Raw genomic sequence first — 144,179 nt, forward strand, 5'->3', positions numbered from 1 at the left:
TCTACCTTCTTCCAGTTTAAAGCCATTCCCCCTTGACCTATCACTACATGCCCTTCTAAAAAGTCCCTCCCCAGCTCTCCTGTAGCCCCTTTAGGTACTGGAAGAGGCTATAAGGTCTCCCCAGAGCCTTCTCTTCTCCAGGCTGAACACCCCCAACTCTCTCAGCCTGTCCTCACAGCAGAGGTGCTCCAGCCCTCTGAGCATCTTTGTGGTCCTCCTCTGGACTCGCTCCAACAGGTCCATGTCCTTCTTATGCTGGGGGCTCCAGAGCTGGACACAGTACTCTCCCCGGCCTCCTCTCCTTTGTCCTCAAATGGGAACTCACAGGACGTTTAATGATTGAGATCAGGCTGAATATGGAGACACTACTCGTCACTAACTCTGGGTATAAACAGTTTCCTTTGTAGAATAATTTCTTCTTTAAGAACTTCCCCCCTCCCCCTTTCTCCAAATTAATTTCCATCCCAGCCACGAGCCTCAGTAGAAAATCTTGCCATAATCATTTTGAGCTAAATATTCTGAGTAATCAATCAAAGCAGTGGAACCAATTTTGAAACTGTCACTTTTAATTTTTCCAATAAAAAAAAATTGAGCATTTCACTCACAGTGCTGTTGTGATTCAAGCTCTTAAAACCTTCGCTCCACCGCATCAGCGCGTCAGAGATGTACTTGAAAATTTGAAGAGCCACCGCAATTGCAGAGAAACTAAAACAGATTGATTTTTAGCAGTGAGACGAAACCTGTTTCTTCATGTGCCTTTAGACCCGTCTCACAAAACCTTTTCTTTCTTTCTTCCCTACTTTCCTCCTCTACAAAAATAACTAGAGAGTATTAGCAATTTCACACATGTAAAACGCTGGCACTAATTAAAAAGTTGACACATTGTTGAGAGCTCGGTGCATAAATGCATGGCTAATCCCGGAGTGGTCGGGGTCGGAAGGGCCCTCTGGAGCTCCCCCAGTGCCACCCCCCGCCAGAGCAGGGGCACCTCCAGCAGTGGCACAGGACACCTCCAGGAGGGTTTGGAATGGCTCCAGAGGGGGAGACTCCCTCACCATTCGGGGCAGCTGTGCCAGTGCTCTGCCGCCCGCACAGCAAAGAAGTCCCTCCTCATGGAACTTCCCGTGTTCAAGTTTGTGCCCATTCCCTCTTGTCCTGTCACTGGGCACCACTGAAAAAAGCCCGTTCCCATCCCCCCGGCACCCTCCCTGTAAGTATTGGGGCATCTTTCTTACGAGGAAAGGCTGAGGGACTCGCGTCTTTTTAGTCTGGAAAAAAGAAAACTGAAGGGGGAATCTTATTGATACTTATAAATACATACGATATTATATATCATATATATTTATGATGTATAAATACAACATATGGATATGATGGGAACTGGATTCTGGATCTGGATTCAGGAATGCACAAATCGGGATCAAAGGCAGACGCACAGACTGAGTCCTCCTACAGACATGGGCCATTGAAGGAAGAGCGCTGCCCCTTTGGTCCCTCAGCTTTTATACCGAGCATGAGGCAGATGGGATGGAATACCCCGTCGGTCAGTTTTGGGTCACCTGTCCTGTCCGCTCCTCCCCGCAGGTGGGACCCCACTGTGCTTTTCAGCTTCCGACCCTCCAACGGGGCCAGTACCAAAGCTGGCTGCCCTCGGGTGTTATAGCAGCGAGTACAAGCAAGAGCCTCTCCGCGTACCATCCCTTGGCATCAGCTACAAACATCAGGTCTGATCACTCTGGAAGCGGACACTGTATGAAAAACACACCATTAATTTCGGAGAGCTCAGTTAGTTAGAAGAGGCTTAGCTGAAAAGTAAAATTACCGAGCAGAAAATTGGTTCTGTTTTACCTCCAACCAGGACAGGATCCTTCCTACAAACCGAACCCTCTAGATTCAGGATCGCTTCTGGTTTCACGCTCCTTTCCCACCGAGCTAACCTGGCTCTCCCGCACCGCCAGCAGCGCCGCCGAGCCACGCCGGCGCCCAACCTCCACTCTGCCTTACCCCCCCGCGCCTGCACCGCTGCCAGCGGGGACGGCCGGGGGCTCCCCAGCCTCCTGCTCCCCGTTATCTCTGCTCGCAAGACCTCGTCAGCGGGGTGCAGCGAGCATGTAATTAGCTGCGAGACGTCGGAGCGGCGGCAGAAGCTGACGGTGTCCATCAGCAGCCCCACGCCTTTTACCGACACCCCCCCTTTGCCCTGGCGCTCCGGCTCCCTTATCTCGGTTTATTGCGTTTATCGAGGGCACAGATTGGATCTGGAGGTTTTGAAGATGCGGAGAGCCCTTCGGCATTTGAGGAAGGAGATGAAATCTATGAAACGGAGAAGTTAATATGTTTCCAGTTTGCAAGAGGGCTTGGAAATGCCACTGCTGCTTTATTCATCTCTTCTCCCCCTGGAGGACAACAGTAATCTGCTTTTTCCTCTCTCTACTCCGAGTTGCCTTTATTGAAAGTTAAAAGGGACAGTGGCAAGTTAATTCTATTTTGGAGACAGACTGGTTTTGTCTGTGCCTTTCATAATGCCTCTGGATTATCAAAACTCCTTTAAAACAGGATTTTAAAATTTCTTTATTTTAAGAAGTCCAATTTTCTCTTCCTACGCTGTTTCACTCCGGCAATTTCTCTCTCCCAGGAAAACCCAAATGACTCGAGTTTAGCCATTTTTATTGCGATTCCGGACCTTTTCCCACCATGTCTGGGGGCAGCGCTGCCAACCCAAGGCAAGGGCAGAACTCAGCCCCCAAGCAGGATGCGGCCACAAGCATCCAAACCAAGCAGAAACGAGACCAAAGCCGAGTGTTTCGACACGATGATCAGTTGTATTTTCAGTCCGTTAATAGACATTCATTTACCAGATACAAACAGTGGAAAGTAAAGCGATCGTTAGCAGAAACAAGGATACAAAACTCAATTCCAGCAGCCTTCACAGAAGGGATATTCAGTGTTCAAAACTGCACCGTTGGAAGGCAGAGACGGACGGAGACCCGCACTCACACCCCAAGTGGAAGATCTCCTTTTGTTGATTCATTTAGCTAGAGACACAAATTAAAAAAACCTAAAACAAACATTCCCAGAAATGTGACTTTCGACACTTTTTCCTCATTTCCCAAGTGTCAGCAAAGAGGGAAGTTGGAATTCTTTACATTAGGGAGATTTTGTGAAAACACACCGGGAGCTTAAAAATAGAATAATCACAAATACTGGAAAATACAACAAGAAAGCAGGCAGGGAAATAAAAAAAAAATAAAAAAAAAAAAAAAGAAAGAAAAAAGAGAAACCCCAAGAGGATCATTGCATTCAACAGCTGACGTACAGCTTGTGGGTCTGGTCCACTTTGATACACCAGAGTTTCGCACGCTTAACTTGATTCACTGCCGTGGCGTTATGCTCCTGGTTTAAACCTCGATTCTGCAAAGCTCCTGGTTCCCGCAGGCTCTCAGCTGTGCAGAAGGGATTGCGTGTTTGCAACAATTTGCAGAACGAGTGCCACAAAATGTGAGAGTGTATTGACACCTTGTGGGCCACCCAAGAGATGTCAACCTCTACCCACACGCCTGGTCTGGAGACCACTTGCTTTCTTCAGCACGGTCACCACCGCATCCTACAGACCAAGTCCTTTCTGCCAGAAAACCAGTGCAGCAGCTCTGCAAGCTGATGGAGATGTGTCACTTTAGACCGGTGTGGATTTGGGTCTTTACATTCGACAGGAGGAGAAGGAAATGGCATTAACTTAAAGGACCATTCAGACTTTCATTTCAATGTCCCCCCAAACGCAGCTTCTGCGCACAGATCACAACCATCCGACTGTCCTAACCACAAAAGACTTGTTACACTGAAATAACAACAGCAAACCACATCTGAGCTTGATTGTACACCGATGCTTCCTTGGAAGGAATAAAGATCTTGTAAATTATGAATGTCAGTGTCCCAGCTAGGCAAAACCCGCACTGAGGTCTCCCCAGGGACAGCACCAGGATTGCGAAATCGTGTAAAACCTGATCAAAAGAAAGGGAAATGGAGTGTTTGGGGTTTAGTCCAGCAAAGGTCACACCAAGTCAGGTGACAAACTGAGACCAAGAGACCAGAAACTGAGCTGAGCACTTTGCATCTGCCACGGAGCACTGCAGTAGTTCTCCTGCAAATTATTTTTAAGTGAAGTTCTTACACATGATGACAGTTTATCCCTCATTATTTTAAACCATGCATTAATTTTACAGTGAAATATTTATCCAGTCCAACATCTACACAATAAAACACATTTTAAAATATAAGAATATTAAAAAGATACGGTAAGGAGTGCGAGTTCTCAAAGTGGCACGTTAAGGAATAAATTAAAAGGGGGGAAAAAAAAGTGTTCTACTCAGGTTGAACTACAAAATAAAGTCTGAGCCTGGGAGAAGTTCTCTCATTTCCTATAGTTCTAACAAATAAATGCCACAAGAAACAGTTCGTGTTTCCAGGTTTGCTAGTGCTTGAATCCACATCGCTTGTTACAGTACTGTATATTTGCGAGCGATCCTCTCCAGTCTGAAGGTATTAAAAATAAACCCCCGCTGGTGTTACGGACTAAGAAGTAGTGATTGTTTAGGTGCAGAAATTAACTCCCTCAAGGTGTTCAACCTCACAGGCTTCTTAATATAAGAAATAAACCCCAAGGAGCCAGCTCCGATCAGCACAGCCCACGAGTGCCAAAGGGAGTCGTGCCTTCACTGGAAGGGGCTCCAGCCCCATCACCTGCTTGGGGTGAGCGGTGCTGTACCCATGGGGGGAGTTCGGTGGCCCCACCGGCTGCTGGGGACACGGGGCTCTCCCTGCACTGTGCCCAGGCTGCCTTGCTCGCCTTGCTGGCATTTGAACCCTACCAAATTCCTGGTAATAGGAATTTCGCAGCAACACAGGGAAGTGATGTTCAGCGCGGCTCCTCCGTTCCCACCAAAAGAAACCTCCTCCCGGAGAGAGTGCCAATGTGAGGCCCCTCTGCTGCTTTAATAATGAAAGACCTTCTTAATGAGCACCTTTTCAGTCAATGAAACCTTCCCCCTGTGGCTCTGCTGTGTCACTTGGGACCAGCGGCCACCGCAGGGTGGGCTGAGTGGTGCAGAACCTGGGTGGTTTCTCCCCAAAGCAGCCTGGCAGAGGGCGACTTGACGCCACTGCAGTTGTGAAGCCCCAGTAATTAGCTACCTACCACCTTAAAAGACAATATAAGGATAATTCAACAATTATAAGAATTCTTTGCTCATATGGGGACGGGGACAATAAGAGCACTTAGAAGATGACAGGAGTCTTGCACTTCTTTAAGGTTCACGTGTACGGGCGGCAGGGATGAACGCTTCCTTTTCAACTATGAATACAGATCTGTGTGACTTACAATGATTCTCTGACAGGCTGTAATTGTTTAAAGTTAGCAGCTTTGTTCAAACTAAAACAGCTAAAATCATACCAAAGAGATAAAAGCTCCGAACTAGCACTGACATGAAATAACAAGACCCCTTTGATCTTTCTTGATTGCAAATCGTTGGGGCGCATATTGCTCCGGCTCCGTAGGGGGCAACCCCAGGTCAATTTTTTTAAAGGAAAAAAAAAAAAAAAATCAAGGGAACATACTTATCTGCTTAGAGCATGCCAGCTAAAAGCATCAACACCTTGGAGCAAAGATCGTCACATAAAATGCTGCACGCCCGCTTCCAACAGGCCAACCAGACCACAGATGCACCAACCAGAAAGGAGTCTCATTGGCAACTGCATCCACAAAACACGAGCCTAAACCAGTGGAAACTGTAGGAAGGGGCTGAGACTCGGGCTGCCCCCAGGAATGTCTGGGGTTGTTACTTACTTGGGTGGTGCAGCAGGTACAGAATAGCCTGGTGCCTACGTACAGGTCTGAAGACACAGAAGGCAACCAGCTAAAACGTGGTGCCAGCTATGTTCTGGGGATAGCTGGGCAACCACTGTGATCCCGCCCCAGCTCTTTATCAGGGAGTGGAGCGATAGGATGAGGTGTAACGGTTTTAAACTGAAAGAGGGCAGATTTAGATTCCATATTAGGAAGAAATCCTTTACTCTGAGGATGGTGAGGCACTCACCCACGTTGCCCTGGGGAGCTGTGGCTGCCCCATCCCTGGAGGTGTTCAAGGCCAGGTTGGACGGGGCTTGGAGCAACCTGGGCTGGGGGGAGGTGTCCCTGCCCAGGGCAGAGGGGGTGGAACTAGGTGATCCTTAAGGTCCCTTCCAACCCAAACCATTCTACGATTCTATGAAAAACAGGTGAGACTATTGGAAGAGCCACAAGAAGGAAAAAAGAAACTTGCTTGTGAACTAAAGTAAACACCAGTTCACCTGGTCTTTTGACTAAGGAGAGTTTGGCACAGGGTTAAACCCAGCCAGCGAAGTGGCAGCGGCACTGTATGCAGTGGCAGCAGAGGAGATCAGCCTCCCACTTCTCCAGATCCAACTTTCATTAGACATTTCTAATGGTCTGATCTCTCAGGTTTTGAGATGGCACTGCTGCCTGCCAGGAAGCATCTCTCCCAGGACTAGAGCTGGACATGGAATTGGGAGACATGGCTTATTGCAGGATGGAGGATGGTGTAAAGACCCAGGATGGCAGCCACCACACGAGGTCCTGACCCAGGCGCGGTAGTGTTTTGCCCAGGGATGCTGTATCGAATTGCTGCTTCGCAGCACAGCGAGATGCACGACAGCTTTGGAAACTGTCTTACAGAAAACAGGACCGGGCATGCTGAGTTTTACCTGTGCTCGGGAAGACACGTCCTGCATGACTGAGCTCAAGGTTGCGGCTGGTCTAATAAGAAAGCAGACCAGAGAGAAAGCTTTCCTAACTGCTCCTCTTCCCCCTTGCATTCACCCCACGCACAAAGTGACATGTCAGCTCAGTTTGAGCACAGCTTCCACTCTAGCTTAATGGCCTCTCCCTTCTTTTAAACAGGGAGAAAAAGAGATGGAGAGAAAGGTCTACCTATGTACTGCAATAGAAATGCATGAATGGAGGACCCAGAGCGCAGGGCTTAGCTTGCTTTTGAGTTTCTGTCCCGTCACATGCAGATCTTTGCTTTCCTTCAGCTCTGGAGAGCGAAGCCTTGACTTCGAACCTTGATCCTCTCCTGGAGAAAGCCTTCGTGCGCAGTTCGAACCAATCGACCTGCTGTGTGTCTGCAAAGGCCGACAAACTCCAGTGACGCCCAGCACCTCCAGCTCCATCCAGGCTGCCCTTTGCCAAGATCCAGGCAGCGCCACGCTGCGTGTGAGGATGGCTGATTGCTCCAGCTGGGGTAGAAACAGGGGTTTTATTCCCCCAGAGGGGAGAAGAGTCCAAAATGTTGATTCTGATACGAGATTGTTAGTCCTTTTCCATTTAAGAAGTGAAACACCTACGCTTGGCAAGCTGTGATGGTAGGACAGCCCAAGGCAGCACCAAGCAGCACTTCCCGACAGTGCCAGAGGTACAGGACGTGCTCTGATGGCGTACAAAGGGGTGATGGGGGGACTCCAGCGAGCCACGGCATGGGTACCCGAAAGCCTTAGAAGCACACGCAGCCCACAACTCCCGCGCAGCCATAGCACGATCACGGTACGTACGCAACCACAGTATACAGCTTGCAGCAGTAATGTCAATTGGGATCTGTTTCCTATCCTAGGAAGTGGCCTGCATCCTTGAGGTGCTCAGAACATGTCTTAAGAAGTGACTCCTCAGAGGATAAACTTCTCATTTGCCATAATTTCCAAGTCTTTTTGCTCCTCTCCTTTGCTAGCATCGATTTGCTTCAAGTTCTTCCACCAAAATCCTTAAGAAAGGCACATTAGCTTGGTGGAGATCTTTTTCACCTCCCTTAGCAATAAAAAGCCTTCCAAAATCCCATATCGCTCACCATTTTGTCTCTAGAGAACCAGACTTTAAAACATAAAGCAGTCTGCATCTTCTTAAGTCCAAACCTCCATGGGTACCATGGACTCCTTTGTTCCGACGGAGGGAAGCAAGTACTCTTCCTCCAGAAAACGAAAGGGGAATTGTACTAAAAACCCACGAATCTTTTTTAGTTCTTCCGCTGCTTTTGCAGGATCATCGTTCGCTAATTTGGGCTTGTTGATGAAATCACGCAGTTGGGTTAAATTATTCACCTGGTCACTGGGAAGGCATCGAAAAACCTGATCAAAACAGAAAGAAGAAGTGGCATGTCAGTGCGGGAGAAAATACTGCAATGCAGAGTTCCCGAGAAAGACCAAAACATCTAATAAAAACTCCCCGGGATGGGAGTGACTTAATTAACAGCCTGGAGAACGAGGAGGGAAGAGGTATGTGCCTATCTGTGATATGGCTAGGGCGGGCAGAGGGGAAGCTCCGGGGCTTTTTCTGATCACTGCAAAAGCTCATTAGAAACCAGAAATAAAATTTGCTTCTACTCCAGTTACGCTATGGCCAACTAGAAGCAGTAAGTACACCACGGCCATTCACTGGAGCTACAGCTGATACAAATAAAAGGCGAAATCAGAACTGCTGCCTTCTTGGGCTGCCCTCACACTTTGAGGATGCACAAATTCCAGTTTCTTGTTCACAGCTCTTGCAACCAACACTACTCATTCCTTCAGAGCATCTCTGAAGTCCAACCCCAGGATTCAGATCTGCTGCCCTTGCCTTCCCCGTGTTGCTTCTCCCATTGGCATCTGCTGATGCTGTGTGGGAAGGAGGGAAGGGAAGGGAAAGGCGCCACGTTCCTCACCTTGTCGAAGATGGTGGCATTGCGAGCCGCTGTAGAAATCCACACTTCCTTGAAGAATTTGTCACAGACAGGATCCTGATGTTCCGGATTGAGATCGGAGCCACCAAGGACAACCCTGAGAAGACAAAAGGATCGATGCTCATGGAGGCCAAAGCACTGGGTGCTCCTCCCTCTTGAGAAATGCTAGGAGAGGACAAGTCTCCTTGGGACTTGCCAAACCACGCATGCTCCCAGAACCCTCCTACTCCCATCCCCTGCAATAGTCTGTCAGCTGTAATGCTGCCCAATTTTCTCCTTTTTTTCTGTGCAATAACTGTCCAGATGGGAAATAGGGATGGGGGGGGGGGGGGGGGGGGGGGAGGAAAAAGAAAAAGGTCTTAATGAAAAAACAGCCGTGTTGCAGGCCAGATGGCTGCTCCGAGTGAGGAAACTTCCATTAGAAAGAGACACCATCACCCAAAATTGAGAGTGTGAGAAAACAGGATCTGGAGGCATAATATCACTGTCTTGTTTATGAGCTTTCCTAGCAAAATCCCGGAGCAAAACAATCCATAAGTCAAGCTGCCGAGCTGAGGACAGGAGCGGCATGAGAAAGGTTAACGCCAGCGAAACAGCAGCAAAACTCCGGGCTGAATCCAGGCGAGGCGATGCTAAAGCCGAGCAGGCAGCAGCCGCCCCCGTGGCTTGGAAGGCTGCGGGGCGGCGTAAGCCTGAGCGAGCCCTGCCTGCATCCCCGCGCTCGGCCAGCCCCGTGTGCCCTACCTGAAGCACCGCAGCCGGAGGGACTGGGAAAACTTCCCAGCGCTGTAATCCTCCCCATCCATCACGGAGGGGACGGTCTCGGTGTCCTGCACGATGATGGCCATCTCGCTGTCCCGCTTCCCCAGCATGCTGCGGTCGTTGATGTTGGCAGAGCCTGGCAAGGGGGGAAAGGAAGCACCGGCAATGCACCATCGCTGCGTGAGATGCTCCTGCGCACCCTCCATCACCACCCACAGCCCCCCCCCAGGCCCTCTCCATCCCTCATCTCCACGGGACACCATCTATGGCCTCACGAGGTAAAACCCTGAGCAGAGGGCTTTCTTATGGAAACACAGACCCCGAGAGTCAGGATTTGAGGAAGGAAGAAAAAAACCACCCTGATTTTTGCAGGCTTCCACAGCTCCAGGCTTGGAAGAAGGTTAAATCACAGCCAAGCCCACACCAATGTTTTCAAAGTTTACTCTCTCTGTAACTTCCCGGATGCGTTTGCTGAAGGATGCCACAGCTTTCAAAGGTCTCGGGTTCGGGTACCAAGTCACCTGATGCAGGACGGGCTCCACGGGTAAATCCACTCTTATCTTTAGTAGTGTAAAGAGGGGAAGTTTTCCATTTGCATTTGGAAGGTAGGGGTTTTTCAGGAGGGGGATTCTAGGAAGAAGGACGTCATCTCCTCACTGTGGGTAACCAACACCCAGACCCTCCTGCCCTGCCGTGACCACACTTTAATGTCCGCAGACGCAAGAGCTCAGACGCTGTCCCTGCTAAGGCAGCAGCAGGCCCCAGGGCTCTGGGGGACCTTCCGACCATGGGAGATGTTTCTTCTCTACTCCTTGCCCTATGCCTGCTTCAGCACTACCTCTCGCTGTGTCAAACCCAAACCCCAGAAAGGAGAGGGGTGTTTTCCGGAGGGGCGCTGGGGGGACACCTTCCCCAGCGGTGGCACCCACGGGTGTCCTGCACACAGCTCCCCGCTCACACCCTGGGAAATAACCACTTCATCCTCCCAGCAAAGCTGCTGGAGGGCAGCAAAAGTTTCCCCTCGTTGCATCTCCACTGCACGGCTCTGGCTGTGCCTTTCGGGGAGGGGTTCGCTCTCCAAAATGCACCATTCCCACCCACGGAAGGGTTTGGGTGCCAGGCTCGCGCAGTGGCTCCAGCCCTGACCCCACATGGCGGCGGGCGCTCCTCAGCCCATGTGTGCCATGCAGGCTCTGACACCCACAGCATTGCTGGAGACCAGCTGAGGCTTTATCCCCCAGTTTTCTCTGTCCCACGCAGAAGGCAAGGGGTAGGGGACACCGCAGGGGACAGCAAGATGCAGCCAGCCATAGAAGTCACAAGGTCGCTAACCCACAGAAATGACCAAACAACAACAAAAACTCTCCAGACAGCCCCAGCTCCATAAGAGCCCCCCAGGCACCAGTTAGCCATTTAGCCTTCCCAGTGACTGAATTAACTCAAGGGGAGCTAACACCCCCAGAAGAAAAATGAGCTAAGGCTCCCTCTGTCCTTTCACCTCCCTCTCCTGCTCAGTGGCCCCATGAGCCTTTTATTTCCATGCACCGCCTCATTCTTGGGTGGAAGAGGGATGACACTGGCTCCCCATCATCTCACCAGCCAGCACAGGTGCACACGCTGTATAAAACTCCATCCTCAGGCTTATAGGTACAGAAAATAGAAATTAAAAGCTGTCTCAGGCCCTCAAACCATCACAGTTGCAACAACGCTGTTCCTGCTGTAATATTAAAACCACCTCTGGGCTGTTCTACGTACTGGGGACGGGCTCTGACCCCTGAGAGGGCAACAGAGGAGCAAACCTAACCACAGGTCGTCCCAGGCTACAGGCTCAACTGCTGCTTCGAAGGAGGGGCGCGTTTTTGAGTCTTGCAAAATCTGGCATTAAGTTATTCTTTGGCAAAGTTTCCGTTGCTGATATAACAGATCGAAAAGGGCTTATTTAAAGAAACAGGCTAAAATTCTGCTTTTCTGCTGCAATGTAGAACTTTGAGCCTGATGTCTTGCCTTTGCTTCGTGGTCTCATAATAAATATGGTAAAAGAAACGGATGAAATGATATCTATTACTTGTTATAACATATTTCCCCATTCCTAGGAAATGGAGCTGATAGATGACACATGTTGTCCAAACCTTCCAAATTTTACGGCACATTCTGTTCTTTAAGGAACAGATGACAAGTCTCACAAGTCTTCCTGCTAGAGCAGAGTTTGATACAAGACAGATGGACAATATTCCCTGCACTGGGATTCTCTTCACCGTTACACAGAGATTTAAAACCATTTTAGAAAAACAAATTAAACGACAGCCCTCCAAGTACTTTCCTCCCTCCTACCTACCCTCCTGCTGAATTTATGAGTTTGTTGGTTTTGTTGGTGTTTTTTTCTTTTTTTAAACAGCAAAATATTTCACGAGGAAGAAATCACAACACAGAAAAGCAAACAGCACCGCAGCCTGCACTGAGAACAGGGCAGAGAAGCAACAGGATTAATCCAGGTACAATCGAGTGGTCCAGAGCCCTCCCGCCAGCCCCCTGCTCACCGATTATAACTGTGTTGTCATCAGCAATAAGCAGTTTGCTGTGAACATAGATGAGCTCTGTGACCAGTTTCCCTTCCAACTCTGCATATGTTCGAAGTCCACAGAATGATATGTAGTTTATCCACTTATCTCCAACTGAAAATTAAAAGAGAACAAATACGAGGGGATGAGGGAGGTGGAAGAGAGAAGAGAAAAGACCCTCTTTATATAAAGACACAGCTCAATTTTGACTTTTAAAAAAATACACAAACAGATAACGGAATTAAGTTTCCTTAAAAATAGACTTTAAAAGCTGCCTGTGGGCTCTCTGTGCTGCTCTGCTCTGCTGCCTGCTCAGGTACTTCCATTTTGGTGATGAGAAATAGCCCCAATCTCCCTCGCGCAGCACGCAAGTGCTCACAGTTGATCCGAACATCTTAAAATATCCGGACTATGCGACTGTTCCGCAGATCCTGCAGAAAGGAGGCTGGACGCAGGTGTTCTGTCCACGCACAGTACAGAAAATATGTCCTTAATGTACTTGTCTGCAGTTCAGATTTACACACAGACCTAGAACGAATCAGGCATTATGTACGCCCCTAGTATTTGGGATCTGTGGGTTTTCATGGTGCTCCGATTCCCAGCAGAGCAAATTCAAGCAGGCATCCTCCTGGCGAGGCAGCGGCTCAGAAACAGCGTCCTGCTTAGGCAGGGTTTTCTTCTCCATGTTTGACAACCGCCAGGAACAACCCCAGGGTGGGATTCACAGGGGAGGCAGAGGGCTCATCGCTCCCAGAAGCGTGACCCCCGCTCAGGACATTTTTCCAAATAACACGATCCTCAGCAGCTGCGGCCGCGCCGTGCTCCTCCCTGGGGTCCTCCCCTCCTCCGCGTCGGGGCTGCATCCAAGCGCCAAGTCTGACAACCGGCCACGGCTCGCGTGACCCGACAGACCTCGCCATGGGATGATGGTGGTGGAGAAGGATGCTCACCAGCCCCACGAGCCCGTAGCACACGTGAGATGCCCCCGTCCATGCCTGCACCCCTCAGCCACAGCAAACCAACATTAATAAGAAGCTGAAGAATCCAATTTGTGTGTTATGTATCCATCCAAGAGCAGCGTCCCAAGACTAAACAACAGAGAGGAGAGGAATAAAGCTCTTACCCTCTGTCTTCAGCTGGGCCAGGATCGAGTTTTCTCCTCGGCACATGGTCCTGGAAAGAAGGTAGACAGCCGTCAGCACCACCGCAACTCGAGGCAATGGCATATGCTGAAGCAGAACCCGGCGAGGTAAATCGCAAACACAGATGCCTCTTAAATACCCTCTGCAAGCAGAAAAAAACCACGGTGCTTCCAGAGCACACATTTTTCCCAAATGACTGTTGATAGAGCAAGGACTGCTCATTTCCTAAAGGAGCTTGTAGGAGCTGGGGAGCGTTTTTGCCTTCTAGAGCACACTGCAATGCTGATAAATGCGTGGCAAACGGGGCTGCTACCGTCTGTGCCACAGGTCTGGATGTGAAGTGACACCAAGAAAGAAAGTCAACGCAGGCAGAACACCAGGTCAGGGAGTCTGCATGATTACGGCTGGGCTGGAAACGCCACAGCTGGCATCTCATTTACAAAAAATAAACCCAAACAACCCACGGGCAATTTCTGAAGACCTATGGTTGCCCTTGCAGAAGGAAGGAAGCTCAGGCAGAAGGGCTGGGGTTGGGAGACACGCTGCTTCCTCCTGCCCCACTCGTCCTTCTGTAGGTGCAGTAGGACCCTTGCAGACAAAGGAGATGTCACCCTGGAGGTAGTAGTAGTCTCCACAGACCGACTGCGCCCTGACCATACTACCACAACACAGCAGTTTTCCAGTAAAGCCACAAAGCCACTTCGGCTTGAGCCATTTTGCCTTCCTCTTATTTTTTTTTTTCCGCGAATAAATGAGCTAAAGTACTAAGTGATGACTACGCAAACAGTTTTCTTCTTTTCCAAACACCATGTGCTCGTGTAGACAACATCCAACGTGATCCCACGCTGATGGCAGCTGGAGCCCTGGTGCCCTGGTTTGAGCGACACAGGACTAATTTGTCTTCCAATACTTGGGAAAACTGCACTTTTAGAAGACTCTAGTGTCTGAATTTGTGAAAATATTTACTTTGTAGCCAGCTCTGGTGTGCGGGTTTCAAGGTCTCAGTGTTTTCGAGCTCGCCAGGTGTGGGGATGAGGAGGAGTGAGACCTGAGCACTTGACCCAAGCTGCCAACAGGGTGATTCCATACCATCAGTGTCACATTCACTATAAATTAGAAAGTTTGCTGCAAAGTTCTCTCTCTCCCTTGATGGCTGCCATCCTGAGAACTTCTTGCCCCAGTGCCGGACTCCCGAGCCCTTCCCTTCCTCCCGAAGCCGCAGCGCTCGCAGTGTCCCACATTTGCTGTCCCCTGCTGGGATTGCACAGCTTCCCACTGATAGAATGGGCTGAGTATAATCTTTGCACATTCTGCATTGCTATCGGGATCAATATTGGTTCTTCAGTGCTATTAACATTAATTATCTAATCTTACCCTATTAAATCTGTTTATACGTCAACTCCCGGGTTTCATTGTTTTTCCGATTCTCTTTCCCGGGTGGGGAGGGGTCATCGGGTGATAGAATGATTGTCTAAACAACAATAAATTGTTATGGATTTCTCAAACCATAACACTTGGGCACCATCCGCAGCAGGCGGAGGGGACCGGGGAGGTCTCCGGCAGCGGGGCTGCCCGCCGTACCTGTAGTTGAAGTGCATTATGGCCTGCAGCGCGTTCCCCCCGCCGGTCGAAATGTCTCCTTCAAACCCAGGCAGCAGCGGGATCACCACGTACACTCGGAAGCGCTTGTTTTCCCTGAAACGATAGTTTGGGGCAGTATTAGCCTGCAAGTATTACAGCTTCGTACACGGTGACTCCCCTTGGTTTTACTTCTTTTGCATAGGTTTCCATCCAAGGCTACTACACAAATTTTAAGGGAGCAAAGCGTGAAACCTATTTCCGGTTTCAGGTCTTCATCACCTCTGATCAGTACTTCAGCAGTGCTCAGACCTTCAGGGAGAGAAGGAATTATTTGCTCTCACAGACAATAAAAGAAACTAAAGGAAAGGAAATGCCGTTTCACTGAATTGCAAGGACAGGTTAATTATTTTGCATATTGTGTCTGCCACTCTAAAAGTTCTTTTGCGCATCCCGATAGCCCAGTCACGTTGGTACTGGTGCGGACTGGTGCATACCACAGCAAAGATTACAGAGCTATCACAGGCAGAAGACCAAAATCTAACCTGACATTTCCACTACATCCTGGTTTTTAGAAGTCAGAAATACCACAGAAGGTGGAAAAAGCCCAGGACACAAGCACGTATTTCACTGATACATCACAATGCCCCAAAACTCAGTTCCAGAGTTCCTCCAAACTAAACTGTACCCAAACCATGATCTGATTTAGAACAAAAGCTGCAATCATGGCACTAACCAGGGCTTTTCTTGAAGCCCACCTTTGGGTTTTCCTTGCTGACAAGGGCCAGACACATCTGCTCCACCAGTGCCTTCCAGGTACCCCCGGTGTTGGCAATCCTGCACCCCAGAGGAGGAGGAGGAGGAGGCTCCATTGAACGGTGCTGCCACTAGATGGCAAACACAGTTTGAGCAGGACAAATCCATTTCTGGAGCAGTCTGAAGATAAGCTAGTCTGCAGTTTTTCTTAAAAGTATTCCAATCCTCAAGCAAGTCGTGCCTGGAGATTTAAGGGCATGGGAATCATGAAGAATTGGGGTCTCATCTGAGCTGGGAGGGGGACAGTGAGGACCTGTTTAATTTCAACCAGTGCCTCCATATAGCTGCACAGCGCACTGTAAACTAGCGTTAGCCTGACAGCAGACCTGGGAAACAGCTAATGAGGTCTTACCCGTACACAAAAAGACTTTGAAACGAAGCCTGTTTGTATCATGAGAAAGAACTACCAACAAAAGCATTCCTTCAAAAAGCAGCTTGTTTGTCTAAGCCCAGTGTTTATTAAACTAGCTAAAGAGCCACCCATTAAAAAAAAGAGGAAACCAAGAAAAGAATGTTATTAATTACATCAGTAGAAAATATTTAGTCTAGAAGAGTGAGAAGTGTACAAGCTTAACTAAAGGACTTAATTGACAGTTAAACATCTGTGTGTCACCTATGCTGTTTTCCAGGTTGGTTTGGAACATGAGCACTTGATAAAAATCATTTAGGTCTGCATTTACTTTTAATCTTCGGCAACGACAAGCACTCTGGAGCGTGCAGAATTTGAATCTTACATTCAGTTGGGAATCACCAACATTAGGCTGGCATAATATTGGCCTAAAATTGGAATAATACAGAAAGTGAATTGAGTATCACATCTGAAAACAGGTCACTGAAGAATTTGTGTGACTCCCTTTTGTACTAGACTTCTTGACATCTGGGCAGAATGACACCCTTTACATAAACTTTATATAAGTGGAAAATCTTAGCAGATTACCTGCGGAATTTGCTGCTACCACAGTAGCCTCGCTAAAAGCATCGGGCCAATGGCGATCGGTTCCCAAAGGTGGGAAATCCAAAACGGCTTTTCAAGGGGACCCCGACCTCCACCGAGATGCTGGTCTGACTGCCCACCAGCCTCCAGTTTGTGACGCAAACACCGGCAGCGCCATTTCCAGCTGCTTGCCTGCGCCTTCGCCCCAGCGCGGGTCGTTCTGTCCAGGCAGCAGAGTGTCCCCTGCCATGTGGTTCCATCACAGGACTCAAGTGGTGTTACGCTGCTTTTTCTGTGCTTCGCACCTTGCACAGCACTGGCGCCACTCCTCATTTACCCAAGGTGAGTAAATCCATCCCAGCCTTCCATCCTTAGCTAATTTCAATTATTTGGGCTATGCATTGCAGCTCACTGATTACAAGCGACTCCACCCTGCTGTGAAGGGCACGGCAGATAACACCCATGCTCTCCCAGTTTGAACAGCGCTCCTCTTTCCACAGTGCCTCTGAACAAAGCCTGTCTCACGGCAGCTCCTGTGGCCTCGCAAATACTGCCTGTACCCCGGTGTCTATCTGTCTCGGCTTGGTCGCCTTCACCCAAGTGGGAATTTCCAAGCTTAAGTGCCAAAGAGAGAGAAATTTCTGTGATTCTGGAGAGACCCCCTCTGGGAAAGCAGCCCCTGCTTAGCCCTGGAGAACTACAACATAGAAAAAATGATCAGTGCAAGAAAAAAAGAAATGTTTCCGTGCATGGTGAAGAAACACACGAGAGACAGAAGGAAGTAGTTTAGAAAGTTTTCTGCGTATCTGCCCAGCAGGACCAGGATACAGTTTTAGACTATGAAATATATGTATCTTAAAGACAGACTCCAGGAAAGCAACCTTAAGCAAGGCTGTCCGGGATCAAAGCGAAGACAAGCCTCTACCTGTGGTATTAACGTTAACGAAGGGTTAGGCATGCTCAAGTGAAAGGAGTGTCTAAAACACAGCTGGGTTTGATCCATCCAGGAGCAGACGATGGTCCCCTTGCAATGGCTGGAGGTTGTAAATACCCTCCAGCACTTACCACAAAAAAGTTGTTCAAACAAACAGCTGAACCCTGCAGTCAAATCCTTGAAATGCGTTTGCTTCCCCTATTTGAAGCCAATCTTCTCTATAGATAATTTAAATAAGCCACAAATCCCGGTTCAACCTTCTTGCCCATTAACTTGCCTCACCACACAGTCAAAAGACTGGTTGGCTATGGCGCAAAGGTGTCATTGAGCCGGAGTAAAAAGGACTCACTTTTAAACAAGTTCAATAGTTAAAAATACATTTGCATCAGGGTAAGTCCAGAAAATCCCTTTCTGGCTGCAAAGAAACCACTGAAGAGTCTCACTACTGCAAACGCAAGCAGATGTTTGACCGCATCAGTTCTGCATTGGAAAACTCTTGTAAAGTTGTGTCCATTAAGATATTATTTCACACCACACCACATAAATGCCCCTGGAAGACTTTCATTGCCTCGTTAAGAACAGGTTACCTGTGAGCTTTAAGAATCCTCTGAGCAATCGCATCGCCAATCTTGTTCCAGACAACTTTGTCATCAGCACAGCTAATAAAAAACTGGTTCTGCAGGAAAAGCGAGCAAAGCTACTGTTAGACACTGCCAGCAAGGAACCAAAAATATTTGCATGCTTTCTTTCAGACCAAGAGCAACTAAAGATAGCTGGGGTTGTGCGCCATTTGAGTTGATGCTTTCTTTTTAATTGTTATTAAGTGTGTGTGTCTGTGCTTGCTTAGGGAATGAATGACCCCTTATTAATCACACTCCTTAGAAAGTCCACATAAAGAACATCCTAACAAGAAGCTAAAAAAAGGAAGAAAAAAAAAAAAAAAAAAGAGGAGAACAAGCGTATCTGTTCAGCCAGTGCTGAGAGTCACCCTGAGACAGGAGAGCCCTGCAGCACGAGGCCGTACAGGTGCCAGACCAGCCCTGTGACTGGGAGGTTCAGACACGCACAGGGGACGCTGCAAAGCCATGGAGAGGACAGGACGGCTATTACACAGGCCGTGAAAGCTGCTGGCAATTTTGCAAAGAGGCTTACAAAGGAGAGGCGGACTTTTTCCCACCTTGTGGTCAGAAGGCTGTCAGGGTACATACCCATCAGCCCGGACCACTGAAGTCAATGGAAACAGCCCCAAAAACTCAGAGCAGATGCTGTATTAATATCCATGGGTCTCTACATTCAGAAAAAGCTAAGACCAAACCTCAAGAAGCGGAATGACCCTCCTGATGGCTGCGAGCCATGCCCAGAGCGTCACGACCCTCCTGCTCTCCCTCATCGCCACTCACTTCTATATAGATGTAGTGCTTGCTGTTTTGGATCACGCTGACGTAGGCGTTGTGGATGGACTCCTCGTGGTATTTAATGCCGGCCGACCAGTCAGCAGCAGAACGGATCACCTGGAAAGCGAGAGATTAACACCTTCAGCTCCCTCCCATCCGGGACGGCACAGCATCGCAACTGAATGACTCGAGAGGCGACGCTCTTCCCTGGCACCGTTCGCCTGTCAAGATTTCACTAAATAAAGTAACACGTGCAACATTTGCCTTTTGTGTTGCATTTGTAATAAGGAGAAAGGACGCTCAAAAATAGTATTAATGCTTAATAACGTTTTGATTAAAAACATAAGTGCCCTGACCCGCTGCTGTGTTGCTGCCCCCTCCCACCTGAGCAGCTCTGGGTGCAATAGAAGCAGCACAGAAATTTCGTTCTTGCTTAAGGTCTTATGATGAATTGCTTTGAAAACAACCTAAATTTCCAAGCTTTAGGGGTGCATATCTAACCAGTGATCTCCTCTCCAGTACTTTTTTAAAGCTGGTCTCCAGCTGGGGCAATATGTTTTTCCCACAAACAGGCGGTACATAATTACACAGTCAGTCTGATAACGCAGGCCATGTCTTTGTCCTGAGCACTTGAGGTCATTTATTTCTTCTGCCAAATTCTTGCACAAGCCATCCGATTTTTGATGCTACGACTTTTAAAATTCATAGCAGTTCAGCCACCCACACTTATTTATTAATTTTTACTGGAAATCCACATTCAAAGTAGATACTGCGAAATCCCCAGGGCACGTTCTCCCTTTACCTCCCACAGTTCTTGTTCTAGAGAGCCAAACCGATATGAGAAACAACCTATGGTCATGCTCTCGGCCAGGCTGAGCAAGCCCCACAGCAGAGAGCTTCCCGTCCCCGACGGCCAGAGATGCTGCGGCATCTCCCACTCCTGCGCTTTGAGTCAATAAGCAACCACGCTATGTCCTGAGTGACGGTTTCCTAGATGGAAATGTAGTTTTTAATTAAGTGTGGGCAGGGTATGTGCTCACGGGAAATAATTACTCATGATTAGCCTGCCTTTAAACATTGTCAAGACAGAAACATTGAAACAATAGCCTTAAAATATCTCAATACATCACTCGGGACCAGTCACACACAGGACAAGATCCAAATGCTGAGGATCTGCGAAACGTGTGTGTCGGTATGTGCAAAATCCTGATCTGTTCCAGGGCTCAACCACATTTTTTCCCTGGAAATTCCTCCCATGGATTTCTTTTAATCCTCTGTGTTCAGCTTCTGCTTTGCTCCACGTTACTCTCCCCGTCCCCTCAACATCCCTGATACCCTGAGCTCTGCTGTCCCACTGTCATCACCACCCACCAACAAAGCAGGCTGCTGGCCATGGCATAGCTGAGGACTTTCAAGGGCTAATTAATTACCAGTAGTGCACCAGTAGGTAAGGATTTGGCCCTTTGGTCCAGGTGCTGCATGCCTGAACCAAACCAATCCTCTCGTCTCCAGAGGATCTCTGGAGGTGGCACCGAGGGCCATTGCCGCTCAGTAGCACACGACTCCTGAGCTAATTCCTCCCCCTGGACAGAAGGAGCTTTCTCCCACAGGTCACTGAAAAACAGATCCTGCAACTTTCTTATTTGGCCACTTGCTTGGCCAACAGGAGGGAGCACTCAGCAGCTGCCCAAAAGGAACATTGGGGTGATAGATGCTTGAGGGAGGGAGCCAGCCTGGACGCAAGGACCATCACAGCCTCCACTGATCCCAAAGAGCCGCCCTCCGCTTGCATAAACCTCCACAAGGCGATGCTGCTCATGCCTGTGAGGTTTCAGTTGCCCATTTGGTTTGCAAAGCCAATGCTGCGTGCTCCCACATGCCCCAGGCTGGGAACTGCTGAAACCTCACTGAGCACCACAGCAGACAGGGTCCCTGAGCAAAATTCCACCATTTGCACTAATAAGGACAGAAAAACAGCTTTTCTGGGTAGAAAGCAGGCTAATTCTTCCATACACGTGGCTCAGCCTGCAACCTGGAGAGGAGCTCGCAGCCTTTCACCAGCATAGCCAGTGATGAGCAGCTACACTGTCCCTTCCCCGCCTTTCACCCTGCTGTGGTGGGAACCTGCAGCCACAAATAACCTCCCTGTGGGCTGGTGACCTCCAGCAAACGCCATCTGGAATCATAGAATGGTTTAGGTTGGAAAGGACCTTGAAGATCATCGAGTTCCAACCCCCCTGCCATAGGCAGGGACACCTCCCACCAGCCCAGGTTGCCCAAGGCCACGTCCAGCCTGGCCTTGAACACCTCCAGGGATGGGGCCTCAACAACCTCTCTGGGCAACCTGTCCCAGTGCCTCACCACCCTCACAGTGAAAAACCTCTTCCTAATGTTCAATCTGAACCTGCCCTCTTCCAGTTTAAAGCCATTCCCCCTCGTCCTATCGCTACATGCCCCAGTAAAAAGCCCTTCCCCAGCTCTCCTGTAGGCCCCTTTAGGGACTGGAAAGCCGCAGTAAGATCTCCCTGGAGCCTTCTCTTCTCCAGGCTGAACAGCCCCAACTCTTGCAGCCTCTCCTCATAGGAGAGGTGCTCCAGCCCTCAGATCATCCTCGTGGCTCTCCTCTGGACACGCTCCAGCAGGTCCATGTCCTTCTTATGTTGGGGACTCCAGAGCTGGATGCAGTACTCCAGGTGGGGTCTCACGAGAGCAGAGCAGAGGGGCAGAATCACCTCCTTTGACCTGCTGGCCACACTTCTGCTGATGCAGCCCAGGATACGGTTGGCCTTCTGGGCTGTGATCGCACACTGCTGGCTCATGTTGAGCTTCTCATCAATCAGCACCCCCAGGTCCTCCTCAGGGCTGCTCTCCAGCCATTCCCCACCCAGCCTGGATTTGTGCTTGGGATTTCCCTGACCTAGATGTAGGACCTTGCACTTGGCTTTGTCGAACTTCATGAGGTTGGCTTGGGCCCACCTCTCCAGCATGTCCAGGTCCCTCTGGATGGCATCCCTCCCCTCCAGCGTGTCTACCTCGCCAAAGAGCTTGATATCATTGGCAAACTTGCTGAGGGTGCACTCGATCCCACTGTCCATGTCGCCAAATTGCACTTCAGAAAGCCGCAGGTTGTAGCTTCCTAGTGCACAAAGTACTGGTATTTAGATATTTAATCCTTTCTTTTTTTATTTATTTTTTTTTTGCTAGTTAAATTCATCCACACTCCAAAGAGCTGCTTCTCTTTTCAAGATAAGCTGCACAGCCCTGCACTGAACAAAGTAACTTCCACACCCTCGTTTAGAGCAGCAATAGCTGAAACTGCTGGGAACAAGGAACAAATGTCCTTTTCTGAATTGGGAGCTTGATAGCACCAAAGCCCCTCACTTTGAAAGAAAACTTTACTGCCGGGAGACAAGTTCATTCCAAACCAGGGATGCCACCTGACGCAACAGAACCATCTCTCAGGACCATCGCTTTTCAGCCCCACGGCTTCCCGGGGCATCACCCACCTGCCCTTCCCTGCCTTCCTCCTCACCACTCCCCACACCGGCACCACAGCTCCCTCCGCACACCGGTCTGCCCGCTCTTACAGCGCTACCATCCTTCTGCCCTCACCCAAGAGCAATGTGTCACAGTTCACCCTAAAAAGTTGGCTCAGCATCACCCAAAAATCTTATGTCGGGTACAACCTTGAATCCACGTGCAGAGGGATGAAGAGGTGTCAGAAGATGCTGGCTGGGGCAGCAGAACAGGCATAAAGTGTTCCAGCTTGGACCTCCTCAAAATAAAGGTATTTTTAACCCGGATCACTTCAGTGCCCAGCACCGATCATGGTGCAGCTCTGCAGCCACAGCGACAGGTGAGGAGGTGGCAGGACAAGGCCACCAACGTTGGTGGCTCTGCAGCCACCGCCGGCAGCATCACACGGATGCAGCACGCACCCCGAGGAAATGACACTGCAGCTGTGGCACTCAAAGACAAATACACACCTACGAGTTTCCTACACAGCCCTTCCCTCATCCCTGATGCTTCCTCTCGCACTCTCTGGACATCTCGCCTTTCCTGCTGGAGTATTTCAATTGAGCTGGTTTAAACCCAACGTATTTTCCTGGGAAGGAAAGGCCACGTGCTGCCCAGCACAGCCCCTACCAAGCAGAGCTGGTGTCTCCATCCTTCCTCTCCTCTCCTTCAAGCCTCTCACTGACAGCGCTGAGTGCTGTGCCGGGCTTGTCGTCTCTTTAACTTCTTTAACCAACACAACAGCAATAATTTTGATGTTTGCTGTGGGCTAGTGCATAAATCCTGAACAATGCAAGCTCTCACGCAGACTTCAAAGAGATAAGGGCATTAGCCATTGCCAGAGCATTAAATTTTCATTGTATTTACATCAGGAATTGGATATTGCCTCACCGCGTCACATCTTTCGCAGCGCTGGCTTTGGCTGATAACTGCAAACTCTGGAATGGAAATAGAGATGGAAAAAAAAAACTGGCACTACCTTTGGCAGACGGCTATTCCACTCTTGCAAAATCAATGTGCAATCGCATCGCTATTGCAAGCAAAGCCCAGAAGTTGAAACGAAAGAGGATGAGAGACTATGTCCGATCAACCCATGGCGCCGACAGGGTCCTTTCCTCCTTTCCCAGCCGGTACCTCCACGTTGGTTCCCATGCAAACCACTTTCGCCCGCCCTGCCCAGGGGAAAGCCCCTGTCAGTGCCATTCCTGCTATCCCCACCCTCCCAAAAACGCTTTCCTGCTCCTCTCCTCTGAGGAAGAAGAGCAAAACCAGATGGTACAACGAGGTCCAAATCTGCTGCTGACAGGTCAGGGGCTCAGGCTTGCAGCAACGTCGCAATCCCCACAGATCCTTTGTGTTTTCCCTTCCTCTGATCTGCCCACAATTGAAGACAGATTTGCAAACTAGCTCAGAAACAAGAAAACCGGCAGCCAGACTTTCTTCAGTCACCCCACAGCCAGCGACAGCCACTGCACGCTGGATTTTTACCTCGGGGCAGTAACTTCTGCCTAAAAAGTCCCTACAAAGCACCCAAACGAGGATAACGTGGGTTTGGCTGGTGGGCAGCCAAAGGATTCAATATCAAGAGGAAAAACAATATTGCTCTAGTTTCTCTGGACAAAAAAGTTGGTGAAAGATTTTGGGATATCTGCTTATTTCTGCAGTGGACGGTAGCACTGAAAGGAGACGTGAGCACCTGCAGCCCTCTGGTCTGAAACTAAGGTATTAGAGAGGCAAGAGGTTGATATTCCCGTGGCTGCAGGAAAGGAGGAGCCACGCGGGGACTCCTGCTCCTGCAGCAGCCAAATGAAGGAGCCAAAATCTCCTTCACCAGGAGGAGAGCCCAAGCTGCTCCCTGACCCGCAGCGGGGACTTCAGGGATGCTCAGGGTACTTGTGTCTACCCGGGGATCGATGGAAACCAGGCCAGTGCGAGCATTATGGGGGAGACAGCCAAAATCCCAGGCGTGACTTTGCACGCACGCACTCGGAGCTTGAGGAGATCATGTAGAGATCATCACCCAGCCGCCAGCAGCCTGGGGACAAGGGACCTACACCCAGGCAGGGTGCACCAGCCTGGGCAGAGGAGACACCCTCACGGCTTCCACTGAGCTTGGTGCTGCAAACCCTCTTCCCCCGCAGTCTTCCTCACGCCGGGAAGGCCGGCACATTGCAGCGAATGCTTTTTCAGCCTAATACCACAGAGTTTTATTTATCTCGCTTTATGCAGGGCTGGACTCCCCTGACAGGTCTCTAAAAGCTGCAATCTGACATAAATTAGAAATGAGCGAGGTAGTTCCAAATGAATAATTTACAAGACAAACCCGCTCTCTTTCCAACCGTTTCTGCCATCGCTGAGAACAACCCCTCGTCTCCTGGAACGCATCGGTTATTTGCCATGCCCCAACGACGTTGTGACAGGGCCAGTTTTGAACAGCTCACCCATCACTCAGCACTGGTGTACGTGGCATTCAGCAGTCACCGTTTGAGCTGCACCCTCCTCGCCCACGGGGCGATGCCCTGAGCCAGCAGCTCTGCGGTACGGACTGAAGGAAAGTCGGACCAAGACCGTGTTCAGTTCAGTTTCTCCTTTGGGAACTGCTTCCAGTTCTGTAATCAGTAGAACTTCACTTTTTTGCTACAGCAAGCCCCACGATTTAGAAGTTGAGGCTCATCCTGTGGTTAGAGCGCGCTCAGGGGACACAAACCCCCTCGCTTCCCTGAGAACAAAACTTCCCAAAAAGCTGGTGTCCCGGACAGAGCCGGGGAGGCATTTGCAGCCACAGGGAAGCACGATGATGCCCGAAGCGAGGCTATTTCTCAACAAGCTGCGAGTATTGTTTTGGAGGCTGATGTAAAACGCCCGAGATCCATGACACAAGATCCCCGTGCTGGCCATCCCTCACACCACGCGGGGAGGAGCAGACAATGCCCTGGCAACCCACAAACCCAGAAAAACGCATCTTGTTACACTAAGCTTCCCCAAGCGTTGCTGTCATCTGGGTGGACCACTCCTTACGAAGAGCAAAGGCATGCATTTTTCCTGGTTTTGGTCTAATTGCTCTTATTTCATACATCTTTCATCCACAGAGACACACAATAGTTTTGCTGCTTCAGCATAACTATTTTGACTTTTTAATTCTTCAATGAGTCTGCGTTTCTGCTGGGTAACAGTAGTATTCAATATATGCACTCAATATAGCTAACTGGGTTCTTAAATATAGGCATCTTGGCAATGATGACTGTGAGGATGATGATTGTCACAAACGAGACTGTGGGCTGACTGTGCAGAACTGCAGAGGACCCACAGGGCTGAGTGACTGCATAATAAAACGCAGATGAAGTTCAACGCAGAACGCAACAGCCCCGAGACTCCACTTAACGCTGGGCTCCAGCTGACCACCACCCGTCTGAGCGAGGCGTCAGGAGCCTGGTAGACTGCTCTAAAGATCTGAGATAAATACTCAGTGGGCAACCTCAACCCATCAGGCCCTTCCCAAAACTCAAACGTTAGAAGAAGTGCCGCAGAAAACAAAACAGAAAAATTACACAGCTCTACAAAGTCACGGTGTTCCCACAACTTGAGTACCGCACACAGCTTAGTCCCCTTACCTCAAAGATGGAGGTATAAATTAATGCATCTCTACTGAAAGAATTGCATTATTTTATGGTAATTGAGGACCTTACCACCTATGCTGTGAGTAAAATCAAATAAGAGTTCTTCATTTTATATTTTCAAATTCTGCAGAAGGTCTGTCAGGCATCAACACTTCCTGCTGGGAAGATGCAAAACAAGTTCTCCTGCCACTGTGTGAGCAGGAGACCATCAACACCCACCTGGACTGTGGCATGAACAGCCTCGGGCACCTGATACTTCAACTCATTAGCAGTTTGCTGAGACTTTGGCAACAGGAATGGGTAGGACAGGGATCGGTATTTGGGCTTCATAATCTGCCAAGGGGGAAAAAAAGAAACAAAAAAACCTTGAAGAGATTGCAAGATAGCAAAATAACATAAAAATAAAATGCGTGCCTACGGAGCGCACGTGGATAAGGCAGGGGCTGTATTTATTTCCATGCCCCCAGCATAGATTCCCATGCCCCACCTTGGTGAAGTTCCAGCGCTGGATGAAGTGTCGGGCAACATCACGCGCCGCTTTGCCATGCACCACAGAGGAGATGTCATGCCAGGGCATCCTCGGGGTGGTGTATCTGTCAATGAAGTCTACGGGACAGGAAAGCACATTTGGACCTCCTCAGACAAAGGACATGAATGTGGAGAAGCACAGTGTCCCCCTCTTCAAACTGAAGTTTCTGGGACATGGCACCAAGGGCTGTGCACATGAACTACCCTGCCTTCACCCGCGGTCAAAGTCCATGGACCATAACTGCATAATTGGCCCTAGAACCTCTCAAAGGGAGTTTTCCCGCTTCTTCCTAGCAGCCAAACCAAAATAGCCTCATTAGCTCTGGCTCAAAAGCAGGAAAAAATACAGTTTGAGACTGAAAAGATGTGGAAGAGGCTTTGGAGGAATGTAGCGACTCCCAGGGTGCAAGGGCACCTACCAGCAAAAGGTTTGTCAAGTTGAACCCAGTCTTTAAAGACGAAGTTGCAATAGTCTTTTCCGTGCCAGAACCTGGTTTCCCCAAGCAGCTCGCCAACGCCCGTCTTCAAGCTGCGGATGGATCCTTTATCTGTCACAGGCAAACAAGATAACAAAAACACACGCTCCATAGTCACAGCTGTCCATCGCACACCGCTGGCGAGAGACTCGCTGCCACAGAAAAGCATTGGTGGGACCCACCCATCCTGGTTGGCTGAAGCTGTTTTCTCCCTAGTCTTCCCGTTGCTTTCCAAGGATGCATATTAGTATTTTTTCTTCCCTATTTTAATATTTGTTATACAGTCAGGACAGGTTATATATAGGAGTCTGTTATGGAAACAAAAAGCAGATGCTGAATGCTCTCTACATTGGACTAAAAAAACACCCTATAATCCTTTGTCTTTCCACAGTCCTGTGACACCTAAATATTACCGTGTGGCAGTCTGCTCCCAGCTGGGACTGCCCTTAGTGGATATATGTACAGGAACATCACATATATTATCTACTTAATATATTTTACAATACTGATGAACTAATTCCAACTTCTCTGCTAGAGGGTTTATTATTTTGCCTCTATAGCCAGGTGTATCCCCTCTAGTCTTTATTAATTAGAACGAGATTATTCAAAAGCTTTTGTTCCCTCAGTAAGTATTGTGGGGTTTGTTTGTTTGATTTTGTTTTTCCAAAAAAAATAACATCATCTTTTGATACAATTTTACATGTTGAACATATGGATCCCGAATTCCAAACTGATGGTGATTAAAAATGGCCTAAAATACTGTAGACAGGGATTTTCCCTCCTAACAGGATCACTGTTCCAGAACACATATTTTTAGGTGCAGCGTGAACTCTTTTTCCTGTCTCCCAAGAAAACCAATAATGTTGGCCTAGACCATAAACATTTAATTAGCATTTTTCCTGGCCCTGAGAGCAGCCTTCATCTACCGTACCAAATATTAGTGCGATAATTACACAGTAACATGCCAACAGCAGAAGCCTTCTCCTAACCCAACTCCATCACCAGGTACCCATGGAAACCCCTTAGAGAAAAAAAAAAACCACCCCCTTTCAACGGTCAACAAAATACACATCAGCAGCAGTGCAACAAGACCCGTTGACATGAAGCAAGCCCTGCCAGCGCTGCTGCAACCCCACCGAGCCGAGCAGAGCCAAGCCATGCCAAAAATGCCATGCAGCAGGTATGCACCACGGCTGCTGTGGGAAGCCGAAGCTTCTAGTGAGAGTCCAGGTGGAGCTCGGGAATTGCTGACTCTGCATGCTGGAATGGGAACGTGTGGGACACGCCGTCCGGGCAAAACACGCTCCACGTACCGAGCGTCGATGGCTGTACACTGACTCATGAATGAGCATGAGGTGACCACAGGGGAGACCGCGCTTCATTTCCATGAAGCATATGCGTCTCTTCCTTGTTACCCGCCACTACCTTCTAACTAATATTTTGTAATTGGCAATTAACGCCTTAGAGGAAGACGTTAGCAAGAGGAAGATGTTGAAGAACTGCTCCTCACCCCATACCAGGCAGGACTCAAAGGTATCTCGATGAGGTACCACACTTAAACGGGTCCTTTCACCATTGGTCCAGAGCTCAGAAGAGCTCAGTGCTCACAACCACCCAACTCCTTTCTCAATCAAGTATGCTTTCATTGATTTCAATAAGGGGCAAAAGGGGAGGCCCCCCAAGCCTTCATCCAAACACAGGTCTGGCAGCAGCCACTTTGCTGTTTCCTCTCTCCGTTTGCATTTGTCTTCTGGCATTAGGCTTATTTTAAAATACCCAGTGCAGAAGTTCCCCATTCCAGTAACAAGTCCCTTCCTTTACAGGAAGAGAACAGCTGAAATGATCTTATATGAAAAAAACAGTGCTTTTCCCTCAACTGTTCCCTGATGTCATTATTAAAAATTTCTTTAGGTTTTTTGTTTCAGTTTTTGTTGTTGAGTGGTTTGGGTTTTTTAAAAGTTTTTATTTATTTATGCTTTTTGAAGCTTCTGGAGAAGGCCCTTCTGCCAGGATGCCCTCAGAGGGGTGCTAAGGATGCTGGGAGAACAACAAGCAGTGAAGGCTGATCCTGGCACCCAACCTAACTCTCACCATTGTTACAATGCAAAAAACATCGGCAGCTAAAGCCTGAAGGGGTCTGCACCTCTGCCTTCCTCCACTTACCCTCCTGAGGCTCAGCGAGCCCCTGTTTGGATTCAGTGTGGTGATGGAACATTTTCAGATGGGGCTTTAAACTTTGGATTATATTCGGTTGACTTCTAGTGGGGTTACAGTAACCTGCAGAGAGTCAAGATGCTCTATTTATGGCAAAAACGCACATCCACTTCTGCTACGCTGGTGCCCGATCCTGTCTGAAGATACCTGGCATGACAGGAGCTCCAAAGAAACATCAGTTTGCTGAAACTGTAAGTGACCACCGGGCAAAGGACCAAATTCCAGACCCGGCCGGTTTTCAAACCAGATTTATTGAAGTAGCAAAGTTATGGCTATGTCCTGAGCTGACTGCAGCCATGGCAAACGATGCTCCAGCACGGCTACATCAAGGATGCCGCCAGCCAGAGGCAGGAGTAAGATCTGCAGGGAGCGACGGAAACTCAAGTAAGTTCCCATCGTGAGCGATATACAGCTTCAGGAGCTGAGGACTTCAGGAATGGATTTCAGGAAGGACTCCGTGCTAGAACAAACATCAAGCAGATCCTTGTAATTTTAGCTTTAAAGCTGTTTTTAATGTGGGGAATTAAAAGCTGCCCTCACATATTCAGCTGTTGAATAGCCTCTCCTCTCTAGTAAGTGGGTAAATTGGGAGTATTTTCATTTAAGTGAACCGATTTAAATCTAGGTAACGCTAGCCTATGAGAGGGGATAATGGCTTTCAGGAACCATTTCGCTTGTTATAATAAATACAAGTTGAAAAACGAAAGATTCAATTCTCCCTTGCAGAACAAAAAATTTCCAGCAGTATAAACATTAAGTATCACGTACACTGTATCACGTCATCTGATGGCTCATGACAATTGCTAATTAACTAAATGCAAATCCATTTAAAACTTTTCTTGTCTATTTTGCAGTGACGCAAATTTACATATTGACTACACACATTATTACTCTGATAGTTAAGAAATTCATCAGCTTTCCTTCCTTACAAAGGACACATTACCCTCGAATTTATGTGACTCTGCATGTACACCCACCCACCCACCTCCACACACACTTTATGTACGTTGTTTAGCTGAAAAACATTACTTACTTGATTCACTGTCTATGCTGCTGACGCTGTCAGCGTGGTGCATGCTGTGTTTATGGAGATGCTTGTAAATACTGAACCTTGAAAACTTTTTGGTCTTTCCTACTCCTTTCATTTTTGATATGTCTGGGGCATCATCAGCATTTCTCTGGAACGAGTGGCTTTCTGGGGACAGAGTTTGCGACTGCAGAGGGATACGTTCAGACGACTCCGCTGCAGACTTAAGAGACACAAGACATTGCTGCAGGTGATGTACGGACAGGTTCCCCTTCAGTTACAGGTGATCATGCATATCAATGCCCAGAAACGACCATGAGCCAAACTGCTCTGTGACAAAGAGACACTTTGGTGGGAACCACTTTTGAGGGAGAGTCTGCACCGAGGAGGCAGTCAACAGAAAAATCCATTAATGCTAGCAGTACGTTCAATCCTGTAAATTTACCCTGGATTATTACGCCCCTTGAAACTCTTATAAATTTAGACCTCTCTACATTTTTTAGAGATCTATGGATGCATCCAGAACAAGGCTAGCAAAAAGCTCAACAAGCAAGGCACCTGCTGAGGGTCCGAGTAGCCGAAGTTCGGAGCACTCTGTGAGTGTCTACTGTGCATTTCGAGCTAAGTTTTATTAAGAATGCAGCCTCCAAGTTGTGACTGCTGCTCCAGGGGAAACCCAGCTGTCTATCTCCATGCCCTAGCAAGGGCTGGTCAGGATCTAGCCCCAAAGAGTCATTCAATGCTCGGATACTGCCTCCTTCTCATTACTATTCATCTTTAAACCTCCTAAACGCAACCCTGTGCTTAGAAGTGGACACAGCCTGCTCATCCCCACCGCAAACCTCACGGTCAGATGTTGAAGGTGGCCACCAGCTGGAGCAAGCTCACTTACTGTCAGGTTGGTCGTTGACACTGACTTCACTGCCACCATTCGTTTCACGCTGCCCACGTCAGTCAGGCGATGCTCGTCATCATCCCACCTGCCGTACGCCAAGTCGATGCCGCCCACAAATGCCACCGACTGGTCAACGATGACGAGCTTCTCATGGTGGGCCCAGAGGTACACAGAGGAGGACACATGGTCTGGGTGTCTCATCACCTGGGGAGAGAAGCAGCACTCATGCTCTGTGTCTTTGCTCAAGTTACACCTCCAGCCAGAGAGCTGCCCAGCTTTTTTTTTTTGGCTGCTTGGGATGAGGGGGAAACACTGGAGTTTTCAGAAGATGCCTCCACACAGACTGCTGTAATTACTGAACCTCGCCGAGTTGGGCTCAGCCTTACTGGCAGGCAGGTGTTTCCCCACGACGCAGGTATTCCCGAGCAGCAACCATTACTGATGCTGGGATAGGTCACACTTACAACAGCGTAAGAGGACTCTAGTCAAGGAAACTGTTTCAACAAATAAAACCATGCTTTCAGTAGAGCTATAATAGCCGAGCTTTCAAACACAGAGCCCGCTCTAAAAGAAAACAACATATTGGTGATCTGACTCACTTCTTTGGTTGTTGCCACTACATAAGTGAAATGAGAAGTTGGCATGTTTTTTTCCGCATTTAAAATCAGCAAGTTGTTTGACGTTTGTTTATGAGATTCTTTTGGAAATGTGTTCATGGCAAAGTGATTTCTATATCTAAGCATACAGTATATAGTTTTAGTTTATAATTTTAGAGAAGAGCCATTAAACCAGTTTCCTGGGGAAAAAGCTACGGAGTTCCAACTGGCTGCTCCCAAAACCTGTTACACAGCTAGCACATATCTTCCAGTTACACCTCCCAGTCTTGCTGCAAAGATGATGGTGCATGGATGCTTCCCTTCACCGTGATAACTGATAGAGTGACAATAAATCTATTATTCTAGCAGTTTGTTAGTCACCATCACAAATAGCATATATCTTCTTGCTCGTTAAAATATATATGTCTCTAATTTCAAGAGACTGGATCTAGTTTTATCTACTGGTTCATATGCCATAACTCATTTTCTGCTCGGTGGCAGAGCAGCAGCATAACAGCACAGGACAGCGCGATGCTGTTCATTTACATTCATTTATGTTCATTTCATGGAAACGTTAAACATCCAGTGTTGACTCTTGTCATCTATATGTGAACAGAAATGCTCAAATGAGATAACATTCTCAAATTGTAATTTTCCATGTGATGTAACCCCATTAACTTGTCACATGAAATATGTTTCTTGCAAATTAGATGAATATTTGCTTTGGCAAGTTTAAACTAAGCAATTTTATGTTCAGTTATAACCTAAAGAAATGAAGTTGCCAGATGTGGTAATCACTGTATGGATGATTCTCATATTCTCAGACTTCCCACTGCAATTGTGGGAATCGCAGTTCTTCCAGTTCATGCCTAAATACGCTGAGGGTCGGCACTAGCTATCAAGAACAAATGAATGCAAATGTCCTTCATCACTACCCAACGCGCAATTACCTTAACGTTCGGATGGAGGTGCATGAGCGTCCGCTTGCTGTATTCACTGTTGATCCCCAGGGCAAGCTCCACCTCTTTGTACAGCATAACAAAAATTCTCACTCCTTGTTGCTGTCAGAAATAAAAGGAAAGAGAAGGTATGCAGGTGTGTCAATGGGTACGGTCCGTTTCCGACGGCAGGTAAAGCTAAGAGGCAGTAAGCACGCTGTGCCTGCAGACTAAAATCCAGGCTGAGGTTACATGTTCTTGATGACGCTCTTCCAGATCCACCACTGTGATCCCACAATATGCAAGGGCCCGCACCGCTCAGGAAAACTGTTCAGCCTGCGGAGAAGGGCCCAGTACCTGGATTCGTGTGCGAAGAGCTGAGCTACGCCAAGGCCTACCAACAGGGCATTCCTACAGTAGTGCCTTTCAAACGCCCTTTCAGGTAAAATTTTGCAAACGCAATTCACTCCACTTATAACAACATCGCACGCATCTACTGCAGTTCAGTTTTCTGCTCTTTCATGCTGCCCTGAGGTTTGCCTACAATTAAAAGCTTCTGCAGGACAACACCAGCGTGGTCATACGGACATCCCTCTCTTAAAGGGGATGCAACCAACTCAACACCAGCAAACAAGTTCTTACTGCTGGTAGAGCTAAACAAGCTCCAGGAATACAATGAGCAGTGCTAAAAAGATGGTGCTTTTCATGACAAGAATGGTATCTCCAGGAGGGTTTCTAAAGACACTGGCACATTCAAAGCACATTCAAAACTGCCAAGTACCTCCCAAACCTCAGCAGATGACACACACTGTAACTGCTGCCGTAAATCAGCACAGCTTCAGATCTCGCAGCAGAGCTTAAACTTGGGACCTAAACTTTCCACAGCCTTTTAAGCTTCTACTCCCATAAAGCTGCTACTGATAGCTTGAGCAGTCTCCGAATTGTGGATGATATTCTGCTGCCCACCGCACCTGGAGAAGCCCAAGGCGGCACTGTACGTACATAACGGACAGCCTTACCCCAATACCTAGCCACCAGCTTGCCAAACCAAAGAAACGCCACAGGTGAGACAGCAGACAAGTATTTCCAGGAACTAACCTTAAAACACTCCTTACTTTTACAAGGTATTTATGGCCCTAGGAAAATCCATGTCAACATGACAAACGAAGCCAAATCCTTCCATGCAGTCAGTGAGCATGACCCATGGCCACGTTTTATTTGCCAGAAAATAAGACTACTTCCAAATCAACTACAGTCAGACACAAAAAACTCCTTCTTTTTTTTTTTTTTTTTTTTTTTTTACTTTTCCAGGCACACAGAATGGGTGAGGACTGTGACGATGACTAGTTTGGAAGGGAAGGGAGTCAAAGACTACTTCAGGACATCCACCTGGACTCCTGCCCTTCTACCACATCAAGAGTTCAAGAGAATTCCCTGGCCGTGCTTCCCTTCCTGACTCACCCCTCACATGGGGCAAACTATCGTTTCCACACCGGTGTTATCACGGGTTGGGTGAACAACTGAAGTACAGCCCACATCCATAAACACCTCACGCTCAGCTCCTCCATCTGGCTCGCTTGGCTCCAAGAAACATGTTCTCTGTAGTCTGGATTCAGACGTGTTATTGGAAAGCAGAGTACAACCAGCAACAAAATAAAGTGTTTTCTGAGATGAAAACGCTTAAAGAAAAGAGAAACAGAGGTAGCAGTTGCAGCTTGTATCTCAAAGTGCTGCACAAGAAAAGAGAGCATGCAACAGGGCAGCATCCTGACCAGGAGTGCCAGGAAAGGCACCAGGTCAACAGCAGGTCTGAGCTTTCTCTGTTCAGGAGGAAGAGCAGAGAAGGAGAAATTAAAACAGAGGGGGGGAAAAAAGCCTTATCAAGTTTATACAAGCATTTGCTTACTGACCATGAGCATTTATTAACTCAGATAACATGGCAATGCAAATAGGAGTCCAAGTCCCTGAGTCATGTTTGTCACCTCCTTGTAAACCCGTTGAGCACCACAGCCCAGCTCTGGGGAATGTGATGCCGCTTGTGTTTCTACGCTTTTTTTCATGCTTTGCTGAAGCCCTTTCCCCACATCCCTTCTCCGCAGAAATGCACCAGGACCCTCATGACCAAAGTTGCCACCTGAGAAGGGACAGGCAGGGAGGGCACAGCTGATCTTCCTCCACTTCGTGGTCACAAGAGCCATGAGAATATAGAAAGGGGTGGGGAGGAACAAAGAAAACCAGGAGACACACCGGTAGTAAGAGCTAGCTACCAAAAAAATAAGGTCTTTTCTAATCATGTAAGTTACCCTTGGAAATAAACATAATAATAAACCACAAAAATCTTTCAGGCTTTGGCCTTCCTTATGCTCCAGTAAAATTTGTTATTACCAATGGTAGCAGCTGTGAAAGAGCTATGGCAAGAAGAGCTTTGGGCATCTTGGTCTGGGCAGGACAAAGGCGAGAGGGGCTCCAGCAGGGCTGACGTGGCCGGAGGGGACACTCGGATGATATTTAATATCAACAGGCACTTCCTTACTACAGCAAGGAACGATGGGTGAACAGCAAGAACATCAGTTCTTTGGCGTTTAGTTGCAGCAAGGACCCATGCAATGTATCAAGTACGGAAAGCCAGATGAGAAGGCTATGGTGAGTTAGCATGAACCTCTGGATGATACTGAGGGACTTTTTGCTAATGACATCCTGCTTTTCTTGGCAGCCTGAGGGGACCTTTCACAGGTCCCCTCACAGCTCAGAAAGCTGCAGCACAGGGACACAATACGTGGTAATGACAGACAGGATCTGCAGAACACAATAACGTACGAACCACCTACCAAGGGCCACCACAAAGTGCTTAGTCTTCCCCGTACCTCTAAGTTACATACACCACAAGGAGAGCACCGGACAGCAACAGCTCTTTGACCCCACTGGAAGCTGGGGCAGTCATAATGTGAGGCTGAAGTGACCCAAACCTGAGGACTCCAAGGTGTTCCTGCTCCGACAGGGGGATTGGACTAGATGATCTTTTGAGGTCCCTTCCAATCCCTAGCATACTGTGATACTGTGATACTGTGAAGGGGAAACCCTTCTGCCTCCAAGCTCTTCCAAACACAAAGGGGGGGAGCAAATCAAAACACGTAGTTTTCCAAGGCCATCCGAAATGAGGCTTGGCCAGCTTTAACTCTCATCCCTACCAAAACAAATGGTGCAAACGCTCCAGTCCCAGTGTGACCCTGGAACCGGTTGGGCGCACTGGGTTCTCCGTAGGGTGAAGGTTGCAGCTGGAGCTCACTCACCGCTTTCCGCTTGAGGATGCAGTCCAGCCGCCAGCGATTCCCTTCCACAACGGGTCGTTTCATGAAGATTTCAGGGCTCAGCCTAAGAAAATAAAGGGGTGGAAAAAACACAGTGTATGTAGTCTGCAAACAAAGCATTGGCCTAAATAATCAACTCGGGAAGCAACGAAATCAAAGTTTATATAAAGTGGATGTGAAGGCTCACGTCCCAGAGTGAAGCATTCTCCAACATCATGCTCTTTTGTTTTTTAATAATGGAGCATTACAGAGGGCAAGGGATGCGTCCAGCACATTCATCTCAGTATTCAACAACCCACGAGCTCAAGTTGAACAGTGATGTATAAATGGGGAAACTTGGACTCTATCTATGAAAGAAAGATGCAACAAAAGAAAAACCCAAAGTAGATTTGAAAGAAATGTGGAGACATAAAAAAATAAATAAGAGTGGGATTTCAGTTCTCCTGGTACTTAGGCTACCTGAGTAGCATAGATTTGTGCCGAATTTTCCTTGCTGCCTAAAGACAAAGCAATATGATCTCTCAACAGGACATTTTATTGATTCATAGCTTTAAGCATTCCAAGGAATAATTAAGCAGTCTCGTCTAACTCCTGCAAAGGAAGGTGACAGAATTTTATTCCTTTATTTTTGTACTGGGCATGGGAACTTGTGCTTGATTAAAGCATATTGCTACATCCTAAAAACATGCTGCTGACAACAGCATTGGCATCTGAAACTTGGAGTTTAAGGTAAGTTTTGCAATTCCAAGATACATTAACAATTGTCTGAATATAATATTAAGAGACAAAAGGGCTGAAATGCGATGCTTTTGCATTGCTACCCGATGGGTAGCACGTGGGGATCCAGGAGGACTGGGTTTACCTGTGGTCATGTTAGGAAACAGGTTTACCCCAGTAAAAGCTAACATTGTGTTTAGTTTTCTCATAATTGCCACCTAACAACTAATCCTCCCGTTCCTATGGGCAGTGAATTAGTAGCAAGAGGTTCCTTTTACAGACGGAGAAAGAGGAGCACAGAGATATGCCCAAGGTTAAAGAGGACGCCTGAGCCGTGTCTTGGGAGCCTGCCCTACCATCCCATCCCCAAAGTCCACACTGGCTCAGCCAGATTAACCTCCACAAAGGCAAGACGTGGGGAACCGCAACCGGCATCCAGCCAAGAAACTCCGCCCCGAGTCTGTGCGAACACCCTTTTTCTGCCTCAAACAGGAACCAGAGCACTGCATAAACATACTGTATTACTATTTGAGAAGTGGGCAGAGCCAGGTCCTTCGGCAGCCACGCAGCTCAGGGAAGGGACGACAAAACTCCCCTTCCATTGTCTGGCCCATTTAAGAGCAGAGCAAAACCACCACCACCCCTCCCAAGATGCTCTCATCTTGTCATGAAGCTTCCCAGAACAGTGAGGAGGAGCTGAAAGGAGGGTCCCATGGAGGATCACATGGGAAGAGCACTGTCGGAGGTGTTTGAGTGTCCCCGTTCCCTTACACACTGAGAAACACTCTTGTCCCTTGGCTTTGCAGTGATTTACACTCCTGATGAGCACCTCAAGCCATAACATTTGCAATTCAGGTGGTGCCCTCACGCAATTTCAGGCCTTTCCTTGGAAGGAGACAACCAGGCTGTTGATTTCAAGCATGCGCTTTTGCTGCCAACCCTCCTGAAAAGGCCTTTGAATACAACACAAGGAGATGTTTGGGTGTGCTGCCAAACCATCTGGCCGCACGGCTAGTTGCCATACTGTAGGGCCTCCGAACAGTGCCGCATTGTCGGGAACGTCCCAAGAGAGACAGCTGGTCAACATCCAAACATGGAAGTACGAACCACCAATCTGTGATGAAAATTTCTTCCTTAGCAGCTTCCATGGCATTTGCGACATCTTCAAAGTACGACTTAGCATTTACATACCTGTAAAAGCAAACACAGCACAAAGATCTTGGTTTCCTCCCCCTTCATTAAACAAAGTCCACAGCTGAAGACTGACAGGGTTCTGTGTTAATGCCATTTACATTCTTTTCTCAAAAGCAAATACAAACCTAATTTCAGGAATTAGGACAACACGCAGGGAGAATGTCACGCTGCTATTAGTAGCTTAATGAAACAGCACAATAAGAGATTATTAAGTGCCACTTAGTACTTCTGCCAACTGCACGCAATATTCCCGGGCTTTGCTTGATGTGCGAGCTAGTTTTGGCCCTCGGGAAAGGATGGCGGAGTGGCGTTTGCTTTGATTTATGGAAACTGTTTGGGCAGCGGCTGCTGCAAGGCAGAAGCTGCAGTGAGAGCAGTGCAAGGGTTTGCTTCCAGCTAGAGTCAATTTTTTGAGGTGCTTCTGAGAATGGCTTAGTGCAATCAGGTTATAGTTACGGACGGGAGGATTTCTTGTGGGACTGCTGTGTGCATAAAGCCCAGTCACCCTTAGACTATACCCAAATTTGCATTTGCCGATTCTCTTTCACTGCAAAGCCGATCTGCAAGGCCTGAATCTGGCGCTGTGCTTCAACCAGATGAGTGACATTTGCATCTCAACACATCCATAGTGCCTGGAAGGGCAATGCTGCCTTACAGAATAAGAATCGGCCTTGCAAATGTGGTGAGCAGGACACATCTCGCATTTCAGAGCACGAAGGACGTGACCAAACCATCAGTGGGTCGCAGAGGAGCACGGGCAGGACAGGCTGCAGCAGAGCTGCTTTGGGAGGGAGCTATGGAGAAGGGAGTAGCCAAAGAGGCAGATGTTTTCGACAGCACCTGCATTACCATAGGCTTACAACCCAGAGCCCGAAGACCTAAATCCTTAGGAAACAGCGTTTCCAGAATCAGAAACTGGGATAAAATTGAAGACAGGAATATCTTAACAAAAGAGCAGTTCTGGTTTTAACTCATAAGCATCCTGCCAATTAGACGTGCATCAAAACACCATTTTTATCATTATAATAATAAATACCCGACATGTTCAAATTCAAATGAAACTTGATGTTTCAAAACACCGTTAGCTGCAATGCAAAGCCCTAACAGCATCAAAGCACCCCTGTCACCAGTACTGTTATTCTCTTCCCGATGAAGAGAGCCTTATTTTTTCCAGCGTCTCTAGTTATCATCAGTCCCTACAGCTACCGAACGCCACCAGCTCTATCCCCCAGACCCGGGGCTATTGCAGGCAGGCATGTGCTGCTCCTGCTGCGGGTAACCCAAGGCGTTGTGATATGGTCGCAGCCTCGCCACAGTCCTCACCACTTGGCCAGCGTGTTCTCCTGCACGGCTGCGTACGAGCCGAAGCGATGCTCTGTGAGGAAGTCCTTGCCGTGTTTCCGAATGAACTCGTCTATGCCCTGCCTCCACCACTGGGCATGTCTGTAGCTGTTACACTTCAAAATCAGCGACCTGTAAAACAGACGGGATGCTGAAGCCACGTACACTTAATTGGGCTGCTCCTCACTGTCTATACATGTTGATAAATGCACCTATTTTATTTAAGGAAGAAGTAAGGAACAGCAAGGGTCTTTGCTGTTTTGTTTGCATAAGAATAAATCAGCACTGAACTGATCCAAGTGACTATCACAGTATTGCTCTGCCAAGTATGAAAAAACAGCCCAGATTTAAATGAATAGCACCAGCTTAACTTGGAGGAGAGTTGTACCCAGCTAATTCTGTATTTTTTTAAAAAATGAATTTATACTGTACACTACTACAACAATATTAAATACCTCTTTATCCCAACTAGCACGTCTTTTGGGTAATACTCCGGTTGGGATGCAGAGGAACGTGTCCCTGCTTGCAGCACAGAGGATGAGAGCGCCTACAAAATGACTGTAAGCAACTGCTGCAAAAACAGACTGCGCAACCCGACCGTGCCCCCTGCCCCCAGGCCCGAGCAACAACCGCAAGGATGGACAAACAGCGGCTGAGGCTCCAAATGCCTCATTAAGACATCGGAAATAATCAGCGTTACAGGCCAAATCCCCAGCAGGTACAAACGCCCCAGGAGCAGCTCAGAGCTGAGCCCTGCGGGATGCTGAGCTGCAGCCCCCCCCCGCGCCTTGTTAACCCCTCCCGGGGCACAGCATCCATGCATCTGTTCTTCCTTAGAAAACTAAAAGCAAAGGGGGGAAAAAAAAAAAAAAAAAAAAAAGGTCTAAATAAAGAGCGTATTTCTTACCTAGAGAGATTGTCGATCTGCAACCCATATTTTGTTTCTGTTTCTTTCCGGCCTATCTTAATGTTGAATGCCTTATCTACCAGCAGGACAAAGGCGATGGCCCCCGAGTCTGGCTTCATGTACAGCAGGAAAGAGTCCTTCACCACCAGCCACCTGTGTGGGCACAGAAACCGGGTAACTTTTATTCCACCCATGCAGGTCTTCAAAACATGAGCCATAAAAAAAGCTAATAAAATAGAAAAGCGCTTCCTTCAAAGTAAATGCAAATCATTTATCAGAGAAAGGAAAGCGTTCAACTGAGAGGCAAAATTTCTCGTTAGGAGTGTGGTCCAGGGTATGGTTTTCTCGAGGAGAAAAGTGCCTATTCTATGAACTTGGGCAATGAGTTTGAATTCAATACAAGATACTTAGAGTTATTTGCATGACTTCTTTTTACACAAGCCTTTGAATACAGGTTTTCACGTCTAACCCCACCAATGAGAACCTCCCAGCCAGGTGCCCCAGTACCAGGCAAGGTACAACAAGGATTCCTCTACCCCAGGTTTTTCTTCAGCCTGTATGCTATACCTAGAGGCAATAAGGGAGTTACTTGACATTTCTAACATTAATTATGACGCTAGGATCATTTTCACTCCTAGCAAAATATATGAACAAGGCATCTTGGAAAGCTTTTATTGCCAAGCAACAGGCACCCTGTTAGAAACACATGATGAGAGATGACCGGCAGGTTTTACATAAATACCGTAGCCTGAAGGCAACTCTGAGGGAAAAAAAAAGCCCACGTTTTTTACTGTGAATGGCATTTCTAATTTTTTCTCCCCCTGCGGCGTAGCTGGGGTAACCGGCCCCCTCTGTCCCACACAGGTCTCCGCCACCAGACCTTCGCCTCATTCTTCTGCACACTCAGAAACACACAAAGCAACAGAAAATACTGCAAAAATCTGTTCGTTTCTGTATCTTTAGTAACAGCCTCAGCTCCTCATCTACTTCCAGATCCCATTGTTGTTTTATTTTCTTTTCTTTCAGGGCCCTGAAAGAGTTCTATACCAGCATCACCCCTCATTTGGTGTCAAAATACCTCCCCCCATCATTTGGCCCATAATTTCACCCCCAAACATCCCCAAAAAGGCCATTTCCAAGCATTCCCCTTTCTTGTTTTCCCAGGCAGTTCTCCATGCCTGAGAAGTCCTGCCGGTGCCTGTCCGCAGCATCACACCACTGTCCTCCTCCGTGTCCTCTCCACAGCCCCCGTGGCCATAACACACCCAACCTCCTATGACAAGTGAAATTAATTTGCGGTATGAAATCCCAACACCTATGGCAAAGCTGTTGTGAGCAAAGGACGGCCGCAGTCTCCCTACGCTTGGGTGGAGCCTTGCCCCCAGGCTGACGTGTCCTAAAGTTCTTCATGGAAATAACCCTCTCTCTGAAATATTACTGTCAATTGCTTAATTATTGCTGTCAGTCCCAGCAGGCCGTGGCAGGGATTCGGTGCCCTCTGGTGTTATTCCGCACACAATCCCACTCAAACACTTCTCCCATCTCCTTTTTAGGCTCTAAAGGAAAAATCAAGATCCATCAGAGCTGAATGTTCTACTGTTCCCATTAAAGCTTGAGCTCTGCATAATATAGGGAAGAGTTAACTGAGGGGCATTGAGAGGAAAAGACTTTTTTTTTTTTCCATAAAAGACAAAAAAAACCTGAAGACAATTTAATGATTTGACCTGGAAGAAGGTCACATCTTCATCGCCTTGTGCACTCATTATAGAGATCTTCTGTACAACTACATTAAGAAATGTTAGAAAGACTATGAAGAAATAGGACCTTTTCTTCACAAGAACGCAAAAACACTTTGTGGGAAAACAGATTTTTTTTAAGATAAACTAACAACTGCTAAACTCCAAAGGTGGATAATACTTGGGGAAGCTCTTACAGACCAAGAAATTGTTGCTAGAAGGCAGATATGTACTATTTGGATTTTCAAAAAGAAAGATTTGTCTGGGAAGGGCAAGATCCAGGGAATACCCCTTGCATTTTTTGGATGCCAGCTGATCACACATGTACTCTTCCCATAGCACCCCCTCCCTGCGCTGCCCTGGGATACATCAGGATCGACCGCTGAAAGTAAAGGGATGAGGACAGTAAGTCACACCAGTTTGCAGCGGGAAGGGACATGGGAACAGGGTGGCTTGTGAAAACTCCCATGAAAACACCAGCATTTAAACACGTGCAGTAATAAGGAAGAAGCACCATGCTTAATTCCAAGGTTAATGGCACCAAACAGAGCTCCTTACTGCTGCAGGTCACGTCTGATTTCATCCAGCTCCAAAGCAGCCCAGATAGTGTATCAATTAATCAATTTTCTTTTCGCAAATTGAGGAATGGAAGCTCAGAAAACCAGGCTGAAATCTGGGTGTGGCAGTGTCACCAGCCACGTCCCCTCCCAAAGGCACGGAGCCCCTGGGCGCCCCGGCAGCAGGAAAAGCTGGGCACAGACCGGGGGATTACTGCCATTTCTGCCAGCTCGGGGCTGTGTGAAATACCGATTTTCCTCTGGAGCAACATGTCCCTTCTACGGGCTGCAAAGCAGAAGAAAAAAACCCACCATCCTCCACCCAGGTGGGTGAGGGGGAATAGCTTATGGACCCTTTATGACCTGAAAATCTGTGGCTTTTGTAAAAAAAAGCAAGAATCTCCCTCTAGGACTTTTGGGAAGAAAACAAACAACCAACCAAACAAGGATTTTCTCATGTGTGCCCGAGGAGCCCACAGCATCGCCACCTTCACCTGTCCCAGCAGTACCTTTTGGACCATCGGTAGCACATCCTTCCTTGGCCGCAGCAGTTCAGGCCAGGTATGCGGTGGCCCCCGGAGCGCTTCATGATCAACCCTTCTCTGCAAGGACAGAAAGAGGGTCAGGACGGGCGGCACGGCTCACCTGGAGGTGCAGAGGGGCTCTCGGGTGGAGGATGCTCGCTGAGCAGCCCCTGTACCCAGGGATGGCTCCGGCCACCTCCAGCCATGCCCCAGCAGCCTCTGCGCCACTGCCCCAGAAGCTGGAAGAAGGGCAAAAATAACCCCGCAGAAGGAAATCGAGCAGATTTAGGAAATGCAGGGCCTTGTTTTATAGCACAAACAGCAGAAGAAGTGGGTCGAGAGCTTGTGGGGAGGGAAGGGGAGAAACCCGATGGGCTGCGGACCGTGTCTCGCAGAGCAGACCGCTCCCAAGGCCATTTCCCAAAGCTGTAGCATTTCTGTCTGAACATTAATACATTCTTACAGCCAGATGGCAATATCCTCTCCAGTCAGTTATTGGCGAGAAAGGAAAGCTATCAATTTGAACAATATTTATAAAGCCATGCTCTTGGGGAACCACAACTCACAAAGGCACAGCTCACAACTCACATGCCCTTTGGTCCCAGGTCATGGATGAATGACAGCTGGCTTACTCCAATGAACTCCATCTGGGGAAAGAAAAAAAGATTGCCCCATTTTTCGTACTCTGAAATCCACAAAATGCTTTGCTTCATTGAAGTGACTTGTCATTAGGACAACCCACAGAAGATCCTGAGCAGAAGTTACCCACCATCACTTCAGCATCTTCAAGAAGACCCAAAACAAGTAGTTTGGTTGGGCTTTTTGTTTGTTTCCTTATTTGTTTATTTTAAATGTGCTTTGGCGAACACATTTCAGGCAACCAGGACAATCAAGATCAAATGTATTATAGGGACCAACCGGTATCCTCCCTCCTGGATGACTGGCTGAAACGAGGACTTCAGTTTGACAGTCTGGGGGTCTGTGTGAACTTGGCTGGGTGCCCGAATCCTCTCTCTCCTCCAGTGACCCTCACAGAAAGGGAATGAGCTCATGTTTCCAGGGCTGGGAGCACCCTATTCCCTTTGAGACCCCTACCCCATGGACACACACCACATGGGGGTTCAGCCCCATAACCCACAAGCATCCTCCAAGACCATTGCAGCAGGTCACTCCCACCCGGCGCTGCACACACCCCTGCCCCACATCTACTGCCCCGTCTTGACCCTGGGAGCCAAAAATCTGCAGAAAAGCCACAGTGGGGCAGGAGGAGAGTGAGACCAAGCAGAGTCTCCATGACTTCTGCAGGTCAGCATGCAGCAGGCTCAGCCCTGATGGAGCCCCGTGGCAGGCGCAGGCTGGGAAACCCACGTGCCATACTATCAAGTTTACCAGAAAATCTCAAATTCAAGCAACGTGCCTCCTCGCAGATCCTCCTGCTTCAGCAGAGATTGCAGAGGAACGTAACAACAAGCAAAGCCGGTGAGAAAGCACAGCGTGATTACATTCACCTCTAAAAATAGGACACCAGGCGATTTCAACCGAGCAGGCTTTTCTTGGCACAGCGGGACATTCCTGACAGTCTGCTGGTTACAAGCCCTGGGCCCCATCAGCAGGGAGAAACGCTTGCCCCGGGCATCTCGTGCAGGACAGGTCTCGGGCAGGAGCAGCTCTGTGAAGGGGCTGCCTTGCACGGTGGAGATTTGTGGGCCCCCAGGCACTTTTAACTCATTATTGCCTAAAATTGTCCAAGCGCAGAAAGGTTCTCAGGGCAGGGTGAGGGCAAGAGCTACCGCCGGAGCAGCTGGAGGGAACCCTCTAACCACATGGTTTGGCAATGAAGCCTGCTGGGATGGAAGCCCAGGACTCAACCCATGTTCTCCACCATGGTCGGGACATGGGACAGCCTCGGGGTTGGCTTCAGGCCATGCTCACCCATGCCCCACAGCAGCTCAGGTACCAGCACCCAAGGAAAGGCTCTCCTCCAAGGTGGCTGCTGTCACCTGCTTTTTGGCAAACCAACCTCAGGGCCCTCACTGGCAAAATCTGATTTCGTATAGGAATTACACAGGTGGACCCATAAGTCTCGGAGACATTTTCAAACACTAAGAATAGCAAAGAGTATCAGTAAATTTGGGGCAAAAGTCTACCTTGCAGTTGTGAGGCCAGCTCAGGCTCCCTCCTCAACACCGTCATTTTTGCCCCACAGACACGTCAGTAGGACAGAAGATCCCTCCTCCTCCTCACACTCTGCTTCTCTTTCCCAAACTTTGCACACCAATAAAGTCATGAAGAAGAACAAAGGATTTGTTGTTCTCCCCTGAGTGGCTCAAGGACATAAAATGACCTCTATTCAGTAGAGGCAAATTTAATGCTCTCATTTTTGGGTGACTTAGCCCATTTTCAGAAAGTGGCTAGAACAAATTATTCCATGCTTTTACTAACAATCCTGCTATCCCCGCTCTCGCTACACGTTCTGGAAAAGCATCTACAGCTGTTCCAGCTGTTTCTGCAGTGATGCTCAGAGCAGGATGGGGACCACCTGAAAACTCAGTGTGTCCTACAAGCTCTTATCAGAGATGCCGAGCGAAGACTCAGGACGGTCCTTCGCCCTGGGTCCCATTTTGATCTCCTTCAGAAAACGGCCGGCATTCCCCATCAGGCGAAGCAGAAACGCAGACGTCTCTCTCGCAGTGGGCACACAAAAGAAAAAAAACCTGCACAGAATGCCAAAACCCTTTGAAAACGTTGGCTGCAACCAGAAAGCCCGGCAGCAATTTGAGGAGCACTGCACGCAGAGAAATAATGGTCCTCAAAGAAGTAAAAAGAAAAGCCAGGAGGAAAAATTACTGGCAGAAACAGAGCTCCTACTACATAAAAATGAAAGAAAGGTTGTCTGGCAGCGCAGCAACCTGCTCTTCAGCCAAGGAGTCTTTGAAACGGCAGCGATGGTGACAGGAGCCCACCCAACACATTGATCAAGCAGCGCCAATTAGGAGCGTTGGTTTGTCAAAAAAAAAAAAAAACAAAAAAAACCAAAACCCATAAATAAATTCCAGCAGTTAGAAGGGAGATTCCTCAGTGCAGTGGAAAATATCAGATCGAATGATTTACTGTTATTATTATTGCTGCATTAACTATTTTTACGGTTACAGTGCCTTTCATCCGAGGTGCTCGTCATCCACAGAAAAACCGAGAGGGAAAGGCAGAGCAGCGAGATGCTTTCATCTCCTTCACATCTGAATTCCTGCGCTGCCCAGCTGCCTCCCCGGGGAGCCGGCCTCCCGCTCCGGTTTCAGAGAGATCCGCAGCAGAATATTTTAAGTATGAGATACAGGCCTAGAGAATGCAGTTTCAATGACATTGTTGTAGCAATAAAAAGAAAAAAAAAAAAATCATCAACAACAACAACAAAAAACCAAATAAAGCAAAGCCAAAGCAGACGGGAGTGACCAGCTGCAGAATGACAAGCTATGGAAGGTGGAGAACCAGCTGCAAGGTGCAGGAGCCGCAGTTTTAAGCCATCCCGTTCCGCCGGCAACGTTGAGCAGGCATGATTTATGCAAGCAAAAATTTCACAGAGCATCTGCATTTCAGAAAGAATTCAGCAGCTCCATGCTGTGTTTTCGTTTCGACGCTTGCTTTTAATTTAGTGGGTTAAAAAAAAAACCCTCATAGAGTTGATTAGCAGCTGTGGCTAGCAATAAAATGAAATTACACCACTCTTCAGAATAATATGGTTCAGCAAAAGACGCCAGCTATTTCTTATAACACAAAATTGGCTTATCCTGAGCCCAAATTTTAAAAAAATATTCACCGTGCTAAAGTTCAAGTGCAATAACTAAGAATACCGCAGGGCTGGGTGGGGACCCTTGCAATGCTCTGCAGATCCAAGTGCCGTATCAGAGGCAAACTCGCAGCCGCTCTCACATATCTGAGTTGTTTTCACGTTGTACTGCGTTCACTTAAGATGAGGGGTTTACACTCACTCGCTAAAGCTCATGCAAATTGTTACAGACACAGGCACTCTGGTTCAATCAAACCTTATTTTTTATTTGGCTCATGCATCTTTCAGCTATTGCAGCTCATACAAAAAAAAAAAATTGTGCAAAGGCCTAATTAAAAAAATTTCTATATGGAATACAATCGAGCCCACGGGCCCCGTTTCCTAATGTTTTGGACCTATATTCCCCCAATTTTCATTTCCCAGAAAAAAAAGCGTGGATAATTAACACACTGAGATTCCCACAACATTCATTTTAATGGTAATTGTCTCAAAGCACTTCAGCCCAGAAGTACTATAAATAGGTTTTGGAAAGGACTGGAAGATGTGAGATTTAATCACAATCCACATAACCAAAAGGAAAAAAAAAAAAAATAATGAAAGGCTACAAAGTGTGGGATCTGAGCACAAAATACAATGCATCTACCGACCTATTTGTGAACCCCCCACAAAACGCTCTGTTATAATGAATGCTGAGCAATGAAGGGAAATGCGAGAAGGCTGCAAATTTTATCAGCCAGTGCTACCCCAAATCAAAGCAAGGGACACTTGGTACATCTCTAAATAATGATGCTTCAGTAGATTCTATTTCCACGGCCTGCAGGAGCATCACCTAGAAAGGCTAGAGGATGTACAACCTCTACACTGCCGTGTGGTCACCGTGATCCTCAACCCACCGGGGACTTCAGCTTTGCAAAACTGCTACTAGCTCGACTTGCAGCCTTGACTCTCCCAGTGCCTGGCACGTCCTCGAGACAGTGTATAAAGTGGTGATCCCCTCACTGACAAATAATAAATTAACCGCAAATGCAAAATAAAAGTAGTAAAAAAAGCAAATTAATTAAATTGCGCAGGTCAGATGTAAAAACATCCCCAAGGAGATGTGACTGACCCAAGCAGGCTCTTCACAAGGACCAAGGGTTACACATGAGGCAGGTCGCAGTTTGCCAGTGCAACTCCATGTCTGACTTTACAAAGAATTTAGGATTTTAAAAAACACTTTGGTGCACATATTTGATGAGAGGAACACACAGGAGTCAAAACGTGCTCCAAGATTAAGACAGCATTTGTCAGCATCCCGGCAAAAGACACCTCAACCACAGGAAGAGCAAAGCCCTCATTTGGTTCCAAGGAGGGAGAAATACAGGTCGAAGGAAAAATGCCAGAAATCTTCACTTTAGTCTCTAGACTGAGAGTCGTGGGGGTTGTTTTAAAGGAAATATTTTTCTCCTTAATGCTTTCTTCTGCCATGGTCTGCAGGACCCGCCGCACTTAGCGGCGCCGCCACCACCAGCAGTCCTCACAGAACGCGGCCAAATCCAGTGAACGCCAACAATAAACTCAGAATTTATGTGCAAAGCGACATCTGGCTCCGGGGGCCGGGGACAGAAGGGCGATTCAGCGCAGGAGGAGGGGAGCACCCCACAGCTGCCCGGGCAAGGCAGGACCGCTCATCTCCTCGCCCGGCCCCCACCGCAGCAGCCCGCCGCAAACCACAGCCTGGTCAAAAGATCATCCACGTTCTAACATGAGCAGAAATTCTTCAAAATATTTGAAAAAAAGCAATGCCTGCCGAAGAGTGACAAGACGGATCCGTCTTGTCACTGTAAAATAACTCTCCCCCGCTTTGCATATGCTACTGATCAAAATTGCCAAGTTATCCCAATCTTGCCTTTGGAATAAAAGATAGAGTCATAGAATTATAGAATGGTTTAGGTTGGAAGGGACCTTAAAGCTCATCCAGTTCCACCCCCCTGCCCTGGGCAGGGACACCTCCCCCCAGCCCAGGTTGCTCCAAGCCCCGTCCAACCTGGCCTTGAACCCCTCCAGGGATGGGGCAGCCACAGCTTCTCGGGGCAACCTGCGCCAGGGGCTCACCACCCTCACAGGGAAGAATTTCTTCCTGGTATCTAATCTAAATCTCCCCTCTTCCGGTCTGAAGCCATTCCCCCTTGCCCTATCACTACATGCCCTTGCTAAACGTCCCTCTCCACCTTCTCTGTAGGCCCTTTTTAAGTACGGGAAGGCCACTATAAGGTCTCACCAGAGCCTTCTCTTCTCCAACTTCTCTTCCAGCTTCTCTTCTCCCAACTCTCTCTGCCCTCTTACCATTTGACTATTTTCCACATGCAGATTAACAGAGCTCTTGGCTGCGATGGACTCAAGCTCCACATCCTGTCCCCCAAAAGCAGCACTCTATGAAACACAGGTCCTCTCAGCCCAGATCTGAAGACTTCTTGCAACCCAAAGCACCCTGGCCAACCCTGGATGAGCACTCTGTCCCACATAACAAGCAGGGCTCAACGCACCGAGCTCTGCAACAAGAGCACACACTGCTTTCGGGCACGACATCCAGCTATGAGCTGCCCAACACCTCTACAAAACTGAAATCCCGCAAAAGAGTGGAATTCCTACCAAACAACAAGAAAAGTTGAAGAGAGGAACTGGTTGCTACAGACACCCTAAGGTTAGTCTACATTTCTGGCTTGTTTGGAAACCAAGCGTTCCCAGTTATCAGCCCTTGCTCAGAAACGTCGCTAAGCTCCGCAGCTACTCAACGTATGCATCAGGGGTTGCTGGGAATACAAAAGACAGAGTAACACTGTCATTATGCAGCCGAGAAAAGGGGAAATAAATTACCATCCCAGGGAGATGTTACAGCTGCGGCTGACAGGTGAGGACTACTGAAGAAACATTTGACGATGGCTTTCAAAGGAAACCTTTTTGCTTAAAATAGGTCTGAAGTTGGATTTGACATCTCTCCTCGTTTCAAAAAGATTATCGACTTGGAGAAATAAGCTGATTACCATCTCCCTTTAGAAGTGACAAAATACCGGCAGAGGCGAATGGGTACCACTCATACAAACTCAGCATCGCCAAAGTCCAGTGAAATTGCACAGAATAGGAACAGAATTTGCACCCCGGACCACACACAATGCCCAGACTGAACAGGTACGGTTTAGAGTCCAATTGTTTATTTAAAACTTCATCTTATCATCTTAAACACTCCCCAGAATTAAACAGAAATCCACTACATCATACACGTACAATCAGCTTTCTGGACTGGACTGCCTTGAGGAGGTTATTACTGTGTTAAAATAGCGACCTCCGAGAGCGAGCTACTCTCTTTCTTTGGTTTTAATCATATTACATCCATGTTGGAGAAATCAGCTAAGCCAAAACACTTGCAAAATGGCTGTAAAATGCTTCTTATAAAAGCTGAACGTCTTTTTCCAGTAAATTCAACTCTTGTAAAGCAAATATACTTTAGGCATTTAAGCAAACTAATTTCTACTTACTGTTCCATGGTAGTTCCTGTACATCGGCATTTTTAGGATCTTTGTCAAGTAGTCTTCCAGCTGTTTCTACAATTAAAACATTGAAACTTTAGGTAAGATGCAGGAATTTTTAAGAACACGCCCCTCCCATCCAACTGTCTGGCATTAGGAAGTGATCAAGAAATCAGACACGCTTTTCAGCATGAACGCATAAATAAATACATTGTTATGTGTCATGGAAGATTATAGCTCAGCAGCATAAACAGTTCAATCCCAGATTGTTTACTGTTCACAGATCTGTGTTTGTACCTTCCAGCAGCAGACCTGTTCCTTGGCACTGCCATTTTAGAGGTCAACTTTCTTGACTGAGCCCAAGTTTCAGAACAATTTTAAATACAAAAAAAAAAAAAAAAAAAAAAAAAAAATCAGGCCCTGCTCTTTCTGACCCACACGAATTAGCTTTGTGAGAAAACACAGCCTCGGACGCAACCGAGAGAGCCTGTTTAACCAAAACACCAGGTTCACGGGGTGAGGAGCATGGTGATCACACTGCTCTGTCCCAAAGCCATAGAGATGGCAGTGGCAGGGCCACCAGTTGCTGGAGAGCCTGTCCCCCCTTGCCAGGAGGGGAGAAGAGAAGAAATCATTACAGGAGAGAGAATCTGTTTCCATCCTCATGGTAAGTGGGCAAAGAAGAGATTAAGCTCTTTGGGGATGGGAAACTGAGCAGTGTCCTACAGGACACAAAACAAACTGAAAAGAAATAAATGCCATTGGGACCTTCACCCTTCTCAGCATCGCAGCACTGAGCTACCCAGGGGGGCAGTGGGGGTAATACATCCCCCACGGTGAAAGCCGTGGGATTCCCACAAGGAAAGCAATGGGGGGAAAAAAAATGTCGGGGGGGGGGGGGGGGCAGATCTAGAAAACAATTTTCTTCCTCTTTTAAAGCCAACATCTCTCTCCTGAAACTTCCCACTCAGCAGCAAAGCCGTGCACAGCAAGGAGCGTTATCTGCACAGCACAGCCATGTGACACAACCTTTTGGGGACTTGAGGCTTCAGCAGAAAGTCCAGGGAGGGACTGAATGGCAGAAAGAACGATAAGCACATGGTGAACAAACACAGTTGTTGTTTTTTTTTTTTTTTTTACAGACTCTTGTTTTTTCGTGGGTTTTTTTTTTTTTTTTGCAAACAGTGAAGCTGCAGTGAAGAGGTAGGAAGACATCCACCCTCTTCATAGAAGGGCCCATCTGTTAACATCTGATGAAGTTACACAGAACACATGTGCCTCGGCTAAAATTACCCATTCCAGCATCAAGAGCCTGACTGTCATCTCCTCTTTCAGAGGAGGACAGGACTGAAATCTCTCAGATTTTGATGGCCGCGGGGCTGCCTCCATCACGCAACTTGACTCTGCAAACTGCCTCTTCTATCTTTAAATCGGAGCAGGTGGGAGGAGGGGAACCGCCGCTCTGGGCATCATGGTTTTCCTCAACTGCAGAGGAGAGCTTTGCCCGCATGAACCCCGGGAGCAGCATCCTCCTCTTTGCCTGGAGGAGAATTTGGCATTAAAGCGGGACGTGCCAAAGCCTAAGTTTGTCGAGCAAAAAACTTTAATGGTTATAAAACAAGGGCTTTGATAGCATGTGGATTTGCAAGCAACCTGCCCGGCATCTCTGCACCTCAGAAGCCCCCCCCGAGCATCCCTCCGGCCCCCGCAGAGCGAGCCGGCTGCTTACCCTCCTGCTGGAGAAGTGCTCTTCCCGCACTGTGCTCTCCGCGGTGTGCGGCAGACTCGGCATCTGCCTCGGCTCTCCCCTTTTGATGGATTGTCTCCTCACCGTGTGACTGGAAGGAAAAACAAACCCCAATGTCGAGCCTAAGTGCTGTGAGTGCATGCATGCCTCGATACGTAACCCTTCTTCTGTGATGCTTTTATTTTTGCCCATCCAAACTCTTAAAAACTGAGAGATGGGTGGGCAGGAAAGCAAAAAAAAAAAAAAAAAAAAAAAAGGAAGTGTGGATTCATTTAAAAGAAGCCAGTGTGCTCCAACTGGCTCACAAACAAAAATACGACACTGAAACATCACAGTTTGATTTTTCAGGGTCTCCTTTTACCCTTTTAAGGAAAGGGAGCCTAAACCCTATTTTCAGGGCATTATGTTCCCCCAGCCCTTGACCTCTTATAATTTCTCTGTTCCCTATATCCTCTCTCCACATTTCCCCACAGCGGGATGCTCCTGCCGACCCACACCACGTCTCTTCCCACGGCTCCCCTTACACTTCCAGCCCTGGAGCCCCAAGGCCAGCCCAGGCAGGGCTGACCACCCATCCCAGAGACCCCCACACCTCCCACACCCAGTCCATGCCAGCAAAAAGCCACATAGCACCAACAATTTCCATTAGCATAACCCTTCCCCACGTTCAAATTCAGCTCAAAAGCTGACGACCTGGAACTCGATGTGCTTTCTGGGTCCGCAGAGAGATGCTTGCACCACTTAGGCTATAGCTGCTAAACACGTAGAGATTAAATATTTTTATTACAGCTGCTAAATATTTGTAGGGACTAAATTCTTCTGCCCTCTCCTCCTTACAGCAAAGCAAATGGCATCGGTGGAGCCAAACCAATATGGTACTAAAAGAGAAAAGAAGATCACATCTTGCCAAAGCCCATCGCGTCGGCAGGGTTGCACACTCACCTCCTGGTAGGGATAGGGATGCGCACGAAGGCTTTGTACCTCAGCAGCTCCCTGTGGAACTCCTGGAAGTGCTTGAACTTCCTTTTCACCTGCCAGGTGAACTCTCCATGGGTCAGCTCGATGGTGTAAACATTGGGACTTGGCACCTGCACAGGAGAACACCGCCACGAGGGCTGCAGCTTTGACCCAGGTCATTTTCCTGCAGCTGCTCATCTAAAGAGCCCTCATTCAATTTTCCTTAAGGATCATTCTGTCTCACAGTTTCTTGTTTGGCTTTATTAGGTTTTATAAAGAGACAGGAAACCTCTCTTGAGCATTTTTCTCAGACACAGGCATTCCTGCTTCCTCAGCTCACAAACAAGCACACACGAAGTTAACCTACGAACGGCATTTTAATACAGTTCCACGGAAACGAAATGAAATTGCTGGAAGTTCTGACCTTCTTTGTGGAAGTAAAGCGTTCCACTTCCAACACACGCACTCGAACAGGACATCCCGTGAGGTACGTCTGTGTGCCCGGCTCCTTGAACCCACGGGTGTGATAGATGGCAGAGAAGGGAATGCACACTGGAAGGACCACAAACCCCGTCAGTTCAATGGCCCCATAACCATCAACGAGGGCATGAAAGTCAGCAGAGAGTTACAGTACTTTAACACAGGAGCATTTACACAGCAGCATTAACTCCACTAAAATACACCAGGTTTTATTTAAGAGAGCTTAAAGACGAGCTTTCGCAGAGGGGCTTGACTTGAAGAGCTCCAGGGCTAAGAGTAGTGCCTCCTGGTCCTAAACCAAGGCCTACAGCTGGGCTTGGTAAAACCACTGAGGTTCTACCCTTTCTGTCAACAGATTATTGGTTATTAAATCCAGGCGGGACGCAGGGTGAGAACGTATGGGTGTTAACTCACCAGAACCTTTGGGGTCATTTAGCACCTCCGCGTCGACCTCCTCCCCCTCGAAGTGGAGCTCCCTGGTGTCCAGGCTCTCGATGATGTTGCTCATGTCTGCAGCGATCTTCTTCAGCGTCGACGTAGCTGCATGGCTTTCGGCTCTCAGTGACATCTCAGGGACCCGCGCGCTGGGGCCACGGGGGGCTGGGGAGGAGGAAGGAGCGGGGCTGTCATCCTCCCCTCCACAACACCTCAGCATGGCAGGGCTGAGGGAAACCCCCGGCAGCGTGCGGCCCCCTCTTCCCTCCAGCCCCTTACTCACATCCATCCCAACTATCACCATCCAACACACCCAACGCTAAACGCCAATCCCTGCAGCTACAGGGGACCACTGCCCAGAGTAGAGAAAAAGCACAGGTAGCTTCAGGCTACAAGAGAAAACCTCCCCTGATGCCAGTGACCGCAGGACTAGTACGCTCCGGTTGTACTTTCAAATGGAAAAATCCATATTTCACTCTCCACCTACAAAAACCTGCAGGGTGTTGGTTGTGGCTTAGGAGTACTTTTGCATATTGATCCCAAAGGGAAAGCAAGGAAGCTTCTGCATCAACTCGCCTGATCATCTCAGCCACCTCTGCAATAACAAGGATGCACCAGAGAAAGGACAAAGCATATTAAAGCATGGCCAAATCCTGGACTTAATTCCCACGACACTGCATTTCCCAGGCTAGGCTGCACAGAGGAAAAACACACTCAGAAAATCAGTACACATTTTTGTTCAGTGTTCTTCTGGAGCCCTCCAACATAGGAAAGACATAGACCTGTTGGAGTGGGTCCAGAGGAAAGCCAAAGAGATGCTCAGAGGGCTGGAGCACCTCTGCTGTGAGGACAGGCTGAGAGAGTTGGGGTTGTTCAGCCTGGAGAAGAGAAGGCTCCGGGGAGACCTTATAGCTCCTTCCAGTACCTAAAGGGGCTACAGGAGAGCTGGGGAGGGACTTTTTAGAAGGACATGTAGTGACAGGACGAGGGGTAATGGCTTCAAACTGGAAGAGGGGAGATTTAGATTAGATATCAGGCAGAAATTTTTCCCTCTGAGGGCGGTGAGCCCCTGGCGCAGGTTGCCCCGAGAAGCTGTGGCTGCCCCATCCCTGGAGGTGTTCAAGGCCAGGTTGGACGGGGCTTGGAGCAACCTGGGCTGGGGGGGGTGTCCCTGCCCAGGGCAGGGGGGTGGAATGAGATGATCTTTAAGGTCCTTTCCAACCCAAACCATTCTATGATTCTTCCTTGGATTGAACTGGTGAAAGAAACTCCTGGTATCATTAAGATTTCCTCTATTTTTATGCACCTTACATGACTGCCTGTGGTATCTGCCTGTGTCATGCAGCTCAGCACCTCTCAGCAGGCTCAAAAGTCACAGTCACAAAGACTCACATCTGCGGTGCAGAGTGGGATTGGGGGCACCCCAAATGCCCACAGAAAGCCTGGGAGCAACGTGGGTAGATGCTGCAGCTCATCCTCACCCCTCCAACAGCCCCCAGGGAGCTCAGACCCCTTCTACAGCCCGGGGAGCTGCAGGGGACCAGCCCACCTTCATGATGGGGACAGTGGGATGGGGACAGGACAGCCAGGCAATGGCACCTGGAGATGTTTGGGCACTGATGACTACAGCACTTCTCACCTTTATCCCCACCCACCCATGCCAGGAGACTGAGTCAGGACAAAAAACAGGGAAGGAGGAAGAAAAGAAAAATTAAAAAATAAAAGATAAAAAAAGTAAAATAAAAATCAAAATGAAATTTAAAAATATAATTTTTAAAAATAAAATTAAAAAAAAAAAACGCAAAAAAAAACCCAAACCACCCAAGATGTGAGGCATGCCCACTAACACCGACGCGAGCTTTCAGCATGGACGAGTACTTGCAAAGCATCTTCCTCCTCCCCTGGCTCTGCAATTCACCATGGGGCTGCAGACCCAGCTGCTGGTCCCCGCAGGCCGCCAAGCTACAGCTCCCGGGCATCTCCGTGATAAAAAAGTCCCTACGATCTTTGTTCTGCTCTGCAGTAAATGTCACAGCTTGACAGCTACGCTGAAAAATTATGGATGGGACAAACGAGCAACATTTTACAGAAGTCAATACAAGGATGCCCATTTATACCCATGGAAGCTCTGACATTGTGTGACAGAATGATTTATTTTTTTTTTTAAAGAAAAAAAGTGCAACATTTCTGATGTTAAATTCTGCAAAGAACACTCCAATTATTCTTGAGTGAGCTCCACAGAGAGAGCTGGATATGTTGCAACTTGGAAATAATTTAACATTTTAATAACGCATGTGTTTAGCTGCTTTTGAAAGAACGTCCTTTATTATTGTTTCCTCTTGAAACAAGTGCATAATTTTATTACTACACAGGGCTGGTATCATAAAAGCCTCAAAACATGTTAAAATCAGCTGCCTTCAGAAAATAAAATAAATCCCTTTGCACGCAGACTTGGATCAAGACAAACTGGGTCAACATCTCCGCTTATACCAAAGTAAATGCAGAACCAACAGCTTCACCTTAGGAGAGAGGGCTCTGCGGGTGTTGGTGGCACTGCCACCTTCCACTGGTGACTGGGAACGCCAGTGCAGCACAGAGGGCTTTGGGACCAGACCGGAGGATCACTGGACCAGTGTGTCACTTCGAGAGAACCGTCTGAATAATTCAAACACAATCCCCCCCCCCCACATGTGTCCTACCCCCGGGTACCTCATTGCCCTTCTGTAAAAAGGATTTATATTAACCTTCACCGATGGAGATGCACTGAACCACGTGGGACGATCAGGCCACGGATGTTACCCGCTGCTCCGCCTGGTTCTCGCAGCCTCCCCGCAGCGGGAATTTGGCACCAGCACTGCCCCACACTTCCATCACTGCCCCACACTTCCATCACTGCCACTCGAGGGGAACCCAGGTCCCGCTGCCAGCAGCTTTACACCATCCCCATCACTAAAGGGAACTTAATTACTCAGAAAGCATAAGGTTCATCTTTATTTCCTTCTTGCGGTGAAGTCATTCCACCGAGACACAGACTGGCTTCGGATGTTTGGTTTTCTCCCTAGAAAGCAGGAGTACATAAACAGCGTTCCCAGGAGGGAGGCCATGCTACCAGGCTTTCCCAAATCACCCTGGGGGTGGCAGGGGGAGCCCAGAGCTGCCCCACGCCGGGCGGCAGCGCTTCCCCGCTCTGCACCGACACGTGCAATAAAATCCTATTTTATTTCCCACTTGGCACTCCAGGCAAAGAAATTTTGGGGGGCCATCTCTAGCTGGTAATAAAGCAGCATCTTACTTTGTATTTCTTCTGTCTGTATTCACATTTGGAAACACAACACAGTTAATTTTTATTATTTTTTAGTCTGAAGAGATGCTCTTGTTTCATGGAAACTTAAGGCACCTTCCAAAAGAAGAGGTCTGTACGTACTTTGTCTGTGCCACGCCAGCAATTACACTTGAAGGAAACCAGCAGCCAAATACCACACGGACAGGGCTGGAGGAAGAACACGTGGACAGCAGCCAGCACAGAAAGGATGTGCATCCTCCCTCCTCCTCCTCCTCCTCCTCCTCCTCCTCCTCCTCCTCCTCCTCTCCTGCCGTGCCAGGTACAGCTGGCCTCCCCTTGTCAGATAATGAACGCAGTCAGTTAATGGATAAACAATTAACCAGCATGCGAGGATAACTTGCTAAGGACCACAGCAGGGCTGCATAACTCAGGATATTTTTTATTTTTTTTAAAGCTAAAGCTGTTTTCACAGCTGGCACAGACAAGTCCCGCGATAAAGCAGAGTCCAAACTCAGCTGGACCTGAGTCAGTCCCAGCAGCGAGACTCCCCCCACCATGCTGAGATTAGAGCCGAATTATGGACTCGAGAGGGAAAATGTGACTTGCCTACAGCCCTGCCAGAAGCCCCACAAACCCAGGCAGCGGCTGAGCATCCCCGGCACAGCCGGCGGCTGCAGAGCCGAGGGGCACGGGGCAGGGAGGGCAGCTGGAAAGACGGGATGTATGACATCCCCCCGAAAGCTTCTGTCAATTGCTTTATATGGCTCTGCTCGATAAGAGCTGTTTCACCTCTCGGCCAGAGTTTCCATGCGGACGCTGTCTGCGTTCCCACAGGCGAGCGGAGGAATTCGCCCTGGTTAATGTGCAACAGGCTGGGTGCGAGGCTGGGTGCAAACACGTGCCACACGTGGTTTTCTGTGAGTCAGCCCCAAAACAGAAGGGCTGCATCAAGAAGGCCCTGTCTATCCGGCGCCGCTCACTGCTCGCCCTAATGATGGGCTAGGGAATGGGCTTATAAAACTTGCTGATATTGTCAGCTTCGGAGGCTGCAATTACGTGAAGGCCAGAGAGGGAACTCAAACCACACTAGCAAACCGAAGCAGGGTGGAAATAATAGGATGAAAATTATTAGAAACAAGCGCAACATTTCAGCATTTGGGTTGTTGCCATCCAAGATAGCAATCAGGCAGCAGAAAAAAGAAAAAAGAAAAGGAAAAAAAAAAAGGCAAAAAAGACCAGGGGGTTCACGGGGTTAGGAACCAGCAATTTGAACAGAGGCACAAATGGTGCTGAGACGCACAAAGAGGGCTACTGCGGCATGCCAAAAAGGACAACGGAGTGCAGAAGACGAGAGTCAGACGGAAAGCACTTGACCCGTGAGAACACAGTGTCAGGGCTGAGAGAAAGGAAAGACACGGAGGAAAAACACGACAGCGGTAGGAGACTGCTGCGAGCAGGAGGGACACGAATCGCTCCGAATTGCAGGTTTAAAGCAGAGACCAGGGAGAAAAACCCCGTGTGATGGCAAAGGCATGGGAGTGCGCGAGGAGGAGGAGGTCTGTAAGGGCAGGCTGCCCTCATTGACCGTCCTGGGGCAGGGGAGGAGCATCACCAGCCCTGGGTCCCCCCAGAGACCCCCAGCACCCAAACCTGGCAGCCAGGAGCCGGCACGGCGACCTGCATATTAACAGCGGGAAGGTGTTGCTCCAGCTTTATCCGGCTCAAAGTCTGCTGGGGCAAAAGCAGCAAGGAGGAAAAACTAATTAAAAAACCCTCAGCAATAAAGGAAAACTTTGGAAAGAACGAACAAAAAACATACTAAAACAAAGGGGAGATGGTAAAAAAACCTGGAAAAAGGAAAAAAAACATACTACTGACAGCACCTTCGTCCAGCCCAGTTTTCAGATTAATTATTTCCTCTTCCAAGCACAATTTACACTCTCCACCTCCCTTTGCCTGGCTGTCCCCACGGCACACGGGCCCCAAACCTCTTGAAACAGTAAAATAAATACACTGGAAATACTGACTGCACCAAGAATCCCGGTTTCAACTGCAGGAAAAGTGACTATAAAAATATCAAAATTATATTAAACCCTGAGCCCCTGTGAACGTATTGCAACCCCCTAGCTCAATCCTGCAACTTTGCAAGCGCAGTATCTTTTTTTGTTATTTGCCATTTTAGTTATGCTTTAACCCCAAATTATTACTTAGGGGATCATATGACAACCTCAGCCTTCACTAAAGAAACAGCATTTTTCTACTTGTTGCAAAGGACAACAAAAGCTTGGCTTTAAAGGCATGGAAACTGGAAGGCAGAAAAATGCATATTTTAGTAAATATTCATGAACATTTCTGTCTTTTGAATACATTCAAGTCCTGATGTGGAAACACGTGCAGCTGGTAATAGCACAGACTACCGAAAATTTGGTCAGCCCAAGTTTATTCTCTTACATGTATGGTGGCAGATCTGCAACAAGCTCAGATAATCGCTGCTCCTTAATGAGGTTACGATGCTGACAAGCACCACGCAGAGCTATGAAACCAAGAAAGCCATCATTTGGGAAAGAGGGAAGAGAAAATCCATCCTGTAAAAACAGGCATTTCCTGCTAATGCCTCCCAGGGTCTGATGCTCTACATCAACTCCCAGGGTGAGAAACGCTGTAATCCCTGAAAATTACCCTCTCTCCAGTTCTCATGACATCTCTCCCAGTACAATGACCTTTGGGTCAAAGGCTGTGACAAGCAACCTCTGTTCCCATACTTGGCTTTGTGCCGCAGGCGGTGCCGGTGCCGGCACCCACACGAGCCTCACAGGCTGCACGGAGCAAACCAGATGGGCTCGGGCTAGAACAGGGCAATGCGACGGCGTCATTGACAAGGAAAAAAAAAAAAAAAAAAAAAAACAACCAACCCACAACCAAAAAACCAAACCAAAACACAAATGACTCAAGCCATGAATTTCCCCTCTCCTGCTGCTGCTGCCAGGAGCCCGGGTACCACACAGGCACGGAGAGCCCAGACGAGAAGCCAAGGACATCCCACGCAAGATGCTCTCAACGGCTATTTGCCCTGCCTGGTGGGGAGGAAGCTTTTCCACGTAAATATTTCCTAATTCATCACGCTTTAAACCTAAAATTAGCTTTGGACCTCTCCAGAGAGAAATACCCTTGGCTGACAAGAGCCCTTTTTGAGGAGTTATTTACCAGGCTTGTCACCAGCACCAGATTCACACCCGGGCACATCTCCCTTCCACAGTCCTCGGCAGGCATCAGACTTCCACCAAGCAGCTTGGGAATGTCCCCTCGGCTTGGGGTCCCCACCACCACCTGCAAAGAGGGTCCTGCTCTTTCAGCCAAGGAAAACCACGTACCCATACAAAGCAAAAAAGACACGTGCTGATTTTGTTTTTCAGCATCCCCTCCCACACTAATCAAAATCCAAGAGCTCTTGTAGATGGCAGGTAGCACGTTACATTCCCCAAGTATGACATTAAAAGACAGGGGGGGGTTCAAAAAAGCTCAGTGATCACCTAACCCTGCTCTTACGTTCAGTACATGGGAGCTCTTTAGCCAGATGAGCAAGCAGCCAGCACGGCACATGGAGACGCCTCCTAAAAATCTGCCCTTCTGGATGCTCATACTACAGGGACAGCGCAAGAGGATCAAGGTTTATTTTCTAAAAACACACAAAACAACCCCCAAATAAGAACCAAAGCATTGCTCCCATCCTGGAAAGATCTGGAGCTGGAGAAGAACTCAAATCCAAATCCAAATCAACAATAAACATCGTGTTCAGACATGCTCCTGACCTAAATTTCTTATCTTTGGCCCAGTCCTGATAAACCCGAAATATTTTAAAACACCGTTGCCAAAACAATTATTCTCACAAAGTTCCCACATTTAATACCAATAGGTCTAAAAGCAGGAACCAATTAGTGCTTCGCACTTTAACGACCGCCACGCTTGGTTCTGCTTTATTGATTTCCAGAGTCCTTTCCGCAGGCGGCTTACGGGGCCGAGCCACCGGCCTGCCTGGAGGGACAGCTCCGCCATGGCACTCCCCACCGCCTGTCCGCAACAGGGGACGAGATGCATCAAGACCGGGATTGCCTGGAAATAACAGGGAAAACTATGGAGGTCCCCGTTGTGCCATCCGTACCGGGGCAGAGCCCCTTCTGCCCCCACAACGGGTCCTGCAGCACCCGTCCCTCAGGGTTTGTCCCAAAGAAGTGGCACCAGAAGGAAGAGGCCGGTCAAGGGAAAGGATGAGGTACGGCCCTGGTCATGGCGGCGGGCAGAACCGCCATTACACGGTGACTAACCCACTGCCGCAGTCAGAAAACCCCTCTGCGCTGCCTTCCTCCCCACACCCAGGACCAGCCTAAGCGTCAGGCCCTTCCCAAGCACTCACGCTATTTGCTTTACGGAACAGTGACATGAAAGAAGAAAAGCACACACAAACGTCCCCCAATGAGCAGTGCCCACTGATCTCAGGCCGATGTGCTGGTGGTTCTGGCTCCCGCTCCCCCTGGCCGGCAGCACACCCAGGGCACGGCCCCACTCCCCGGGGAGCCCATCATTAGGTATTTAACAGTGATTAATGCTGTCCCTTCACGGATGTACTCATCACCGTGTTTTGGATTCCCAGGGTGCGGACAAGAGTGTTTAAGTACAGCACTTGCACCTCGTGCTGGGCATCCTCCGGGGAGCTATGCTCAACCCCCGGATCACCACAAACCCTCTCATGTGGTCATGGCACACACTCTGCACCCCTAAACTCAGGAGCACTGAGCATAACACCCTTGAAAGCCGGGGCAGGGGATGCCCAGCGCCTCCAGCACCCTGTTATCTACCCCCAGAGGCCCACCAATGCTGTAGCTGCAGAGAATCCTAAGTGGTTAGAGTATGAAGGGACCTTAAAGATCATCCAGTTCCACCCCCCCGCCCCAGGCAGGGACACCTCCCACCAGCCCAGGTTGCTCCAAGCCCCGTCCAACCTGGCCTTGAACACCTCCAGGGATGGGGCAGCCACAGCTTCTCGGGGCAACCTGGGCCAGGGGCTCACCACCCGCACAGGGAAGAATTTCTCCCTGATATCTCATCTAAATATCTCCCCTCTTTCAGTTTAAAACCATTACCCCTTGTCCTATAAGTCCACTCCCTGATCAAGAGTCCTTCCTCATCTTTCCTGTAGCCCCTTTAGGTACTGGAAGAGGCTATAAGGTCTCCACGGAGACCGACCTCTCTTCTCCAGGCTGAACACCCCCAACTCTCTCAGCCTGTCCTCACAGCAGAGGTGTTCCAGCCCTCTCGTCATCTTTGTGGCCCTCCTCTGGACTCGCTCTAACAGGTCCATGTCTTTCCTGTGCTGAGGGCTCCAGAGCTGGACGCAGTACTCCAGGTGGGTCTTCCCAGAGTAGACTAGAAGGGCAGAATCCCCTCCCCTGCCCTGCTGGCCACGCTGCTGGGGATGCAGCCCAGGATACCATTGACTTTCTGGGCTGTGAGTGCACATTGCCGGCTCATGTTGAGCTTCTCATCAACCAACATCCCCAAGTCTTTCTCCTCAGGGCTGCTCTCAATCCATTCTCTGCCCAGCCTGGATTTGTGCTTGGGATTGCCCCGACCCAGGTGCAGGACCTTGCACTTGGCCTGGTTGAACCTCATGAGGCTTGCACAGTCCCACCTCTCCAGCCTGTCAAGGTCCCTCTGGATGGCGAAGGGAAGCAGTTAACACCACCTTGGATAGCAGCACCATCTCAGCATCCCCAAACCCCACCCCAGAGGGTGGCAAAGGGAGTCCTGAGCTGAGGGAAACAAAGGGCTGGAAAAAGTAGCTGCTTCAAAGAGCACAAACAGTAGGAAGGTCAAAGGATGCAGAACTCCAGAGGGCTGGCAGGTGCACAGAGCTTGGCCATAAAAGCTTTATATACAACCCTAAACCCAAGAATCTTGCCAGGGCTATAATGTAGTGCAAAGGACTCTTGGAGTAACCATCTCCACAACAATCAGAGGTGACAAAGACCACTGCAGTGCCGGCAGGATGGTAAGCGCTGCTGCCGCTCTTATATATAGTTGAACACGTCATACAAATACAGGACATATTTTCATGATCTAAACGTATAGATGTCTACACAGCTGATGTCCTATACATCACTCAACGCTATTCTGGTATCTCCCAGTGCCACGGCTGCTCCAGCAACCGCCACCTGCCAAGCCGTATTTCCGCGGGGAATTTCAGCAGCTCAGAGCCGAGCGGGCGCGCTGGAAGGCAGCCCGGCACCTCCGTCCCACAGCGGGGTTCGGTGGCAGCTGATAAATGCAAACACTTTACAGATCTTCACATAACTCCCACCAGCCAAACTACAGCCGGGGAAAGCACCGCAGCCTGCGCTCGGGGAGGGATTTGGGCGACTGCAAGAGGATGTCCCAGCCGTCACTCCCGCCGGTGGCTGCTCTATGTCAAGGGCACAGGTATGCAGGAGGACATCACCATCCTCACTCCAGTTGCAAACCTGCTGCTTACTGCCAAGTTTCCACGAAGCAGGAACACGATTTTGCTTTTCTCCACCTGCTGTTACAAGCCACAAGCAAAAAGCACATGAAGGTGCCGACTTCTTGTTGACCCTTTACGTGACTTGCTCAAAGAAATGAGAAATTTCTACGGGTATCACAGCAACAAAGAGTCGCAGAGTGAGACCATGTATTTTTACTAATAGTTTACCTCTTTAATAAAATGCTGTTTCTGTTGTCTTGATTTTTTTTTTATTTATTTATTTTCTTAATGGATTGCATCAAATAGTTTTCATTGGGAAAACAACTAATTGGCATGAGCAGGCAGCCGCGGTGGGGCAGGAAGGTAACAACACCACCAGGCAAGACTGAGCGCTCCCATTCGAGCTGCAGCCAAGCCCAGCTCCCCCCCCTGCCTCGGGGCTTCAAGGCACAGGGTCACCTCCCGGGGTGGCTTCCTGGGGGCACTGCCACCTTCAACGACCAACAGCTGCAGGGTGACCACCACCTAGGTTGTGTTGCTGCTTTTGTCCCTCTTACAGAAAGCCCCCCAAGTGGCTAGGACCCACATGCAATCCCGATGGCTGCCGTGTGTCCCCCCCACCCGGGCAGCCCCCAGGTCCATGGACGTGATCGCATGGTGCCATCCCATGCCGAGACTTCCTGGTGGCACGAAGTAACCCTGCCACTGCGCACACTGAACGTTAACCTCTGCAAAGCTGTTTGCTCACTGCACACACAGTGTCAGGGACATAATTTGGTAAAGCCAAAGCACAGGAGGAATGTCACGTTCATGGGAGCAGGAGGAGCTGCGGCACCTTGGGGACACCACGCACCTCCAGCCGTCCCAGCAAGGGTATGTCACAGCTCCTCGCTGCCTCCCCATCCCATATGGGCCCAGGCATCACCCGAGAGCACTGTCACCCACTGTCCCTGCGTGACAGGATGCAGCCACTCGCAGCGCCCTGAAACACTCCCGTACCCCTGCCTGCAATCCTGGATTTAGCACCTTTCCAAACTGAAGCACCCTAAGGATTTTTTTTTTTTTTGAGCAATGTTTTTAAAGATTTTTCATGCATTCTGGCTAATAAACTCCACAAGAATTGGATGTCTCCATCCTCGGCTGACTTCCATTCTTTAGTCTACCCAAAAGTTACAGCCCTCAACAGTCTCGGCTCCCACCATCAAGCCGGGACACCCAGCACCACGCGCCCATCGTGCCCAAAGAGCCAGCGACAACACGTGCCAGAGGAGACCCCGGACACGTGCAGGCCTGCTACCGTTCTGCATTTCCAAAAGCAGCTGCTCATCCTCATCCATGGCCAGCAGCAAGCACCGACACGGGCAAACATCAGCCCTCGGCCTCCACTTCGCACCGAGAAACCTCCTACCAGTTCAAGAACAGCTTCATCTGAGGATCTAGGATAATATTAAGGGCTCCCAAGTAACGGGTTTTCCTTCTCCCTGGCCAGCTAAAACAAATATTTGAGAACTTCCGGTTTACAAGAAGAAAACAGTTGGCTTGGGGAAGTCCCAGAGGTAATTGGAAGAGAAGCTGTGAGCTGAGCTCAGAGGGCAAAGGTGGCATTGTCCCCAAGACTTCACAGAGGGCTTCTGGTGGCTTTGCAAACCAGCCTCTCCCAAGGAGACTTTTCATGGGATCTCCATACGCCCTTCCCTGGGATCATGACAGCAGTCAGGACACAGGTACTCGAGTTACTGGAAGTTAATTTTTCTATACCTTGAAGTGTTTGATTTATTATCAGAATTAAGGATAAGCAAGTAATCAGAGAATTTTGGTTCTGATTTAATGAGTAGCTCTGAAACAAGGTTTCAGATCGGTACCTGCTGAACCGGTCAGGTCAAACCCAGGCCAATTCAATGGAAGAGTGCTCATTACAAAGTAGTGACTTGCAGCAACAGAATAGCTCCTCTATGTTTCTTGCTTAAATATAACTAAACACCTGCAAATTTATGCAAAATAGCTCATTCACACACATTGACAATACTGACAGCTGCCTTAAAACAAAATAGATGCCTCATATATATATATTTTTTTTTTTTTTTTTTTTTTCCTTCCTTCACGGAGGGGGGCGGCAGGGAAGCCTCCATCAAGCCAGTATGGAAGCGCACTGATGGCAGGCAGTGAAAGATGATGCTCGTGGCTGAACTCAAATCGAGCCTCAGCTGCCTCCTCGTTCCTCTCCCCCTTACCCACGTACCCAGACCTCCAGCCCTTACAAGCAAGGCGGGTGTCTGGACAAGCCAGAGATGCCCTGCAGCTCCTTCATTTGGTGAAAACTCCTGTACAGTAGTTTTTCCACTCTTTCCTAGAGGAAATCAGAGCATTGAGGTTATGACTTACAAGCGTAACCCTCCACACCTTAGCACAAGATGGGCAGCTGCACGCCATGAGCCAAAAATTAAACATTATTTTTCCCCTCAGCTGCCGCGACCTTCTGGAGTGGAGCTGCTCAGAAAGGTGTCTGCAGACAGTTTTCTACAGCTACAAAAAAAGCTGTTTGGCAGGAAGAAAAGCGATAGCTTTGGGAGAGGAAAAAAAAACCACCCTGAATGGGCTCAGACAGCAGTTCCCATCTCGCTGGCTCTTTCTCCCAGTGAACAAAATGGCTCGTTTGCCATAATTGCTGCCAAAACTCAGCAGGATCAGGTCTAACCGCAGAAATTTCAAAGCCACCGTGAGTCATCTGCTATTCTTTCTTGGTAAGACTTAACTCTGGGTGGGACCCGTGCAAAAAAAAAAAAAAAAAAAAAAAATTGATTTGCTGGAAACCTCTGTCATGGAAAAATACACTTCAGAACATCTCATGGGGACTACATAAATAGACGTTTAGAGAAAGAGGAACAAGAGACCAAAGCATTTCTTTCTGAAAGGACTATACGATGCACTGCCTGCTCTCCAAATGGTTTCAGCAGCACTTTAGCTGCAACAGAGGGGACAGCTGAGCTTCCCGGGAGACCCCAGCACCCACGGGGGCTCCTCACCACACCTGAGAAAACACCAAACAAGGCAGATTTGCGTTCTTCACGCGGAAAAGCCAACCGCACCATGGAACTGCACCTTACTTAAGCAAAAAGAGAAAACGCAGAGCCAAAATACCCACTTGTTTTATCTCGTGTGTCACATTCAAAGTTTGAGAGAGAAAAAAACTTTTATTTTTTCAGTTAAAAAACCCCAAACAGTGAGGTTGCCTTTAGCCAGGTAGTGGGGCACAGTTCTGAGGTCCTGCCACGGCCACAACCCCCCCAGGCTACTGAAAAGTGTGGGAAACGTGCAATTAATTACTCTCACTGGTTTACTTTTACCCCCAGGAATCCTTGGAGGTGGCAGGCAGGAGTCAGTCGGCCGATGGCGAGGGATGCCCATGCCGTGAGGTGCACATCCCCTGAGAGCCATGCAGCGTGTGTTCACGAGGGGGCTGTGCTCCGGGTGGGGAAATAAAGACCCAGAGCAGGGGGGGAAAGAACAAGAAATGAGGATTTCTGCTTAAAAAAAAAAAAAAAAAAAAAAATCTTCCCAAAAGTCCAGCTGGTAAAATGGGTGAAGCTTTTGGGAAGTGGCTCGGTGAATGGAGGAGCCTCAGGGACACGTCACCGGCGGGACCCTGGTGGGAGGAGAACTGAGAAGCAAGTTCCCACATGGCAAGACAACCAGAAACACTAACTGGCCATGAATCACCTGCTGGGACAGAGGCCATCAGAGCACTGCTCTGTGCAACACTGTCCACCCGTCACTGCCTTTTGTCTCTGCGCACTGGGACGCTCATCCCGGAGGAGAGCGGTCCCTCTGTGCCCGGACCACCTTCCCCGGCCGCACTGAGGGAGCTGGAAACAGCCCCCAGAGCTGGGGAGCAGCACCGGGATGCCCCCACTGACCCTGGGGAGCACCAGGCATTTGTCAGTGGGTTTATCTTATTTTACAAAAAAAAAAAAAAAAAAAGCCTTCATGTGATGGAAGCACACACGAGGGCTCGCTGTACTGGGGGAAATAAAAATCTAAGGCAGGAATGAGGGCCCCCCCCCCCCTTGCAGCTTGACCTGAACAATGCAATCAAGGAAATTACAGTTTAATTCTTCTTCCACCAACAGAGGTGTAAACCGGAAAAATAACTCCCAACGCCATGAATATCCTGAATATTTGCTGCTGCCAGTATAGCCTAAACAGGACTCCACACCTCGGGAAAAAGACTTTTTTTTTTTTTTTGAGTGAATCTGCAAACAGCGATGAGTTTTTCCATCCCCTCCCGCTCTCCGCTCTGCAGCCCCTCTCTCAGAGGCTTCCCACACCCCACCCCAGCTCGCCCAGGGTGGGATGCACCACCTCTTCTGCAAAACGCCCACCCCATCACCATCCCCACTGCCTTTTTATTACAGCCTTTCTCCCCAGTTAGCCAGTTCCTCAGGGCAGAGGACCACTTCTTATTTTATCTCTGCCTTCCCTGCCAGAGAAAACGGGATTGAGGAGGAAGAGACGATGTTATTACACTCAGATATAACCAATGCAAACTGGCTACTTTGCTGTCAAATCCTACTAGAGGCGAAGCACAATTTTATTCGCTGGAGCTCAATAATGGTCATCGCCACGTCCTCAGAAAGTTTTAAGGGAAAATGGTTGCAGAAAGGCGACCAACCGAAGAGCACAGAGGTGCGAACGCTGCGTGCGGCCACCACCAGCTTTGGTGCCGACAAGCCAAGGAGACGCAGCCGGCTTCATTCCCACCCAGCCCCACTCTCGGACACACTTTCCTGCCAACAAAGCAAGCACGTTAGCCCGATAAGATCGCTATCTCGAGGTGATTATCTCGATATTAAAATCCTGCATCTCTTATTGGCAATAAAACCTGACCACATGCTGTGCTGTCACCCTGCCCGCCATTCCGGCGCGCCACGCTCGCTGCCGGAGCAGCAGTAGGTCCTTCTGGCAGTTGCTCCATCCCCCTCCCTGACCCCTTTTCAACAAGTTTTCTCCCCTCAACCAGCATCTATTTAGACTCGTGCGAGCCAGGGCTGTTTTTAAATTACAAGTTTTTATTCTCAGAGGCGAAACTCGCCTCCCTGCCAGGGTGCATGGCTCCATCTCCTCCCCTGGTGAGACGGCGGCACGTGCCGGGGGGATGCCTGGCACCGTCCCAGCTCCTTTCGGGGTCCTGGCGCTCCGGCGTGGGAGTGGCAGCCACCAGACAGCCTCTCCCCCCATCCTTGCACCAGCAGATGGATGCCTGGGGGACGTGGGGACGCGTGGAGGGGGGGATGTGTCTGACAGACGCCAGCCCCGCTCCCGCTTCGTTACGTAAACCCCCAGGTTTTGGTGTTTATTGGCCTGAAGGAGGTAGAAAGCACTAAATGCCACCGCAGCGCGTGGGTACGAGGAGCGAGGGATGCACGAAGCGCTCAGGGCAGTGGCGATGGCATGTGATGCTGACCCCGGCCATTAGATACCACCCACTATTATTGCATTGAAACAGAAGAAACTGAATCCTGAAGACACATATATATATATATATAAATTAATGCTCTGCAAATCCACACATTTCCCTCCTGTTTGCTCGCCCCAGGCGGAGGAGCCGGTGTAAGGGTGTGTGTCCCCTGCCCCAAGGACCACGGCTGCTTCCTGCCACCCTGGACACCTTGTGCCAAGAAGGTGGGGGACCAGCAGGGTAAATATTTTAGAAAGTAAAAGTTGGCAAGCAGAGCTTTTTCCACACACCCCCCAACCCCTCCATCACCCTCTGCTTTCCAGGTTGTCTGCACATCTGGAGCTGGTACATGCATCTGGCTGATGCTCACCAGTCCATGAAAGTGAGCGGCAGGACAGGGGCACCTGGCTAAATATGTTAAAAAAAAAAAATATTTTTTATATATATATAAATAAAAAAATAATAATATAATATATATGTAGCTCAGCAGGGCTGAGGACTGGCCCTGCACAGCCCGCTGCAAAGAAGCCAGGCTGCGTGCCAGCTGCTCACACATCCCACACCTCACGGTGCAGCTAAAGCATGGCAAGCAGCACCTGAATAAGGACCAGAAAACACTCCTTTTTTTGGAAGGAAAAAAAAAAAAAAAGGGGGGCTGGCAAGGTTATGTGAAAGGAAAGAAAAAAGAACCCAACTGCAACTTTGTCAGGCACATGGCCGTGATCGAATCTTCTCCGGGTCCCTGCAGGAGAGTTTCCAGGGCACAGGGCATGTGAGAGCTAGTTAAAAAAAACACATCATCAATTGTCAGCCAGACAATAGGAGGAAAAGGCATGAAATGTTTGCTCACGCCCTCCTCAGCAAAGACCAGGTGCTTACTGACATTACACACTCCAGAAACCAAACACCCAGGGGGGGAAAAAAAAAAAAAGAAAATAATCAAATTGCTTCCTCAGCTCCGTTATACACAGATTTAGGGCCGCTGTACAACCCTCCTTCCCACCCAAAGTTTTTTTAATTGTTGTTTTTTAAATGACTTGCTATCAAATAGCTGTTTCAGTGTGAAATTAAGAAACCACCTGTTTGCAACAAAGGCAATAGGAGAAGGGAGCCCCTTACAGCAGAGCGTGACCCCCTGCTGCAGCGCTCCGCGGCTTCAGGTATTTCAGAGACTTTGGTATGTTCTTTAGGTAGAGTTAGAGAAGATAAATCTAGAAGCCTGTTTGAACGTTAATAACTGCTATCTTCTTTATGATTTCATTTCCAGGGAATGAAATTTGTGGCAACACTGGCAGCAAGCGCGTTCCCCTGACGATTCTCTCCCTGAAGATTTGCTAATTTGCTTTAAATCAATTACCAGAGAAGGGATAACTGTGAAAACCCAAGTTCAGTTCATAACTAACAAACAGGGGAGACACAACTGCCCTTCTTTGCGTGGTTTAATCAAGGAAGAGATTTCTCAAATCACGGCTCGAGAGCAGACTCGCAGCAAACACGGGATCTCTCCTTTGCTGCAGACACACCTGCAGTCTAAAGAGCACTTCATAAATTACAGGGGATAACAATGTCAAGTTGACACAAGCCTTTACACTTTGCTACCAGTAAGCAAAGTAGTAAAAATTTCAAGGTGAGGCATGGGATTTCAGCCCGCTTCATGAAAGAATGATTTCACCAGCAAAGATTACCTACCTAGTGCCTATAATTTTATTTTTATATATATATGTAAAACAGTATCTTCAGCAGTTTAAGGATGCTGCAATTCTGATCCCAGCAAACAACTCCTCAGCTGCAAAGGCTCAGGAGACACCTGCCAGCAGCATTATTTGTGGCAGGAGTTCAAGCCTCTCAAAATAAAAAGAGCATCGCGGCCCTCAGGGGAAGTCACTTTACTAAGTCTTTTCCAGTAAGACCAGAGCCTCAATACTAATTTTCAATAATCCTGAAAAGGAGGACATTACGTATCTGGACAGAATCGGGCGTGCAAATGGATATTTACGTGAGACACTTCGATCTTCTCTAAGTAGGAAAGTTAAATCTTGGCAAAAAGAAAATTAAACAGATGTACCTCTCAATAAACTTTCATTTAATCGGCTGAACCAAAGCCTACAGGAATCTCGGTAAATTTTAACAGGTCTTTTCAGAGGGATCTGGGGTTTTTCATCGGCCTGTTTTGATAAACCTCGACCCTCTCCCCCAAGAAACTCTGAAAAAAAAAAAAAAAAAGATTTTACAGGTTTGGTGGTATCTCACAGCAAAAGGACAGGAGAAAGGGCCCCTTTCAGGTGCAGGCGAGCGCAGGGCAGGGCAGTTGCACAAGGGGGGCCGGTGGCCGCCATCCCACACCGGTGCTCAGCACCCACCCCCTGAGCAGGGACCAGCGTCCCCAGCATCCCAGGGCAGCACTCAGCATCACGCAGTAACACTTACCCCAAAGGAAGGCGCTCTCTGGATATTCATAGTAAATACAGCGCGGGCTGCCGATGAGCCGAAAAGGAGGGGTAGCCCAGGGCCCGAGGGCTTACACTTGGAGCTTCCCAACTTCTGGCAAAGCTGGGCAGGATTTGGCCGTGAGACCCAAGCCACAGAGCCAACACTCCCCCGAGCATCACGAGAAGAGGCGGTCAGAAATTTAAGTTCCCCGGTTACCTGCGAGCCTCTGGCATGAGGTCACGCTATCAAATGCCAGAGACAGCACAGGAAAGGAAACACAAATTCTTGAGCGATTAAAGACACTTGGAGCAGAGTTTCCACCCCCCACCCCGAGCTGCAAACACAGGCGGTTACGAACACGACGCCGTTCTCAAACAAGAGAGCGTTTGTCCCAGCGGCCCTGGACGCACCAGCCTCGCCGTGACATCCCCTCACTTACCATCTCCACACCAATGTCAAACCAGCAGAGCTTCACCCACCCCGTTCAATTAGCAGTGTCTGTCCCCCAAACAGCCACGGAACTCTACCGACCTCAAAGGCAGCGGCGCAGATTTACTTAAAGGAGGGATGTGGAGACCACGTAGACCTGGACACATAATAGACATTGTCCTGCTGCGTAGAGAGCTCGTGTCAGCCCCGACCGCGCAGGCAAAAACGCTCCCAAAGTCAACGGAGCTGCACCGGCTCAAATCCCTGCCCAGGCCAGACCGGAGGCATTTTGGGGGGCTGAGGATTTCCAAAGAGCAGCCTCCTGTACCAGCCTCCCGTACCAACCAAGAGCATCGCGCCCAATAAAGACAAACCAGCAAGAGGCAGAACGGGCTTTTCATCGCAAGAAACGGCTGCTGTCCCCCACGTCCCGCAAGGGCGGCTGCTGAAAGGGACCCAGTTTCACCAGTTTCGCAGAAAACCAGCCAAACCACATCGCAGAAACACCGAAGTTCACAGCAAACGTTAAACCATCATCTCCGAATTCCCCCATCCAGACCGCCCTCCCTCCTCCCCCCCCCCCCCCCCCCGCTGCCTCCAGCCCGGCAGCCTCGCCGGACCCAAACCTTTCCATTTCAAAGCATGAAAAAAAAAAATAAATAAACCAAACCAGTAAATCATCCCCAGTACGTCCCGCCGGGCTGACAAACACCTCCCGTCGGCAAAGTTTGCTGCCCAGCCCCAGCGAAGAGCCCAACCCGGGGATTAACCTGAAAATAAGCGCCCTGCGCTTTAACTATCAGCCTTTTTCTCACACACACATACCCAAAACCACCCCAAACCACCCCCAAAACAACCCAAAAGCGAGCCAGGGCAGAGCCCGGGGAGCGCACCGGCCTTACCCCCCCCCCCCCTCCCCCAACCCCCCTCCGACGGGACCCGACCGCTCCGCGAACACCCAACTCGGATTTTTTTTTTGTTTTAGTTTTTTAAGTTTTGGATTTTTTTTTTGTTTTTTTTTTTTCTCTACCAACCTCCTGCCCCGGTGGAAGCGGGTGCCTCATGGTGCTGTCACACCCAGCAAGGCGTGCGTTTGGCTGATTGGGGGTTTTTTGGTGGTGGTGGTGGTTGTTGTTGTTTTGGGGTGGGTTTCCCCCCCCACCCCCGGAGGAAAGCGGCGTCCACCGCAGCCGGAGGGAACCGCGTAACCCCCGCGGAAGAGCCGCCCCGCAGCCCGGCACCGGCTCCGGCATCCAGGCTGAGCTATAGGGCTGTCCCCCCCCCGCCCTCCCAAAAATAAAAAAAAAAAAAAGGCAAACCGAAGCCAGACCCAGCCCACAAAGCGCTCCAGCCTATGAGCACTCGCTAATTAAGGGGAAACCCCTCCCCGCCAGTTAAGGAGAATATTGGGATACGGGCAGGAAGGGTGGAGGGAGAGGGCAGGGTGGTGTAATGAGTTCTGCCGCCTTCTTGTGATGGGCACGTCTTATTTGGGGGGAGGGGGGGGGAACCCAACCAAAAAAAAAAGCAGCGCCCCACCCCCAAAAACAACCCCGAACCAAACCGAAACCAAAAAACAAACAAACAAACAAACAAAAAACCCCAACCAAACAATAAAAACAAACACCAAACAAAAAAAAAACACCCCCTCAAAAAAAAACCCCAAGCAAACAACCCCCCCCAAAACAACAACAAAACTAAAAAACAAAAGCACGCCCCCCCCAAAAAAAACCAAAAAACCCCAACCCCAAACAAACAAACAAAAAAAAACCCAAGAAACGATCCATTAACGGTGAAGAGCAAGTTTGCTTTTTTTTATCATCATCATCATCATCATCATCATTATTATTATTATTTCAACTTCACAGCCCTGCAAGTAGAGGGGCTCCGAGTGATTCGCTGCGCTCCCATGCAAATGCAGCTTTCACAGGGAGCAGGATTTTTCCCCTTTTGTACTCTACTCGCAGAAGCCCGATGGCTTCAGCAGGGAGAAGTCAGTTTTCCCCTACTGCTGCCAAGAAATTACATTTTGGTGAGGGGAACAAATGAAAAAAAAAAAAAAAAAAAGAGTCAGTGCAAATTAACAATGAATTAAGTACACGCGCAATGTTATTTTTAGCGTACGACAGCCTAATAATTATGGTCACATATTGTTTGTATCTGAGCAGTGCTTGTCTGCATTTTTCACGTTACTTCCCATATGCCCTTTTTAATATGCAAAGAAGCAGATTTTTTAGCGAGAGGGAGAGAGAATTTTTGTGCTTATAGAAACACTGAACTGACAAGCAAAGAAGCAAAAATCCTCCATACATTAAAGAGCGATAACGCAGTCTCACATGCTGGCGGGCTGGTAAAATGCCTGAAACCTGTCTGCGGTGCCACAGCCGTACAGGGGACACTGTGGTGACTTTTTCCAGGGAAGTCAGCGTTCCCGCTTCTGTCTCTACAGTAAAATTCCAATATGGTTGTTATATATTTTTTTTTTCCCTTAAAGGATTTAAAAAAAAATGAATAGTGAGGAACTGAAACGTGGTCCTCACATCTATATGAGATAAATAACCCAACTTTGGTCACCGGGACAGAGTCTACCCCTGCTCTGGCAGTGCAATACTGAAGCATCTCCACGTTCTCCACCGGAACAGTACCTGCTTTGTTTATGGGCACACCTGCAGCCCATGGGCTCAGCTGGGTTATACTGGCTTTACTATGACTTGGCTTGCCAATGGCTTAAACCGGCATGAGTGATGTGCTTTGTGTTTAAAATCAAACTGAGCGATCTAAGGTGGGTTCCCGGTAGCATTGCAACACAGTTTCCTTCAGCTCAGGGTGTTGAGCTCGAACAGTGCTACACTCAGCATCCGTGGAGAGCTGTGAGTCAGGGTGGCTCACCAGTGCCGTCTGCATCGAGCAAGGAAAAAAGACAGCACAGACATTTCTAACGCTCAGTGTCACGAGAGAACAAAGCAACGGGGAAAAGCAGGGTGGAGCTCCACAGCAAAGAACAGGGGCAACGGGAAATATGGAAAGTCACCCTGTATCACCGGCATCACCTTTCCTCCCCAAAGAGCGGGCAAAGCCGTGCTTGAGATGGACATGTTACGCCCACGTTGCAGAGAGGCTTCATGCTAACGCCAGCATATGGGGTGGGAACTGGTGGACAGTCGGCATGAGGGGCATCATTCAGGGCACCCGCCTGCCCGGGATGCCCATTTCTGCCGTCCTCTCCAGCCCCACCTCTGCTAAGCCCACAGCTTCCTCGGGCAGGGGGCCAGCAGAGGACCTCCACCGTCTCCCATCTCGGCACACCTCTCCGCGCACATTGGTGCAGAGAGGGGACACTTCAGACACAGAGAAGAACGTCTGTTCCCACAGATAACCTCCTGCCCACCCGCCCAGCGCTCATTTCAGCGCTCATCACCTATGCAACTGCCTGGCTGAGTTCTGGGAAATCTTTACAAATCCATAAACCTTAGCTCAGTTAATGCATATTTAATTTCTCTGCTGCTAGGTTTATTTTGGCAGCCGCTGTGAGCAGGGCTAGGCCAGCAGCAGCAGAAGGCAGACACCCTCAACAAGCATTTGGGTCTCCATGTAGCACAATTCCCCTCTCCACAACAGCACCACAACAGAGCAGGTCCTCCACCCACAGTTATCATCTCCTCCGGGAGAAATGCCGTTGGGCCTATGTCCATTAGTGGTTTGCGACACTTCCCATAACCTTCCTTGTCCCAGAGGCGATTCATAAAGTGGATACTTGGCACGTACCTTCAGAAATATCTCGAGCTCTGAAGAAATGCAATATTGTCTGTCGGCGTTTCTTTGGTGCTCTGTTCCCACCTGCTCTGGGATCTTCAGGAACTTCCACGCATCCCTCGGAGGACACTTACTGCTGTCACAGGGGGTGGGCCGTTTCCTTGTTTAACACGAGATGCTGGCACAAGGAGCGCACCGTGTGGCAGTCACACAGGGATCGGTGCCGCTGCAGTCTGTAAAACCAAGGTGCAAATCATAGAATCACAGAATAGTTTGTGTTGGAAGGGACCTTTAAGGGCCATCTAGTGCAACCAGACCCGGAATGTTTCCAGGGATGGGGTATCTACCACTGCTCTGGGGAACCTCTGCCAGGGTTTCACCGCACTCATCTTCATGGCTTCCTCTGGACCTGCTCCAACAGGTTCATGTCCTTCTTCTGTTGAGGGCCTCCAGAGCTGGACGCAGTATTCCAGGTGGGGTCTCACCAGAGCAGAGCAGAGGGGCAGAATCCCCTCCCTCGCCCTGCTGGCCACGCTGGTGGGGATGCAGCCCAGGGTGCGGGTGGCTTTGTGGGCTGCAGGCGGATATTGCCAGCTCATGTCCGGCATTTCACCCCCCAGTACCCCCAAGTCCTTCTCAGCAGGGCTGCTCTCGATCCCTTCATCCCTTGGCCTCTACTGACACCGGGGGTTGCCCCGACCCAGGTGCAGGACCCTGCACTTGGCCTTGTTGAACCTCATGAGGTTCACACGGACCGATTTCTCAAGCCTGTCCAGGTCCTGGACCTGGCTCCGGGTTGCATCCTGACCCTCAGGCGCGTCAACTGCACCACTCAGCTTGGTGTCACCTGCAAACTTCCTGAGGGTGCAGTCGATCCCACTGGCTATGTCACTGATGAAGATATTGAACAGTACTGGTCCCAGTACAGACCCCTGAGGGACACCACTTGTTACTGATCTCCATCAGGACATTGAGCCATTGACCACTACCCTCTGGATGTGACCATCCAACCAATTTGGAATCTTTTTTTAAAATTTTATTTAGTTGCACTTCATTTATGTTTTTTCTTCTCTTTGGAATTTTTAATTGTCATGCCTAATGAACTGGTCAGAAGCAGGGATACATGAGGCACATAGAGGCATCTACAGAAGGGCTTTTGGAGGACTAAGAGTCTGTACTGCTGCATACCAAACCCAATCCAACAGCTGAAAGAAAACCCAGGAAAATAAAAAGGGATTATTTTTTTTTTTAAATAAGGACCTCAGCATCAATCTTCATCACCACTTGGCATCACAGACACAAGCAGAGGGAAAGGTGAGCAGAGGGACAGCGGCTGCTAGACACTACAAGAATGCCAAACTATGGCCTCAGAGAGGGTGGGAGTGAGCACGCGACAGCACAGAGAAGCCATGGACTTCTCCAAGCGTCTCAAACCGTCTTCTTGCACGCAGGAAAGCACTCTCCCCTTTCACTCTATGGCAAAAGGCAGTGTTGCCCAAGGCCTGGAGCGCAGGAGGGCCTTCAGCAGTTTCAGTGAAGCCATGGCAAGGATTCGTCTGATGTATTGAACACAGACGTCATCTAAATACAGGGTTTTACTTACAGAGATTTTCTCACCAGGTTGCTTTTCCCTGGTTAAATGAGCACGGCTACACTAGTACAAACTCCGGTGCTGCGTTACGCAGTGTTACAAACAAGAGGCTGTTCCCCAGCCCGGTGCTGCTGAACTGCCGCGTTTCAGCTGACACCATTCACAGCAACCGACACGTTCCTGGTTAGGTGAGGTATCAAAGATGGCAAAACCAACCAAGCGACCCATCAATTGCTCGAGTTGAGCACTCCTCTGCCTGGCCTTCATGCCTGCAGACAACCTGCAGGAGCTTTTTCCTCCTCGTATTTGCCCTTTAGCTGCACAGATGCTCCCTGGCCCCGAGCGCGGGTGATGCTGGTGCCTCTGCAAAGAGAAGCTGTGGCTGCCCCATCCCTGGAGGTGTTCAAGGCCAGGTTGGATGGGGCTTGGAGCAACCTGGGCTGGGGGGAGGTGTCCCTGCCCAGGGCAGGGGGGTTGGAACAAGGTGATCTTTAAGGTCATTCCCAACCCAAACTGTTTTATGATTCTATTCTATGAAAGGGAAAAACCCCAGTTGGGTCCCATTTGGGAAGGAGCCTGTAGAGCTCCAGGGGAGGGAGGAACTGGCTGCATTGCCTGGCGGTGAGATGAGGGCTGGCTTTGGCATCTCACGAGGCTTGCAGTCTCCAGCATGGGACACCACCATGCCTCCTGTTCCTGCACCCTGTCCCCAGCCTCTCTTGAAGCCATACTGCCCGTAGAGCAACAGGGCTGCGAGTGGTGGTGGATCTACCACTCCTCTGCCAGGTTTTCAAATGGTCATTCACTTGCCACATACCACAGCGACCCCTCAGCTCTTTAGGACAACGGAGCTGTTGTACTCTGCGTACCTGAGCGTCACCTCACTAGGAACTGGATATGTGTTTTGCTGTAGCCATTTGGGAGCAGTCCAACGAGAAAAAGCCTGAACATGCTCCCGTGAGGGGCACAGAGGGACAGCGCAGAACGGTCCTCAGCTCTGGCTGATGGATGGAGCCCCATGGATGCGTGCGCCAGACATCCCTGGAAAACCCCACGGGGTCCACACCAGGGCAGCCACTGGTAATGCTGCCAAGGATGGAGAAGCCCAGAGACCACTTAATATGGGCCAACTGGCATTAAGCCACATACATGCAAAAAAAAAAAAGTGAGTTTTATTGTTTTGTCCCAGTATTCCAAAAGGAAGGTGGTGGGGGGGGAGGGTGGTAATGTTTGCGGAAATCACATTGTCAAGTACTTATTCTTTTTTTCCTTCCCCCTTCAAGGACCGCAATTGTCCTCCTAACTTTGGAGGAAGAGGCAGGGGAGGAAGTTTTGATGAAAAGCACTTAAATATGACGGCCAGACTCAGCCACGGTGCCTCCTGGGAGTTGTAGTCATATCTTCTCCCACCCAGATGACTTTTTCTGGCTCAGCTCCGCAGCACGGTGACGCTCCCCATGACACAGCAGCAGCCCCATCCCTGCACGGCCAGGGGACAGCGGGACCCCTGGCCTTTAGTGGCTACGAGACAGCCCAGGGGCTGCTCAGGATCCAAACCTTATCGGATTTGGCCAGAAGATTTCAGTTTTCTTTCACGCTCTCCCCCTCTCGCAGAATTCCCATGGAAACAAAAACAAAGCTCTCGCTGTTTGGGTTTGGTTGGTTTTTTTTTTTTTTTTTTCATCCTCTCAGGCGGGGTGTGTGTGTGTGAATTAAGTTGGTAAATGAAAAGCTAAAAATAAAAAATAATAATATAATGTATGTATGGAATAAAACATGAGATACCACTTCCAGCTTGATCTTCCCTGCAGCGGTGCATCTCTGGTCTGCGTCACCCCTTAAGAGCCTCAGGGGACAGAAACGGGCCCCGGAGCTAAAATAATACATTATCTTTTGTATTGTAAACTCGCTCTGGGACAGGAAAAACTCAACCCCAACCCTTCACGCCCGTTTGCTCCCTGGCACATCATCCCGCGGATACCTGGATGCCACCGTGTGGCAGCCACCCCGCGTAGCCCGCAGCCACCCAGGGGCAGGGGCAGGGCTGCGGGCAAGGCACAGATTTAAGGAAAAGAAGGAGGGGGGGGGGGGGAACAAGAGGATGTAGGGTTTTTTGCAGTAATTCACAAAACTTAAAGGAATGCCAAGCACGTCAGTATACGAAGCACAGTATGTGGAGGAAGGAGAGAGTGCAAACCGTCTCCTTATGGTGTTAAGTTAAGACACATACTGGCTTTCTATTTAAAGCCCTACAGCAGCGTGAATGCCAGGTTTGAGTGAGCTCAACAAGTCCATCTGAAAACAATTTGCATGGTCCTCTCTACCGCCGGATCTGGGCACCCGACAGCTTTTAATGCCTTGCCATTCCCACGCAGCGGGATACGACCCGCCTTCACCTGCTGGAGAACTGAAGCCCGCATCTGGAAAGGCATTTAGTTAATGGTAGAGACCAGTGTGACCTCCCTGGGGTCCACGGCAGCTTTGGGCTGGGGACACTGGCCCACAGGGTGCTCAGTGCTCCTTTCCCTCCCCCTGGGAACCGATGCTGGGTGCAGCATCTGGCTGTGCTGAAGGTGAGGGGTTTGTTACCAACACTGGGTATCCAAGCCATCCAAGCAAAGCCAAACCATCCTTCCTCCCCTGCCAGCACCCCCAAACTGTCTCCTGCCAGGAGGGAGCAAGAAGAAAGCAAGACGCAACCCCGGGCCAGGGTTTGGGGTACACCTCATTTTTCCCTCAGCTACCTCAACAGCACTGTTTCTGAGGACTTTTTACAAGGGCATGTAGTGATAGCACATAGGTAATGGCTTCAAACTGGAAGATGGGAGATTTAGATTAGATATTAGGAAGAAATTTTTCCCTGTGTGGGTGGTGAGCCCCTGGCGCAGGTTGCCCCGAGAAGCTGTGGCTGCCCCATCCCTGGAGGTGTTCAAGGCCAGGTTGGACGGGGCTTGGAGCAACCTGGGCTGGGGGGAGGTGTCCCTGCCCGGGGCAGGGGGGTGGAACGAGATGATCTTCAAGGTCCCTTCCAACCTAAACCATTCCATGATTCTATGATAATGTATTCCAAGATGCAGTTCATTAAATGGTGAATTACACATTTTATCATTTGTCCATAACAGGTTGTCAAGTCGGTATGTTATTATTAGTAACAGGAAAGGAACTAAGTAAAATATTCCTAAAGTATGTAATGAGCACTTGAGTAAGAGTTAAGTAACAAGCGTTTCTTTAGCGAGGAATCTGAGCAAGACACGCTCCACCCATTTTGTTAACAGACAAAGGCTTATATAAGCTGGATGTTACATAAAATCCTAAAACTGGGAGCCGGCGAACTCCCCCACCTTTGGATGGCAGCGCGCCTGCAGCCCACCTACCCCTGAGCCCACACTGAACCAGCTCCGAGCTCACACGTGGCTCCCCAAGGCCAGACCTGGAGCCTGGACAGACAGACGTGTCCTGCGTGTGCTGGCACTTTCGCGTGGGCTACGAGTCTGGATGTGCCCGCACGCTCCTCCGGAAACAGCCCGCGCAGTCACAGGCACCAGGGAGCTTTGTCATCGTGGGGATGATCAAAGAATATACCTCTGTTCTTGTGTTCTCTTGTGCGCCGGGTCAGGAGGAACACCGTCTGATCCCAGGGTGCCGTCCCAAGGGAATTATATCTGATGCTTAGGAAAGAGTAGGCAAAACGGGGCACGGTTATGGGGAGACTTCTGCGGGACTCTGCCTGTCTCCAGGGATTTGCAAGCAAGGGACTTTCCAAGCCAGAAGCGCTATCTGCGCAATTTTACAGCGCCTGACAGTTATTTCTTTCAATAAATGGTCTGGTGAGCTTTTGAGTTCACGTGAACTTCCAACTTCCGCAATATTATGCAATAACCCCACCACAATTTACCATTGCAGAGGAAAGGGAATCCCTGTCTTGCAAGATCAGCTACTATAGCTATATAAAAAAAAAATTAAAAAAAAAAAAAAAGGCAGGCTGGCAGGGGGTGCAACCTCTTCGTCAGGTCTTGTGTGCCTGAAAGCCTGTCTGTCTGGAGGGAGAAAAAGTATTTTTTCTCCCTAGACACCTTGCATCCCACCTTAAAATGCACAATTCCAACACGCAGACAATAGATTCAGCCCGCACCGATGGTTACTTCCTAGACACGAGGCCAAAAAAAAGTCTCAAAGAAGAGGACTTGCAATTCTCTCTGCAACCCAGACACCCAACCCTCCTTCTAACGCAGATATCAGATGCGGTTTCATGAGACATCGGGGACACTTCTCCGGTTGGGGGAAAAGTAGGGGGAGAAAGATCTTCAGACAGAGGGTTGTCGGCCAGGCAGAGAGGAACGTATCAGGAGTTACGCTCTGGAGTACAAGGGTGCCGTTCATTGCAGGAATCAGTTTGCTCTGCGGTACTTGCAGCAACATGCCAAGGCTGTTATGTGATTCTGCCTGAGCGACTCAGCGTTTGCGATTTGCCTAACCTTTCCTCTAAATAAATGGGAGCTGCACAGAGGGAATTTAGAAGCAACTCCCCTGCTCCTAGAGCATCCTCCCCGGCTGCATCCCACAGGCTTCCCTGGGGTTTGTTTTGAGGAAGAGACAGACAGAAGGCAGGCAGGAGGAGAAAAATGAAGAAATGAAATGCAAGCTGTCTGGCCCACAAAAAAAAAAAAAAAAGAAAAAAAACCAAACCAAAACAGAATAGCCTGGTTTTCATTTCTATCATGTTATTTATCTTACTTCAGAATTAAATCCAGATGACATAGATAAGACAGTGGTGACCCCTAGTGCCCTCTCCAGCTGCAGCTTCCACTGTTATTCCCTGTATTCATATACGAGCGCAAAAAAAAAAAAAAAAGGGAAGAAGCAGCACCTTTCAGATTTGTTCTTCATTCACAAAGCCTCACTCTCTCTCCCCTTCCAGAAGCGGGATCTAATTTTCTCTCCCTCCTCTATCACTGTGAGGCACTCGCTGTAGCATCTCTTTGTCGCTGTTGTGTGGGAACAAAATTAAACGAATTTACTTGTGTAAGAACTTATTATATTCCATTGACTCTGTCACAGTACACTTATGTTTATTCTACTTACAGACAAGAAAGAAGAACCTATTTTGCTGACTCCAAGCTCGTCAATAGCCAAGAACAGCCATTCAAACTCCTGAGAAGAGACCTTTGTCTTGCATAAAGTCTATTTTGCAGCACCAAGCTGCTGAAAGGAGCGACTCTTTCCCGTGACAGCCATCGGTATGCACCATTTTTATTTTTTTTTCCTAGCAATGTCAAAACTCGCTGTTCCTGTGACTCGACCCGCCCCAGACGTGCCCTGCTCGCTGAGCTGCGGGGATGCTCATCGGGGGCTTTTCCTGGTGTTGCCATAGGGGAACACCACCTCTTTCAGAAAAATCTTAAGACACCTCCTTGCAGCTTACTTTGGGACGTAGGATTTTCCTTGAGGGAATAACTGATCTCGGTATAAGCCTGAAAGACCTTTAGCTTCCTGATAATGGAGGGCTTTGGGCATGTCCCCTCTCGCACAGGCTCCCTGTCCTGCTTGGGCGCCCCGGGTGCGGGGTACCACCCTGATACATCGCTCTCCGGGACAGGGCTGTACCTTTCACCATTTGGCACCTCAGAATTTCCCATATTTAATAGGATCTCATCGCCACCTCCTCAGCCAAAGAAACCACCCGCTGACGGTCCCCAAAGCAACGTCTCCATCCTTGAGAGAGCAGCAAACTCTCTGCACAGCCTTACGGCCTGCCGCAACTTTGTCTTGTGCCTCTTCAGCTCTGTATTTCCCCCCTGCCCCTCGCAACCAGGCGTCAGCATCGGTGGCCGGCACCCCGGCACCCCTGGTGCTGCATCACGCCGGCCGCACCGAGACTCCTCCGCGGAGCCCGGGTCCCCAGAGCTGCCACCAAGTTGCACCCTCCCCATTGAAGCCCTGAGAACGGTTTTTAGCACTTCCCAAACCAACAGTAACTCCCCAGCTCAGCGTGGGGGAGCCCCTCCTGGGGCTGCATGTCAACCCCCGAGCTCGGCGTGGGGCACGGCGTGGCTCTCCCACCCCCATCCACCTCTCTCCCCGGGCAGATACTCACGGTGCCACCCCAGCTCCCGGCGCCATCGCCGCGCCGCCGGCACCTCCTTCCCCTTTCGCTGCCCGCCAGCCCGTTTCTTCACCAGAAACGACTTCCAGGTCTCGGCTAGCCCTTCCTCCCCAGCATCTTCTCGCTTTCCCACAGATCTCCCAGTCACTCGTCCCCGGGCTTCCTTCCCCTAAAGCCTCTGGGCTTCCTGCAACCCTCTCCACCCCCTCAACCCTTCTCCCCAAACGAGCCTCGGTGGCATTCAGAGCCGGGGCTGAGCCCGGCTGGGGATGGAGCAGCCGGAGGTGAGGCCGGGTGATGCCTCTGCCACAAGTGTTTTACTCCTCGCAGGGCCGGGCGGGTGGGCTGCAACTAAAGCGACTGCATTTTTTCCACTTTCAGTGCAAGCCCTTTATCGGTTCTCGACATAACATTGTTCTGCTTACGTCCCTACTCTCGCAATCCTTTTCCCCTGGTTTTGTATTTCTAGGTGCACATGTTCACTTGCTTAAATTAAAAGCAGCGGTTTCTGAGCTGAAGTTCCTCCTAATGTTTTATTTTTAAAGTAGGTTTCAAGGGGGAGATAGGAAATGTGCTAGTCATTGCATAATTCGAAGTTGGTTTTATCTGATGTAAATCTCACTTTCTTTTCTTGTACGGTGCTGAGATCTCCTGTGCTATGCCGCGTACCACCGACTCGGCGTTGCTCTCCTGTCTCTCGATCCAGCCCTGCTCCAAGCTTCCCGCTTTATTTTCTCTTCCCCTACTGTTTTAATTAAGTATATGCAAAAATTTCTTCCTCTGAGCCACTGTTTGCTTCTTTCACAACGTTCCATACTGTTCCTCCTGAGTTTCTTTTCCTTGTTAGCTTTAGTAAACACCATTTTCTCTTTATTGCTGTTCTGCATATGATACCATATAGAGAGGGCGCTACATAATCTCTCTCTGTAGCACACATATCCTTCTATAGGTGCATTTTTTTAAATAGTGTATATTTCTCCATACTCTCGCTTCAGCTCGGTGCTAGCGCTGTGTATTCCCGTCACGCTCCGCATCTAAACCAACTCTGTCATCAGGCTTACGTGTGCCTATGGCTACTGGCAGTACAAGTTCTGAATATATTAACGTAAACTCTGGCTTCATTCCTCACACTATTAAAATGCTCGAAATTAGCTCATCATTTTAATTTTTGATTTTCAGCTTTTTTTTTTTTTTTTTTGCACACTTCTGCAATACGCTACTTTCCCAGTTCCTCAGATCCTTGTTTGTACTGTTGGAAAGTTACTCTTGTGCAGTGAAAATGCTTTCTTGGACGTCACCTGAATGTCAGAATCTGAACCAGGCAAAGCTGGATTTGACACAAATCCAGCCAGTGAAACAGTCCATCATCCAGTGAAGTAGAATCATCATCATTAAAAATACCTTTATTAAAGACTGGAGCTTTTTCCCTTCCAAAGGATGCAACTGCTCCAGGAAACGATAAATCCCGTGGCTTGCCTGACGCTGCAGGTCAGACCAGCTGATCGGAATAGTTTACTCTGGCATTCATACTTGAAACCTTACAAAGATCCGGGCAAACTGCAACCGCGTCTGGTAGAGAGATGGTCAGACAAGATAAGGCAGTTGCTGCTTCTGATCTTAAATGCTCCAGATTCACCTACGGTCCTGCTGAGACACCCGCTTCTCCCACAGCAACCGGTAAAGCAGCTCCGTTTCCTTGTTTTCCTTTTTATCTGAGCTCTGTTACAACTTTCAAAACTTTCCTGTACAAAACTTTGTTAGAAAACTGGCCAAACACATCTTAAACCACTTCACCTCCATCTTCCTGGCGAGGGAGAGCCACTGTTTTACCACGATTATTGTTGTGTTAGTGTCTCCCCGGTTTCTGACTCATGTAAATCAGAAGGTGACTCACTCAGAGGAGTTTGTGCAGTGCTCTGAAGAAGAGGAGCCGGTGCCAAGCTGGAGGCACCTCTCGGACTTTACTCCTTGACGTGCTCAGCAGCGAGTGCTTCCTCTGAAGTCCCTGTGCTGGGGCCATGTGGCTTAACAGCCAGGATGGCTCTGTCCCCTCCTGCCACCACCCCATCATCTCCTGCGCGACGGTGCACGCACCATCTCGCTGGTAGCCCACGGGAGAGGTGGCCGGTGGGAAGAGGACTTTTATGTCATGGCCCATTGGATGGATCACAACAGGAAAAAAAACAAACGGGGTTGAACAAATCATGACAGTTTCAAGACACCATGAGCTGGAAACCCCCCAGGCTCTGCAGGGGATGCAGAAGGAGCCGGCACAGCCCAATGCGGTGGTCTGACGTGAGCAGCAAGTCCCCCAGAGAAAGATCAGACACCCGGCGGCACCGCACAGCGAAGGCGTGAGGACACACGGGAGGAAAACGCGGGCTGGAGCAGATGGCATCCCCCATCAGAAAGCACACAATCCAGGTTTTATTTTTCCTTCAGAAAATCTATGAGGAAGCATAAAGCTAGTCTCCAAAAAGTTATTTAACTCCTTGACAAGCACGCGGGCAAAAAAGCAACAAGAAATGCTGTGAGCTGCCTTTCCAGAGTTTAAACCGAACTCAAAGCTGCCATCAGTCCCAGTTCCCCAGTACTCTGCTCAGAGTTTGCTCAAGCCCTCCGCTAAAACCAGTAGCACAACTCTATATTCCTCTTTTTTTTTTCCAGACTCCCAGTCATTTTGCACAGTCCAAGTAAAACATGTAAAACCGGGCTTCGCCATAGGATGAAAACCGAAAAAGGAAGAAAAAGTGAAAAAACAACCCCCAAAACAATTAAAGAAACACAAAACCTTACATACAGAACCCCAGCAGAGTCCATGCGATCGTTTCTATTTGTACTCACCAACACGTGAGCTGCACAGATCTCAAAAGAGCACTGCTGGGGGTGCAGCCTCACCTCCCTTTAATTCCACCCAGAAATCTGGGAAGACCAGAGTGTTACACATCACAGCGTGCTCAGCAGACAAAGGTACCCAAGTGTACAACAGGGGATGAGTTGCCTTCGCATGGAAGTCTTTTTGAAGGAAAAAACTGGGCACAGGTGTTTATCTGCGGTTGGGGATCAGCGTGCTGAGCCGCACGGTATTTACCGACGTGCACTGCAACGCCCATTAGCCTGGCTAATCCACCAGGTCCTCTTTCCACAGGGGAAACCGTTAAAGGAAAAGCGTTGAAAATGTTTGCATTTCATCCGGTTTCTGCACTCTCTCAGCTGGCGATGGGTGTCCCGTTATAGACATCTGAAAATTGTTAACAAGTCTCTAAAGAACGCTAACGAACAGAGCGACCGGTGGCATGCGGCCTTGGAGGTGTCAGTCATTATTAAACCTTTCAATGAAAGTGGCCGTCGAGTGCCAAATTACCCTGTTTTACCCTCTGTCACACTTACGGAGAGAACGCAAACCTAAACCAGAAGCGGTTCTTCAGCAACATAATTATAAGCATCACATACAGCAGTCTGTAACGCTCACCCAGAGGTGGGCAGCTTGGTTTTGACTTTCTTTATTTTTTAACTTTCTTTGTTTTTTAACTTTCTGCCAGCCCCCAGTGGACACCCGGATACCCAGTTATCTTAGGTCAGCTGGAGGAAGGTCATTGCTGGGAGTTTTCCGGCTCTCCCGCCTGTAGATGAATGACGCGAGCGCGAGGTGTTTGGTTGGCATCTGCTCCACAGCTACAAGCCCACATTTCCAGCTGAGGACATCGAAAGTTTCTGTGCTCGTACAAGAAGGGTTGGCATTTATTTGGGGTCACGGCATCGTTCCTGGCATCTCTCCAGGCAGATCCGTACGCACACGACCGGCGTTCGCATTAACATTGGACTGAAAAGCTGCTTCGGAAGACACCTGTTTCCAAATCTTTGGGTTCTCCCAGTAACCAAACATCTCCAGGCTGGTTCACTCCAGTGGAGGTTGCAGCTGGGAGTGATTCAGAGCTGCAGGTCTGTATTTAGTATTGACTTAAGTACCTGAGGGCTGCTGAGTAAACGGCCCATCCCAGATCCAAACACCCTTATCTCCTGGCAGGTGATCACCGTTCCTTCTGCGTTTAAAGCAAAACCACGCTTTGGAGTCAGGAACGGAGTTAAGCCGATGAGGGAGGGGACAATGTCACGTCACTTTCTCCCGCTCCTAGTGGGATTCCCAAAATTAAACCTCGTGCCCCGCTGAGCCAGCCCCGGCAAACCCCCGCTCCAGCCAGCCGGCACTCACCTGGGTCTGAACTGAATTCACTGCCAAGTCCCCCGAAATGACAGGACACGCCGCGCTCGGGTGTTAACGGGTGGGACACAGCCGGCAGCGTGAAATCCCAGCACCGCGCCGCGGACGCGGCTATCCCTGGAGCCCTCCTGGAGCCCGCAGAGAGGACGGTAGCAGCTCTGCTCTGGGAGGCAGTTGGCCCACAAGATGGGTGAAGTTAAGAGATAAGCGGGGGAAGATACGCCAGCAGCAGCGCAGGATCGCCCGTCGCCGCTCCAGCTCTGAGGCGCTTCCTCTTTCCGACGTCACTTCGGCGTTACGCTGAAAGACCAAAAAGAAAGCAGCTCATAGCCCTTTTTTATTTTTTTTAATTTCTTTCTGAAATAACTAGTTCAATTTTTATAGTTTTAAAGGTAGGAAGGAGTGACTTTTTATCTCAGAGCAGCGGGAAAAAAAATGTATAATATTCCTGCACCTGATTATATTAAATGGAAAGGAAAAATTCCCTGCAGTTTTCAGAAAAGCAGGCAAAACTAGGACTCTGGCCAGCCACTCTCGTCATCGTTTTTAACAGATCTGTGCTGCGAGGGTGATCCCATTACTTTAAAAGCAGGTGAACAGAGGTAAGGAAGTGAGGGGCTACCTGGTGACAGCGGAGGAAAAGCTGCTTCAGGATTGCAAGTTCTGGCTCAAACCAGCCGCCCCTCGATACAGCGCATGAAAACACTCGGCTGTTTCAAATCTGCTGAAATATCTTGACAGGGCAGCTCTGCTTTTCTTCTGCTGCCCTTCTGGTCCCAGGGCAGCCACGCACACACACAGCATCCCGGTCCCGCGGGGGACGCGGCTGGCCTGGGGGGACTTTCCGAGAACAAACTGGGGATGGAGCACACTCCTGCCCCAGGACTGTCCAGAAAGATGGTTGTGACACATCTAGGTGTCCAAATATTGACTTCCTCACAAGCAGCCACCCTCTTGCGTGGGTTTCCTCGGGTGCCACCTCGCCCAGCCATCCCGTGCTGCGGCGCACGGCTACTTACAGCCGGCTGCCTGGCTATAAATACATATAAATAAATTTTATAGGAATATAAATACCGAGCATGGCATGCGAGGTTCACTGAAACGACAGCCTTTTGGGGAAGCGGTAGCGAAGGTTCCTGCGGTGTTAGTGGCTGAGCTTCAGCAACTAAAACTTGCTCCACCGAAATCGGAACACAACGAGGCTTCCCTGCCAGCGGCAATTAGAACCGAGCATTATCTGATCGCCCGCCGCAGCAATCGCACTTCGTTATTCGCCTCCTGTGAGTGACAGGGAAATGTCGCAAGCGGAGGGGGAGCGATACCTTTCGCAGATTTACTCTCGGCGAGTGGGGATATTTCATATAAACTCTTCAGAAGTGCTTGATTCAGGGTTTTCGGGAGGTTGTCTCATCTTCGCTCTGAATCACTTTTCTTTTCCGTCTTCTAGTTCCTGACGCAGCGCCTTTTGTCAGGCCGGTGGTTCAGGCTGAACCCGCAGAGCGAAGCCTTCCCGAAGCTTCGCTTAGCGACGAAAAGGAAGGCTGAGATTCCCTGGGAGAGATCTGAGCGAAAACCCTCTGGAAAGAGTACGGGGAAAAGACAGACGAGGGCTGGGTTTATCATATTTAGGTTAGTATTTATATTAGCGCTAGTACTTGTTTGAAGGTCGGTATTTACTTCAGTAAAGTGCCGCCACCGGTGAGCAGCTAAGTCCTCCTGCCTTGCTCAGATGGAGGAAAGCGAGCTGTTCTTGAAACGCCGGCCCGACTTTTCACGTTCGCACCCCAAGTCCCAGTGCATTTTTAAAGCACTGAAGACACGATGCTGCTCGTTACCCCCCTCCTTCGGCTCGCTGCAAACCGAGCCTGACCTTTCTGCACGGCCAGTGCTGCCCTCGGACCTTGCAAGCTGCGGGTGACGACGTGCCCTGCTATCTGATTTTCGGGAGGCTTCTCGTGACTCCAGACACGGTCCTGAGCGCTCGGCGTTTTGACGAACAGACTGGAGAAGGATGTCGTAAAAGCAACAGCTTTGACTTCGGATTGCAAAAGCCGGAGATCGCTTCAGGAGATTCCAGCCCCCGTGCAAATAGGTTTGTTTAGGGTGGTACCGCTCGAAATGACTTTACCGATTGAGACAGCGCCCGCGCAGCCATAGTCTGGGCAAGGACTGGCTTTAATTAGGAGCGCTAAGGCTCGTTAAGTGACCAAGTATGGCATTGAGTCACATGAAACGGTACAGAGACCGCATAGGGCCATGGAGTTAAGTCTTTCTTCTTAAAATCCTTCTGAAGCCTGTTCCCCTGGTCAGAGGCTGAAGATTTCGTGGACTCCGAAGAACAGACACGCTGAAGTATTACTGTAGTGGAGACACACGGCTGGGGAGGGCATTCCTCCCGTTCTCACACAGTCACGGAATCACGGAATCACGGAGTTTTCAGAGTTGGAAGGGACCTCTAGAGATCATCTAGCCCAACTCCCCTGCCAAAGCAGGACTGCCCAGAGCACATGACTCAGGACTGCATCCAGGCGGGTCTTGAAAATCTCCAGGGAAGGGGACTCCACAACCTCCCTGGGCAGCCTGTGCCAGTGCTCTGTCACCCTCACCGTAAAGAACTGTTTCCGTGTATTTGAACGGAACTTCCTGTGTTCTAACTTGTGCCCATTGCCCCTCGTCCTGTCACTGGGACAGTCCCTGAAACACTTCGTTTAACTGCCCGTTAAACAGCGGGCTTGTGCTTGGGATTTTGTAATTCTGTGTAAATGGAAGCAGTGCCTTCAGCCTCACGATGCCCTCCCCCTGATTCGCACGGAGCTCTGGGCGAGCGGAGGCTGTGCCGAGAGGGATGCAGGAGGGCAGCGGCAGGATCCTGCCTCTCCCCGTGACGGTCCCCTCCCGCCCAGCCCGGCAGTTGGCTCCAGGAGGCCTCGTCCCATCCTCCGGCATCGCTGTGCAGGGAGGAGGAAGCCTCGCGAAAGATGTGACAGAGCCAGCCAGCCGCCTCGGTTCCTGCTTTGGGGGAAGATAAGATGTCTTCTGGGAATTGTAGTTCCCGGGAAACACGAATTTGCAGCCTTGCTCGAAAGGTGAGCCAGGAAAGCCGGCAGCCTGCGGCCATCTCCGTCGCTCCAGCGTGAGGGAAAATGTGTCGAAATTGAGAGAGGGAAATTTTTATAGGCAACTCCGCCTGGAAATTAGTAGACTGCAGTAGGAAAACTCGAACGCGCTTAGGAGAATTAGACACCGAGGAAGAAACTCTATCTGCCTTGACGAGAATCGGAAAGGGCTGGTATTTCTTGGACTCTGCAGTCAAAGGGGATCACCGGGAGGTATAAAGTCCGCTTGAGGAGAGAGCGTTGGCTGGCCAGAGACCCAGGCACGGCACGTGGATGTAAGGGGGGGTGGAAATATCCCGGCAGAGTTGAAGAAAGTAGCTTTGCAAAACAGGAGAGGGAGGGTTTGGACCCCAACCTCCTCCTGCCCGGCGGAGAGGAGCTCCTCTGCCTGCTGCTTCTGCCTGGGGAGGGGGCTCTGGGGCAACGCGCGCTGCAGAGCTGCTGCACCGAAACTGCAGATACCGCTAAAGGAAGAACCTGTTGGTAAAAACTAAGAAACACCGACAAAACGTGTACAGCAGTTGTTTGTGGTTTACATAAGTTACCGCAGTGTTTGTATGCTGAAAGAGGCGGAGGAAGTGTTTCTAAGGACGGCTGTGAAGAACCGAACACAGCGCAGGACTCAGGCTGACAAATCAAAGAGCAGACACTACGTTTGCCCCAAGCTTCAAATCCTATTTTGGGGGAAGTGGTTTAGGCTCTCCTTCTGGAAAAGACTATTATGTCCTTGTTTGTAAGAAGAAACGCTGTCCTCTGGCTATGCAAAGTTCAGTACGACACGTTCTCTGGCCAGTCTGCGCGCGTTACCTGAAAGCCCTGGAGTCCAGCGGGAGAATAACCGCCCTTCACTACCCTGCTCAAGCTCACCGGCGCAGCCACCAGCCCCGCAAACCCAGACCCTCGGGCCCGTGCCTGGGCTTGGCCCTGGGCGACACGGGTCCCAGCAGGACCGCTCTCGTGCTGGAAAGCCGTATCTATGCGCAAGCAGCTCAGCTGTGGAGGTCTCGGTTTCGTTACGGACGTTGGTTGGCGTGTGGCTGCTGCAGGGTGTCCTCGGCAGCCTCGCAGCGCCCGGTTAGAGGGCTCCGTACGCCCAGAGCTGTTTGAGAAACTGCTGTTACTCACCCTGCTCTCCTGGCTTGGGGGAGAGCCTCAATGGGAGCATCGCACTTACAAACTCTACGCTAAATAACGGGAAATAATAACCGGTGAAGACATTTATGAGCTGAGTGGGGCCGTAGGACAATAACGGGGGGTTGATGGTAGCTCATTCGTTACCATCTGCACATATTGGCAGTAAAGCTGACGCCAGCAGTCAGAACCACAGCCTTACAAAGACCTCTTAGGCATTATTTTCCACTGTTACAAATTTAATTAGCTCTTTTCCCCTCAAGCAGCACAGTACAAAAATATTTTTCCAGGTAATGTGGCCATTTTCTAGTTAAAGAAGTGGAGAGAACGTTAAAAACGAAAAAAAGCAGGCCTAAATTAAAACTGTTATTCTCATTTTCTACATGGACGTTTCTCTGTTTCTACATGGACAATCGCTTCTTCCCTGAAAGGAACAATCTTTTTGTTTCGCACCGTAATTCATGGGCTTCTAGACCAGAACACTGATGGATGGATGGATGGATTCTCGAAAGATGGAGTTTAATCTGAATCTCCACGTCTTTCTGTGGATCTACCGGGCCGGCAGAAGTTTAGACGGCACCAGTCATATTTTCTTTTTCAGGAATAAGTTGTTGTGATCTCTGGATCCCCTTCTCTGCAGCTGGCAGGGCTCTTGCATTTTTGGGAGGGGGACATTCTGCATTGCAGGAGAGCGCTGAACAAATCCATAGGGAGAGAATCAGAAGAAGGAAGAGAAATACCATAATAACGTATAGGCCAGAAGCACCTCCGGATCAAAAAATCCCTTTTCTCCAGAGATCAGAGCTGGCCACAAAGGGTTTGGGCTGGAGCAGCGGCCGGGGGTGGCGCGGCGAGGGGGGGGGCAGCAGCTCTGAGCATCCCGGTTACGCTGCTGTCAAAATCGGGGCTTTGGGAAGGCTGTAGCCACCCCCGGGGTGTTCCCAGATAACGGACCCACGCCGAGGCACAGACAGCAGCGCCCCGCTCAAGGTCTGGGTTTGAGCCCGGGAAGTTGTCCGTACGTGTTGGTACGTGTTGATTTCTGCATGAAGATAACCTTTGTGCCATTAATGCGGCCCAGCATCTGTTTCCAGAACAACCTGATAACGGCGTTATTCTTTTTGTTAATTGCACTATCCAAATAGAAACTTATGGACCCAATTTTCTGCTGTTAGGCAGCAGAAAATTAATGATACCAGCGTACAGATGACAAGATTGAGTAAAAACTCAGCTATTGAACCAGCAGTTCAGCCTGTCTTTCCCAGAAAGAAAATGTTTCAGGTATCCCATGACACCATCCTGCCATGCACTTTTCCTGGGGTCCTGAAATTCCCAACACTGTGATGTCTGCCCCCAATCCGAGGTGAATAAAGTGATGTTGACTGACCAGTTATTTAATATGTCATCTCAGTGGTAGCATTAATACCTTCCCCGTTCAGTGGCGTAATGTTTTACGTGCAAAATGCACCTAAGGCTCGGTAAGCCTTACTAGCCTTATTTCTCAGCCTTACTAAATCCTTGCCAGGATTTGGGAAAACCGGCATTTATAGAGAGGGTGCCTCCTGCACTGAGCTGCTGGTGGAAAGAGAGGGACGAGGAAACACCTCAGAATCCATGGACTGGAACCAGGTCTTCTCCAAAATAGCCCTTCTCTGCTGTGTCCAGAAGGTGCTGAGCAAGAGTCGTCATCCGGGTGCTGGAGATGCTCAACAGAGATGTTCCTCAGATGAGCTGGTGGCTCCCTGCAGATCTTGCTGCGTCTAAGGTGCAAGAAGAGAGATAGGGCCGCTAAGGCTGACCTCCTGAGCACACAGCTTACCTCTTTGTCCTACGCGTTGGACCAAAGCTTGTCGTTCACAGCAACACCTCGTCTGGGGTTAAGGACTCCAAGTCATAATGGTTCCACCCTCCTTGCTCAGAAAATGCTCTCCCTAACTACCCTTTCAGCTAGGATAATTCCGCTTTTGAAGCTGAATATTTCTATTTCAGCCTTTACCTGTGGGATCTTGTTACACCAGAAATACGATTCTATCATCGGGTGTCTCCTTCACATGTAGGGGCCCAGAAACTCTGCTTATACCCGTTGTCCCCTCGCCGGGCTGCGTTTGTGAACGAATCGTTCCTCTATGGCACTCACAGTTCGCCGCGTGTAATTCGGGGGGGATGATGTTTAAACTGAAGGCACGGAAGCGCCCCGTTGGACCACTGGACGCAGGGCGAGGAGGACCCAGCAGTGGGACACCCACCAGCAGCTCACCCCACGGCCGTTGCATCACCTCCATCCCCGGGACACCTCGGGTTTGCCCTCCGGCAGCAAACATTTGCCTTATACGATACAAGAACCGCCAAAGGGCGATTTTGTCTTTCTTTGACGAAAAGGCGGCCGGAGAACTGCCCTCTCCCACGAGCCCCAGCGCTCAGCCTGTGAGATAATATGGGCTGGCCTTTTCTTCGCAGCTGTATTGTTTTAGTGCTTGGAAAAAAGCAGCAGGCTGAGCAATGAGTCATCTGTCACTAGATGGGGTTAAAGTAATTTCCGTTTTCTGTTGCCATGGGGAAATCAACGTCCTAAGATTTGTCCTTTCTCCCACTCAAACATGTGGGAGTAAAAAGCCTGAAACCCAGCAGGGCTAAACAGTTGGTTTTTTTTAAAAATTTTGATATATTTTTTTTCTCCCCCCCCCTTATAAACAAAGTTCTCTCCGTGGCCTTGCAGCTGTCAGTCCGTTCCCGGAATCGTTCCGTTAACAATGTCATTCCCCTTGGATTGCAAAAAAATCCAGAAGCAGAGTTTAAGTAAATATTTGACGTTTATATAGGAGTTGCTTCATGTTATCACTTATAAGAGTCTCTGTTGCTTGTAAAGTTTTACGTGCGCATTCGAGGGGGTTATAAACTTGATATTATACAAATAAAAGTGAAACTTAAAAAAAAAAACCCAAACCAAATAAATTAAAGTGCAGCTCACCCAGCATTCACAATACAGTGAATAACAGAAACAGGAAAGAGGAAATTGCAGTAAATGCCGTTTAAAAGCCCCGCTAATGTATAGCTTATATGAGTAGCAGCATAGCAACATCTAGTGTCGATGAGGGATATCGTCGTACTTCATTAATGGCAGTGGGATGAAATCCGCAGGCAGGGAACTGGCTTTTCCCGGACCACCGCGCCACTACCCAGCCCCAACCCCAGCTCCTTCTCCCCTGTGTTGCATAACGTGTCGTTTTTTCACGCTGCGTGTCACTGCCTTCGTTAGCTTTGCAGAAGTGCAATCACCCGGCAAGGCTCTCGGTCTGTCTGGATCCTTATGAAAAATACTGCGGTTATATTCAAGAGCCGACTCGATAGGTCTACAGGTTTAAATGCGATTCAGTGCAACGGTGGCCAAAACTTTTAGCATCCAAACCGCTATTTAGAAAGCCATTTCTGCCCGACAGCTGAGGACGTTACCAACTGCACGGTAAAACCCAGGGCCAACTGAACACTGCTGCCAAAGGGGCAGAGTGCGCAGTGTTCCTCCTTTCCCCAGCAATGAGCGTGCAAGCGTGAGGTTGCAGTGCTGCGGGGTATGTGAGAGAAGGCCGAGCGTTCACGCTCCCGCGCCACCCCGTGAGTGCGGGGATTACTCTACTACGCACAGTTTAAAACCATCTATAGAGAAACTGATCCAGGCAGGTTTTGAATCTCTCCCCGTATGCCATGTAGACACATCTTTTCATCTAAAAGACACCCGATGCCCAAAGTTCCTTGCTACTTAGCTCCTTTGTAGGCTTACATTATGGATTAACATTAGTTTAGTTGCGATTCGTTAAGTTTAACTAAACTAATCCAGTTTAACTTAACATTAATTATTTTTTTTTTAGTGTAGGTTTAATTATGTTTAATGCCTTTGTTAAACTCACGCAGTGTCTCTCCCTTATATCAGGGCTCACTGAGGACTATTTAAATAAAATAATTCATCTCCTTAGATTACAGCTCCTATTACATGGGGTTTGCTTCATCTTCAGTAAAATAACATCCTTCGGGTTTTCTCAAACAAAACAAAATTCATGAATGGCTGCTTTCCAAATCCAGCTCTGTCTTGCAACACCCCGTGAACAGATTTTTTGCCACGTTTAAGTTTATTACATGATCTAATTAGCATGACTGTGTAGGTGCGTGGAATGCACCGGGGGAGAGGAAAAATACAAGTGTACAAAATGCTGTTATATAATTTGCTATGGGGACACGCTTACTAAAGACACAGACCCGGATCATTCTCCAGATACTTTTCAACAGGATTTTGGGCAAGGAAAAAGAAAGGACGTTCAAGTCTATAGCAGAGGAAATGGCAAGAGCAGGAAGGGCTGAACGCCACCTGATTTTTGTGACTTAAGAATAAAATTATGAATTTAAAAAGGCATTAGTTCTATACTCACGTTTGTTGCTTTTGTCTCCAGATAAAACAATGTGGTAAAATTCAATGCGTGACTCAAAGCAAGGACTGCAAACTTGTCAGCGACCCTGCGAGGCTCGCCCTTCATCTGACAATGGAACACAACTTCTAATTAATAGTAAGAAAACACAGATTGTTAACCATTCCGGCCATGAGAAAGGCATTAGGGTGTCTATTGGAAACATGCAGGCAGAACAGGGATCGGCGCTCTGCTTCACGTTATGGAGACATTCCCACTGCCCTGACCAAACTAAACGGGAAACTCGGTAACAGAAAGCTACCGGGCTCTCCTTCCTGCTCCTGCACATGTGAAACGACATTTTTAAGTTACGTGTGATCTTTCAGAGCCTTTAAAGGGGTCAGGCACTCGGCGCATCTGGCACGCCAATCTTCTCATTCAGGAACATGAAGTCATCCTCCAATTGGCGTTCCCGAGTCAAGAACGTATAATTTTCCACGTGTCGCTTTACCGAACCGCACATCGAACAGAGATTAATGTTAATTTCATAGAAGATCGGGCACGTTTAAGGAAATGGCAAGCCCTGCTAATTGTGTTTTAATTAAGCTAGAAGTGGAACAGCGTTTGATAAAGCGGGCTGATGTTATTTGAATAAACACGCTCCACACAGCCTGCTGCGCTATGCCATGCATCAGTTCCGTGCCGAATCCCGCCCGACGGGGTGAATTGGCTATTAGAGGATCTTCAAAGGAGTAAGTTCCACGGTAAAATTACCGCCGGTTAAAATCGCCACTCTGCTATCTCCCGCCCTGCGGAGGGGACGATGTCGTCGCAGTGGCCCGAGGGACCACCACCGGGCGAGCCGGCTTGCCCCGAAACGCGACCGTCCCATTTGAGTCTCCTTTGGGAGGACTCGGGATGTGCCCTGGGGCACACGGGGGGGGGGGGAGGGGGGGGGGGAGAGGTACCCAGTGCCACCCGGGCTGGTGGCAGCGCTCCAGCGGGGAGGCCACAGGTCTGAAAGGAGTTTGACGGTTATCAGCAGCGCGCCTCAGGGATTGCATGCGGTAAAACACACAACACGATTGCTCTGCCTCCTGCAATCAAAATATCTGCTGTGGCAGGTAGGGAGAAACAGGGCTGCAGTCTGATGAGCAGCGGGAGACACCCTGCCCTAATCCCTTTGAAATCAAAGGCCTTTCCCCCCTCGTGCCCAGGAACAGATCTTAGGAGGCACCTCCAGCCTCCAAAGCGCCTCTGGAAGTTCTCAGTGCCCTTATCTTTCGCATTTGGGGCAACCAAGGACATCGAGAGCATTAGCTGTGTGATACGCTAGATTTTAAGTCACAGGCTGGAGCGTATTCCCTCTAATTTTCCCTGCTACAAACACTTTACACCGACAATAAGTCTCCCTGGAGAGAAGATGGTCCTGCTCTGGAGGACGCATCCGTGTCCCGCAGAGGCTGCTGGCACCGAGGGGGCCAGTCTCACGCCGGCCGCGACGGGCAGGTCCGCGTTGGAAACAACCACCCCGGCAGCTGTCAGCAAGTTTCTGGCTCTCTCTGCACCGGGAAGCGGTCCGTCCTCTTGGGAAGACAGATGAAGGAGTAATTCAGAAATCACAGCATGGGCTTTCTGCAGCTGAAAACTCAGGGCAACGAGTCTGGGGAAAAAAAAAACAAAACCAAAACCAAACACCCAACATATTCCTGGGGGTGAAGGGGCCTTACTTACTACACTGTAATACCTTCTGTTTCTGTAGGAACATCTGAAGACAAACAGAATAGTGCTTCATGGTGCCAGGTAAACAGCTCTCACATGCCATGGCTACGGTCTCTAAGGAGCTTCTGTTTATTATGAACCGTCTCTGCCTCAGCTTTAGCTCCAAGCCCTCGCTGTGAATCCAGCAGGGAGAGGCTCACAATGAAAGTGAAGAGCTTGTATGAAGTTGCCGGAGGGGATACTTATTACCTTTGGGATTATAAGCTTCCCCCCCCCCTTCCCCGGAATTTTTGCTTTTTTCCCTGTTTTTTTTTTGTATAAGCCCTGGTTCATCGGATGGAGTGTTTGCCTTGCCTGTCCCATTTGGAATGGAGCTTTGGTGGGCAGAACAAAACTGTTATCAAAGAAAAGATGTTAGTGATGCTACAGAGACTTTGAAAAGTCAACTATGTCTGAATTATTTATTTCCTAGCTCCTGTGAAGTCTCTTTAAACAGAGAAATGCTTGGAATTACATGAAACTAAAGCGAGAGGCTCCCTGGAGACTCTTAATAAGTTTTAAATTTGCAGTAAATATCGGTATATTGATTATTATCACGACCTGCTGATTTTTAATTTCCCTTTACAGAGAAAACCCAAACTTTCTCGTTTTGAACCAAATTTGGATTGTTAAAAGGGTATAAACATAAATTAACACCCCTGGGGCTATGCTGGTGTAATTGGGATGATCGTTTCTCTCCTCTTTGGTTCATTTCCTAAGCTTTTGCCTTTCCAAAGGGATGCTGTAAGTGATGCAATGAGATGAGTACAAGCTTTACAGAGTAAAAGCTCAGGTAGACACACAGCCCTAAAACCCTCATCCTCCTCACTGAGAACGCGACGCACCCCTGGTTCCTCCTCACGGAAACCAGCTGGTTGCACAACGTAAAAGCCCATGAGGTTTTTTGGGAAGCACTGAGGAAGCTGAGTCTAAAGAGGGGCTGGAGGAAAGCTGAGTCCTCTCCGTATCACCCCAATGGTTGGTGGGGAAGATCTCCAGGGAACTCCTGGTTTTTCGGTGGACTTGATAGTATTCTTGTGATTTGGATGGTAATGATTTAGCCATGGGGTTTTATACTCCCATCGCATGGCTGGTAAACCATGAACCAGTTTGTTCTTTTCTTTTTAATCCAAAAGGAGAGAGAAAAAGTTTTTTCATGGCACCGTCATTTCTGATGTCCTCATACCAAGGATTTGACTACAGTGCTTTATGGCTTTCCTCAGCCTTCCATCAACCTTGGGATGTTTATTTTTCTTCAAACATAGCCGTTTGCAGCACACTAACAAGAACTGAAGATCTTTTAACACTGCGATTTGTTTACTGAAGACATCAAAGTCTTTTTTTACCCCCGCAAACCTTCTTTGAGTCGGTACAATCTGCAAGCAGCCATGCAAAACCAAGAGTGTGCTTTGTGTAGAGAGAAATAAAACCACAGAGCACCGAAGACAAAGATATTTTCTTATCTGAGATTCTAAATTTAGCTCTGCTTCATCTCTCACTCTTCAGCTTCTCAAACTGTTTGCTCCCAACCGAGACCCCTGCGGTTTCAGCAGACCGTCCTGTTGCCTTCAAGTTGGGTGGAAGAATACAACTGCAAATGTGGACAGTGGCGGTGACAGCAGCTGATCTAACCCCAGTGTTTTGTAACATCTACCAACAGATGTATTTCCTCGTTTCGCTCTGACGGCCGAGATGCTATGCTGTGCTGATAGGAAGCGGCACTCTGAATTTTTTGCATTAGGTCCTGGCGGTTTCTGGTTCAGACCCAGGCTGCGGGTGCTGGGCAGTACGCGGTGGTGGAAATGACAGATGTTGGCAGCAAATTAAATAATAAGACTGGCTGAAAACAAATAACATCCTAAGAAATACCGGGACATCCTTTTTATGGATTTCCTAGACGTGTTGAGGCTATTTTAAGGCCAATTGAACTCCCACTCCTTACAGTATAAACAGGATTATTCTTTGTACGGAACATAAGGCAGCATCAATGTCACTGTTTGTGTATCATTGGTATTTCCAGTCATACTTCAAGTATTGCCTCACCCCAAACATTCATCCCACCGTTCAGAGCCCAGTAGCAGTCTTCAGAGAACATTAGCATTGGCAGTGCGTCACAGGATGAGTGTCCATGGAGGAAAACCTAAAGTCTCCCTGTGGAGGAGAACCTTCTAGAGTGGTACCAGCTCCCTCAGGAGCTGTTCAACCAGTTGGCTGTGGCATGGACAACAGGGAAGATGAGGGTGAGAAAGGAGGTGCGTTCCCACCTCAGGTACTGTGTTTAGTTTTGGGCCCCTCACTACAAGAAGGACATCGAGGTGTTGGAGTGTGTCCAGAGAAGGGCTACAAAGCTGGTGGGGGCTCTGGAGGACAAGTCTGATGAGGAACAACTAAGGGAAGTGGGGTTGCTTAGCCTGGAGAAGAGGAGGCTGAGGGGAGACCTTATCACCCTCTACAACTACCTGAAAGGAGGTTGTAGAGAGGTGGGGGCTGACCTCTTCTCCCTGGTGACAAGTGATAGGATGAGAGGAAATGGGTTCAAGTTATGTCAGGTGAGGTTTAGGATGGATATTAGAAAAAAAAATTTCACTGAAAGGGTTATAAAACATTGGAATAGGCTGCCCAGGCAGGGGGTGGATCCGCCATCCCTGGAGGTGTTTAAAAAAAGGATAGACGTGGTACTTGGGGACATGGTTTAGAAGCGGTTCTGTCAGGTTAGATTAACAGTTGGACTTGGTGATCTTAAAGGTCCCTTCCAACCTCAGCAATTCCATGATTCTATGACAAGGACTGACCAATAGGGGTTTTATTCCACAAGGAAGCACCTCACCCCAAGCTGCGTTGGCTGGAGGTCACAGAGCGGGCGAATGCCCGAGGCATTCCGGGAATCGGGAAGAGTGACATGCAAGGTCAGTGAGGGTCAGTAAGGCAGATCTGCACGGACAAAGTACAGGTGAGGAGAACTGCTGACGACATCTGCTGGGGAGGGATGGTGTGTTAAGGGCATTTTCACCCGCATCGGACTCACTCGTTAATCACCCGGTGGTGGGCGTAGTTCACCCCATCACAGCAGGAGAAGACGTGCTGCGTGGCCCGGTGCTCCTGGCAGCTTCCGAGCCCCGGCACAGGGCTGGCGGAGCAGACCCAGGCAGGAGGGGCTGGGTGGCAATAAGGTGTGCCGCTCGGCAGCTCTTAACCCTGAAAACACCCAAAGGAGACGCAAGGGACAAGCGGGACAAACCTTTCCCCTTTCACTCGCTTTAAACCGGGCAAACAGCGCTGCCACCACAGGGTGCAGCCAAAGAGGCTACAAAGTCTGTGGGACACAGCAGTTTTGGCCACCTCCCCTAACTTTGGGTGCTGCTGAGCTTGGGTAGAGCATCTGGGTCAGCAAGGCAGGGCTCAGCCTCCCAGGGGTGAGGGACAAAAGGAGCAACTGTCCCCCAGCCCCAGGGTCCCCATGGGTTGGGAGCAGGGACAGGGCCCCCTCGGTGACGCAGCCAGGCTGCCCCGCACCCAGGTGTCTCCTGCAGAGCACTTTCAGTCTGGCCTTAAGGAATAAAACAAAATGGCAGAGCCTTAAATAAAAAAAAAAAATAAGTTTTTTTTTTTTATCCGACTTTGGGATAGAACAGAAAATTTCTTGCCAGAGAATTTAAAACAAACTGGAAACTGATCATCTACTCGTTTAAAAGATGTGCCTGGAGCTAAACCAGCGAGGCTGAATAATCTCTGCACTGCTTTCATCCTTCTTCAATTTTTTCTTTGTTCCATCAGCCACATGTGCATTAAGTGTAAATTGAAGGGCTCGTAGCTGGAAAAGCAGATTGTGCAAAGGGCCTGGCCCTCATCTTATAATTCAGCTTCAGTATTACAATTACTCTTAATAACACTCTTATTTTGTTGTATTATTTATTCTGGCTGGAACCCTCCAGGATCCCTTGAAGGCTTTTTTTTTTTTTTTTTTCCTGCTGGATTTAGCCAACATCCACTCATGAATCCAGATGTTTCTGCTTTTATCCACAGGAATTTTATGGTATGGATATGCCAAGATTGTAACTTCAGGCTCAGCCTCAAGACAAGTATTTTTCAAATTCCCTAAATCAAAAATGGAAAGTGCCATGAAAAACCCGGGCCTTGCTGCATTTCGCATGCCAGAATGGAAATCAAACCACAGGACGGTATTGCTCAAGGTTCTGGATCGGGGTTGATGCAGATTCCTACGTCGCACCAGAAATTACACCCCAGATCGTGCTCTTTTCTGTGTTCTCGGGCACAGACTTTTGCCTTTAGCACATCTTCAGCTCTTCTTTCCATTCACCGGCCCGAAGTGAGGAGCAAAGATACATGTGGGGCCAAGATGCTTACCCTGGAAAAAAGATTACTCACTGCAAGCCAGAGCCACTGCTGGTGCACTGGAATGAATGAAAACGCGCCCGTGTATGTCAGCTCATCAACACAGATACTCTCCCCAGTCAGAACTGGTTCCAAAATAAGGGCAGTGCCGAAATGTACCCTGCCCTGATGGGGACCCGGTGAATAACAGCGGTGTCTGCTGCGCCTCTGACAGCACTCAGGAAGAATCATAGAATCAGTGAGGTTGGAAGGGACCTTTAAGATCATCAAGTCCAACCATTAACCTACCCTGATAAAAACACCACCACTCCTAAACCATGTCCCTAAGCACCTCATCTACCCTTTTCTTAAACAACTCCAGGGATGGTGAATCCACCACCTCTCTGGGCAGCTTATTCCAATGTTTAATAACCCTTTCAGTGAAAAAATGCTTCCTAATATCCAATCTAAACCTGCCCTGACATAACTTGAACCCATTTCCTCTTGTCCTATCACTTGTCGCCAGGGAGAAGAGGTCAGCTCCCATCTATAACCCAACCCAAACTCATTCCTTGTCCCGAGTGACGAAAGCAGCACGAAGCAGGCATTAAAATAACCTTAATAACCTTCCTTTCTGCACCGCCCGGGCTTTCCTTCAGGCACTCCCATTCGTGGCGCCCCGAGTTTCTTCCCCGCTCCCCGTTTGTCAGCGCAAGAACCCCGACTGAAGGCGCTGCGCGGTGGCGGGCAGTGCCGGCGCGGTGGCTTGGACGGTGTCCCCTGTTGGGGCTGGCCGTGTCCTTCCCAGCGCCCCGAGGTAGCGCAGGAGCACGAGAATAGCGAGCGCGGGGGAGATGCACAGAACACTTTGCGTCGGCCTTTAGGCAACAAACAGTACACGCCGTCTGTGGCCACGCTGCGCACGGAAACGATGCGACGTCATGCCTGAGCTCACAAAAGGTGAATTTTAGCTTTTCCTCCAGGACGTTTCTGACTGGCCCTGAACTGCCTCTGCTGTGCCTGATCCAACCCCTTTTAAAGCCATCTCTGTGCTGGGAGAAACACGGAGCGGTTATTCCAGCCTGGCAGAGAAGAGCACGGAACGGCTCTTCTCTTGAGCCCCAAGGGGCTCAAGCGCAGCAGCTAGTTAGTGCTCCCTCTAATAGCACGACTTCTTTACCTGCGGAGTTGTCGGATCAAAGGAAACTTAAATTATTCCTAAAAGCTCTTCTAAGGCTTCCCCCAGCATGGAAAAGCCTCTCAGCTGGCACAAAGGATGGAGCCGGCCCCACAGCAAAGCCCCGTGGGGCAGGGACGCACTGGGACGAGGAGGCGGCGCGGGAGCTGGGGACCGGGTTGCCCGGGGCTGAGCACCCCGTGCTGGATGGAGCACCAAGGCTTTTCACCGCCTCACCCACCCCGGGGTGACAAATCCGGGAGTCCACACGGTGTCACACGCAGGAGGCAGCAAGGGAGCAGCGGGGTTAATCTGGACGATGCGTTGGAAGGGGAAAGCCCTTTTCCTGCTAATGTCATGGATCAAACGTGCTGTGGGGGGCTTACAGAGGGCACACCACATTAACTCTCCCACCAGCACGGTGGTTCTGCCAGTTCCTATCACATTTTCTGGTTTATAATGAGGAAATTCGTTAGTATTCGAGTATGCAGTTCAAATTTTAAAGGCCACCCACTGTACTTAGATGCTATATGACAAACTGCAAAAGTATACCTGTTCCAATTTATTCTTCTAGATTTTTTTGAGTGAAATATGGTTTCAATGACTTTGTCTTCCCTGTAAAAAAAAAAAAAATTAAAAAATCCACATTTTTCTTTAATAAGTTCGTGACATTCAAGCTACTAATTTTCCTTACCATCACCTCCCTTTTTGGACACAGAATAAAGGATATAGAATATAAAAAAAACAAGTTGGGGTTGTTTTTTTTTTCCAAGTTGGTAATGAAGAAAACCAAAAATACTGAGCTCTTTAGTTTTAAAGATTTTTTTAAAAAAAAAAAAAAAAAAATCTCTGAGCGGGTCAGAAAAGTGATAAAATGCTTTTGTCTCCATTTCAGCGGGAGGCGAGTTTCGCCTTCAGCATACTGAGCATCACGGGCGCCTCAGTGCAATTTGCGGCTGCTGTTGCGTGTCTTATCCTTGGCCCAAACTGCTGCTGCTCGCTTGCTGGGGTCGCTGGGACCGGCCACCCGGGTTACGCAGTCCTGTTCCCCCTTCCCTAAGCTGACTTCCCAAACCTCTGCAAAGACCCATCGCGTCAGGACTGGTACCACCTCACCCCGCAAATTCTGGACCTGTGCTCCAGTTTGGCCATATTCCGTGCATCTTTGGGTTTCATGATGACTTTTGTGAGACTGCACCAGCGCGGACATGTAAACATGAGCGTCGGTCACGGCGGGGAAGGTGGATTGCCACCTGTAATGCCGTTAGCAGCAGCCAGGAGGGTGGCATGGCTGTGCAAGGACAGGCAGATCCTAAATTGCACTCGCATCAGGATCAGCAGTGCCCCTGAAGCCGTGTGCATCATTCCACCCAATCACTTTAGGACCCAGTAATTTGGCCTTTCATACCCATTACATCGCAGTGCCGTTTCAACTAAAGGGATGAGCTTTTAGCGCACATAGCCTGGGCCTTGGAATTTAAAGGCTGGGCAAAATTTTATGGAAATCACACAATTTGCTTTTGACATTAGAGAAAGCCGAACCTGAAGATTTGCCTTTCTGCTCTCCCTCACGACCGTGAATGCTGCACTGCCTTTAACGCACGGAGCCGTTAAAACCTGCGCAGACGTAGATCTGTTACCTGAACAGTAAAAGAAGTGTGAAAAATCACCACCACCCAGCACATGTCACCTCCGCTCCAGGCAGAGCCTCGGGCAGCAGCACCTCGGCAGTGTGGGAGGACGGGAGGTGAGGGCAGGAGGAGGAAGAGGCTTTCGGATGACCCGGAGCGGAGACAGAGCCCAAGCGCCACGCTCCCGACCGGCTCCCGCGTGAGGCACAGCATCGATTTCCAGCCCCGACGTACCTCCAGCTCACGCGCTGCTGGTTCAGACATCCACAGGTTTTGCTGTGCTGAGGAAAATCTCACCTTCTGTGCGTCTGATCCCTCGGGTTTTTTTTTTTCTTCCCTTTAACCTTTGTTTGGAGCCAGTCTCGAATCCCTGAAAATAACGGTGTTTCCATGACAACAGCCCAGCAGTGGACTCCTCCAGGGCCTCTGAAAAATCAAAACACAGCCAGTGCTTCCTCCTGCTCCGGCATCACACCCTGTGGTACCACAGCCCCGTCCTGTCACCTCTCCCTCCTCTCATGCTGAAGCAGACGACAAACTACTTTGGGCAGAGCTCCGTCTGCTTTGGCATCACCGGCATTTGCTGCAAGATAAGCCCCGCTTGTCACCAGGCTGCACAGGCGATGCACGGGCAGGTACCAGACCACGGTACCAGCTCACAGGCGGGAGAAAGGCCGAGAGGGTCTGCAGGCTAAAGGCCAGCTAATTGGACAGCTGTGCGATTTCGTAATCCCCTAAGCTCTGTTAATAAAGATTGATAATTTTCACGCCCTCCCCGGTATTTTACAGAGGATATGGAACGATCCTTTGTTATTCACAGTCACCGCTTTGCTTCCAACGCGCAGCATTTCTCCTGCCCCGCTTCAGCAAACTGCCGACCCCCCTGGTCCCGACCCGGCAAAGCATGCCAAGGGCCCCACCGAGACCAGAAGCATCCCCAGAGGCATCCTCTCCCCGAGCGGGGCAGGGTACCAGCCCCTTGCAGAATCAGGCCCTGCTTGCCCAGGCATTCCCGCCCGCAGGCGGCACAGCCGGTACCTCGCCCAGGGACCGGCTCCAGCCGAGCGCCCAATTGATCCATCGCTCTTGAGGCTGCTCCAAAACCCCATCCCTTCCCTGCAGCACTTCTGTCTTCCCTCAGACCGAGATTTATGAGGGTTATCTGTGGATGAGGCTGCAAGAAAAGAGTCCGAAAGCTTTTGTTGCAGTGCCACGAGCGGCACTAAAACAGCAAAATGCTCTTTGCATACCTGATCCTCGCTGGAGGGTTACGAGCAGGACACCCAGACGCAGACAGCAAGCTCTGAAGCGGGACCTGAGGAGGCAGTGTGGACGCATGCCAACCTGACAATGGGGTTTCATTTAACGAGCGCGGATTTAAGTGTGGAAATCAAATATGAAACAGTCCTAGCCAGCATTGTCTGCATTCTTGGAGTGGCACTGAACTAGCAGAAAGAAAAGAACTGAGACACTGGCCCAGACATGCTCCAGCTGTCTGCGACTACCTCTTCCCTCCTCCACTGAATGTAACTATTCAGCTTGTTTTCATTTCATTATTGGATGTTATTTTTGCAACCTGGGAAAAGAATAGAAAAGAGGAAAGAAAAAAAAAAAAAAGTCCTTAAAATGCTTTTGGGTTTATTTTTAAGAGCTAGACCATTTCTTTCCTTTTTATCAGATATAAAGCACAGACTTTAAAAAGTGCAGGAGACCTATGGTACTATTAGTTAAGCATTTGTTTCTCAAATAAGGTCCTTTATCTCCGAGGCGGCAGCATTTGTGTTGCTGTGGTTATTCACGTAAGTCGCACTCATTTAGTACTGAGCAACACGCAATTAAATAGCCATATGAAACACCCACGGCTGAGCAACCGCTGCCTACAGGTAACCTTACGTTTCACACGCTCGCTTGCCAAATGTTTCAGCTGTAGCCATGTAAATCCTCATTTGCACGTGGGAGGGGGGCAGGCCCTTCCCTCCATCGCCACGGGTAGGGAAACAGGAGGCACTCCCTCACCGGGCACAGGGCAAATCAAGCTTTTAATGAGTTGGTTAAAAGCCTGATGCTGCAGACGGCTATTAACGGGAGCGCTTCTCGACCCACCGCAGGGTCGGTCCTTCCCCGGCTTCCCTTTCCCCTCCTCTGCCTTCCTCTCAAGAGTGCAGCTTATCCATTTTTAATGTTAAAAAGAATTCACATCTGAGACGTGATGATAATTTCTTTTCCCCTCTCTTCACGCCAGTTTTGCTTGACAGGGAAATGCCAGCATGAACCACCCGTCCCCCTCCCCAGCTGGGGACACCCCACCCCATGAAAAAGTCAAAGGCTTGCCAAACGAAGGGCCAGGATTAGAGTTTCCCACTGAGCGTACTGGGAATTCTCAGGAAAAATCTTCCCTCCGTTTTGATGCTGGTACACTTCAGCACAGCAGCAAGTTTTCAATGGCACCTCAAGGGGGGGAAAAAAGCAGGATTGAGGGTTTTTCCTCACCATTTTATTTGTCTTCCTCCCTGAGACAAAGGCATATATGCTAACGCAGGAGCTCTCTTCATGTCAGCTTTTGCACACTCATGCAGTATTCCTGGCAGGAGAAGGTCATAGATGCTTTAATGTGAGTTGTTGTCTCTCCAAACATTGTTTTGTAACATCTAAAGCAGGTCTGTAATTCTAAATTTGGAGACTTTAAGTTCCAGCTAAGATTTTTGAAGTGCACATGCAATAGCTGCTCACTACATGCAGATTGTTTCTTCCTAACGAATGGCATTGCTCTAAGGATTTGCCTGGAAAAGTTTTAATCTTATTTTACCTTATTCCAGCCAGTTTGGCAAGAGGAGAGTCCTTCAACCTTCTACTCCAGCATGGTCCTCCCCTGGGCTGGCCGGACCGGAGCGTGGCACTCGCCAGTGATACTGGAGCCATGAGGCATGACAATCCGCTCCCCAAGGCACCGAGCCGACCCTGCCGGGCAATGGGGGGCCTGAATAAGTTTTAACGCAGACTGGAAGATGGGAAAGAAATTTTGGAATGTTTCTTGAAATTATGTTCTTTCTATTTGATGGCATTCAGATTAGAAAATTTCCTTTTTCATCCTGACTTTTTTTACCTTTTGGTACTTTTAAATTTATCTTTTTGTTTTTTGATGAAAATAAATTCTCATACTAGAATCTAATTTCTGTTCATTAAGGATAAGAGATGATGATTTCAAGCAGTGAATTTCTCCAAATCTGGAAACCCTAAACATATGCTCAACACCAAACTTATGAGCAACTCCATTTACCTTAAAATGTGTGCTTATCTCTAAGCATGTGCTTAAGTGGTTTGTTGGCAAAAGCTGGAGTGCTTATTCCTTTCCCGATGACCCTATTTAATATTCACTGGTATTAATCTGCTCAATAACTATAAACACCAGGGAAAAAAAAAAAAAAATCATTGAATTAGCTCTACAAAGAGCTTTTCCAAATCCAATTTCTAGATGACCCAGGAGGGTCAAACTGTTCCATGCTCAAGGGCTGACCCCAAAGCCACGGGAATCAGTGGAAGGGTGTTGACCAATTACACCGGTTTGGGAATGGGATCCCCTGTGAGCAGAAACACCTTTCTGCTTTTGGCACTGTGACTAATAGGGATAACAAAGGCCCCACGCTGACATTAAGAAAATTTGTTTTATGTATTGACATCCTGTTAACCTCCAGCGCACTTAAAGGAAGCTGTTAATTTAATGGTTGCGTCAGAAAGATATGGCAGAATGTGCATTGCTGAGCAACGAAGGAAATCTCCAAGCCTAATGTCAGCATGAACACCTGCACAGGACGGCACGGACTGCAGGGCCCTCTGTACGGAGCACAAATTTAAAGAATCTGCCCTTGACAAGGCAAAAATTTTCAAATCAAAGCGGTAGTAGCTGACACAGACTCTAGGTACAGGCTTTGGCATCTGCCTCCAGCAGGAAAGCTGTCCTCCTGCAGCAAAGCCTCTCTAGATCCTACACCTCCTTCCAGTTGGATTGGATGCAAAATGGTTAATCCTCACCCACCACTTGAGTAAGAGGCTGCACACAGGGTCTTCTCTCACCCTCTTGTTAAGGGTTCTCCGCACCCCTCAAGAACCAGAGAAGTTTATTTTGTTAAGTCTGAGCAGTGCCGTGATTTCACTGCAATTAAATTTGCCTATAGGTGGTATCCATTTTACTGAGACACCGAACTTATATTGTGCATATATGCAAAGGTAAAAGTGGAAGGTAACAGTAAGACACTGATCTAAAATGAGATGCTTGACCTAAAAAAATAGAAAGATAAAGGCCCTGACTCAACAAAATACTTCAGCGCATACCTAGCAGCAGACACGCAGACGATGCTGTTGAGCTCAGCCTGGCACTAGTGCTGTAACTAGCATTATGATAATCAGGATTCATTACAAGTTGGATGGGACCTGAATTACAACTGTGCCGTAAAACCATGTTTTTAATCTGTGAATGCCAGTACGTCACTTGAAGTGATGAAGCTACAGTCTTTCCATTGCTCAGACGCCGGCTTATATTTATACCCCTGAAAATACCTTAACTTACAAAAGCAAAGTAGAAAGATTATTTGGGTTGTTGCATTACTTTTGAGAAGAAAACCTTTCTCTTTGTGTGTCAGGCTGGCACTCGCACTCGAGACCCAGCACACTGACCCACATTTGATGGGTCTGCAGATCTGAGCACTGACCTTCCGGGTGTGAGACCATGTCCTTGACTCCTGCAACTCACAGCATTGCTCCAAACATCATTCCTGATGGTGGGTCACTCTTGACTTTGACTCATCTTCTGTAAACAGCCCACCACCTCCGTTCACCCATTCTCCCCGGCTGTCTCCTGCACAGCCGTCGCCGTCCTTTCCCGGGCGCTGCTCCCCACTCTTCAGCCTGTGGCTCAGAGTCAGCATCGTCCTGCAATCCTTTGTCCTGCTGCTTACACTTTTCATCCACTAGCTCCTAACGAGAAATGGAAAGGAAAGTTCCTTGCAGCTTCAGCCAACCTAACCTCCTAATGTCTTTCTGCCCAGAGAGACAATAACCACGGTTCAAGCCAAGATACTATCTCTTCCAGACGAGGGAAGTCTGGCAACCCCGATAGCTAATGACCTACGTAAGCCTGCGTTACAATTTCACTTTCCATAATTCAAATACGGTTTCTAAACTGTGTGGAAATGCTATATGGTATTTATGGGAACATTAAGGTTACTTAGATTTTTGGAAACAGTCATGCTGCTTTCAGTGGTCTCGGTTAACCACAGTCTTGAACTATCACATTTGCTTGATAAAGCTTAGAGGTGCTTAGAGACATTTCTACCAAAATAGAAAGGAAGAGTTTGGGAGGCATTTCAGAAAACAAAAAAATCACTCCTGAGAGCAGGTTCCTCCCCTCATCTGGCTGCGGTCGGTGCAGGTGTCCATCTGCACGCAGAGCAGACAGCAGAATTAAAACCTAAACCTATAATCATTAGTCAGGCAAAATTACAGTGGGTGATGGTCTGCTGAGCTGAGCCGAGTGCTTTATGGCAGGTAATCAGCACACTCCTGCCCGATAACCTTTTTAATCTCTTGGGTTTCTAGTCAGCAGTTCTGCTCATGTGGGCAACAAGCATACAAAAGCTATTTTCTCTGTAAGTGTTATAATTTCTATTTCAGTTCAGCACACTTCCTTATTGAACTGTCATTGCCCACAAATGAGTTTTCCAAGTAATTAATACCACAGGGGCTCTAATGAAGATGCTGTGGTAAGATTTTGCTACAGCAGCTCCAGGTGACATTACCGGTCTGCCACCCTTTCCCAGCTCTTCAAAAATACGATGTCTCTTTAGAAGGACAAATGAGGATCTAAATGAGCCCTACAGCACTGAGACACGGGTTATTTTGCCCGTTTAAAAAAATAACTTTAGCACTAGATGTGTCATTCTAGACGATGAAATCCTCTGTTTATCACGTCAGGAGGAAATCATGAGCAGCAGCACCCCGGATTTCCACAGGCTGCCCTCCCTCGTCTCCCTGGGTGGTGTCTGCTTTAGATGGTTCTCCATGGACACCTTGCCACCGCTGTCACCCACGCGGCTCCGCTGCTGGTAGCGACCAGGAAAGCAAAAATGAAGTGCTGTCAACTCTTGCTCTGACCAGAGCAAAGGAGGTCGACCAGCCTACTAAAATATGCTGGCTACCGTCGGGCGGTAAGTGGCTGAGCAGGAAGGGGGATAAGAAACAGTGGGAGGTTTTGGAAAGGGCTGGATCCAACTGCCCTGACGCGTGTTTGATGCAGAAGACTGACCTGAGACCACTTGCTCCTCACGCAGATGGAGGGGTTTAATTCTGATAATACATCTTGCAAATAAGCGAAGCCAAATAATCCTTATACAGGAAAAGCACTAAGGAAGCTGTGGTTACCAAATATGCAGTGCTTACAGATTTTACTGAGGGCTTGGAAACATGGGCTCAACAAACTAGCAGTTAAGGGACATTATTTTCGAGCATGTGAAGTGCAATTGCGTTTCTTTGTGCACAGGGAGGTTACACGAGTTCACATTCCCCAACCCGGGCTAAGGGGACGTCTGGTTCTGCCAGGGGACATGCGGGCGCTCCACCACCACCCCCCCCAAACACACTTGCCCGCCTGGCTGCGGCGCTCGAGCCTGACCAAACCTCGACATTGCCATCCCAGTTCAAGCTTTTATGTTCGACTCGCCTCGGAAAAAACATCAGACATCAATCCCACCATGCAGGTACTAATAACAGAGATGAAAACATCGTTGAGGCCCCCATCAACCCTTTCCTCCTCAGGACAGCTGATTTATTATTGACAAAGTGCTTCCTGCTTTGTCCTAACATCCCACTTGGCTGCTAATGCCCATCAGAAATAAGGAGCGGTTCATCTCCTCATCTTTTACCTTCGGGGCAGTTTAGGTTAAAGTCAAACCACATGAAAGGAGACGGCGCTTGCCTGCTTTTACAGCTCTACAAAAATTGCCTTTTTATCATATTGGATGGCAATTTTTGTAACTGGCTCTGATACTTAATTAGGAACTAATCCAAGAACAAGTAAGTGAGCATGCCACAAACCGTATATGGAAGAAAGACTACAGGAGAAATTCAAGAAAGAAATTTTGCTGGCAAACCTCAAAGCAAAGTAAAGGCATTAGTTATTAGCCATATTTTCTTAAAACACAAAGCCATTCCTTTGAAAGCAACAGCTAATGAATAAGTCTGATGAAGCTGATGCTTGTAAAGTTCCTTTGAAACAATGTACATGTACACCCTCAGAAAGAAAATAATTTCAGAACACTGGTGTTATGCACGTCTTCTGAAAAGTCTTTTAGTTACAGTAACTTCTCTATTGTGTGAATAGCCTTCAAGGAGAAAAACAGGCATCTACTCCACAGATTAAATAAGTAATCCGATTGCAAAGCTGGTATAACATTTTCTTTTTCCTGCAAGTTACCAGCTACGAGATTTACCTCAGTCCTACTGAAACCTACTCTGAATTCAGCTGAGCTGATGATTGGCCCATTTATGGAAGCTCAGACCCAGCAGAAAACTAAGATGCCCACATAGCTGCTACCAGAGCGCCTGGCCGTTAGGTGTCTGCCTCCCCGGGTGAATTCCCATCCACACCAGTAACGCCGAGTTCCTGGTGTCTCCATAACGTGGCAGAAGTCATGTGCTTCATAGAAGGCCCAGAGCCCCAGATGCTGAGCTAGGCAACAGACAGAAGCAAGAACAAAGGCAGGAGATGGAAGAGTTTGAAATCCTGGCTCTTTCCAGGGCTTTGAGACCTGGACTGAGGCTGAAAACGGAGCCCAGCTGCTCTTGGGGAGGGCTAAGCAGATCTGACTCTTCTTTTAACTCCTAATTGCCAGGGGAGGGACTGATGATGCCAAGGTTTGCCCCAGGCTAGAGGCTAAAGCCAAGAACTGAGAAACACAAATATTATACCCTCGATTTCTCCGAGGGGGAGGGCGTCAGCAGCAGCTGAATTCTGTTTATAGAGTAGGGAGGAAAGGCTGTTTTGGGACATTGGTACCTCTGCCCTTATTGGAAACCTCCCCTCAGCCTCGGTAATGACTATCTTCAGCACAAGAACGGTGCAAGGTGAGAAGTTTGCACCTTGAACTGTGTCACTGCTCTTATCACAAGATGCCTGGTGGCAAGCAGCAACAAGACCCGTAAGTAAAATTAGCTCTTCTGTGGGAGGACTATCTCAAGGCCCATCTCGGAGGGTTTAAACAGATCTTTACAGGATTGCTTTGAAAGGGAAGGAGACACACAGAAGCTTTTCCACAATCCCAACATCAGCTATTGCCTTGCTGTTGGTCTCCCCTGTCTGGGTTGGGGTTTCGCCTTGTGGAACTAACCCAAAATTTCTATTTTCCTACATGCAGCCCAGGGATTAGCAAAGATGAATAAACCCTCAGTAATCCCATTTCTACCCACAATTCGGATGTGCCGACCCCTGAAGGGATCCAGCTCCCGACTGACTGGAGGCACGGGGGAATTGGTGCCGTGAAGCTCTAGGAAAATTCCTCAGGCTGGAATGTCTGCCCTGGTTGAAGTTACAGTTAATGTCAGCAGATGTGTCCTAGCTACCTTTTATAACCAGAATATAATTACACAGAATGGTTTCTTCAGTGCAAAGGCAGTTTGATGATTTCTGCCACAGTCCACAGCCCGTCTGGGCTGGTGGCACCGATACGGAAATGCTCCAGTCTGAGAAAGTCCTCAGGAAAAGGCCTCCAAACAAGGGTGGAAGGTAGCACAGTTTAACTTGGATTACCTCACTGAGTGGTAAAATTCCCAAAACGGTTGCATGATGGAACAGGAAAATATCAAATATAGCTGAAACGTGCGTAGGGATGGGCAGGTCATAAGTGACTGGATAAATGGGCGCATGCAATAACTTCCCCACAAGTCTGCCGGTTTTGGGACTCAATACCGTCTCTTGGTCTGAATCAGAAACTGCCCCTCTACTGCCTCAGCCTTTCCCCTCTGTCCTCGCCCCGGCGCTGGTGTCCAAGGGTGAGGCGTCACGAGGTACCTGAGCCACCTTAGCAGCTCATTGCCACCAAAAGAAGCAGTGCCGGTCCCAGCCAAATATTCCTACCAATTTCCTTGCACTTTGCCTGTCTGACCCCTCGGCAAGATGATTCAGCTCGCTAAACCATCCAAACTATTCAGCCCTGCGCTTTGGGAGGGCTCCCACCCTGCCCACGCTCCGAGCTGCAGGGCAAAGGTATGTGACACGCGTACAGCCGGTGGACCGCCTCCAAAGCAAACGCCGCTTGGCTAGCACAAGAAATATAAAAAGCTAGACAAATAAGACATACCTCAAGCACATTTTCCTACCTTTGTGGGATTAAAATCCCTCCCTGCGCGTCTAGTCCTCTGCTCTGAAGCTTGTTTCTCTCTGTGTAGGCAGGAGATCCCTGTAAAAAAGGAATACTTTATTATGACAGCATTCTTATCTTCTCCTCCCTCACCTACCTGCTTCTCTTTAAAAGATCATCACCCCCCCACACACACATTTTTTTCCTCTTTCCTAAAAATACTTGGGAGAAAACCCCTTTGTATTTTCAAAGTCAGCCTCTCAATCCTTTTGCCAGTGAGGCTCAATGCGGAGCATCAGGCGATGCTCGGCACCCTCAGGCAGCCTCCACCACTTCATCCCTGGGTACCCCTCCTGGGCAAACCACCAAAGCTTAGTGATGCTTTTTGTTACCCCTGAGCTAGGTGCAGATGTTTGCCCTCCCTAGAAATATAAAGAGAAGGGAAAGACAGCAGAGAAAAAAACAAGCCCCAGATCCCAAATGGAGTTTGAGCTTGACACTGCCAAGTGAGACTTCCCAAATCATCCCAGTTCATTGCCCAACAGGAGGCTCCTACCAGAAAACCTACTGCAAGTTTGGTTTCATAATATGGAGTGGGCCATCATCATCCTTCTTCCCAAGTGGAGGTTTGTTTTTGCTGGGAATGTGCTAAGTATCACACTTACTGCTGTTATTGTGTGGCTCTCCCTTCCTCTCACAGCTACTAAGCTCAGGAAGCCTTACATTCAGGTAATACATACCATGGACTGATCAGTCAGATATAGCAGAGAGTATTAGAAAAGCTTCAGATAAACCTTCAGTGTCAGACATCTCTACCCACTGAGGGCCATTGAGAAAGACAGGCTTGGAAGAAGCGAGGAGAAGAGATGAAGATACGGGATTTTATTAGTCTACATGTACCAAGAAGGCACCAAAATACCGATTTCATGAGGCTATCTAAAAGCAGACATGCAGAAACAGCTGCGTTGAAGGATTCCCACAGATAGTTAGACAAATACCTTATAAAAATACCAGCAATAAAATACAAGTGAAATGGCTGTGTTGATACACTGAGCTCACATCATTAAGTAACAGTGCTATGAGGTTAGTGGTAAAGTGATTCTCTTGTTTAAATCTAAACTGGAAGAGGTATTTCCAATTTTAAGGAGCCTAAAGGAATCTTAGGAGACCCAGATACTAACTGCTCACTAGAAATGTCACCACTAATTCTTTGCTGTCCTCTAGGCTCTAACTGACAGCATTGACAAAGGATCAAAGACAACATTTATCCAAGTCATTTTTGTTGTCTTGTCATGGTTTTAGAGAGCAACATTCAGATTTCAAGTGATGTCTGCTAAATTCAGTGGGGTTTGGAACTGGATTTGGGGACAATATTCATAATACAGCTGGGAACAACTAAGATCTGAATTTTAAATTCAAAGTCCATTCCCATTCTTCCTTTCCACGCCAGTGCTATTGGGATCACAGCTAGATTATGAATTTAGAGAAAACTCAGACCAGAACGCGCTTTCTTCATTCCCCCCTCTAGGATCATCACAGAGGGGAGCTGACTGAGTGCTCCACAGCGTCCCACCACCAACCCTTCCCCAGGTGATTCAGCACGATGACAAACAGGTGACAGTGCGGCTGGCACAGCGCCGGGCACACCGAGAGCGCTGTTTGGGCTCACTGAATCCAAGAGGGAAAGGTCTCAGCCCCTGTGCCCACAAAACCACGCCAGGCTGTGCCCCACCTCCCAAACCAAGGCAAGCACTGTGCTGCCTTCTCCCAGTTCAGTTCAGCACTTATTTCTAAGTATGCTGAAATTTAAGAAGTTAGTAGAACTAGCAGCGCTGAAAGAGATCCTGAATTTCGGCTGAATAATCTGAGATACATAAATTCCTGTGACAATTAGAAACAGAATCCCAGCACAGAGCAAGCACCAGGAGCTTCTAGTAATGTGCTGAGTCTATGTTCTTCATTGCAATTTGCACAGATGAGGGACACGAATGACTGAGGGACACTGCATCCTCCAGAGTCTTGGATGTTGTATTGGTGTTCACAAGGCCAGAGATACATCCCCTCTCATAGCAATCAATGTTATAACTGTGGAATGTATGCAAAGCTGCAGAGATACACAGGTTTTCAGAAGTTCCCATCATCTGTAAGGCTGTTGTATACCACCTGGGTGGGCTTTTTAAAGCCCCCAGCAGTCATGCCATAACACTCATTTCTGTGGGGTAACTCTTATATGAACACTGGCTGCAAACATAGAATGGTTTAGGTTGGAAGGGACCTTAAAGACCATCTCGTCCCACCCCCCTGCCCTGGGCAGGGACACCTCCCCCAGCCCAGGTTGCTCCAAGCCCCGTCCAACCTGGCCTTGAACACCTCCAGGGATGGGACAGCCACAGCTTCTCGGGGCACCCTGCGTCAGGGGCTCACCACCCTCAGAGGGAAAAATTTCTGTCTGATATCTAATTTAAGTCTAACTTCCTCCAGTTTGAAGCCATCCCCACCTCGTCCTATTGCTACATGCCCTTGCTAAAAGTCCCTCCCCAGCTCTCCTGGAGCCCCTTTAGGTACTGGAAGGCAGCAATAAGGTCTCCCTGGAGCCTTCTCCAGGCTGAACCCCCCCAACTCTCTCAGCCTCTCATAAGAGAGATGGTCCAGTCCTCTGATCATCTTTGTGGCCATCCATGTATGGAAACTCACCCTATTGCCACAATCCTTCACTACATACACATACCTCTGATTAAGTGGGATGCCCATTCCCAGCCGGATCAGAAAGGCCCTGGCTCTCACACGGGGGAGCTAAGGGGGCCTGGCTGCCGGGATGGTGAGATGCACGGGGCTCACCTGCGCTGCGTAATGAAGTCCCACAGAGGCCCTCGCTCGCACAGTAGTCTCTGGACACAGTTAAAATGTGAGCTATGTTTTGCTGGGGATTACCATGTTGTTACTGGTTCCCCTGATAGCATCAGCTCCGCGGTGTGGCTACGGCCAAGGGGAATGCTTAAAGAATCCAGATGCACTCCTCAGCTTTAATGTGTTTTCCTTTCCCCAAAATATAACTATACATTTTCTCCAGTGACAGCCGTGACTCAGATACCTCAGCAGAGAAGAGGAGGATCAGTTTATTTGGTGTGCGCTTGGATTTTTCAGCTGAATACCTAAAACCACAAATAGAACACTTGGCCCTCAATATATATTTTAATGCAAACTGCATGAATATACTGCACAGTACACAGCAGCCTCTCACCATCAAGAAGGTGACTTTTCTTAATAGTTATGCTACTAAGGAATATTAAATGGAACAATATATATCTTGCCCTGTTAAAAGGCTTTACAGAAGACCATAATTAAGTTTTCGGGAGGACACGACTCTAGACTGGTTCAGACAACGTCTTCCTCAGTACATCTCTCCTTTAAGTACCAGAAATGAGCTTCCACATGGACAAGGGGTGTCTTAGGAAAAATAAACAGACTAGGAGGCATTCATATGAAAAGCACTTAAATAATCTAATCTCTGTAGCTAATTTAAGAACTCCTAGGGAAAGAGAAGGTAGAGATAAGGAATCTTAATGAGGTCAGGCCAAAAAAATCAACACACGATCGGCAATCAAATGCTGGCTGACGGCTGCCTGTTCATTACGTGTGATGAGTTTGACAGGTTCTCAAGAGGGGAGACCATTACAAAAATAGTAAAAACATCCCGCTAATAAACCCACTGAGCTAGTATTAAAGTCTTAGTAAACAGCAAGAGCCTGGTAAAGCATTGTTAGCCATCACTAAAGTATCGCTAAGCAACCCTTTATCCTCCTTAGGGCTGGATTAGCTTCATCATAGCAATAACCAACAGCCCTTCATCCTCGCTCACAGGGCGCAGTTTGAAGTGCTATGTAATTTCCCTGCGAAACTCAAGTGAGAGTGGCCGCTCCGACTCCCAGCCCCTGCCGAGGCTGCCTGTCTGCAGGGAAACCGGTCTGCGGCTCCCGGCGGTCCGGTAGCCAGGCTGCAGGACACGGCAACCAATTCCTCTTAAAAGACAAGCAATATTTATTCACTCTCACGCTTTAATTCTTTGCTGATTGATAATCAGCAGCCGATGTGCCTCTTTAGCATTGATTTAAAGAAGCTCAGCCTTGCTTTTTGCCCAAAGCTAGACTAGCTGCTGTCAGGATTTCTACTAAAGCTCTGTTGAACCACAGCAAAACACTGAAACGAGGAGACTCCTGGGCATATAGACCTGCCTGGACTATTGCCCTGAGGTAACAGCTTACTGCTAGGTGTTGCTCCTATCCTCCATCTTTATTTTGTATGCCATTTACACTTGTATCTTCTCAGCAGGACCTCCAAAGTGCTTTTTTCCCCCCTGGATATTAGTAATAGATCACCTACCAGAGTGAATTCAACCAGGGTGTTAGCTCACCTCGGCTGATCTCTAAGCAAACTCCAAAGGAAGACGCAAGGAATAAGGGACTTGACCTGCCTCAACCTGATCTGAGGGGTCAAGTAGAGACCAGCACCAGTAAACCCGTACTTCAGAGAAGCCAGGGAGCCTAAAAACAAGTTAGGTGAGTCCTGCAGGTCCTCCCTGGCTCTGCCTTCCCTGTGGTCACAGGCGTTGGGGAAGCAGCATCCGGCAACCCCCATCTGCTTTCCCAGACCATAGCCAGAGAGGTGGGGAGTTCCCAGCCACCTTCCCAGCCTTTCTTCGTCCCCATCGGAATTTCATTCGCAGATCAGCATAGATACACCAACAATAGCGCTCCTCAGCCTACACACTGCTTTAACAAAGGTACAGCCACTTTTTGCCTGTGGCCCGAGAGATGTGGTTTGTCACCAGTCAGACCCACAGCGCAGGTTTAATGAGTGGCGAGGATTTACTCACACAGCTGCCTGCTTCTGTTGGTAAGATGATAATTTCCTGTGAACTAGAATTATTTGTTCATACCAGAAGTTAAAGTCCACGCCTACAAGAGAGATAATTGCAAACAGTAATTTTTATAGCAGAAAAAAAGCCATTTAGATAGGGAGAAACATTGCTTTTTAGTGAAATACATATTCAAATGCTTTTTACAGAAATACATATTCAAATCTTGTGCCTGTGTCAGAATGACCATATCAGAGCAGGAAAGAGGTGCCATGTAATTCAGAACCCATTATCTATTACTTTTGGTTTAGGAAGAGCTCAAAAAAAAAAAATCAATGCCCTTTCTCAGACCCCAGGCTCTGAGGCAGACGGTGTCAGCTCATGTGCTTTTACTCACATGGATGAAGAGATGCTCTCCAGTGGTCATAGGGCTACCACCAACACGGCAGTCTGGGGCAGCTCCTCACTGGTTTAAGCAATTCACCTCCCAGCTCACGAAGAAAAAGGTGGGTTTTTTTCCTTGCTTCCTGAAAAGACAATGCACATAAACACCACACAAGGTGGTTTAGTTTTGTTACATCAAGGGCTCCAACTGCTGCCTGAGGGAAGGGAACCATGAGTAACCCCAGTGAGGGCACTGCCACACTACCACAGAGCCTGAGCACCACAGCCAGAGCCACCAACAGCCCCAGAAGCACCAAGGGATGAACAGGTCAAGAGGCCACACAAGGAGCCCAGTCAGGAGCAAAAGGAGGTAGGACCAGAAGATCTCCAATGCACAAGCAAGTGGCCATCCAGGAGACAGCAGCCTACAGCAGGAGTCCAAGGAGCACAGGCAGCAACAAGGGCTGTAGGCCACCACTCCTGCAGCACAGCTCAGACAGGGGGAAGAGCCCTGGGGCTGAACTTAAATAGGGTCCAGGGCCCATGGTCAGGCTGGGGGTGAGGTCCCAGGTGAGGCTGCTCAGGGCCATTAAGTCCACGTGAGGCCCTGACACATGCACCTGCTGATGATATTCATTTTACATATGGTGCATGAAGCCATACCGATTTATTCCTGTGTGAGACCAAAAGCAGACAGCAGTCACATATCAGAACGTCTCCCAGAATGATCCCACAATAAAGTCCTGTGGCTCCGCTGTACCCCGGGTCTCTCATCATAAGCAGCCCACTCCCAGACTAGACCTCACCCCGGCTGATGAGAATCACGGAATCACAGAATTTTCAGAGTTGGAAGGGACCTCTAGGGATCATCCAGCCCAACTCCCCTGCCAAAGCAGGACTGCCCAGAGCACATTACTCAGGACTGCATCCAGGCGGGTCTTGAAAATCTCCAGAGAAGGGGACTCCACAACCTCCCTGGGCAGCCTCTGCCAGTGCTCCGTCACCCTCACCGTAAAGAACTGTTTCCGTGTATTTGAACGGAACTTCTTATGTTCTAACTTGTGCCCATTGCCCCTCGTCCTGTCACTGGGAACCACTGAAATGCTGGGCTGGTAACAGGCAGTGGCAGTGTGGTCAAATTTAAGTGTTTTTTTTTTTTTTTTTCCTGAGTTCCCAAATTTCCCAGGTTAATGCCACCTCAGAAAAAGCACATCACTCAGTTTAAAAACTAAGCCCCCTCCAGTCGGTTTGACTTTCTCACACACCAGTGCCCCTGAGCTCTGGCTCAGAGGACCAGAAATGCCTGGCTTCAGGCAGTCAGATTTGAACAAGTGCATGATAAATTTATTTTTTTTCCTAAAATCCAGCGTGTATAGACAGTGTAGCCCACCCTTCCTTCCACATCTTCCCCGTCTGGGGCCGAGTCTTCCTCCTTATCTTCGGCGAGCGGTTCTGACATTCTCCAGATATGCACATGAGGTCATGCAGAGACTTTTTTGGCTAAGCACCCTGCTTATCCACAACGCTTGCACGTAGAGGAGGTTGGGGACATCTTCTCGTATTTGAACCAAAGGGAGAGTTTTATCTCTGCAGGAGCCCCAAAGACACAATACAAATGTTTGCCTTATGCTGTTTCCCTCCTTACCAAGGCCCTTACGGCTTTCAAGGGAATAGATCGCAGGGCTGTGCCAAAACTGGCAGCTTCCTGAAGAATTTGCAGTAGATAACTTTAAACAGGTTGAAGGTACAGAGGACACCCAGTAAACCACGAGTCGCAGTGAAACGGAATAGTAAAACAGAAGAGAAGACTGGGAAAAAGTGTTTGCTAAAGAAATGGTTTCTTCGGCAAAGCCAGGCTGGGGCTTTTTGCAAATAACACTGATTGCTAATTAAACTGCTCCTACTCTTTATATTTTCCTTTTACAAACTTGCTTCTCTCTGGTATAGCGACAATGAAGAACTTGCGTTTTCAAGCAAAGCTGATGTGCCAAATTGTGATCTCAGTGAAACTGGTGGAAACGCACATAAAACATTCCCTTAGGGGAACGGGAATTGTGGGGTTCGGAACAGAGCCCCGGTCACACAAATGGAGTTTCATTATTTGGTATGTGAGTTCATTATAAGTGGGTTCAATTATATTTCATCAGTGAAGAGAAAATAGCCTTTTCATCCAATGTATCTAGTTGAGTTGAATGCTAAGCACATCTGACGCAGCTTTTGGAAAAAAAACAAAACAAGAACAGTAGCCATGTGAAAAAACAAACAAAATGACTAAGGCATCTCGGCGCCTCAGCGAGCTCTCTTTTCTCACGGAGCCATCGGATAAAGAAGTGAATGAAGTACAGTAGCTTAACATGCACCGCATGAGTGTGTGCGGTGCCACATTTGCTGATTTACTAACTCGTTTTGTTTGAGGGGCACTTGAAAGGCTTTGACATTTACAGCTCTGTAGGCAAACGTGAAAGGAAAGAATAGCTGCTGTATCTCCCAGCTCCCAGCTGCTGGTAAATGCCTACTCAAAGCGCCGGCAATCCACATGAAATCGGGAGGCACTATTAGCCGCAGAGCTTCCCAGGTCTGTCTGCGAACACTATTAGAGCAAATACGTCAACAGTCAGTAGGGTTAAAAATGTAAATCGACCTCTCAGCGAGATGTGAAGTCTCTCAATGGAAAGTTGTAATGCCTTTACCAAATTTCCTATTCTAACACTGTGCAAGCTGGATTCAGAAAACAGCCCAGAGCCTGCGGTTAGCAGCCGTGTATCAGTTACTGAGCATACACTGGGTATCCTAAGATACTTCAGACTAAGGGGTTCTAGGATGCTTGCCTGGACTTTAACTGCAAGGCCAGATTTGCTTCTACGTCAGTCACACCCTATACAAATGTTTATCCTACTCTCTCCCGCTTCACAGGGGCCTCGCAGTTTTCAAGGACGCAGCACACGCAGACGTAGCAGGCGCAGGACGAGCACGCCTCGTGGAGTTTCAAGTACTGTGCTCCGCCGTGTTATTTCTCACGGATGTAGCTGTTACATTTCGATTTGGCAAGCCTGGAAGCTTTCTGTCTTTCTAAATCAATCAGTGGAACCCGTTTCTGATAGCGTGGGTGTTTCGAACCTCTTCAGTTCAGCCGTAGCAGTTTTGGTGTCAGGTTCGTTTGGTGCAGCATCATTTTTCTACTCTGCCACGCGACGCGGCCTCTGTTTGTCTGCAGCGTGCTGACAGGCAGCACTGCCAGAGTCTGAAGTTGTCCGTACATCCAGCTATTCTCTGTCAGTCCTTCCCACCTATTCGGCAGGACCCTGCCTATCCAGTTAGGACTTTTCAGCCAGGTGAGGAGCGGCATGGTAAAGACTGAGGGGAGCGAGGGAGGAAGCAGGGTGGAGCAGGAGGTGACGTGAGATAGAGAAGAGGAAAAAGCAAAGACGGCAACGGAGTAGGAAACGAAAAGATACAAGGGGAATACAATGATTAAGACCAGCAGGGAGTGACAGAGAGATGATGACAACTGTCTTCACAAGAGGGATGGGACGGTGCTGATTCCGTAACGTGCAGACTGCGTGCGAGACATTCTCTACAGATTTTTCGTGCAGACTTGCTCAGTTGGAAACCTGCACGGAGAGTAATTGCCTGCATTTCCCTCCCATGGAGACCAGAATACAGGGGAAGAGAGTAGAAAGTTGCACGTTTGGATGTTAATCCACAATTAGAAAGCACTGCTGGTCCTGTAGTTTAGACACGGTCTGCCTTAAACATGCTCAGAGGGACAAGACACGGAAGGCAGCTCTACTCTCTGCCAAGCTAATTTGGAGAAATAATCTGGAAGAAGTTTGAAAGGTGGTTTCAGAGGCCACTAACAATATCCATTCTTCCAGTTACGCTTTGTCCTCTCCATCATCTCAGAAAATCACATGGAAGACAACTCTTAACCTAAAGCATATGTGAATTTGCACTCCTCTTCCTCCAGAAGAGCTCAGCTGAAACCCCACGACTACAGAACTCATTCAGCCTTGCCTGGACTAGGCATTGTTAAGATCCGTTATTTCCTCCCCCATTCACATTCACGATGCCTCCAAAATCAGTGTTGGAGGGATGCCACAGGGCATATGGGCATTTGTCCGCTCTCCTTCCCCTCGTCCCATGAAGAAGGGTCGCTGCATGCTGAAACAGCTGATCCCTGGGTTTTCTTTTTCAGCCTCACAATGCGGTCCCCAGTCCCTGCCCTTCCTGTGTGCAGTGGCTCTGCAGAAGGAAATTCCACTTAACTGCTAACTTTTGGGGAGGAGGCATCAAGGGGAAATTCGTTCCCTTCCTCAAGATTGCCAAAACAAAACCTCCTGTTTCCCATCCAACTGCAAGAGAAGACAGCAGAGGTCCTTGGGAAAGTACATGGCGCTTGTAGTGCCAAATGCAGCACTCGTGAGTTGTTATAGCGAAAAGCGTTACAGAAAAGTGGGATATTTCGTTTATATTTCTACCTAGATAGTATTGTTTAACAAATAAGGACAAATTCCCCAGAATTGTTTGCTGAAACACAAATCACACACAGCTTTGGTTATTCTTAGAGTATTCATATTATTCCTCTTCTGAGAGGCTCATATTTATCACATCTCACGCTCAAAATATTTCTAATTAAGAAACAATGCTGTCAACATACTCTTTTGCAAACTAAAACAATGCCGTGGAAGAAAGGCTGCTTTCTTCATATTTCTCTTGCATATAAATGACTAATGCCATTCTGTGAGAGTGCCTTTTGAAGTGCACAGTTGACCGCTGCCACCCACCACGCACAGATCAGTTCTGATTCCCTCCATGGACAGATCAATTCCTTAGGCTTTATGTTTCTTGAAAATCTGTGTGACATCTTTAGACTGGAGATAAGGTCAACAACATATTCCTTGCCTCAGATGATGAGTTTCCAGGCTTGGTTCACGTCGCCTTCTATCAAAAGAGAATATGAAATAGAATTGTAACTGCCCTGCAAAAAAAAAAAAAAAAAAAATTAAGTAAAACAAATCATTCTTTTCATCTGCTCTGATGCTGGCAATAAACGTCACTGTAGCTGTGAAATGCAAATGAGTACGGGCTTTCACTCACTGACAGCAGACATCACATCACCAGAGGGATGGCCTTGAGATCCCTGCCAGTGGCAGTCACAAGCCATCCCTATGGCAACTAAAGCAGGGGCTTGCATGGAAGAGTAATACTGGGAAAAGGCTTATTTAATATGCTCTAGCAGCTGAAAAATGAGAGAAAAGTCAGCACCGCAGGAGCAGCCTGGTTTCTGCAGATCACGTCAAGGCCTTCGTGCCCCCCGGGCAGTAAGGACGGCACCAGGTGACAAATCAGCTGAGCTGTGGGGACATACCAGTGGACGTCCCGGGGTCTTGGTCCTTGATTATCCTGCCCCAGAATCTTATTATACCACACCGTGACCTTAATCTGGCCCACACATACAAATTTCCTTCCCGTAAAAAGGAAAATACCGAGAAAAGCCTGGAACTTGGGCACTGAGCAGACAACACGTCCAGGCTGAGGAGCCGTCTGAATGCTATGGAACCCATGTTCCTCCTGCCAGACATAGCCAGGGGACTGAAACTGCTTCCAACACATCCTTTCACAGTCCACTTTCCACCCCATACATACAGGCCTTTGCAAAACAATGTTAAAATGCTGAAATGCTCCGGAATCTCAGAACTTCTTCCTGAGCTGGAAAAGAGCAGGTACGGGGGCAAGCAGAGCAACTAAAATCTGTCCTGGACTTCACGTTGATGCTAAGGGTTGCTGTCAAGAGAACGGGAAGACTATTCCCACCATGTGATGCCACCCCTCTTCAGGGAACAAGGGTTTGCCTACGTTCCTCATGTCTTCAAGCTCTTACAGCCAGTACTTGCTCTACGGATTGCTTTATTTACCTCCACTTGAGTATTGAACAAGCACCCAGAAGGACCCACTGTTTTTTTCAACATCTACCTCTCGGTTTTGCTTGGCAATGATGACAGGAAAGGTGAGCATCATTGAAAGCAGGAGTAAGATCGCAAAATTTACCTGGTAGAAGCAAAAACAATGGACAATAGTTAATTAAACTCCAATAGGAAAACTGTTATTTGCTCTGAATATTCTAAATGGAGGTTTAAATCAGGCAGGAGCTTGAATTTACAACCGTGTTTCAATATCGCATTTAGTAAATATTAACCGGGAATCAGTTACATAGGAGTGAGACAAGTTCAGCTAGGAGAAAAAGCTCCTAAAGAAGAAAGAAAAGAAAGAAGAAAAAAAATAATTCCGGCAAGCTGAAGTTATTTGTAGCAATTTAAAATAAACTAGCGAGGCGAGAAGTGTGGCGGTCACCGCTGCCGCTCTGGAGCTCTCCCCCTGCGCTCCGGGAGCAGCCCTGTCCCAGCAGCCGCAGTCGGCCGCGCGCTTGCCGTGCTCTCAGCTCAGCCCGGAGTTCTGCAGGCGGCAAGAAGTCCCGGAGAAATTGCAACTGGCCAATAAAGAGATCGGTCGAGGAGAAAGTACTGAATTAGGTAAGAAGCCCAGACGCATTACAAAAGGAAGTGGAGAACTAGTGTCAGTAATCTTCAGTGAATCACCAACCGGAGCAACCATGGAAAAAGAGTTTATTATCTGATAGTTACAAGTGTTGGGGAGGGACTGGATCACCAGAGGACATCTGCACAGTGTTTTCATCAGCCTAATTGTGCCAACATTAACATTAGCCAACAGGAACTGAGCTCAGTGTATTAAATAAACTTGCCAGTATTAACCTGTTAAAACTCTCCGAGTACGCGACCGAGCCAAGTCCTTCTTCAGCCCACCTGGAGCAGCATATGGCACCACCAACCAGATTAAACCTTTTAATCTGTATATTGTGGCAACTTGTAATGAGATACAGCGTTTTCCGCTGTTTCTAATTCAGCCCTCGTCGGGAATGGTTTTCAGTCCCTGCTTTTCTGAAGTTATTCCAGTTACTGTTGTGACTTCATTTCCTCGTAGACTTGTGATTACCGTCGTGATTGGCAAATTGGTCGGTAATGTCAGCAGCGCGCCTGAGGCTGAGCGGGCCCCAGAAGTGAAGCAGGTTCTCCAGCGTGAAGGCTCCAGGTCAGGACACAAACGGCAGGACGCCAGCAGATGAAACTCCAGAGGTTTTTTTCCAGTGACGGGTCGCTGTAGGCTCTTGTTCCTCATAGGAGAGCCATGCGTCTCTGCGTCTTTGGTTACGTTGATCTAAAGGTGCGCCATTGGCCTTGGTCTACCAACCCTACTCCTCTCATTTCAGCAAAGATGTGCTCATAGGGAGCAAAGAATGGAATTAGGTTTTCCCGGACCTGTAATTTTTCCTCCTCTAATTGCTGGTCTATAATAAAAATAAAAGAGGTCTTTCTTCTAATGACAGACCACTGAGCTCTGCTGTAAGGTGAGGTCAAAGAAGAAGATGGGGCTTCTCTGGAGTAGGTAAATTACTCTCCCATGCCACGTATACCCGTTAAAATTTAGTTCAGTGGTTTCTCACAGACGTGCAGCCCGTGTGCAGCCAGACACCACTCACAGGGGAAGCTTTGGTCTGAGCACCAGCTCGGACAAACTGAGTTGTCTGAGACGTTAAGTAGAGAAGGAAGTCGACAAGGAGGAGAAGCAAATATTGAATCCGACTTCACTGTCCTTCTCAGAGAAACAGCTTTCTCCTCTGTGGCCAGGACTGGCACAGGCAACTTCCTCCCCGAGTCTTGGTTTTCTTGGCAAAAGCTGTTTATTTTATTGCGTAATTTTTCTCCCGACGGGTCCAATCCCTGACTTGTTTCAAAAGTATTTGGCAATCCCTTTCTCATCACCCTTTTGGTTGCCTCTGTGTTCTGGGGCTGCTCGCGGGGTGATGTATTGCTGCTGGGTGACATTTGCAGACACATTACTGACAGGAACAGAGAGCCACAACGATTTCCTGAGGTGAAACTTCCCGCTAATCTGTGTGTGTCTCTGTTTGTGGATGTGTTGCTTCTTATTTTTCTTTGGCTTTCATGTGATGTCCCAGCTGTACAAATTACATCACCGTCACCCTGATATAAACTGCAGTTATTCACACTGCGGACAGCCCTGCCGTGGGCATCTCAGAGCTGGGGCGGAGGAGTTTCTGATGGTCTCGCCCCAGATTCGGGCACTCGATCCGAGCCCATCATCTCTTGAAACGGAGTGTTACCTCTATAGATAATTTTGTAAAACCGTAAGAATACACGAAGCAGAAGCAGCTGAGCTGTATTTGCAGGTGACAAGTTTCAGAGTTAATTTAATCTCTTTAAGTGAACCTCCTGGATACAATTTTCACTTCCCTTGAAAAATGTTCCTGTAAAGGTCACGTTTTATTCTTGACTTGACCAGGGCTCTGGTGAAACAAGGGTGATGTTAGGGGAGGCCGAGATCGCCTGACGAGGGGCAAAAGCAAAGACTTTTTATGTTGTCTGGTGTTCAGCGAAATGCAGCGAGCAAACAGAGTACGGACGTCAGATGCTGTACGTGAGCAGTGCCGCTGAGCTGATGAGCTCTCCTGGAGACCGACTTCCATAGCAGCTAACCTATAAAAAGACTTTAAATTGAAAGGACTCAGTTCTCAGCAGGAAAATAAGAGGTCCCTTTCAGAACTTGATTGGCTGGATGGGCCTATATTTAAACAATAAATCAAGATGATAGTATTTTACATTTATATACACTATGTATTACATGTCTTTAATTTATACAAAAACTAATATGGGGAAAAATGGTAAAAACAATGAAGTTTTATTTTTTTAAAATTCACAACACAATTGAACATGATAAACCCCAGTTTCCAGTCCTCCGACACTTTGCCCCAGATCCGTTCCCATCCAACCCCATTAGTCCCCACTAAACCCCTCATCTCAGCCACAAACCTGAGGAGCCCCTGGGACACGCTCCAAGACACAGAGATTCAATCACACAGAAATCAGAAGTCATATCTTTGATGAACTCGCTAGCTGAGAGATTCATGCAAATAAGGTATATTAAGAAAGGCAGAAAAGGGTCGGTTTGGGAAAGCCAGAACAGAGTCGCTCTAGGTTTACGTTTGAGCATGGCATGGCAGCAGTATTTTGAAGGTCTACAAAACTGTTGAGTCTTAAAGAAAATACTGAGCTGGTGACTGGAAATGGTGGAGGAAAAAATGGAAAAGAAGTAGGAGCGGTACATTACCACGGTGTATAAAACTATTGCCGGAAAAAATATTGACTGAGTTAGTACTACTGAGTATTGAACTATTGATTGACAGAAAGAGTAAGCTTGGACACAATGCAAGATACAGTATGATGTGTATCAGGAGTTATCTGCATAGTCTTACCATCACTAACTGCACTGACAACATACTACAGCACCCACATCCTCTAACCCACCATATCTACCTTCGCTAGTGCTGTCCCATGCAAAGCTGTCTCAGTGGTGTGTCATTAAGAAAAACTACTAGAATAATTAATATACAATAATAGATTAAAATAATATATTTTTTTTCACGTGCGGATAGTTTGGTACAGAATTAGGAAAGTAAGTTGAGATGTTCAAGTCTGACCAAGTGAGCTGAGGGTAACGAGCTGAGGGCTAAAAGCTGCCTTGGATAAAAATCTTAACTGCGTTTTACTGCATTCTTCCGGGAATCAAGGCAGGCTGGGGAGAAAGCTGCAACGGTCTGTAGAGGTACAACGACTTTTCTATGGAAAGAGACCATCAGCCTGGAACCGAAAGCCCAGAGAACAGCGAACACACTGCAGTAACGGCACTGACTGTTTCGAATAAAAACTACATTTTTGCTTTGGCTGCAGATCAAATTGTGGGTAGAAGTTCAGGCCGTTTCTCTTTCCGTCCAGACGAGTCTTCCATTTCTAGCTAGCTCTTGGCCTTGCCATTTCCATCCAAGAGCTGCTAATGCAGCAACGTCTTCTGTAGCATATTTTAGACTCGCTGTCATTCCTGCCTCTGCAGTTTGTCACTTGCAGTCCATCGCTCCCATTTTTCCCTTTCCCGTTCTGACAGACTTTTCAGAACGGAGATGAAGTGCCGGATTTGATGGGCCAAATCCATTTTCTCACAGGCCGCTTGTCACGGTAGGATACGCAGTGTCACGATTGTCACCCATTTCTGCTGAGTACCATAGAAACCCGCGCATTTCTTTGAACTCCCAGTCCTCAGGCCCTTCTGTGCACTTTGTTTACCCAACTTAATAATAACAAAAGTCTCGACACCCTGGGCTGCCATTTCGGCAACAGCACTTTTAACGAAGAAGAGAGTTCACTACTGCATGAATAGGAAAGAAGAAAAAGACTTGTTCTCCTAATTTGATACGTGGTGTGGGACATTGACCTACTTTCCTTTTTTGCAAGTAGAATTCTTATTATTTCCTTTGCGATTATTTATTTATTATTTATGATTCTTATAAATGAAAATATCATAAAGGTAATATTCAAAACAAAGATGTGACAAAAAAGCATGAAACAAGTATAGATTTTTTTTGATGGTCTTAATTAGAGCCATAAAATATCAGAGCGGAAAATTTCCACATTATTCAGTACAAGACTGTATGTTTCCATGGCTCAGCAACCTTAGTATATGTATCATTAGCGGTCCACAGAGGGAGAATGGATAGTTTGGTGTTGGTGTTCTGATTTTCAGCAGCTTAACACATTAGTGTTATAACTGCCATGATTTTGCCATAAATGTTGTTGTCGTCCCTGCCAGAGGGCGTTGTTTTGCGATCGGAGGTGCACGGGGAAGGACTCGCATGATTGTCCATGAATCATGTTAAGACTGGCTTTCCGCAGCCTGTTAAAATTTAGACCACATTATGGAAGGCTGAAAACCATTAATAAAATACATGTTCTGTAACTGTAACAGGCAACTCGGGCTGCTTTCCATGAGTCTGTGTGTTGAAATCATGCAATATTTTCGTGCCTTTTTAATGTAACATGAAATGTGTCAGTGGGAGAAAAAAAGATATTGGGACTTTGGGAAATTTTCTATTTGGGGAGAGGTTAGCACTGTACAGCATAACTTAAGCCAAGGCATTAGTCTTTTGTTGGATCTCAGAAGCGTGAATATGTGCACCTGTGCAAATTGCTAATTAGCGACTATGCCTGTCCACAGGTGCTACAATTGCAGTCTATTCGTCTGTTGATCTGAGCATTCATCTTCAGGGCTTGGTCCTCATCTACTTAAATATTAACGGCCTCATCATATCACTGTCCCTCCAGTTGAAATAGTGAGTGAGGCCGATGCTCCACACTGCCAGTAAGTTGTTAATGTATACAGTCAGACATAGATTTACATGATATAGGAAAATACCACATGATAAAAACAGAGATCCTGCTCTCCAGCAGTGGTGACAGGCCTACCAGTGCTTCAGGAAGCTTCGTTGGCCCTGATTGGCCTCACCTGGGACCTCCACCCACACCCATGGCCCCCACAGCTCTACTTAAACTGAGCTGTGTTGGTAATGCTGCTACATGTTTGTAGAGCTTGTTGGTTCAGATCTCAGCATACAAAGCAATCTCCTGACTTGACTTCAGTCCCATTTTGCTGCTATGGACCTACCTGGCAACCACTGGACCTGATCCTAACCCTGACATGTGGGTTGACTTACTGACTTTAGACCCATCTCTTCACTATGGTATTGCCTTATGGCCTGGACTGTTGGTTGAACCTGCCCTACTCATCTTCCTCGGGTACTGCGGGAATGGGCTGTGGCTAGAGAGGTCCCCTCATCCTGCTGGCCGTGGTATTCCCCCTTGGTGTCCATCCCTTAAGGAGACGTAGGCCCTTGGTTCTCCTGGGCAAGCAGTCAAAAGCAACTATTAATGAAGGCGTGTAAGAGTAGCTGAGTGGGCATAGGCTGAGGGTGAAGTGAGAGTTCCCCAATGCATTCCTTTAGCTTCTGACCACTTGCAGTTTAGTGAACCAGAACTGGTGCCTCTATATTTCATAACTGTCAATGGATTTCCCTTATCTGAATTTCTCAAGTCTGCCCTTGAACCCATGTAACCCTTTAGCACCCACGGTGTTCTGTAGCAAGGGGTTCAATGACACATGATGTGAAGAACAACACCTTCTTTGGTATCTCCTGGCTTTGTATGATACCCATCACTTCTTGAAGTGATATAATGTGAACAATCAGTTCTTATTTACCTTCTGTGTCTCACTCGACACTGTAGACTTCTACTGTACTCCTTTCTTAGTCATCTTTTTTGGGGCCAAAGAGTTGTAGCTTATTTAGTTATTCCATATTTATGTACAGAAATGGATGTAGGCATGAGCATATCTCTGCGCACCCTTCTGCTTTTTAGCACTGTAGTTAATTAGGAGATGAGGGATGCCTAAGAACTTGTGCCTCTGTGGCTTTAGTGATTTGGTATCCAAATGAATATATTCATTGGTACGGGTTTAAACTCTTGCAAGCTCTGTTAAGCAAATCAGACCGAGAAAAGTGCAACAGCATAACTTATTTACAGATGTCTGGGCAGCCCTGCGGAGCAGCGTTTAGGGAAGCAGCTGTTTCTCCCCAGTCGATAGGGCTGATCTGTTGTGAGATGCATCGCTCCTGTCTACTGTCACTGTCCACGTGAAAATAATTTAGAGGGGAAATAGCACAAAGTTTTTAAACATTAATAATTGATCTGTAAAATGCAGAATCGTTGTTTTTGCTAGTAATTGGTTTCTGGTCTCTACAAACTCTTTGAAGTGAAGGACATACTGGGTATGCAATTAAAACTAAAAAGGGTATAGACTGTATCTGACAAATCAAGTTCAAGTACAGCTATTCCATTGTGTTCCCATGTACATATCAAGGTCAGTTTTTAAAGAATACAGCCACAGACCAGAATTCCAAGTGAGATATTGAATTGGTTGGAAAAGTTACTGTATTGGGTCTATTGGGAGCTGCTGTACACTCAGCTCTTTCTGGAGCTGGTCCTTAAGGGATTAAGAATGGCAGTGTAATCTGTGCAGCCCAAACTGTTCCACCCGAACGCAGGCATCGGGAAGGAGGTGATGGGAGGTGGGTTAGCAATCAGCGGCATGTTCCTGGTGGGGACAACCACCACCACACTTCTGCTGCTGGCACGGAACAGGGAGAGGCAGCGCAGAGCTCTGCCAGCCTGCGCAGCTTGTGCGTCATAGTCAATATCCCCTAACGCTCACATTCCAATGGGGGAAAAAAAAATAATAATGGAGTCTCCCTGACTTATTGGCAGCTGTAAATTTGGTTTCCTGACTGAGCAGTGTCACAGCAGCTCAAGAGATCTCACAGCCTGTGGCTGCTGACAGACCCTCTTTTCCCAGTTACCTTCTGTGTAAGTTAAAATAACCGCTCCCTATTCCTGTCAGTGATGACCCACACACGGCTCCTAAAAGGAGTGGGACCTCTCACCCTGTGCCACTATTGACTGTGTCTGCTGTTGCCAAGCTCAGACTATTACTCTCTATTCTCTGATGTGACACTTCAGAGGAAAGAGAAGAACACACAGTAACTGCTAGCACGAAATAACTTTGCAATGTGAAAATAACTGCTTCCTGACCCTGGTGAGCATAGCCGGTTTTGAGGTATTCTGCAGAAAATCCTGTGGATCTGGAAGAGCTATTGCTTGCTTCCACATCATCTGACCAATATCCATCTGTTAACCAAAGAAAAACTTTGTAAGCGCCGTGCCCCGCTGCTCCCACGGGCAGTACATGGGAGGTCAGAGCCATGTTACGGTGCTGGAAGTGAACTCCTGTTTCTTGTTAGTTAATAGTAGCTAATAATGAGGAATAAAAAATACTATAAACAAAACAGCATCCATGGTGACATAGCCATTTACTCTTGAACTTCTCAAAATAGGAATAATTAATGTAACCTCTTTCTTCAGTTTTTATATTTTAAAAGCTTACACAGGCACACGTGGGCATGTTCTGGCAATTAATAATCAGCTGAGTCAGAGGTCTTCAAGGGAGCTCGTAATGAAGCTCCAGGAAGGATCTTCCTCTTTTACATTTCAGTTTGTATATCCGGAATGCAATCTGCATTGCTCAGCACAGCAGCTTTGCCTTTTTTGGGCTATATCAAACAGATCCACGCAATTGTTTCAAAGGAGATGCTCTTCCTATTGCCTTTGACAGTTAAAAATAAGGTACCCGAGTTTTCACTTGCTGGAGTATGAGAGTGTATAAGTCATGCAAGTCTGATCTGGTGGTATCTACCCCCAGGGAAGGTGCTGCCAGTCTGTTTATATGGTCCCTACAACTATACCAGCTCAATACGTTTGTCCTATTTTAGAGTAAGAAACGAGCACAAAGATCAACCAGTTTATGGCGGGAATAGGAAGTGTTTACATACTGATGGGTCATATCCTGGTTCCCCAAACTAGATACTCCTCCCCCAGTTCTTAGGTGGGCTCCTTGGCTGCAAATTGGGCAGAGACGTGTCAGGGAAGACTTCCTTGAAAAGGCTCCGCTTCTGTGGCATTGCATCAGGAAAATAAGGTTAATGCCTCTTCCAAATGAAGGACTCGTTCCAAGAGACCTATATTTAGGGTCTATGATGTGGATTCAGACTTCCAAATGCAGTGATCCAACAATGGCTGAAAGCACTAGCAAAAACTGTAATAGTAATACTGCAAACATCTAGAGACCAATTTGAAGCACAGGCTCAATTGTTTTCAGGGTAAAAGGTCTGCATCTTTGGGTAACTGAGGATTCTGGAAATACAGAGATTAAATCTGGACTTGAATTTGGCTCTGCAAGTCACTGACCTGAATAAGGTAAAAGACAGTATACGCAAGGTCATCCCTTGGCTCAATAAGCTCACACAGTTCCTTACAGCCTTTATCAACCAGGCCTCCTTATCTTGCTCCATCTGCTCCATTCCAGTGATATTTTTAGCATGCGTTCACTGTACAGTTTTTCCAGTCTGGCTGCCTGACCCTTTGGTCTCCGAACAATGCAGCTGCAATGGAAGCGGTGCATGAGCAAAGGCTGCCAGCGAAGTGGGATTTTTTTTCCGGATCCCAGAATAACCCCCAAATTTGACCAATCCTGTCTCCTTGGAGCTGTTTTTTAACGAGTCAAGCTGGGAGGGTTTTTTTTGTTTTGTTTTGTTTTGTTTTTTATTCTTCCCCTGTAAGGTTCTGTTAACCTATAAATGGCTGCAGCTCAGCTTTGAAGTTAACACTTCATTAAGATTAATTGGGGAAGTTCACACCTCTGCTGGGAGTGTGTCTAGCAGACTCTGCAAGGCAGAAGGGGGCTGATTTACGGGCTGATGCCTGGCTTTGTAGCAAAGCCATAAAAGCAAGGACAGTAACTGGCTCAAGGAACAGTGCAAGAGCTGAAGAGTGACCCTGCTTCCCCAGGATCAGCTCCTCCTGCTCCTGAACCTCATAAAGTGGGTGGATGCTGGTGACAGCAGCCCTGAACTTGCACTGCTGTTTGAGGTGCCGACCTTGGGGCACTGCATGACTGGGGATATATGATTAAACCTTATGTTACTGGCGGTGGATAAACAAAGAGGTAAACTTTTCCATTTAGCTACTGCTGCCTGGTATGAGCTGGAGATTATTCACCGCGAGGAGGAGAAGGGAAACGGGGCTGGCTCCGGCTGACACACAGGCTGTGCCCACGGGAGAGGTCTCCAGGAGGATGCAGGGGGAGGAGGAGAGCTGCATCATTCTGTCTCTTCCCCTTGTGTCAGGCCACGTGATGGGAAAGAAGAATCCTGCAACGTGTCAGGTCCATTAGGGCCAGGAAAGCTGATGCCCTGTTAGCCTCCGATGTACGGGTGAGCATTATTCTTGGTGCCTTTGAACCTGTGGTGCTTGCAACAAGCAGAAATCAAAATTGGAAACAAATCAAGTGTGGTTTAAATCTCACTACAGAGGAAATTTATGAAAAGTCTTATCTGCCAATGTGTTTTTTTAATGGGGATAAAACCAGGGGGGAACACACACGACCTCTCAGCATCCTTCTAGAAAAGGAGCACCAAACCAATCTATGGCCCCTAAATCATACTGGTGAAGCAAAATGGGCTGAAATCTCTAGCTGCTCTTCTGTCCTCCCTGGCCTTGCTGTTGTCCACTGTCCCTTGCCAGAATCCTGCTGTACAGTCTGGTCTAATGTCTCGGTGCAAATTCCTGACGGTCTGGGTTAATATGCCAGACCGCAGGCAGGTGAGCTGCCAGCTCTGCCAGAGCGACAGCAGCAAGGTAGCGCAAGTCCCCGTGGTCTCCTCGGCTCTGACTTCTTTCTCCTTGTGCTGATTCCCTTGGGCCAGTCAATCATCAATGGCCAGTTGAGGTCAAATGGTCATTTCTCCAGGATTTCTAGATAACAGTCAGAGCTGGGATGATCCCGGGTAAAAGAAACCCACAAACCAATGGATGTTTCATATATACATTATCTCATGAGCAGTGAGTTGTAGACCTCTGGGATACACCTGATCGCCTGTGACGGCCTAAGTGTCCTAAGCAGGACAGACAGATGTGACCAGTAATGTCTTAAAATCACCAGTCTTTCTGACAGCCCTCCAGAATAGCACAGTGGTAATGATGTTTACACCAGCACTTGGGAAAAGCTGTGTGATGAAGCCCTTTTCCCTTGCCAAAGTATGGAAAAACAGTATATCAAAGCTATGGTAGTGTGATGTACAGCATAGTAAATAAGTCAGTTCTAGGAGTATGTCCAAGTTCATATTCAGAACAGTTCTTCCCATAATCAATTTTCATTCTCAAGAGCAGATGAGTTGCAAAGTCCTGTACAACAATGTGTATAAACCACAGCTGAAGTGGTTTAAGTGAACTCTCCAATCGACCACTGATTACCTTCCTCAGTAATGACAGTGTGGTGCTTTCCATAATATCTGCTCAGCATTTTGAAAGGGTTATGATTAGCTGTGATATGACAAAATAAACAATGGTGTGTAGTGTTTGCACAACGGCTTTCGTACTTACTGCTTTGTGCAAGATAATATTGTGGCCCGAAGCTAGGAGAAACATCCCTTGTAGCACAGTCAGCTGCTTTGATACATCTTTATCTTACTTTTTACTGTGTTTACTGCTGGCAGAAAACAAGAGTAAATGTATAGATAAACTCCAGGGTCTTATCATCTTGGCTAGAGGGGTAATCCTGGCTCCATTCATGTAAACAGCTAAATTCCTTCTGATTCCATTTGGACCAGGGTTTCATCTCTTTGAGTACTTTTTTCCCCTCTATTTGCAGTCCTTGAAGTAATTACAGACTGCTGTCTACCACCTGCATTCCACCGGGTGCGGGGATTGCAGCTGAAGGCTCAGCAGTGAGTGCAAGGAGGAATATCCTCCTTCTAAACTTTAAGCACTCCTGGGGTGGGGAACATGGGAGGATCCATGAACCAGGGGCTGAAAACCCATCAGGCACCAGAGGGAGCAGCTGGAAGAAAGGGGCAAGTCCAGCTGCAAACTCGTCCTCTCACGTGGCTGCTAAAATAGGCACAGTTCCCTGCATCACCAGTGGAGCACCAAGGGTGATACCTAATGCTAGAGAGACAATGATGAGCATCATCACATCTTAGAGTTTTAATATCTTAATATTGTTTCTATGGTACCAGTACCTGGAATCTTCAGTAAAAAAAAAAACAAAACAAAAAACCGCTAGCAACCAGGGAGCCACTGTCCTATTTCTATATATAAAGCCCTCTGTTGTCTTATCATGGCTTCATACCTAGTCAGGACTTCCCCAGTTCTGAAATTATTTTTGGTTTGTATGGCTCATAAAGGTGGAAATACAAAATGTGCATTTAAAAAGTATATTTTTTAAAAAATGTTTTCTACTTTTCAGGATGAATATTTGTACAGATGAAGGTTATGATACCGGCTTGAAATGTCCTGTTCATTTACGGGTCAGGTATAGTTCAGATCCGCAGCACAAACCACCCTAGCATTGACCTTAGCTTGTCAGTGCTCCCAAACAAGACCCGATTCGATGGAGTCTGGGCTAATGCAAGTCTAAGTTGTCTGTAGGAGTCTGGGCTCTCTTGGTGTAGCGAGAGGTCCTGCTCCCCCTTCATAGCTACTCAGAGCTCCATGGGAGTTTTAAATTCCACTTTCTGCTTTACTAGCATCTTCTACCCAGAGTAAACAGCTTTCAGCAGTCAAATCACCCATAAAAATGGTTATATCAAGAGCTCCTTTTAATGTAAGAAACATTTTGCTACATAAAAACAGTATGACTGGCTTGTTAGAAGTGGTGACTTCTACAAGTAGCCACTTTTTCTTAATGACTATAGATGCTAGCTGTACAAACAATGACCATCACTTCCAGATTCTATTTGCATTTCGGTATAACCCCTTTCATTCAGAAGAACTGGAAACCACGTAGTTTTATCTGGATCTCCATTGCTTGGAAACGGAAATACAGCTAATTATAAGAAAGAGGTTAGACAAATGCTTGCAGCACAATATTGGTTAAAGATAAACAAAAAGTAACGTCCTACGTAAAACATCATTGAAATGTAAGTTTAGCTACCTGAGTTTGAATTCAGGAGAGGCATCGGGCTCTTGAATAAGTTTGTTCATAAGTGTTTGCAGGTGAGCCTGTGGGATTCACTAGCCCAGGCTGGGCTAATCAAATGAAAAGGTATTTTCTGGCCTGGACCAGAAGACTTCATCATTAAGGAAGAACTGCCGTGTGTTACACAATCCATCCGAAAGACAGCACTTGCCCAAACGTAATACCCTTGGTAGCATAATAGGAGAACTTCATGCTTTTAGACTCCACGGTGAAAATGGTCTGCAGCATTGGTTACAGGTGTTCCTATCAGGGCAACAACAGATGCACTTCTGCTTAAATTAGTTGAAAAGTCTCTTTCTGTGCCTTCTGTCCAGTGGGCAGCAATGTTTCACTCCAAAAAAGTTATTTGAATTTATAGGGCTACAGCAGAACTCAGAAGTATTGCAGAGAAGTTGATTACCCTCTCTTGAAGATCAGACAAGAAGGAAAAGTACTGCCTAATTGACATGACAGGTTGTCCCAACAGAGTCTTTATTTTAAGATAGTTTTCATATTTCCAAATGTAAAAACCTAAAACAGTGGTAAAGGAGGCTAGGTTGGTGGTTTGGGTTTTTTTTGGCTCGATCAGGTAACCTGAAAAGGTATGTCTGTGAAGTCAGTCAGAAAAGCAGCGGAATTCCTGGTTGTAGCTCTTGGAAATCATTGCAGAAGCAAAGCCAGGTTATTTCTATAGAGGTTGTGTTATCACCAGAACTAGTCTGGAAAGAACGTGTTGAGATCTGGGTTTGATTTATTCTAGGACCTAGGCTTCAAGTTCAAATCCAAATCGGGATTAAAAAGGACTAGAGTATTCAGCAGGAGATTTTTGCCTTCAAATGATAGAAACAGTGTGAGATCTAGCTGGCTTTGGTGACAGGCCAGGTTTTTAAATCACCTTGATTTTTGCACACCTCCTCTTACAGATAATTGAAGCCATATTGTGTTACATAAATGGAGCATAAATTTCTACTGGTAACATGTCTTTATCCTGAGAAATTACTTTTCTTTCCCCTGTAACTGAGACAAAGAAACTCCTTTTTTTTGGATCCCTGACATCCTCCTTCCACCTTCTGTCAAACAGTCTGAGCCTAATTCGAATTCCAGTGATGAGGAATAACCTGATAGTTTGCTTACCTTAGTGAATGAAAGGTTAATTCTGTACATCTAAGTTTTACACCGCATACTAGTTTGTTAAAGGCATTTTACCACGCAGCTGGTGAGGGATTTTCAAAAATACAAGAGAGGCCTGTATGTTATTTGTTTTAACTTTTCCTTTCAACTCTTTTTTTCATTAAGTTCCCAGATGACTGCACACTCTTGAATGCAGCAATCTGTTTAATCTAGTTTTGGCTTTCCTCTTCCTGTTTTGCTGTTTACTTTTCATTCCATGCCAGTAGCTATTGAGGCAATACTGTGGGTCCATTATCTGTTTCGGGCCTCTTGGAATATATGTGTTGGCTTTACTCTGTGTGTGCATGCATGAGAGAGGGGGAGTAAACATACATGCGGCCAGTTAGTTATTACGCTTAAATTAATGAAGAGCAATCTATGAATCTCCTTTTTCTGAGAATTTGGAAATACTGAGAACGTTTGCCATGTAGCCTTCAAAAACTTCAAAAGCAGCTATAAGGTCACAGTCTAATACTCCCTTCTGTATACTCATGTCTTTTCTAAAAATATTTCCCAACTTAATCTTCAGTATATGGAACAGGAGGGCAGAGGGGGAACAGCAGTGTTTACGACCAAAGTGCAAAGACAAGGAAGAAAATGAAATCCACAAAAAAGCGAATCTTTTGATCTCTGCTTCATTTTCCTCATTATGAACTTAACAGTACCAGCAGTTATGTTTTAACTAAACAGATTTTATGGACCCATGTCTCTGTCTACAGATAAGGGAAGGTCAAGAGGAACTCTGCTGATGCTGCCTTTGCTTTTGCAGATTTTCCTTGAATTGGGACACCCAAACAAGTCAGTGGGAGTCTAAACACCACCAGTGATTTGGGTGTGTTGCTCCTTGTAGTAGGCAGAACATGATCGAAGATGTCTGCTCTGGATACATACAGTCCTGGTAGAAAAGAGTTTCGGTAATAACACAGGTAAAGGGGCCTCTAGTTTCCATGAAACTTCAGAGAAAATACCAGAGTACAAACAAGAACAACAAAATTAACCCAGCTAGTGGAATTGGGAAGGAGGGTAGAAACTCAGAGGGTTGTGATCAGCAGCACAGAGTCTAGTTGGAGGCCTGTAACCAGTGGTGTCCCCCAGGGGTCAATACTCGGTCCAATTTTGTTCAATATATTCATTAATGACCTGGATGAGGGGACAGAGTGTATCCTCAGCAAGTTCGCTGATGATACCAAACTGGGTGGGGTGGCTGACACCCCAGAGGGCCGTGCTGCCATCCAGCGTGCCCTGGACAGGCTGGAGAGCTGGGCAGAGAAGAACCTGATGAGGTTCAACAAAAGCAAGTGCAAGGTCCTGCACCTGGGGAGGAAGAATGCTAGGCACCAGTACAGGTTAGGGGCGGACATGCTGGGAAGTAGCTCTGAGGAGAAGGATCTGGGGGTCCTGGTAGACAGTAAATTGTCCATGACCCAGCAATGTGCCCTTGTTGCCAAAAAGGCCAATGGAATCCTGGGCTGCATAGGGAAGAGTGTGGCCAGTAGGTCGAAGGGGGTCATTCTCCCCCTCTACTCTGCACTGGTGAGGCCACAACTGGAAAGGCTGAGAGAGCTGGGACTCTTTAGCCTGGAGAAGAGAAGGCTGAGGGGAGACCTTATTATGGCGTACAAGTATCTAAAGGGTGGGTTGAAGGAGGATGGAGCCAGGCTCTTTTTAATGGTTCCCAGTAACAGGACGAGGGGCAATGGGCACAAGTTGGAACACAGGAAGTTCCGTTCAAATACACGGAAACACTTCCTTACGGTTCAGGTGACAGAGCACTGGCACAGGCTGCCCAGGGAGGTGGTGGAGTCCCCTTCTCTGGAGATTTTCAAGACCCGCCTGGATGCAGTCCTGAGTAATGTGCTCTGGGCAGTCCTGCTTTGGCAGGGGAGTTGGGCTAGATGATCTCTAGAGGTCCCTTCCAACTCTGAAACTCCGTGATTCCGTGAAAAGTAGGGGTTTATATGCCCTTTTCTCTTTTTGGCTCTTGAATTGTGAAAAAACTCTCAGGGGTCAGAAAAGCTGCGAATGAAAGCGGGGGGGAGGCCTAGGAGGATCTCTGCTCTGTAGGAAAGCTCATCTGTCACACCATTCTCCAGAGCAAGAAGGAGAAACTCCTGTTTCCAGCAAGGTTTCTGCCTCTGGTTCCACAAAACAAAAACAAAGGAGAGACTCAGTTTTGCCCCAGCTCTTTACCTTCATATCTACGCTTACTGAGTCTTGCCTGTCAAAGTAGTTCCTTGTCCAGTTGATAAGCACATCCACCATTTGATCTACCATGTGATCACATCCTCTTCATCACTTCCCCACTGTTCTGGCTTCACAGATTTGCTTTGTCTTCTGTAGAACCTAACAGAGATAGTGAGCTGAGCCTGTATGGCGTGTCCTGACAGCCCACTGGTGCCCGAGGGATGCTTTGAAGGGTCATTCCAAAACACTGACCTGTCATACATCCAGGTGGGATGACTGCAGTCCTTGGAAAACCCATGTACACAAGAAAGGAGTTTACGTAAGCAATGAGGAAGTCAAAGAAAGACCAGAGGTCCCAAAGAAGAACTACAATATGACCTAGTCTGCGACGAGCACTGATACCATCCGAGGAGAACAAAAAATCTTCCTCTCTTTCTGTGCTTTCTAACAAAGCACAGAAAAATAAGGTAGCCAGATTCTACCCTACCTGAGACTACTTTGATACATATAAACAAGTAACGTGGTACTGGACATTAAGGAGAACTTACATTAGGGCAATTCCCAGAGGGAAACAGCTCAAATGGGCGTGTGTATCGGAGAAGTAAGGCATGTCCCTTATCACTGTTGGTCGTTTATAATTTAAGCTCCAAGTACACAACTAATTCTGAACTAGGTCCAAAAATAAAAGGAAAAGAAAAAAATAATAGTTCCTGAGAAGTCAGTGTGCTGGCTCTGACTGACATTGGCCATGAACGTGCCTGGGTGAGGAGCTCTGAACTGAATCTGGAGGTTAAACACAGACAGGTCATTTCAAACAGTCCTGCAGTTAAGCAACACTTCACCCTAGGGAAGTCTGCCTTCCAAACACTTCCAGCATTCCACATGGGCTTTCTTTCAAAGTTGTTGGCTGTTCTCAGTGTTTTTCTTCATCTTTACTCTTTTTGAAGATTTTTGGGATGTTTAGGGAAGCTGCTATATTAATTTTCTCAGATGTTTCTGAAAAGCTTTCACCTGCAAAGGATTTATCCTGATGAGGAATTAATCCCAGCTTCACTGGCAGAAGAAAAAGAACTGTATACAAAGTGAAGGATGCTCGGCTTCTTCTCAGACACTAATATGAGCAATTCTGAATGGAGATCTGTTAGGGTGTTCTGGATATTTGCATGTCAGCATGCAGAAAAAGCAAGCAAATGCAAATGAGTGTTCCTGAAAACAGCAGTGGAAAGCAAATATTATTTTTTACATACCCTAAAAAGACCTTGTTATAAGGATCGCCGTAGCAAGAGAGCAATACCAAGAGAGAGAAGTACTAAACTTCCAGATCAGGAGATGATGAGAACTGGCTGGCTCACAGCAACGGAATCGGGACCCTTCCCTCCTGGGTCACAACCGTACCCCAGGGAATACTGCTACCATCAGCTACCCGGGTGCAGTATGGTTCACAAATATATAATAACACAGTTAACATAAAATAGCTGCACCATTGATGCTATCAGAGAGATTTATAATTAGACTGACCCATCATCTACGGGGGAGAGTTTGGGGGCAGGGAGAATAATGGACAGATGGAGAATTTGCCAAGTATCAGGATAAAGAAATGGAGCAGAGTAGACAGCTAACAGGCACCAGAGGAACTAGCAGAGTTCTTCTCAAAAAAAGGACAAATAATGGATAGAGGCAGCAAAGATGAGGGTAGTGAAACACTGGAAGAGGTTGCCCAGAGAGGTGGTAGATGCCCCATCCCTGGAAACATTCCAGGTCAGGTTGGATGGGGCTCTGACATCTGAAGATGTCCCTGCTCATGGCAGGAGGATGGACTAGATTACCTTTAAAGGTCCCTTCCAACCCAAACTATTCTATGAAGCGCACAAAAAAAGATGCAGCTTTTGCTGTCTGAAGGGATCAACTGCTTACACTTACTGTGTACCTACAAGGTAGGCCCCCATGACCAGGTTCTTCTTGCTTAGACTCCACTGGGATCCCTGGTTTTATTTTAGATGCATCTCGACACCCAGAAGCGTTTAAGGCTTAGAGAGCTCCTTTAGGTGGAATTTGGACTGCATAAATCTGAATGCAGGAAGCCTTCCTGAACCCCCCAGCATGTGGTTTGTGCACATATGCATGTGAGCGCATGCATGTGCTTATCAGGGAAGCAAAAAGAAGGAACTGCGGCAGCAGACACATGACTCAGGGTGTGGGCGAGATTGGTAATATAACCCCAGTATTGCTGGATTATCAGCAAGTTTGGATCTTCCTTCCGCAGCAGCTGGGCTACCTCCCAAGAGGAAAACGCTGCAGGCAACGTTTGTGCTTAGCAGTCAATTATCCATGGGAGCAGGTAAGGGATTAGTGACCAGGTAGGGTTCCACACCCATCAACAGGGCGAAGGCCATGGCTGTTTAGAAATATTTAGCAAGAGAGAGGAAATAATACACCTTTTTCTGTTCTAAACCACAAGTCCCTTGCATTTGAACTGAAGGGGGACTGTCTCCCTTTGCTGGAATTCAGT

General features: G+C 48.2%; 1 protein-coding gene across 1 annotated transcript; it reads right to left on the reverse strand.

The window, feature by feature from the left end:
• Nucleotides 1-7,899: 7,899 nt before the first annotated feature.
• Nucleotides 7,900-73,195, reverse strand: PLD1 (phospholipase D1). The gene is made up of 27 exons (XM_082487423.1): nt 73,005-73,195; nt 53,857-54,042; nt 53,387-53,514; nt 52,948-53,093; nt 51,988-52,096; nt 50,268-50,333; nt 43,557-43,615; nt 42,954-43,046; nt 40,152-40,304; nt 39,227-39,376; nt 37,817-37,900; nt 35,975-36,056; nt 32,697-32,807; nt 31,148-31,354; nt 30,262-30,478; nt 29,178-29,291; nt 26,958-27,086; nt 26,498-26,616; nt 26,230-26,343; nt 18,884-18,994; nt 18,071-18,159; nt 14,803-14,916; nt 13,203-13,252; nt 12,059-12,193; nt 9,504-9,657; nt 8,742-8,856; nt 7,900-8,169 (listed from the first exon to the last, which is right to left on the reverse strand). Exons 2-27 carry the CDS (start codon nt 54,008-54,010, stop codon nt 7,945-7,947), a joined length of 3,228 nt encoding a protein of 1,075 aa, XP_082343549.1. The 5' UTR covers nt 54,011-54,042; nt 73,005-73,195; the 3' UTR covers nt 7,900-7,944.
• Nucleotides 73,196-144,179: the final 70,984 nt, after the last annotated feature.

This window comes from Vanellus vanellus, assembly GCF_965231255.1.
Source record: "Vanellus vanellus genome assembly, chromosome: 8".
NCBI classification, from domain to species: domain Eukaryota; kingdom Metazoa; phylum Chordata; class Aves; order Charadriiformes; family Charadriidae; genus Vanellus; species Vanellus vanellus.

Excerpts from the sequence above, each read along its gene's own strand:
- PLD1 (XM_082487423.1), bottom strand. The coding sequence starts at position 54,010 with ATGTCACTGAGAGCCGAAAGCCATGCAGCTACGTCGACGCTGAAGAAG. Across the intron at positions 43,047-43,556 it reads GACCTGGGACCAAAGGGCAT|AGAAGGGTTGATCATGAAGC; the intron begins GTGAGTTGTGAG and ends CTGTCCTTGCAG. Across the intron at positions 37,901-39,226 it reads GAGAACACGCTGGCCAAGTG|GTATGTAAATGCTAAGTCGT; the intron begins GTGAGGACTGTG and ends TTGCTTTTACAG.